Source organism: Vespa velutina, chromosome 7, assembly GCF_912470025.1.
Source record: "Vespa velutina chromosome 7, iVesVel2.1, whole genome shotgun sequence".
Taxonomy (NCBI): Eukaryota; Metazoa; Arthropoda; class Insecta; order Hymenoptera; family Vespidae; genus Vespa; species Vespa velutina.
In genome coordinates this window covers 748,494-892,672 of record NC_062194.1, presented here as the reverse complement: position 1 = coordinate 892,672, position 144,179 = coordinate 748,494, and the positions used below count along the sequence as shown (strand labels likewise).

General features: G+C 36.3%; 8 protein-coding genes and 1 pseudogene across 21 annotated transcripts; 3 read left to right on the top strand and 6 right to left on the bottom strand.

Moving 5' to 3' along the window:
* The first annotated feature begins 15,164 nt into the window (after positions 1 to 15,164).
* Positions 15,165 to 17,683, top strand: LOC124950606 (NAD kinase 2, mitochondrial-like). Its single transcript, XM_047497564.1, has 5 exons — positions 15,165 to 15,424; positions 15,528 to 15,875; positions 16,896 to 16,980; positions 17,106 to 17,364; positions 17,454 to 17,683. The coding sequence occupies exons 1-5, from the start codon at positions 15,165 to 15,167 to the stop codon at positions 17,681 to 17,683; spliced, it is 1,182 nt and encodes a 393-aa protein (XP_047353520.1).
* A 9,443-nt stretch (positions 17,684 to 27,126) lies between these two features.
* Positions 27,127 to 29,588, bottom strand: LOC124950602 (annotated as a pseudogene).
* Positions 29,589 to 35,909: 6,321 nt separating this feature from the next.
* Positions 35,910 to 38,101, bottom strand: LOC124950407. Its single transcript, XM_047497048.1, has 3 exons — positions 37,511 to 38,101; positions 37,011 to 37,284; positions 35,910 to 36,619 (listed from the first exon to the last, which is right to left on the bottom strand). The coding sequence occupies exons 1-3, from the start codon at positions 37,521 to 37,523 to the stop codon at positions 36,091 to 36,093; spliced, it is 816 nt and encodes a 271-aa protein (XP_047353004.1). The 5' UTR covers positions 37,524 to 38,101; the 3' UTR covers positions 35,910 to 36,090.
* An 889-nt stretch (positions 38,102 to 38,990) lies between these two features.
* On the bottom strand, positions 38,991 to 47,316 carry LOC124950405 (extensin-like). 9 transcript variants are annotated; one of them, XM_047497038.1, is made up of 15 exons: positions 46,513 to 47,316; positions 46,308 to 46,425; positions 46,102 to 46,215; positions 45,907 to 46,028; positions 45,593 to 45,789; positions 45,360 to 45,508; positions 45,203 to 45,268; positions 44,924 to 45,081; positions 43,660 to 44,601; positions 43,318 to 43,551; positions 43,178 to 43,230; positions 41,773 to 41,879; positions 40,247 to 40,291; positions 39,955 to 40,170; positions 38,991 to 39,893 (listed from the first exon to the last, which is right to left on the bottom strand). In XM_047497038.1, exons 1-15 carry the CDS (start codon positions 46,552 to 46,554, stop codon positions 39,622 to 39,624), a joined length of 2,835 nt encoding a protein of 944 aa, XP_047352994.1. In that variant the 5' UTR covers positions 46,555 to 47,316; the 3' UTR covers positions 38,991 to 39,621. The 9 variants fall into 9 exon arrangements, 7 of the variants coding, with proteins under 7 accessions (XP_047352994.1, XP_047352995.1, XP_047352996.1 ...); XM_047497039.1 differs by having other exon boundaries at positions 41,773 to 41,876; XR_007101358.1 differs by lacking the exon at positions 38,991 to 39,893 and adding an exon at positions 41,961 to 41,983 and having other exon boundaries at positions 40,079 to 40,170.
* Positions 47,317 to 47,933: 617 nt separating this feature from the next.
* LOC124950406 (BTB/POZ domain-containing protein 1-like) lies at positions 47,934 to 51,606 on the bottom strand. 2 transcript variants are annotated; one of them, XM_047497047.1, is made up of 6 exons: positions 50,821 to 51,606; positions 50,008 to 50,685; positions 49,768 to 49,927; positions 49,538 to 49,695; positions 49,224 to 49,458; positions 47,934 to 49,132 (listed from the first exon to the last, which is right to left on the bottom strand). In XM_047497047.1, exons 1-6 carry the CDS (start codon positions 51,081 to 51,083, stop codon positions 48,971 to 48,973), a joined length of 1,656 nt encoding a protein of 551 aa, XP_047353003.1. In that variant the 5' UTR covers positions 51,084 to 51,606; the 3' UTR covers positions 47,934 to 48,970. The 2 variants fall into 2 exon arrangements, with proteins under 2 accessions (XP_047353003.1, XP_047353002.1); XM_047497046.1 differs by having other exon boundaries at positions 50,008 to 50,688; positions 50,821 to 51,603.
* Positions 51,607 to 53,603: 1,997 nt separating this feature from the next.
* LOC124950706 lies at positions 53,604 to 117,862 on the bottom strand. Of its 2 annotated transcripts, none has more exons than XM_047497845.1 (5): positions 115,382 to 117,862; positions 64,888 to 65,145; positions 55,646 to 55,758; positions 55,227 to 55,557; positions 53,604 to 55,075 (listed from the first exon to the last, which is right to left on the bottom strand). In XM_047497845.1, exons 2-5 carry the CDS (start codon positions 64,918 to 64,920, stop codon positions 54,842 to 54,844), a joined length of 711 nt encoding a protein of 236 aa, XP_047353801.1. In that variant the 5' UTR covers positions 64,921 to 65,145; positions 115,382 to 117,862; the 3' UTR covers positions 53,604 to 54,841. The 2 variants fall into 2 exon arrangements, with proteins under 2 accessions (XP_047353801.1, XP_047353802.1); XM_047497846.1 differs by lacking the exon at positions 115,382 to 117,862 and adding an exon at positions 70,038 to 70,057.
* Positions 117,863 to 130,428: 12,566 nt separating this feature from the next.
* On the bottom strand, positions 130,429 to 133,190 carry LOC124950707 (probable ribosome biogenesis protein RLP24). 4 transcript variants are annotated; one of them, XR_007101419.1, is made up of 4 exons: positions 133,029 to 133,190; positions 132,352 to 132,871; positions 131,518 to 132,111; positions 130,429 to 131,187 (listed from the first exon to the last, which is right to left on the bottom strand). XR_007101419.1 is itself a non-coding variant. In XM_047497847.1 (2 exons), exons 1-2 carry the CDS (start codon positions 133,107 to 133,109, stop codon positions 132,434 to 132,436), a joined length of 519 nt encoding a protein of 172 aa, XP_047353803.1. In that variant the 5' UTR covers positions 133,110 to 133,190; the 3' UTR covers positions 132,297 to 132,433. The 4 variants fall into 4 exon arrangements, 1 of the variants encoding a protein (XP_047353803.1); XR_007101420.1 differs by having other exon boundaries at positions 130,429 to 131,094; XR_007101418.1 differs by having other exon boundaries at positions 130,429 to 132,111.
* A 241-nt stretch (positions 133,191 to 133,431) lies between these two features.
* Positions 133,432 to 135,450, top strand: LOC124950704 (DNA polymerase delta subunit 2-like). The gene is made up of 6 exons (XM_047497844.1): positions 133,432 to 133,777; positions 133,856 to 134,157; positions 134,238 to 134,451; positions 134,531 to 134,765; positions 134,841 to 135,133; positions 135,207 to 135,450. The coding sequence occupies exons 1-6, from the start codon at positions 133,561 to 133,563 to the stop codon at positions 135,323 to 135,325; spliced, it is 1,380 nt and encodes a 459-aa protein (XP_047353800.1). The 5' UTR covers positions 133,432 to 133,560; the 3' UTR covers positions 135,326 to 135,450.
* Positions 135,451 to 135,661: 211 nt separating this feature from the next.
* LOC124950703 (neither inactivation nor afterpotential protein G) lies at positions 135,662 to 138,746 on the top strand. The gene is made up of 8 exons (XM_047497843.1): positions 135,662 to 136,031; positions 136,370 to 136,572; positions 136,694 to 137,056; positions 137,118 to 137,288; positions 137,442 to 137,595; positions 137,716 to 138,021; positions 138,107 to 138,329; positions 138,431 to 138,746. Exons 1-8 carry the CDS (start codon positions 135,911 to 135,913, stop codon positions 138,564 to 138,566), a joined length of 1,677 nt encoding a protein of 558 aa, XP_047353799.1. The 5' UTR covers positions 135,662 to 135,910; the 3' UTR covers positions 138,567 to 138,746.
* The last annotated feature ends 5,433 nt before the right edge of the window (positions 138,747 to 144,179 follow it).

The window sequence follows — 144,179 nt, the reverse complement described above, 5'->3', positions numbered from 1 at the left end:
CCCGCTCGTATGAAGTCGTACATAGTGGTAAAGGGAAAAGAAGGAACAAAAAGAAAAAAAAAAGGTAAAAAGACAAACAAACAAAAAAGAGAAAAGGAAGAAGAAGAAAAAAATGACAGACGCAAAGGTTCATTATTTTTATAAGCGATCGTGCGTATTACCGTGGAAAAGTAAATTATTTCTGTGTCCGTGAAAAAAAAGTGAGATCTCTCGTTGGGGGGGAAAAGGAAAAAAAAAAAAAAAGAAAAAAAAAGGAAAAGAAATAAAAAAGGAAGAAACGAAAAAAAAAATGAACGAGAAAAGAAAAAACTGAGAGCTTTTCAGCCACTTCGACTTGCTTATGAATGAGTCTGGCCAACTGTAGTGAAAGCTGAAAAAGAGAGAGAGAGAGAGAACTCGTTTCATCGACTCGTCTAGCAAGTAGCACGTACCGACGAATGCGTTAATCATTCGCACCACGCTCCGACTGGTGGACAAGAACGGCTTACGGGTCACATTAAGCTCCGTAATTAAATTAAAAAATTTAAATAACACCGTCGTCGGGACGATGAGAGTCTACCTACTTGTCTGAGTCTCTCTCTCTTTCTTTCTTTTTCTCTCTCCCTCCCTCCTTCCTCTCTTGCTCACTCTCTCTCTCTCTCTCTCTCTCTTTTTATTCGTCTGTTTCGAGTCTCCCATTCTTCATCGTTTTTTTCAAAGGAAATGCAACGTTTCGTTAATAGAGAGAGCATTCGAATAGTCGACCGAGCAAAAAAAGGATGTAATCGGTAGACACGAAAAATAAAAGATAGAGAAAAAAGAAAAAGGGGAGAAGACGGGGGTAATCGAGTTTCAAAAAGCAGATACGAGATGTCTCTTCGTATTATTCGGTGTAATCAAGGATAAATGTTAAATTAGTTAAGACATTACTTTCACCGTGCATTTTTCTATTCTTTTTATTTTGCTATCCTGGTCTCTTTCTCCTTTCTATTATTCTCGTTTTACCTCTTTCTTTCGTCAAGCTTGTCTCCCTCCCTCCCTCCCTCTCTCTCTCTCTCTCTCTCTCTTTTTCTGTCTAGAGAAATGTTGATACAGTTCCTTTTAACCCCACCCAACTAACGAACGTTTTTCTCTCACCCTCGGAGTAAAATAAAAGAGGCGTAATGCCTCGCTATTTGCATATTAAATTTGCTCCTTCATCCGTACAGCTCCGTTCAAATTCTTCATCGTTCGTCTCAAGTACAAACTATGAGCGTGTCCACGGAACTCGCTACTGGCCTAGACACTCCCCGTTGGAAAAGTGAAAAGCATAAAATGAAAGAAATAGAACAGAATAAAGAGAGAGAGAGAGAGAGAGAGAGAGAGAAGCAAAAATGCTTTTCTCGACTGTTGCAGTTTCTCGGTTCGTGTGACTGGTACTGGTTTACCAGAAAGAAATGTTTTAAATAAAAGCCACGATGGTGGATTCGGGTTATGGCCAGGCATTGTTTTTCCAGCTCTTTTACCTATCGCGAGTTCGTGGAATTATTTCTTACTGGGTCCGCAAGATGAAATGGAATAAAATAGAAATAAGTATTACTGTCATTTTACGTTCTACCCTTTTATTCGACGAATAAGAATGTTCTCACGCTTGGAGAAGACATTTTTATGGTTATTCTCGATATTATTGTTATTAATATTTCAAAAGAGAAAAAAGAAGAGAGAGAGAGAGAGAAAAAAACGAAAGATCTTTCATACAGAATTATTGTGTACTTGATTCTACAGTTAAATCGTCGATTCGTTGTTGCTTTAAATACTCCCATATATATCGCGCTTTTATTATCCTTTCGTAAAACTTTTTTTTCGCGATACGAAGAATCGAATAATATATCCTCGTTTATTTGGACACAAGTGTAATGTTCCTTCCTTTTATTCGAGTATCGTTCGGTAGTAGTCGAAGCACACTTTAGTCGGACGAAGTGTGCTTCCATAAGCGCAAGTGGCCTTGAGTGGACAATCAGGCGTCATAAACAGATGACAACGGTTAAACCGTATATCGTTGAGTAGCAAATGGAAAGTTGGAAAGAGGGCAAAGAAAAGTAAAGAAAAGTAAAGAAAGAAAGAAAGAAAGAAAGCGAATGAACGAGAGAAAACTTTGCTTTCTCTTGTTGTCTAACGTCGTTGAATCGTCGAAGGCTGCGTGCCGTCGCGTTATATGAGAAGATCACGCGGTAAATTTACACTCTTTCCTTCCTTCCATCTTTCCTTCCATCCTTCCTTTCGTCCTTTCTTTCATTCTTCCGTCCTTGCTTTCTCTGCTCCTCGTCGAAAGCCTTTTACCTCCTCAATGCTAGCGAGAAAACTAAAGAAGATAGGGTGACGGCGTATTACTAGTTGAGACTTCGTCGCATAGAGAGAGTCTCCATGGTGACCCAGGGAAGAGCCATCCTTGGCGCCATAATGAAATCCTGAAAATCCCACGGACATTTCGTAAGAGAGAAGAACGATAGTAAGTATGAGGATAGCCACTATGTGCGTTCGCCCGTTTCCAGCTTGGATTTCCCAGCAGGGTAAAAGTACTTCTGAAACACGAGCGACATTGGTATTTCATTGCTTGAAATCCGAACGAAACGTTTTATCGTCTTAGAGAGTCTAGAATTATGATTGTAAAGAGAAAGAAGAGAAAAAAATAAAGACTCGCCTTTATCTCCTTTGTTCTAAGATATCTACAATAAACTTATCCTCGATTTTTGATCAAGCCAAAACTCTATTCTACCGTTAGGTTTTTACGGATTGAAATAACTAAAGCCCTCCACATCCCCATCCCCCACTCCCCAATCGTCTACATGGGTCGCAATCCAAAAACCGGTAAGAAGCAAGCATCGAACATAAATCTTCAGTCAGGCGTGTGCAACGACCGGCCCTCGTAATCCTGTCGTATGATCCTTGGCAATACCTTGTCCTTAGCAACGACAAGAAAACCTACGGATACGTATGTCTTACAATCTCCTACCGTGCTATGAAATATTATTGCGAGTATTAAATTTTCAGGGATTTTATTCGCTACGTTCATTGATACAATCAAAAACTAAATAGAATATGGTTCGTTTTTACGTGACTTCAAGATATCCTCAATATTTCCACGTTTTATTTCATTTATAATAATATTTCTCGATCGAAATTATTCAACTTTGTTTGATCGCTTACGTTTTAATGCCCATTAACGGCACATCTTTTTATAGGAAAAATGTTAAAGAGAAAATGTCATGCAAACCGAGCGTAAAGCGAACAAATGAAATAGCCTCGGGCGTGTGGTAAATTTCACTCGCGGCATAGAAGGGCAAATATATTGATGTTTGTTCGTACAATTCGAAATCAGCATAGCAAAAAGGCCCACTTCGTGTCCGATTTCGAATGACACGGAATCTCGTGGAAAATTAAATTTTATTTTACGCCAAAAAATCGAATTGAGATTGCGTGGATTTCTATTGGAAAATTGCCAGATCGTATCCAGTTGTATTTATGATAGCGTGTTAACGTTATAGTAGCCTTTTAGCTGTTGGTCGTACGCATCGATCACAAATTTGCGAAATAAACGAGCGAATATCGTTGCTTGTAAGAAAATCGAATGAAATTGGTGTGTATAATGAAATTTTTACAAATCGGACGAACCGAAGGAGGAGGAGAATAAAAATCAATATCGGAATAGAAAATAAATGTCTGTTGTATTTTGAGAATTCCTATCTGAGAGGCTTCCAGTTTTAATTTGAAACTTCTATAGAGTCCAGACGATGGATATCAGCGGATTTGTGGACTTTCCATTTTCAATTCGAATCGATAGTCTAACGAATCTCATCGGGTTCTAGCCGATAGCTGGGAAAAAAGAAAAGAAAAAAAAAAAAAAGAAAAAAAGAAGAAGAAGAAGAAGAGAGCTCGTTATCCCAACGAAAATTAATCATCTTCGTCGCTATACGTGTCCCGTTTGCAGTATCGGATCTTCGAGTAGACTGCACGGGAGAGTATATCGTTCCTGTAACACGTTCGATTTCTAGTCGGATCATTGAAATCATTAGGCCGTCAAACAACACCGACAAGGCATTTGCATTTATTCCTAGACTGCCGTCATGTTTGGGATCGCGAAATCCAATTCGAAGGTCAGAGCCAACCTAGACCTCTATACCAGTGGAAGAGAGTACACTTTCCACTTTCAATCCGTGCGTGGAGATCGATGCTCTAACAAGTCGCCAACGGCGGGTTGGAGTGGACTGTCCTCTCGATAAAATCTGACCAATCTCGACAGGATCCTCCTACCCCTTTTCTCTCTCTTACTCTCTATCTATCTATCTTCTCGATTTTCCACTGGATTCGATACATCGATCACGTGCACGCCTAATAGCAGCACGTGTTGGTGATTACGCTCGAGGGACTGTGGCTAGATCGGGTCTAGGTAATTGCCCGAACACTGCACCCCCACCAACGATGTACGAACCACCCCTTTTCCCTGAAGCTGGTCCACCGATGGCATAAACCAACCCTTCGCATATCCGAATCTCCGCGTGCTGGAGCGTCGATGTTACAGGGCCGGTACCTACACGATTGATTGGTTAACATGCCTGGTTCACCTCCAGTCTGGCCTTGATTATCTATCTCTCCACCCTGTCTGCAGCTTACCCACCTCGTCCTTCGTCTATCTCGTCCTCTTCCTCTTCCCCCTTCTTCCCTTCCCTCTCCTTCTCTACCTTTTTGTCTTTATTCTCTTCTTTTTCCTCTCGTTCGGTCCAACGTCGTATCATTCAAATTACGGGGTCAACCTCCTCTTATTCTCGTCGTTCTTCTTCTCGGAATATTCTTCCTGGCGAAGAGGAGAGGAGACCAGAGGAGAGGCGAGGAGAGGAGAGAAAAGGAAAGGAGTAGAAAAGAGTGGTGAGGAGAGGAAAGGGAGGAAGGAAAATCGCGCATTTTACGTGCAGCCACGTAATTGAGCCACCCTTTCTACTCACCCTCCTCGGCCTTGGCGCCTGGTGAGCCTCGTCGACCAGATAGATCCTCCTTTCTCTCTCTCTCTCCCTCTCGCTCTCTCTCTCTCTCTCTCTCTCTCTCTCTTTTTCTCGTAAGTCCGCTCTCCGCGTTTCAATATTAATTTACGAAATCTCTTCGCTCCCATTATGAAGACCGTCCTTTTTAATGCGGGACGCTTCGCCTCGCTCGTCCGGCGAACTTCAAAGGGAGGCGCACGTCCGAGGGGACAATGGCTGCAATTTGTTTCCGCGTCGACGGTAGCCATCCTATAACTTGTTCCTTCTATCTTCCTTTTTTCCTTCCTCTTTATCTTTCTTTCTTTCTTTCTTTCTTTCTTTCGTTCTTTCCCTTTTTTTTCTTTTTCTTTGGAACGAGTCGCTATTTAATCTTGTAGAAGACTCTCGAGCACGTGGATTTTTTTTCTTCTTTATCGGTAATCCATGATCAACGTGAAATAATCTTCAAATTATTTCCCTTTTCTTTCTCGCATGTCCGTTCCACTCATCTTTCTCTTTTCCTTTTTTCGTTTTTTCTTTCTTGTTTTTCGCAATAGTCCTATTTCCTTGTCGTAAAAAGCGGGAAATGAAAAAAATAATGCTGGATAAACGCTTCAAAAGAAATTTGACGACGAGCGTCTGTTAAATATTTCACGATATTTTCAAAGGCCCCCAGAATTTTAGAATAGCGCCAGTTTATTTCCCTCGAGATTGGCGATTTTCTCTTTCCTTCTTCTCCTCCTTCTTCTTCTTCTTCTTCTTCTTCTTTTTCTCCTCCTTCTCTTCCAACTTCCTCCTCCTCCTCCTCCTCCTACTCCATCCTCTTCTTCGTTTTCCTTCTCTTTCCCTGTCGACCAGTGGAGTTAGCCAAAGCTTATCTTGCCTTCCGCTTGGAAGCCCGGAGATCATACGCTTTGATCGTACTGTTCGATACAATTCACTTTGAAGCTATGCGATGCGTGCTTTCATCGATCACCACGTCGTACTCCCTTCTTGCGAGCGATACCTGCTAGACAAAATACGATTAACGAAGATTAATCACTTCGCGTGAACACGAAATATCAACGTGAACGTCATAAATTGTAAAATGAATCTTAGCGTGTATAATATAAAAAAAAAAAAAAAAAAAAAAAAAAAAAAAGAGAGAGAGGAAAGAATAAGAAAGAAAGAAAGAAAAAAATGTCAATTGTCGTAAATTATTTATAAAAAAGACACGATGCGTGATGATGAGAAAAAGAAAAAGAACTAGAGGGACAAGTGGTCGGAAAAGATGGTAGAAAAAAAATCGAAAGGGTGAGAAACACGAAGTGGCACATGGTACAGCATCCTCGATTCGCCGAAAGAGGTGCAACTTTTCGTCAATCTCCCTCTCTCTCTCTCTCTCTCTGTGTGTGTTTCCCTTCCTCTCCCTCGTTTGCTCTTTCTTTACGGATGCCCTCGCATGCGAGGTGACTCGTTTCTTCTTTTTTCTTCTTCTTCTTCTTTGTTTTTTTTTATGGCAAAAGGACAGAATTTTTTCAGAGAGTTGAATACGCCAGCCAGCAAACCAGCCAGCAAGCCAACGACGACGTAGTAGATGTAGGTGTCTATTAAAGCACAAGAGTGACATAATACTCGCCACTTAAAAAGGGTTGTCGTGTGACCAGACAGGCGGTGGGGTGTCTGGTGTCTCAAGAGCTCCACTCTAGGGGTGCATCATCCACATCCCTTCGAGTCTTTTTACCCTCGCATATTCTGCCAAGACAAATGCGCGAGACTAAGCGTACTTGTACGCAAGCGAAACGTTACCACTCTGTAAGAGGAAGACGAGTACGGCGACGAGCAAGGTATCGACTGGATATCACATTAAATATCGAGTTACAAAACTCCATTATCATCAAGATTAACGTCTATCGAATAATGAATTATTGTAATAACTTTATACTTTATTGTGTATGGTATTGTACGTATGAATGAAAGCATCGCTCGTTCGTTTTATCATAAATCATAACAATTCGAACGATAGAAGGTGGTTGAGAATTGCGGTAAAGGTGAACTAGCTAGTAGTAAAATTTCAAGTAGATGGGGAAATTCGTATCGGATATTCGTCACAACACGGCTAGATCCTTTTCTATACTCACCTTCCGGACGAAAAGGCACCGCTTGCAAAAAGCTATACCTTATGGGTATATATATATATATATATATATATATATATATATATATACGTGTATATTCGAGACGTTTCATTCCAAGGATGAAAAGCATCCGTAGATTACCTTCACAAAATACGTCGGGATTCTACATATTCGTTGAGGAAGCCTGATCCTCATCCAGGGACGTGGAATACAATTTTATGCTTCGTTCTTTTGAAAAAAAAAAAAAGAAAAAGAAAAAAAAAGAAGAGGGAAAAAAAAAGAAAAGGGAGGATAAAAAAGGACAGAATCTTTTTCTATACCTACGGTAGACGTGGAGAAAGAGAGAAAAAGAGATAAAGATGTATAAAGATCGTGCTCGTCCTCTTGTAACGCATGACCCTCCAACGAAGGAACCCGACCCTCCCCCTGTGTTAGGCCAAAGGGTGCGAATATACTACCCTGCTAAATTCACAAATGTATGAGTGGTAGAAAGATAGAGAGAGAGAGAGAGAGAGAGAGAGAGAGAGAAGTAAACGAAATAAAGGGATACGAGATGAACTCGATATGCCAGAGAATTTAGAAATTTATTTTCTATTTACCATACTATATACATATTTTATCGTTTTATATTATTATTATGAATTTTTATATCGTATGACTGATCAATATATCTTATCAATTATCCATTGTTTTATAAATATCAATGGAAGAAGCATGAAAAATTTTTCGGATCGTTCGACTCTTTGTCTTAACGATACAGACGACATTAATTACTGTAATGAGTCACGATGCGACATATTTTTTAAAGGTCTTTCTCTCTCTCTCTCTCTCTCTCTCTCTCTCTCTCTTCGATGGACGGTTTTTAATTAAAGAGACGAGGCGAGAGTGCCATTAGTGCATTCGACGAGAGCCACAGCGATAAACGGCTCGTCGAGAGCGTTTAAGTTCTTTTTAATGATTTATTTCCCTTTCTAATTTGCGACAACGCGCCAGGACTATGGCATTCGGGACTTGCATAGGCGAGCTTTAAATTGCTCACTAAAAAGAGAAAGAGAGAGAGAGAGAGAGAGAGAGAGGAAACTCCAAACGAGTCGATGGAAAAAAGACGGTGAAACGACGAGCGTGAGATTCTTCAATCTGCTTTTTTCCCGTCTTTTTTTATGACCCTAACCATAATTCTGGCCTAATGATTTGACAACGATGGATAACCTAAATTCTAAATCCTAAATTCCAATTCAAAAATGTCCCTTTTACGAAGCTTCGTCGAATGGCTCTTCTGAATAACTGGATCTTCGTTTAAAATGTGAGATAATTACTGCATATACATTAAGAAATTTGAGATAAAAGTATAATAATCAAAGATGTGCGACGATCGTTCGGATAACATCAATCATCTCTACAGAGTAAATCGAAACACGTGCTATCCTTCGAGCCAAGGAAATATTACGTTTTTGGAAAAATCCCAGAGCTCTCAGGGAAAAAATAAAAAACGGTTTAACGAATCGTTGACGAATTTGAATACAGATCGTAAGAATAATTTGGATAGATCATCGAATATTGGATTTAAGCTTGGTATAATATCATTAAATGATATAATATTTCGAGACGAGATCGATCGTTCAAACAGGTACAATCTTAAGAAAATAGATCAATCGGTATTAGGTGCTAACGTAGAACGACAATTGAACAGATCGTCGAAGTCGAAGAAAAATCGATCGAAACGTAAATGGAAAAGGCAATATCGAAATGAAATTCCTGGAATAATTAAAAGGGATGCGGGTAAAATGATCGAAAGGAATAACGAGAACTTCGATAATCATTATCCAATAAATCATTCGTCATTCGGCGTAAGAGGATTCAAAACTAACAGCAAAATTAAACTCTCGAAGGATTGCCCCATTTATTGTTCCTCAATTTTTCCCTCGAACATTCCCAATACTAATTCACAAGTTTATAAGAATCCCGAAGCTTATTTGAACGATCACGTGCCATCATATAAAAAGAATATGACTTCCTGCGAGAATTGCAAGAATTTTAATTATTCCTCGATTATCGAGAAATATCCCGAGACTTATGATTGTACGACTTATGATAATGCCGATCCTTCGTCGAACTTGGAAGCTTGTTGTTGTTCGAAAAAGAATCGGATCTGTTCTCGAGAGTGTACGGCATCGAATGCTAGTCTATTTGTAGAAACCGGTGAGAGCACGATCGAATTTTCTACAAGTTGGTCCTCGAACTTGAATCTACCAAATGTCTGTCCCTGTTCGAACGAATCGTCTATAATCAGAAAACATTCGTCGATGAACGAAGATGTTCAATCGAATGGTGATCCATTCGAGAAGGAGGTACACGCAATGACCGACAAGTGTGGAAGCCGTTGTAAGAGCAGAAAACTCGAGCTCGAACCTTGCTGCAGTCGTTTCACTGCAAAGGAAAAACGTTCTTCCATTGAGAAAGCGACTTGGAGTCAACTCGAAATGGTAGAATCGAAAGCACGAAGGCCGGATTACGATCGGAGAGAGAATATTCGATGGAGAGACGTCGGTACGAGTTCTAACGTTCATTCGGATACTAAGAGAGCACGGTGAGTCGTATCTATCTACTTTTTTACTTTCCTTTTGAAATGAATTATAAAGAAATCTAAAGGAAATAGCTAACGTAAAATTCTCGTAGATTTTAATCGTAAAATTTATTTCATACGTATATTATATTAATGAATAATAATTAAGCAAAAGAGATAGACATAATATCAAAGTAAATTTATATGATATTTTATCGTTTCCTCGTTTTCCTTCAAATATAATCTAATAAATTAAGCAACGAAACCAAAAGATCTATTTTCTTCGGGAAGATGGGTGAAAATGAATCTTCAATGTAATTTGATTTTATCCAAAATCACTTAATAAAATGGTTTATATATCTTTAGGCAATTAATTGGATGTTACACATTTTGATCTTTTATATAATATAATATAATCTCGATTCAAATAGAATCTTTAATATGATTAGAAAATCTTACGGATTATTAATTCGAAATATCCTGTTACATCGTTAACGCTAATTTTTCATATTGTCGTAAAGGTATTGCGAATCACAAATAAGAAATACATCGGGAAAAGACAAGAATCCAAAGAGCAGCCAACGTTCATTGTTCGGGGATTTTGACATTGGAAAAGCTTGGTCTCATATACAGGATAGTTGTAAGAATTTTGTACAATCGGCTATAACGAACATCGGCCAGACGATAAAGGATATGTCCAGAATGAAAGATACGTCTGAGGACAAGGGAAACGAAATTTCGGATTGCTTATTGAGAAACTCGAAAGTATTCTTTGATAAAGAATGTCCAGAATCGTGCGAAGAGGGTGAATAGGGAAAATATGTTAAAAATAAATAAGAAGATGGAGCTTTGATATATTGTATTTTTTCTTTCTTATTTTAAAATATTACAAGATATAAATAGAGGATGTGAGTGAGCGAAGGAAAATAAAAGAGGAAAATAGTTTCCATAACTTGACGATCCAGCTTACGTGGTTCAAAAGCAACGTTACTTCTTTGAAGCAAATGGTGCATTGCAAAGGAAAATAAAACACGGTAGAAGAAACTCTAGAAAAAGAAATCTAACATAGATATAGAGATATGTGGATATATATATATATATGTGTATATATATATATATATATATATGTATATATATATCGAAATATTGAAGGAAAATCTTATTGCATATTTTACATCCAATGTAACAATAAAGGCCACGGCGAAGATGCATCCATAAATTCTACATTTTCGAGCTGGAATAGATGTGCTCCACGAAAGAAAATTTTTGTGTCTGACATAGTCGTATAAAATCTCATTGATCTTTTCTCCGATCTTTCAAACAAAAGAGTGTATCGTGTTATTACTATCAGTCGTATTATGTATCGATAAAATTGAAAACAGCGAAGGAAGGTACATAATCAAAATATCGATTAAATCGAGATAACAATAAGAATGAAGAAACTTCATTGAAATTTTCCAAGCGTCACATTATTTTTTTTTTTTCTTCTTTTGGCCAACAAAATTAAATTTCAAACATGTAGTTCGTTTAAATTGACAATTTTTCAGGTAAACTCGAATCGAAGATCATGACAGTTCCTCCGGCAAAAGTAGAACCTCTTCGAGAGTACGTGTTCTATTACTTTTAATTTAACACGTTCAGTTGGCGTTCACGTAAGCTCACGTTTTATTTCGATTTATCTTTTTCCCCTCTGGTAGAAAGTTCAAACGAGCGAGAGAGAAAAGAATAGCAGAGATGTTGAAAAGATATCAGTAAGTCGAGCTCTTCTCGTTATTCCGTAATTATTATCTTTATGCGGCTTTATATTTCACCTGCGGTTTTTGCTCATTAACGGTTAGTGACGCGTTAAAATATTACGTGTTAAATAGTTTCCTTGGCCTTGCCATTTCGAAAAAGTGCAGGTATTTCTTATATAAAAGAAAAAAGAAAAAAAAAGGGGAAAAAAAAAAAAGAAAAAGAAACTTTATCCAATTAACTTCATTACCGTTCAAGAAGAGAGAGTATGCTAGTAAAAAAAAATCTAACGTAACAGTGCAAATGGTAGGAAAAAAAAAAAAAAAAAAAAAAAAAAAAGAAAAGAAATAAGTTAAGAAATAAAGAATTTCTTTTCTGATCTCTTTCGATAAAATATCTTTTTGCGACTTGATTTTTCGTTCTCTTATAAACTGAAAGGAGAAAAAGATGATGTCACGGGCAGGTATATACACTCTTATATAGATAGATTTTATCAACAATAAGTTATCGTTGAGAATTTCTATTCTTTTCTATCGATGTGTTCCATTGTCCGCAGGAAAATCGGACCCACCAAAGAAACGCTCGGAACGACGTCGATGCAACAAAAGTAAGGCACGTTATATAAAGCCACACTTTATAGCGATTGTTAGGTCCATCCTGATCATTATTCTAGGATTGACCCTGTTATAACAACGAGAGAAGTCGCCGTTACGACGGAACCCAAGTAGGATATAGTGATTCTTACGTTGGAATAATGTTTTCACTTTATTTTTATATGGAGTATACATTATAGTTCTTTTATTTAATCTTTCAGCGAGCTATCGCCTTCCATGATACTATTCATACATGGTAAAGTTTTTTATAGTACGATGAAGCTAAAAAAAAAAAAAAATTAATCTATATATGCATGAATTTTTCTTTGTATAGTCAAGGACGAATCTGTACAAGCATCGATACCAATTAAAAGATATCGTGGTAAGTGTACGAATTGTTGCGGAGGACTTCCAGGCTGTGGTCCAGGATTTGGACAGGGATGTAAAGGAAAATGTTCTTGTATACCGGGTAAACGAATTTTATTGAAAACATTAATCACGAGAGAAAAGTAAAATTTTTTTCTTTATCTTAACAGGAATTCAAATAAACGAGAAGAAGTATTACGACGATAAAGAATTATATTCAAGTGAGCGAAATGATTTTTCTTGAGTTTGAGATCATTCATAATAATTAAAACATTATTTGACAAAGTAATAATCACAAATTAATATCATACATAATAGGTTTCCCAGAGAAAAAATTATTTCCATGCTTTTACGTAACACGTTGCGGAAGCCGTTTACGTGGTGGTGGTTGTAGTAAAGATTCAAGGAAGACCGAAATATCAAGAATTCGTTGCCGATGGAAGAAGAACTCGATCTTCCAGGTGGAAAGTTTACTTCGAAGACCGACGGAAGATCCTCCTTGTCGTGGGTTTCATAGAAGCCTAAGTAGCCTTCGTGGTCAGCCAGCATCGCTGGAGGAAGCTCAGGAAAGTTGTTGGGAAAGCTGTCTCCGTAGCAAGAATTGCGTTGGACGCGCAAGCGTTTCTGCAGAGTGCGTTCCCTCGTCGTACAACTCTAGTAGCGTCGTTCCTGATGTCCCTGAACGTCGTTGGAACTTTCGACGTAAGCAAAACATAATGGCTGCTGGGAGTACGAGCTCCTCTAGGAAGTTTCGACGAATAACAACGGCCACTCCGTTGGTTCCATCAGCCATTTCGATGTGCGTACGAGAAAACGTCGTAGACATTGTTAAAAATAAATATCGTCGATACTATTCGATATGGGAAACGTTGGATCTTACATTCAAATCGAGCTCTCGAAGAAAAATTACGAAAAGTGATATTACAAGGAAAACGAGGTATATTTGATGATAAATTTATTATCCTGGTATGATTATTTTGATCGTAGTTATCATCTATTCGATATTCATCATTTTAATTCGTCAGATATTTTAACACGTACATACTTAAATCCGCTTTTAATCTCGCCCGAGTGATTTCGTTTCGCGACGAAGAAAAGAGAAACAAATTCGTTCTGAAATACATATTTATACATACATATACATATACATATACATATATATATATATATATATATATGTATGTATGATTTCATTTGCTCTGATTGTCTCGATTGACATGCAGAAATTAAAATACGAAAATGACGAATTCGTTTTCCTTCGATCGAGTCGATTGTTAATAGGAAATGGAAAGAAATGTCGATTTCTATGGTAAAATCATAATCAAGGAGTTACCGATTGTAATTTAAATCAACGTTATGAATATTTTGCAGAAAGAACCGTCCGAATCGACGTTCGGTAAATATTTCTGTCATTAGGAAAACTATTTTAAGGAGTTACTGCCAAACGAAAAATCGTTCTCGTCTTTTCCTGAATAATATGAAACGTGCTGGATATATTAAAAGCTACAAAGACAACAATTTTTCAAAGGAAATACTGCTACGTAAGAATTCGTCATCGTCATCGAGTCAGGCATTTAAACTCGAACGAAAAGGGGAACGTCTTAGAGGCGGTGGAAATAAATGTGATTTAGAAGACAAACATAAATTTCACCATCCAATGGAATTCACAGATCAATCCACTGTAGAGAATCTGAACGACATAGAAATGAAGCCTTTGCATAACAATAAAGAGGATAACGTTTCGAATGCAATGTTTTGGGAGAACATGGACGAAGATGAATATTCTTGGTCCCACAATCTGATCAACGAAGACGTGCTTAGATTGCAAGAAGATGAGGAATGCTGCGGTGGTCCAGAACATCGAAACGAAGATAGAAGGATCCGAGGTGGTTGCGGAAGATCGTACAAACCCATACAACATTGGACGATTTTCGGTAGACGGGAGCATCCACGTGGTCCATGTTGCTCACCAGTCCGACCACAAGTTTCCTGTCGGTCGACACCTTGTTCCCCACCACCCTGCCTAAGATCACCACATATATGTACTCCAGTGAGATTTCATAATCGTGCTTCTTGCGGAAGGGTAAATCCTTGCATCGACAGAAAGGGTTGTCCTTGCAACTCCTGCGGTGGACCAGCTTGTTCTGATGAGATTAATCGTTGTTGTAGGATACAACCAAAGGAACTTCCTTGTCAGTGAGTGATATACGTAAATGTATTCGATCGAGATTTGATATATTGTCGAATTTGACTAAGCAATTTCAGAAACAATTCAATTGACAATTAGTTTACTTTATTCTCCTGACGTAATTCGTTTTAATCGAACGTTGTCACAGTTCTCAGAACTTTATAGATCTTTGGATGGAAACGAAATATCTTGATGTTTTTCGTTTTGTTCCTTACATCAGATGCAAGTGCCAGTCTTACCATCTTAAAGGATTTCGATCTTGCGGTGGATGCGGTGGTCAATCCTGCGGAAGGATATACAGTTGCGCCGGTAGCAGTGGTGGTACCTGCTGTTTCCCAAGAAATACCAGAAGACGATTCGGCTCGGAATGCTGCGGTGGCGGGAATCCGAATTGCGGAGGATGCTGCTAAGGATCGCACGAATCCAGAATCCTGCTTCTAAATTCCATAGATTCTCTTAAAGCAAACAAGGAATAAATAATTCTCAGACGTAATCATTATTGTTTTTGATCTTTCGTATATATATTTTTATTTACATAAGATTCTGCGTCGTGAATTTAGCTACTTCTTTTTCATTCGATTAATATTCCATATTTTTTTAACCTAATTTTTAAGCACTTATTATTGAATTATGAAGTTAATGCCACGTTTGCTCTGTCAACCTTTTTGGCCACAACATGTCCTAGGAATAAAAAAGGTAACACTCTGGGATTCTATAAGATCGAAATATCCCAATATCAATGAGATAAGCTTTCGCAATAAACTTAAGACATTGCACTTGGGTACGGATTCAAACTTTTTGAAAAGGGAATATGAAATGCAAATAAATTGTGAAAATAAATTAAACGAGATAATGAAGAAAATGGGGAGTAAATTTCGTATAATAAAGAGGTAAAATTCTTACGTATATCACGATTGTTTCGTCAAAAAAAAAAAAAAAAAAAAAAAAAGAAAAAGAAAAAGAAAAAAGAGAAACAAGAAATTAATCAATTAGTACAGAAGACGGTAAAGACGACGTTGAATGGGCTGATCTAGTGATTTCGATCGGCGGAGACGAAGCTTTCCTATTAGCATCCCAAATGATAAAAAATAATAAGAAAGCCATAATAAATATAAATCCTAAATATCATGCCAATGAGCATATCTTTTCGATGGATCATTGTAACGATATAGAAAATATATTTAAAAAGTTGCAAAAAGGGAGATATAATTTGTTGATGAGAAATCGAATAAGGACCATCATGTACGGGAAGGATATTCATCGTGAACTTTATCAAGCAGACGAGAAGATTCAATCGATGAAGGACATAATGAAGGATAAAGACTGCGAGAAGGATCCCAAGTAAGTAGATTATTCAATGAGACTTTGAACAATAATTTTTTAAATACCGAATAAAAAAGGCCATTACGTTCGTAATTCTCGTTAAGAAGGGAGAAAAAAAAAAAGAAAAGAAAAGCAGAAGAAAGAAGAAAAAAGAAGAAGAAAGGAATTCTTCATAAGTTCATCGTGCAGCTTTTTCCATAGGAACTTTTCTTCGTCGTTTGCTCGTTAAGACGATCTATTTGCTTTTTTCCAAGTTTAAAATAAGCAATAGGTATTCACCGATTCCGTGTTTTCATAAAGCCACCGGTAATGCGTCTTCATTGCTTTCACTGCTCGACCACCAGGCAGTTTCAAGTTATAGTTTATACACATTATAACTTTGGCAGTTATAACTTGCAAATTACAAGGTCTATGTAGTTATGACTTTTACAAAGAGGTCATAACTTTGGAACTATGCGTCACGTAAATTTTATGGCTTGATGCAAGACAGGCAAGAGAGAGAGCGAGAGAGAGAGAGAGAGAGAGAGGAAGAAAAAGAAAGAGATAACTACTGACAATTATTTATATCGTGGGAACTTTATTAAAGTATATACAACGAAGTCCTGCATTTAACCGAGGTGCCAACGGGGAAATTGATGAATAGCTCGTCGTCGATGTAATTCTTTCTCTCTCTCTCTCTCTCTCTCTCTCTCTCTCTCTCTTTTTATTTCTTCCTCTTTTATTTTTATCGAATCGGACGAGCTATTTCAAATTGCTCATTAAATTTCAATTACATATAAGAGCGTATTTACCGAAATCAGTAATACTGATAATTAACGTGTATTGTGCAACGTAACGTTAAATGTCGACTGGCTTTTAATTCCCAATCGGACGATAGACAGAGGAGGAAAAAAACGCAAAGTAAAAACTTTGATCCAAAATAATTAATATTCATGCGCAAGGAGAAACGTATCGGCGTACCGTCGATGTTAAGCTAAAATCAATTATCATTTTATCACAGCGTCGCAATTACCATACTAATGTGTCTCGTTTTTCTAGGACCAATATGAAAAGTACCGAAAGAAAAATAATAAATGTTCAGAAACCTCGTCGAAGAGTGTTGCCGTGGCTGGCATTAAACGAGGTTGAAAAGCTTTCATCTTTTCATTTCTTATCGAGATAATAATGTATTTTCAAGGAATAATTAACGACGTTCGTTAGGTAAAAAAGGATGTCTTTGAAAATTGTCTTTTAGATTTATTTTCATAGGTATACATGGGAGAATATTTATCAACGGGCTCGATCACTTTCACCATTCAAGTCGATGATCAAGATGTCTACAAAATTCAATGTTCCGGAATCTGCGTATGCACTGGTTCAGGATCAAATAATTGGTATCGTTCGATGAATCTTCAAGTACCGGAGACTGTTAAAAGATTAACTAAAATAGCTATGGGAAAAGAGATCGATGAAAATGAGGCTTTAGAAATAATAGAATCTTATCATCGTAGTCTTTTATTTAATCCAGGTATGATTATTAATATTTATGAAGTTGATTGATATTCGAAGAAGAAATATTTTTCCTCGAATTGGCAAATAATTTTTCATTATACATAGAAGACAAAAGAATGTCTTACATGATTCGAGAATTGTATAGAGCAAAGAAATGGCCGATACCGAAATCTTCCCCCGAAAGAGGAATGTGTCGAAAAATCAAGGTCATGTCCCATGGTTTCGACGCTGGTTTAGTTATCGATAGGGGCATTACTCTACCATTCAACGACGGTACTACTGCTATATTCGAAATCCATCCTGAAGACGCTCTTAAAAATTTTGTTCTTCAATAAAGACACTATATTAATCGTTAAAATGAATACGAACTAACATAAATGCTTATTGAAATAATTCAACGATTAATATCATTAAATAATCGAGAAAATATAACGTTCGAGTATACATATATATATATATATATTGAATATATATGTAGATTGATGTTCTTACCTCGAGAGAGTTAATTTGCGAAAAAATTAAAAAGAAAAAGAGCTTTCGTTAACACGACGAACGAGACAAGACAAGGTCGGGAAATTCCTTAAAAAGAAAAGCCAAGAAAACCCGAGATAAGAGTCTTTATTCTCAGAAGAAGAAGCGGCATATAGTTCTCGAAAGTAAAGTGGGCCGAGGGTGAGATTCTCCTCGATTTCTCTTTTCTCCGTTACTGGAACAAGAGAGTATACCCACGTTCAGGCTTCCATTAACTCTGTAATTTTGGTTTCGGTCATGCCACCGACATTCTCGACCTTCGTGCTCGATTTTACACAAGAGCTATATAACATAGGTCTGATATATACATGCACATATACATTTATATATATATATATATATATAGTACGTGTCTATGCAGGGTGAACCGTTTATATAGAATCATTCGATTATCTCATGAGAAAATATTGCTAAAGTATTACGCTGAAAAAAAAAGAAGAAAAATTTAATAACTTTTGAAAATAATTAGATCGACCTATTTTTCATTTTACTTTTTTTTTTTTTTGTCGAGTTCTAATAAAATTATTGTCTTTAAACGTTTCGTCCTACTTTCATTACTTCGAAATACTCTTTCAGATTGACCGTTTTAATTCGATTGCCTCACCCTATATATATATATATATATATATATATATACATATACATATACATATACATATACGATTATAAGTAGAGGTTCTACAAACGAAAGAGAGACATGCACACCGGAAAACAGCTGCTCTCCTCAGTCATCGAGCGAGAGGCGCTAGTGGTCTGATTGCATCGTGTTCCTACTACTTGGAGGGCAAAGTTGTGGGCACTTGAGACCGAGAACGGCAGAGAAGTAAACCCTCACCAGCTAGCCGACATTTTCGGGTCGAGCGCGTAAAACAACCGCAGTAAAAGAGTTTCGCTCGGTTTAGAAACGGGCTTTTGTTGTTTGATAAGGGTGAATGGGGTAAAGAGGGGGAGAGAGAGAGAGAGAGGGAATTGAAGGTAGTTCGAACGTTTTCATATCGAAAGCGTTCAATTTTATCGAGACCGAAACGTCGGCCAATCTCTAGCCTTTCTATGTATGTGTTTGTACGTGCACATAAAGGAAACTCTTTGTCGATTAAGGCTGTTCATCAACCCTGATTTTATAATGGTTTACCCCAGCAATGAATCCAAACGTAATTCTTGACTGATTTTGATTAAAAAGATCTCGCTTTAAAGACGAAAGTTTAAACGAAAAAATGACTATTTCGAATCTTTGAGAAAGTTTTTTTTTTTTCTTTGGAAAAAAATCGTTGTCTTTCTGGGAATAATTTATGCCTAATAATTATAGTATGGAAAATCGAGAGGACAACTATATCATTAGCCTATTCAAATCTTTCGAGAATTGTTCTTGTTCATACATTTTTTACCATGTTGTCATATAAAATCCTCTTATGGTTTAAAAGTAGATTTAAGAAGCGGAAATGATGTAACATTCCATATCCGATCCCATATTGTTCCGCGTACGCGAATACGATTACTTTATATTTTTAGCATTTGAATTATTAAAGTCGAGTCTCATACATTTCTCACTTCCTTCCTTTTTTTTATGTTAAATTAAATTCATACTTTAATCTTCTCATAAGTGGTATATTTCTTATTTCTATAAAATTAATTTCTATTAATATTATAGCCACGAAATGTATAAGATATGGCACTTGTAGCGACCACTGGAGCTACGCTAAATAAAGGTCCACATGCAGCTGAAACAAGCATACTGGGACATGTGCCAAGTTCTCCCTTTGCCACGCGCTGAACGTGGAAAAAAAATATTTGGTTAAATTAGAATCAAGACTTTTTTTTATTTTCTTTTATTTTTTTAAAGTTAAGTTAAATTAAATTCGGAATTTTGTCTTCCTTATGTAATTACATATATTTCTATATAAATATATATATATATATATGTGTGTGTGTGTGTGTGTTTTTCTTTATTCTTATTTCTTTTCCCTGTTATAAAGTCAAGTTCTATCAAAGTTATTAAATTAAAGCTATTTAAAATGAAACGAATAGAAAATTATAATTCTGGGAAATAGTGAAACTTCACTATGTAAAGGTGTACATTTAAATATATTAAATATATGCCATGTTCTTCACTTGCAGCGCTTTATGGAAAATTAAAGATTAAAAACTTTTCATTTTCGATACAATTAATTCAATATAAGTTATAGAATATATTAAGTTACGAATATTTAAAAATTACATTCACAGGAACGTAGATAAATAAGGCATAAGATTTTTTCTTGCTTCTATTAGACATGTATACTTCCATTAATATTTTTAATGTATACAAAAATTTCTGTCGAACATTAATTCGATCGTTAGATTATCTGTGAGAGAATTTTAATCTACACAAGCTAATGCACTTACGCGATAAGCTCATTGTGAGAAAAGCGATGTCCCTATACTACTATAGTTACTCGACTGTTATAATATAAAGTTCCTATATCACATTATTTTAATGTTCTTAAGAAAATATAATACGATAAAGAACGTTTGTAATTTTATAGTAATAAATATTGAAAATACTAGGGGAGGAAATTTTCAACGTCTGTCATAACCAGGGTCAAGATGGGCTTTCCAATCGGATTTATGAAAGAGCTCTCATTAATCCACCCTGAAGACTCAATCTTTAAGAACAATAGCGATTCTAGCTCCTTCTATCCAGACAGCCATCGTCCAGAAGAGACAAATAAACGTACGGCCGAGGAAGAACAACGGATGACGTTGTAGCAATTCCTTTCTATCGCGTAATTGAACGCTCTTTTCGTCGTTTGAACTTTTGGTTGGTAACATTTTGAAGAGGCACTTTCAATATCATGAATTTGTCTCTAAATATATTATTCTTCTCTTCTTATTATCCTTCGACATTCTTCGAAGTAACACGAGATTATATTTCGATTATTCTTTAAATTTAACTTTGAACAAAATTTGTTATATTATTCGTTTCCCAAGGAAAGATATAAATTTGTTAAAGCCGCATTCGAGAATGGCCGCATCGTTATTCGAAGATTTAGTTTCTTGCCGCGACCACTGTAATTGCGGCTTACAAGATTTATTTGCGGATTCGTGGTGAAACGTTAATTCGCCGAGAAGAATCGAGAGATAGAGCACCGACTCTAAGGGAGAAGATCGAGAAGGAGAGACGAAGGGGAATAAGAAAAGTAAAAGGAAAGATGGAAAAGAGGAAATGGGACACCGGTTTGCTTCGTTGAAAACAAAGAAACTGGATAAATGGTGGGAAGGGGCAGGTCGGGCCGAGAGGGTAGGTGGGTGGGTGGTAAAGAAAAGAGTAAGAAAACGAACAAGAAGAAGAAGAAGAAGAATCAAAAGAAGAAAACATAGAAAGGTCGAGCAGGGCTTTCGTTAATATCATTTTTTTTCGGAAGTACAGAAATTCTTCTTCCATTTTTCTCTTTCAAAGAGCCGACAATCTTTTAATTCATCCGCTTTCCCGTGTAATTTCATTCATTCACCTTTGTAAAGGCGTACGTTCTTTGTTCGTCCTACGTTTTCGCTTGGCATTAAAATTATATACGAACTATATGTCGGTTGGTCCGCGTACCGAAAAGTGAAACGAGACGAAACGAAACGAAATACTCGTCGGTTGACGAAAGAGAAAACTGTTGCTTTCTTTCTCTTTGACAATGTACCAAGCGAGTGACACTTTTCTGTCCCACGTTAATCAACGCTCTGTTGTCTTTTTCTTTTCATTTTTCCCTTTAAATTCATTTATATTTATTTAATTTTTTTTTCTTTTTTTTTTTTTTTTTTTTTTTTTTTTTGACGCAAACACTTAAACAATAACTTTGTATCGTCTCTCTATAAACTATATCTATAGGTATATATATATATATATATATATATATATATATATACATATTATTATCGGAGTAAGAGAAAAACGAGAAAAATTTATCGTTCCTTGAGAATGGTAGCAAACGATTCGTAAAAATCGTGTATCACAATTCTTAGACACTCAAAGGATCTTCCACTTCCACCAACTTCTATCTCTCGTGTAGTCGGTGAGAAACGACTACGCTGTATTCTTTATTGCCACTAGAGAGAGAGAAACGTGCGAGCAGATAGTTCCATGGGCTTCATAATTACGCGATAACTTATCGGAATGTTCCCCGGGGTCTCGCAGGTAGGTCCTGAATGGAGACTCCAAGTAGAAGAAGACGAGAAAGAGAGAAAGAAACAGAGAGAGAGAGAGAGAGAGAGAGAATAAGTGAAATAGAAAGGGAAGGCTCGTTTTCCGTTCGCTTCGCCCAATGAATTTTGAGAGAACGAACCACGGAACTAGCAAGAGAAACTCTGCATCTCTTTCCCTCTTTCGTTCTCTTTCTTTCTTGTTATCTCGAGTATAGTCTAACGTTCGACAAATACATAGAAGATCGTAAAGAGAGAGAGAGAGAGAGAGAGAGAGAGAGAGAGAAACGAAAAGAGTGCAGACTCCTTCTTCGTCCCACTCAATCTTTCGCTTCTTCCTTTCTTTTCCAACAACCCTCGATCGTTGATCTTGACAGAGAGGAAGTTCTGATTTTATTGGAATCGAAAGAGCAAGGTCTGGGACATCGTAAGAACCGGAGATTGTCAGGCAAATGAATTTGAAGTATTGCCATTCTACATTTCCACCTGTCCTCGACCGGCGACCAACAAATTACCTGGCATTCTTTTTTGATTTTCCATTATCTTATCTTTCGTTTGCACCCACCCTTCTCGTTCCCTCGTCAAAAATCAATCCCCACGAATGGTACGGATTATCATTCCGTCCTTTCTATATCTTTTTTCCAATTTTTTCTTTTCTCTCGTTCCAAGTGAAAAACGATCGATCTTTAAATATCCCTTCATGGAAATTCATCGAACAGATATGGAATAAAAATCGAATATAAATCACTCGATGATATGGATGATCGTAATAAAAATCATTACGATAATAATGTAATAAAAATCTGAGAAGCGTGAAAAGAGCTCTTTACGCAGGATTCAATGAAATTCTCTAGATATAGTCGATACTCTTAAGAATTTAAACGATAAGATAGTTCGACGTGCTCGTTTAATCCGTAAACGAGAGAATCCTTGCCTCGGATCATCCGGCTTTTCCTACTCGAAAACAAAAGGATCATCGCGTTCGCGAGATGAATCTTTCTTTCTCACCGTCTCTCCTTATCTTTGCCGATCAAGAAAAGGAAAGAGAACTCTCGAGTTAGAAGCTCCAAGTAATTCCATAAATATTTCCAAGTAGCTCACTCGTAAGATGCACGCCACGTAAGTCACATCGATTCGAGCTTTTCTACTCTTGAAATAACTTCTCTCCTATTCTTTCTTCTTCGTTTTATTTTATTTTATTCCTTTTTCCTCTTTTTTTTCTTTTTTTTTCTGTTTTTTTTTTTTTTTTTTTTTTTTTAACCTTCTCCCTTTTGTTCCTCCTCTTTGCATCGTATCAAGAGTTCTCTCGGTTTCACGAAGTATAATAACATTATAACTCAGTTAAGTCACCTTACAGTCGTCACTGAGAATTCCCATTAAAGGATTTCACAAAGAATAAGGTCGACAGAGAAAGAGAAAGAGGAAGAGAGAGAGAGAGAGAGAGAGAGAGGAAGAGGGAGAGAGAGGGGGAGAGAGAAACTCCTTGTAAAGGTTGAGTTAAATTATCACCGAGTATATACTTGTCCCTTCTTTCGAGCATTTGCGAGTCTTTTGAGGCTTTTGACCTGGTTATTCTGTAATAGCAATTAAAGATGATAAAACGGCTTTATCTTTCTTACGATACCACTCCCGAGTATATTCGACAATACTAAAAATTCTTTTTTAGGAAAAAGCGTCGACTCTTAGCTTCGTTCTCGCAGCATTGATTTGTAATATTTATCGTTAAGACAATGGTGACACCTTTGATCGGGATAAAACTTAAAGAATAGTATCTCATCCTTAATTAGTTTACTTTGATTTCAGCTTGATATTATTCATACTTCAAAGTCACGATAAGAATAACAAAGTATCTTTTTATGAGATGGTCATCGTGTCGAGAGATAAACAAATTTGTTATTCGTTATAAAATTATTTATATATTGAGCATCATTTATGAAAATGAAATTATTTTCAAGCCCTTGTATATAAATTTACCTATATTACGCTCATTTGAGAATACGCAGTTCGCCATTTGGGACTTGACAAATTTTCTAGTTAATAAATGATCATCCGGAAGCGCAATTATCGAGAAAGTATCGGGCGTTAAGCACAATTAACTTTGAAAATACTCGAGAGTTTAATAAACTTGACGTAATCATAATTAAAAATATAATGCGACGCTTCGTTTATTTGGAAAAACTTGATTATACACACGAGTTTCATTTAAATCAACTTATTATCGAGAAACCGATAAAAGTTTGTTCATATCTCGACCTAATTTTCATATAACATCGAGGAAAGGAAAGACCGAAGAAAGAAAAATCGAGTTTATCGAGAATAAAATGGGAAAAAATAGAAGAGCAGGAGAGAAAGAGAGCGAGGGAGCGAGAAAGAGGGAGAGAGAGAGAGAGAGAGAAAGAAGGAGAGAGAGAGAGAGGGAGAGAGAGAGGAATCAAAAGATAATTCTATACATTTGGCGGGACATTAATCTTCCGTCTAACTACCGCAGATACAAAATAGCCACTTTTCCGCGGTGTTACCTTCGACTTCTTTTCACGTCTACGAAAGCTTTTCTTTCTTTTCCTTTTTTCGAAGCCCCCAGGGCTGTTCCGCATCGTCGTAAATCGCCAAGCGGAAGCTGAATGAGGGCGGTACCGTGAACGAAAGAGAGAGAGAGAGAGAGAGGGAGAGAGAGAGAGAAAGAGCAAGAGTATACGAAGGAAAGAGAGAACGAAAGAGAGTAAGAGAGAGAGAGAGAGAGAGAGAGAGAGAGAATGCACGGTGCCCTTTAAAACGCTCCCCCGGTGGTGAAATAAATTGGCGCCAGCGTGTTTACACGTTGGAGCGAAATTAAAATTCCTCAAGTGTAGCAAAGCAGCTCTCGACAACGATGCGAAGCATGTTGCACAGGTGGCGGAATAGAGGAACACGCGTGGTTGATACTGTTCTTGAGAAACGAAGAGGAAGAGGTAAAAGTAAAAGATAAAGCATCTAGAACGCATTAGAAAAGAATAGAACTCGGGAGTTCTCAAGTCGTCCATTGAAAGATCAAATTAACCAAGAAAATATATTAATTTTGAGCGCAACGACGTCAAAATCTTTTTTCAAAGACAATTACGTATTTGTTTATAGTCGTAAAATATCCCTTTATTTGTTATAAATTTATCCGCTTGATATATCCCTTTTTTATTATAATCTTCTAAAGGATCAAGTAAAAAATTAATTAACATGTGAATTACATTAGAGCTCATCGAACGAATTTATTTTCCAAGAAAGAAGGCCGATCTAGTCCATCGCGTTATTATTTAATGCGGTTAATTGAAAGATAAAATGCGTATAAATATCTATATCGAATACATCGATCTAAATGCATCAAAATTAATTATTAATTCATTATATGACACATCAGCGATATCGCAACGATCTAAGAACAACCATCGCGTTATTTTAACGTAAGATAAAAAATTTAACTAGGTGCTCGTTCTAATTAATTCATTATTAATTAATGGAAAATGAAGTAGAACATAATTTCATTTTCATCATCGAATTATCCTCAACAAAATTGAGGAACTTGTAAGGACGTAATTATTAGCTAGTGTAGTATGTAAAATACAGTGACACAGTTTGATTTCGATAGAGTTAAAAATAATATATAGAATATGATTAATAAAAATCTTTATAAATTATCTATAAATATTATCGATGAATATCTAGGACGAATAGGAACGTTTCAAACTATCCTAATTTCGTCGATCGTGTTGAGGTTTACCGACTAGTAAACCTACACATTCCCATTAACGCATGAATCATACGAAAAGCAAACGCGACTCTTCCAGAAACAAACATATGTATTAGCGAATATTGCAACTCGGATGGATGTTCACATCCTATACAATGACATAGGTTCTACCTGCAGATGTTCTAATTTAATAATCAAATGCTAATAAATTGCATACATCGTTACCGTCGTCCATCGATTAAGCTTCGTTACTAAATTATGCTTGCTTCAATTCTCAATGCACCATGAGCAGATACCCGGCTACGTTCGATTAACCGATTAATTTCCGTTCGATAATTAATATAATATTACATCCTGATAAATAATATTACATTTCGATTTTATTAATAAGATATAAAGCGATTATTTAAAGAAAAGAGAAAAAGAAATCATCGATCTGTCAATACGAAAGCCGTCCTACTCAATTTATCATATAGATAGAAAAAGAGAGGGGAAAATAAAAGAATAGAATAGTATGAGCTCATAAAACAAAATCCGATCGTGGAATATCGATAACATCGAAGATAATTCCGATACTCGTTGGAAAGTACCTATGGGAAATGAGTAATACATGCTTTTGATATTTCGATCGAGAAAAAGTTTTCGAGTGACTCTACGTTGTGCGTACCGATACAGGCGACAGTTATAAATAACGATAGGTTACTAATTTAGATTTCTGTCGGATAGTCCGAGCAAACCGATGCGGTTTATTCGCCGTCCCTTTGTTTGCGAATGCGACTTTGCAAAATCGGATAGAAACTCACGAGCGTAAAGAAAAAAAAAAAAAAAAAAAAAAAAAAAAAAAAGACAAAAAGAAAAGAAAGAAAAAAAAAAGAAAAAAGAAAGAACAAAAATCATAGGGGGGGGGGGGGGAGAAGAGAAATGGAATTACGTCGATATTTCGTTGGAAACTTTTATTTTATGCTCTCGTTTCTTCCAAACTTTTCGTTCGTTCTTTTCGGTGTAAATTATGAAAGAAAAGGAAAAAAAGAAGAAGAAGAAGAAGAAAGAAAAACTTGATGGTTAAACGTGATCCTTATTTAAACGGCTTCATTATTAATCACATATTACTTATTTACAGGATAAATCGTTTGGAGTGTAAATCTACTTTGATAAAAAAAAAATTCGTACATCGTATGAACTCGACTAGAAAATCGATCTTTTGATTATAATTGTCATATTAGGAACTTTACTAATCTATCAATCTATCAATCTTTATCTCTCTCTCTCTCTACATCTGGATATAAATATAATTGATTTAAAACTTATCAGTGCCCTGTCGAATTCTTAAGCGATTTCATTAAAATTCATATGTAGTTAGATCCATTATGTCACTAGATGGATGGATAGTATCCAATCACGAAAGTAGCTGACATAGGTGAACCCGATGTAAGAGTAATAATCACAGGTATTGTTCCTCACCGTAGTCATGCTAACGACACCATGAAGATACCAAATTCCATGCATCTCGAAACAAAGTCCTCCTATAATGTCTCCCTCGTATAAACTCGTACCTAGTAAATCGAATATCTCTTTAATTAAATCGCTCACCTGTCGTCTACCTATCCATAAAGGATGAAGTATAAAATGATGTCTATCATCAGGTACGATAATAATATTCCAATAAATAATTATAGTCGAGTATTTCCGTAGCTCTCTGAAAATAATTAACAACGAAAAATCGTCCGAAGTACCGCCCTCTAAACGAATAAATAATTAATTACTATTTACTGTTTCTTCGATCGACAAAACCATTATCTCGGCATCATTATTATCATGATTATATTATAATTGACATGGACGATTAATCATTCAACTTTTTTTTTTCCGAGATTCTCCCAAAGATATTGAAGAATATATTAATAACGTATAATGAAGCGATGCGCGTAATGAAATAGTACGATTTAGCTTTATCGAGATTATTATGTTGGATATTATCGAGATATTATGTTGGATTAACGAACGAGTTCGTTACGTTAAGATAATTAATGTACCATTTAAATATACTGCGCGAAATTTGTCGTACATAATATAATCATAAAAATCATTCGGGCACGGAATTCAAGGATTGATCGTAAGATACGAAGGGTTAAATTAATCTCTTTCGCTCTTCTACGTTCCATCCATGAGAGTTTTATCCCAACCTATGGCTTAATTTTGACAAAAAAAGAAAAAGAAAAAAGAAAAATATCTTAGGAGCCTTTAAACAGACACATAATTAATTATATAGAATATCGAACGATTAATTATCTTATCAGCTTTGCCCACTCGTAATTGTACATTCTCGTAAATGTTATCCCAATCAAGGCATATCGGTTTAATCAAGACTGTTAACTCGAAATGCTTAGCCAATTTAAGGAGAGCTATACCTTGAGCAAAATTTCCTCTCCCTTCTATGTATCTGTCAGGCAAAATGATTTTCTCAGCGGGTGCTTTCTGAACATAGTTCTCTCTAGCTTCCCAACTCCTGTAATACTTGCCGACAGCAACATAGTAGCGAGACGTGTCCTCGATTTTGGAGAATACCTCGTCATAGAAACAATGCGCGGCTGGAATGGAAAATTTATCGACGATGTTTTACAAAATTTAACTTCATCCTTTTCTCAGTTATTTCTCTCTTTCTCTCTCTCTCTCTCTCTCTCTTTCGCTTCGTTTCTTTTTTTATTATATATGACATAGTTACCGGACATTACATAAGATTATTGTTCCTGAGAGTTTCACAGTATATTTGACTGTAGCCATTGTTAGCTTTGCTCTAATATAAACCAACGTGCCACGGAAAAAGATCGAGTTTTCCATTATATCCATTGACAATAAGAATATCGCCATGAGATATGTTCGTTTCATTTTCTAAAAAGGATTCGAGAATATTAATACGGAACTATTTTCAAAAGAACTTTATTAGAATGAACATATCTTGGTTAGATAGACAGACCGATATCTATCTCAAAGGTAAATTACCTGACAAGCAGCTGAAGAGTCTACGATCCCAAAGAGCATCGTCGAAGCGGACGATCTCCCGATAGACTAGGTCGTCTGTGGGGTGGTAAATTATAAGATTGTTTACATGAGAGCTTTGCTCGTGTTCCTGGCCTTGCCCGTTCATTCCACAGTACGGTCTCTCCCTGATAAGTACACGAGATATCGATGGTGGTGCTTTCCAAAGGTGAACACGTTTCTGAACGTACGATGTCGGAAAAGATAATGTTATTTAATTTCATTAATCTAGTTTCCCATTCCCATACATTGTCACTTAGTATTTAATATTTATTATTAAAACTCTTATATCTATTATAAGATTTATTAGTTTATAGTTCATTATAAATAAAAGACATGAAAGAAATCGTTTGACAAAGCGTTGAAGCATCGTAAAGAACAATTTGATCACTTATTCTGACAAGTAGGCGGGTTCTACCATTCGTCATTTATACAAACGGTGATGGTGTTCCCACTGAGCACGTAATTACCATTACAGGAGTAAGTGAGAATACTATTCCTAGGGACTTTATCGCTTGCTTTCAGTCTACAGGGCTCACCGCATCCACCTAACACGTTACTGCCCACCGTCAGGTTGTTTAGGCAGAATACATCCATCCGTGGGACTCGGCGGTCTGCAAATTACACGTAAGCCGCACGCGCGGCTGATTAATTATTGCAAACCGCTTATTCGCGTGTTATTCGCGATGATTCTACCGCGATTCTTCGTTGGCTTGGCACGATAACCGCTCGTAGCTCGTTAAACATTTCTACGAAGAACAAGTCCAGAGGTTTGTAACTACTCTCGCCATGGTGATTGAATAATACGAAATGTTATTTTTATCTTCGTAAACATCGAAGATGGAAGAAGTTAATTCTGCTTTTTTTTTTTTTTTTTTTTAATTCCCTCGTACTAAACTGAAAAATTATATTCGTCGTTTGGCCATCATTGCAAATATATAAATATATGAAATTTTTTTCCGTCTAAAAAATTTTTTTCAATTTATTATTAAACGCTAATGTAACGTAGTTAGTTACGTCGGTATTATTACGACAATCGTATTTTAGATTATTTGATAAACATTCTCTACTTCCATATTAAAACTCGTCTGATCTATGGTTGGCGTGCAACAGAAATTAACATACACAAGCAGCAAAATGTACATTATAGGTACGATATATTTCAGAAGCAAATATCGATAAGAAATTTTGTAAGTTACCTGTATTTTTTTTACTATTTAGGAATTTGCTCGTTATCTTGCCCAAACATTTCATTAGCAATTCTGTCTGTTTCTTGTTAATTTGAAAATTTTCCTTTGTTGCAATACGAAGGATCTACCTCGTTTATAAAAGACTACCATCGTCTTGATAGACCTCTATCAGGAGGAGGTCCTCTAGGTGAACCTCGAAATTTCGGTAGCACGTTAATCCTCGTAGGATCATCCGGAGGACCAAAAGGGCCAGAAGGGCCTCTATATGGTGGAGGAACAAAACCGAAACTTGATTCTCTCAGTGATCCTCCTTGATAATTATGAAACACGAAACGAAAATTGGCATATATTTTTACTCCTTCCTTAGATTAATCCCCATATAACAAGAAGAAAAATTATTTATTATTTAAAAGTTCCACGATCATGTAAGAATTTAATTAATATATTTTTATGGACGATCCTTTCGTACGTATCTACGTATAATAATTAAATACGGATACGTTGAATCAATATAATACTCGAGGCAATATGAGAGATATCAAAATCTATACAATATTAACTAACGATTAGTGCAATTTAGTAGCAAATCGGATGATCAACAATAAATTAGACGTCGTTCTAATAGCTCGTTAGATCAGTATAATTCAAGTTTGTTACGCTAATGATTCACAAAATATAAATAAAATTTTTTAATTTATGATCGATTATAGTGACGCTTAAAAAAACTATAATTAAGAAAATCAATACTTTATAATACTTTTAGATGAACGTAACTTTTGCGAAACATATTATCGGACATAACAAATAAAGATTTCGAAGCTCGCAAAGAAAATATAACAAGATAAATATATGATTGAACGATAACAGATACGATTATGTTCGGTATGAATTATGTAAGTTACTCACGCGATGACGGTAGGATGATCAAGAACGAAAGAACTACGATAGAGAGTAGACAATGAGCGATCATGGTTCATTCGCGATCGATTTTCACGAACGTATGACCACCATAAGAATGTCCTCACAAAGCATCGATTTATTAAGCGAGATACCATTACTTAAAAATTTATTATTAAAATTTATTGAATTTAAAAATTATTGAATATCTCAGATTAACGATCGGATTTTGCCAATAGCATAAAACTTCACGATTAAAGTTATTATTTTTTGATGATTTATTCTTATATATTTCTATTCCGTTAATCAATTTGTTTTATTGTCAGCCATTATCATTATGTATTAATAATGATAAGAACAAATATGTAAATAAATAGAAACAGCAACACCTGGTCAAACATTATATTAGGACATTATATAAACGTTGTATCAAACGTATAAATTTTAATTGTAAATCTAACTGTAAATGTTAATTTATTAGCCATTATAAATTGAAAATGATAAATGTATTTTATAATACTTGATAACAAATTTTCTGCATTTATCATATTATATGTAATATCTTATTTGATAGGAGTTATACAAGTTAAGTAGAGAAATAAGGTAATTACTGATTCTATATTACTAAATGACATCCATATTACTAAATGATATATTCTATTACGTAGGTAATATAACGGCTTTTCATCTTGTTCGTCAAACCGTGAAAATCTTCGACAGTACGATTCTCTTTCTGTCTCTTTCTATTCCAACATTGCACATATAACTTTATTCCCGTCTCTAATGGAATTACACAGAAGTTACGATCGCCAGACCGTTAATAATCTCTCCTCGTGCGCGTTACAATATTCGCAGAAATGTTCATCGTGTAAATTTTAGTTGAAATTTAATAAAATTTAACGTTCGTCTCTTCTCCACGACTGTTGATTTCTCTTATGCTTTCTCTTTTACATAGATAACATCAAACGCCACGTTCTTTATAATATTTAAACAGTTGTAAAATTCGATTTAATCGAATTCATTTTTAAAACATCCTTCTACTACTGCGATAAAAATATTCATTTACAAAAATAAAGTTTCGAGATCGTACAATTTTTTTTTTTTTTTTTTTTTTTTTTTTTTTTTTATTTTCCTTTTCAATCTTTATGCACGTGCCTCGAAAAGGAAACGTCGACTTCTTTGTTTAGAAGACCTAAAAATGGATTTCTACGATATCCTAGACGCAACCCGACGAATCGACATTTCAACGAAAATCCAACTTTTTCCTTTTCTTCTCGCGAACATTTTCGTTTCAGATGCCCGGTCCTTTTTATTCCTATAAAGGCTTTACGCGTTCTATGCATACTCGAGGAAAATATAAAATCAACATATAAAGCAGCTCGTTCTTTGAAGTTACGAATCTCGTATCTTTTTCGAATATCTAAGAAGCTTTGCTTTTGACTTTACAAAAGAGGAAGAAGTATGATTGAACGATAGCTGCCGATTCTCATTCTTATTCTCTCAAAATCAAAGAAAAGAATAAAAAAAATTACCTGCACACGCTGTGTGTAAATAAAAATGAAATTAAAAATAAATGAAAAGTAAAAGAATATTTGTCGGTTAATATTATCCAAAGACAATTAATTCAGACAACAAGAATTAATAAGAACCGAAGTTAGGTTCGTTCGATCATAAAATAAATGAGGAAGGCCTAAAAATCGAGTTGCGTATTCTTCGACTTTGTGACAATTTCTTCGTCGAACGGATCCGTCGACTTGAGGCAATAAAGATCAATTCGACAAAAAAAAAGAAAAAAAAAAAAAAAAAAAAGAAAGAAAGAAAAAAGAAAGAAAACGAAAAAGAGAAAAAGGAAAAGAAGAGAAAGTGCCAAAGCAGCAACCATAAAAATGGATGTTACGCTTCAGAAACATGGCGCCAAACACATCTATAAAGTCCCCGAAGGATTACGTGAGCTTTGTACCGACATTACACGCGAGGTGTATACACCACACGATACCTTTCTTTTTTTATTTCACGATAGATTTTTATTTTAACAATATTACTTTGAAAATATCCTCAAACCTGTAATCATTCATAGGTACTGAGATCCCAACCAACAGAGATTTATTCATTTATTGCCGATTACATAGATGCTCTTCTAATTACTCGTGAAAATGCTAAAGGTTAGAAAATTTGATTTTGTTTTAATTGATTCGAATAAATTATAAATATTAAATCTTTTACGCAGTCGCGATGAAAGTCGTAAATAATATTTTAAAAGGAAGTCATACGATTATGACTATACTTTGTCAAACCGGCTTGACCATGGAACAAATTGCTGCAGCAGCACCAAGGATTCAGGCATAAATTATATTCATTTATTCGTTTATTTATAATGAAACGAATAGAATAATTCTAATTCTAATTCTTATTCTTTTTTTACTACTTAGAAAGCATTCCGTATATATTTGGATACCATCGATGGTCAGCGATTGGACGAAGGTAAATAATATAATTTAATATCAATTAATAGTTCGCATAATAATGATATCAATGAGTTCAGATGAAACATTCGACGAAACATCGAGGATTTCCATAAGAGATATATTAAAAACAACTGGATTTAATGTGGAACAAGCCGAAAAAGCAGCCACGATTATACAAGTAAAAAGTTTCTTTGTCTTTCTCTCTTTCTTTCTAAAGAAACAAGATTGAAGAAAAAAAAAAAAAAAAAAAGAAAAAAATATTCTTTAACATTAGGCAGCCTTCCGTGGTCATTATACTAGAATGTTGGTTGCTGAATCCCAAGGAAAAATTCAATGGCAAAGAGCTTTGATGAATACATTGAATATATTGAGAAAAGCTGGTGTCCCACAGGAAGAAATAATAAAATCATTACCAACGATTCAAGTAAATTTTGAAAAAACTTTTCAAAAAAGGATCTCTCTGCGTTTCTATTTTTTTTCTTTTTTTTTTTTTTCTTTTTTTTTTTTGAAATTAATTTATCAATTTTAACGCATATATAGGTGGCTTATCGTGGATACTACACTAATAGAAACATAAGAATGCAAATGAGTAAGAACTTGGAAGAAACTTTCGTGAGAAATTCAACGAGTCCTCTTGGTAAAAAAGATAAAGGAGAAAAGTTAACGTTAGTTTCGCGTAATTTTTAGCTGCGAATCAGGAGATTAGCAAGAAGGAAGAGAAGGCGCATGATCCTATCGTTGATACCGGACAAACTGTACAAGCTGTTGCATGGTTGGAAATGGTATACCAGGATTCGAGATTGAGTTTCGAAATTGTGAACAAAGCCGCCACGGTCATTCAAGTAATGTTATTAATTTTGTTATTACTTAAAAATTTTTAAATATTAAATCTCATGTTATTTGTACGTTAATTACGTTAAAACTGTCTGAATATCTTACTATACTTAATTAATGATATAATATAAAAGTAATAAGAGAAAAGTAAAATGAATGCTTTCATAAAGCTAATTCTTTCGTCTCGTCAGAGAGCTTATAAAAGGCATCGCATAAGGAGAACTTCCTTCGGTATTCAAAAGGTGATTTCTTCAAGGTCTTTCGTTGTAGAAGGCATCCTCGACGTTCTACGTCAGAATGTTTTCGACAAAGTGACATCTCGTGATGACATTCCCACGGAGTTCGGTACAAGAGAGGATATGAAGAAAGCTAGCAAATTGCTTCAACAAATTTACAAGGATCACTTAAGACATACGAAAGTTTCTACGGGAGGTAAATATCATCCATCTAACGAGACACGTAATCGTGTATTTCGATGTTAATTGATTAAAAAAAATTAGAAAAATACGAAGAAGAAATGGAGACGATGCCTATGGATGTAGAAATGAATGATATGGATGTAAAAAAGTTGGACGAGACAATTGAGGGAGAAGAAGTGACGGAGCATTTGGAAACTGAAGATGAAGAATCGAAAATCGTAGATGAGATTAAAGAAATTTCAACGAAAGGTAACGAGATGTACATATACGTTTAAATAAATAAATAAATATTTAATGCATAATATTTTATGCATTATATGAATTGCAATAATTGCATGGTTGAAAATTCTTTAAAAATTTCTTCTCGCATATATTTTGTCAAACGTACTCATTCGAAAATTTCTAAAGTAGGTACACAACAAATTTCAAATCTGCGAAACTCCAGAGGGAGTTCTTAATATTTTTCATTTCTTACAATCGGTAGAACACAATTCCAAAGTTTCACGCTTCATTTACGGGAAAACTCAAATACGTACGCATACATACATACATACATACATACATACATACACACGCACACGCACGCACGCACCGAGAATAGTATAAAAGTTGAAATAAAAGTTAACGTTAAGCGTAAAACTAAGAGTCGAACACGGCGCAGATCCGACTGGTGAGCCGATTAAGCTGGCGGAGGAAAAAGCTGAAGGAGATGAGCGAGAAGAAGAAGAGGAAGAGCGAGAGGGAGAGAAAGAGGGGGTGCACGAGGTAGAACGAGGGAAAGAGCAAGAGAAAGAACACGAAGAAGAGCAAGAGGAAGAACAAGAAAAAGAGGTAGAGCAAGAGAAAGAGTACGAAGAAGAGCAAGAGGAAGAACAAGAGAAAGAGGTAGAGCAAGAGAAAGAGGAAGAACAAGAGAAAGGGAAAGAACAAGAGGAGGAGAAAGGGGAAGAACAAGAGGTGCCCCATGAGGCCACTTCTGCGAGCGACACGGCAGGTTAATGTAAGTGGCCACGTTCGGTAATTCCACCTGAACCGGTACGCTTTCAAAGTAAGCACCAAAGTTTTCTTAACTGTGAGTTTTATTAACTGTTGCTACGATCATTAACTTTGCAGGACCACCGTTGAAGGTAGAATTTTTAAAAGCCCCGTTAGATCGTATCGAAGAGAATTTTACTAAAGACCAACAAAGTGAAAAGGAATCGGATTTTGTAGTTTGTTTTTTATTAAAATCATTTTAATAAAAAAAACAAAAAAGAACAAGAAATAATAATGATCAAAGGCAAACGATTACGAAAAATGTTTTGTAATATATTTTTTATCAATTCTATACATTCAAAGTACATAACAAAGTATTAAAATAAATTAGATACAATGTACATAATGAACAGGGTAGATAAAAATGTTAGACGTTTATAAAATTTGCGGATAAAAAAAAGGATATAAAAAGTATATGTATAGAGGGAAGTAAACTGGCAAAGGATAGGGTCGTCAAAAGGTATGTCTCCAGGGTACTCCGAATTTCGATCGGGCAGGCTTCTTCCTTCGATAGAAATCGCCTTCGCCACGAATCCGATTACGGCCATCATCGAACAGGAGCGTCTTTTCCTCTTGCTCCCTTTCCTCCTGTTCCTTCCATCTTAGACGATTTTCTTGGCATCTACAGCGATCGCAACTCTTGGAATTCTCCAAGCCCTCCGTCGAATCCTTTCTGTTTTCGCGAGCGAGAATTCTCGAAGTTTGCGACTCCTCGTAACAATTGCCGATCCTTTCATTTCCCTTCGATCGATTCTTCCTTTTCTGTCTTTCCTCCTGCGCGTCTCTCGACTTATACTTTTCCATGAGAATGGATATCGAATCTTTGTGATCGATAACTCCTACATTCTCATCCTCCTCTTCCTCTTCCTCCTTCTTCCCATAAGTTCGTATCCTCTCGTGATCCTTCGACGAACAGCCACGGCGATTACCCAGAATAGACAGGCACGTGCAACCGACCGGGAGAAAATTAGAAATCCTTTCGCTTTGAAGGGACAGAAAAAGGGAAAGAAAGAGAAAGAGACGTTCGTAGATCTTCGTAATTAGTTTTACGGGATTGTACTCGTATACGAGACTGTTTTTTAATCAATTTCAATTATTTTTCGTTATTTTTCTATTTTTTTTTTTTTTTTTTTCTAATACCATTGAACAATATATGTTCTTATTTAATTTTTCAATATCGCACTTTAAACATTTCCCTATTATAATATTAACATAAGAAAAAAGTTAAAGATTGATATATTTGAAAAATTTGAACAGATATTTTCGTAACTTAAATATCGTCAAATCTCGATGTCGTAACTTAAAATATTGTCAAATTCATTGATGTAATAGAGAAATAATGGTGAAATCCTTTAAAATATTAAGTAGGAAACCTTTTCTGCTGACAAAAGTGGCATCGTTGTCGACAGGAGTGACGAGGACAGGCAGGACAACGATGACAGAGACGAGGCCGATGGTCTTCGGGTGATCCTAAGAGATCGAGATTAATGTCTCGTGGGGAGCGAGGGTCACACGTGCGAAGCAAAGGTGAGATTTCTTCTTTCCTTGTCGTCGACTTATCTAATTTCGAGCACGATCGACGAAGCTCCTGATCGTCCCGGTTCCTTCGTGAAAAATTGTCAAGCGTTTCATCTTCAACGAGACGCTCTGAAATAGTATTGTCTCCAAAAAATTTCGAATTCAAAACAATCTCGAATTAACTTTTATAACTAAAATTTATTAAACTAATATTTTTTTAAACGTTCGATCGAGCTCAAGGCCGATCGTTTATAATATTTAAACGATAAAATATTTAAAAAAAAAAAAAAAGAAAAAAACGTATATATAATAATCCTGATTTTAAAACTACAATTTTCTAACAAGTAGAACTCACCACGATTGTCCATAGAATTAACGCAACAATGTTTCTCGTGCGATGCAACGTATAAAAGATCAACGGAATCTAACTTTGATCGATCATTTTCTATGCGTTTTTTGATAGATATCGGACAGCATGTACACTTTCTTCTCGTGAGATGTGTAAAATTATTCTTCGTATCTCTTTCTAGGTCGTGACTTTTGTAAAAAAAAAAAAAAAAAAAAAAATTCGAATGATGATAATTCACATTAAATAGATCTCAATCTTGGTGGAAATCGTAAGGCTCTCACTTGTATCGATCTACCGATTTTCTTGATTCAACATCGATAAATCGTTCGCGAGTTGATACTTTATCTAAAACATCTCCAACGGCACTTTGATCGTTCGACCATCTTCTAGATTCTTCGAAATATTCCTTGTTATGTCGGCAACATGTACATTTGCTTTGTTTAATCGATAAACTTTGTTTTGCCGACAAATAACGTGGATCATCATCGCTGTACACGGACGGCGAACAAAAACACTGTGATTTATCGTTATTACTCATACATTTCGCGGACGAAGAGCTCACAGGTTGATCGTTCTTGTTTCTCTTGATCCATTCTATTTCGGTCTACGAAAAAAAAAAAAAAAAAAAAAAAAAAAAAAAAAAAAAAAAAAGAAAAAAAGGAAAAGAAAAAGAAAGAAAAGAAAATTTCATTCAGTATATTACTTGTTACCGCTTTTAAATAAAATTTCCTCGTTACTTTTCTTCTTACTTTATTGTCTTTAGATCTAACGCCATAATCCTTTGGAAATTTTTTACGAGCACGACGAAAGGCGATCGATGCGGCGGCAAGCTGATGAGAAACCGACGGACAACCTTGTGACATCTTGAAAAAATGATCTCGATAGATTCAATCATATCTTTCAATATTTAAGATTTTCTTTGGTTATACATACTTTAATCCAATTAATTTCTTCCGTTTGCCGTCATAACGTTCTAATCGATTGTCAAAGTCGATTATACGAACTTTACGAAATTCACTTTACAAAAATAATATCATATAATTTCATCCATATATCGATGAAGCAATCAAGGAAATAGTAAATTGTATTTTCTAGTGGAAAATCAACCAAAATATATAGAACTAAAAATTCGCGTAAATCCATAGACGTAAGCCGAACAAATTTGATCGTCGTTTTCCTTTCACTGGGCATGCCAGGTCATAACACTAATCAGGGCAACGAGTAATTAGAAGCGAAAACACAGAGGCTTTAACGATGTTTGCTCGATAACAGTTTACAACGATACAGAGAACGGTTTCTGATCATTGACGGTGTTAGAACACCGTCTACGTTACAACGTATTCGTCTGTTTCACAATTTTCTTAATTTTACCTTTCGTCGAAAGCAATCTCCGTAACGTTACTGCAAACAACAAGGTAAAGAATTTCTTAACGAGATATTTAATACGATTACGCCAATTCATTTCTAACATTAATGAACGCTCAGATTCTCAATGTTAATTGTTTATTTGTGCCTTCATAAAAAATTACATACTCCGTAACGGGTGGGTTCATTCAACAAACTGATGAGAAAACGCGATTTGCGATTTTTCTCGCGCAAGAAAAAGAAAATAGATTAACTTTGAGTCCGCTGACAATACCCCGCGGGTCATCGTTAAAAAAAAAAAGATGTATAATTAAAAGTAATAATTGAATTGATTAATGTATTAATTACAAATTAAATCTTTGTAAACTAAATCTTTCTAAAGCTTTGAAACTATACGAATGAACGTTCGACATCACCATTTTCCCTATACGCTATAGTTTATAATAAATTTATCATTCGTTTCTTATAACTTACATAACTTAGATAGAAGTTCTGGAATATGTACAAATTTTTACAGAACAATATATCTTAACTGCTTTCTTTTTTTACAGTATACTTCAATAACCGTATATATATATATATGTATATATATATATATATATATATAACCTATCAAGGAACAAATCGATATCAAATTGAATTCATTCAACGATTCTCGTTAATTCGACGTTTTTAGAGATCTTCATAAAGGATCTTATATATCAACGTTATTAATACATGTGAATATAGCGCGAAAATCGTATAAAATAACTTTAGTTCATCCATGGTGGACACGGCGCCGGTGGCTGATATGCTTGAGAGATTGGCACTTGATAATGCGGCGGCATAGTTTGCGCCGGATGCTGTGGCCGCTGTTGTTGATGCGGAGGTGGTGGTGGTGGTGGGTTGCAAATAGACTGCATCAATGGATGCGAATTGTAAGGTGGTGGTTTTGCAGCGTGCGGTGGTATTTGATTGTACTCGATATTCAGCGGATGATCCATTACCGTGTTTTGAATCGGAGAACGATTACCTTCTAAAGGACCTATTTTCACAATAGCAAAATAATTAACGACAATATAAATTTATAATTAATTATGATATACCTCTTGGTCTTATTTGTGGTGGTGGCATATTCGTTGGTGGCAAATTGGGAGGACATAACGCATGATGTTCTTCTCTTGGCATTGGTGGAGGTCTACCCCAAGGAGCTCTGATATGATGAGATTGCCAAGGTGCTTGCGGAGGTGGGGGTGGTGGTAATGGTGGTCCACTCGCAGGATTCATACCCCCGGATTCAGCGAGTAATACCGGTTCGTTACCTAATCATAGAAGAGTAAATATTTCTTATCTATATCTATATAAGGATTAAATAGAATAAAAATTTCATGAACGTACCTGGATTTAGTCCCGTGTGCTTTGGATCGACGTTACGCTTTTCACCTGAATAATACAAATAATTAATATAACTATAACGATATCGATGAAACTATAAAAATTTTCTTTCGCATAAAATGCTTTTAGATTATGATATTGCGATTAGTATTACAAAGGTATGCTAAAGTAACTTTGTGTTTTGCAGATTATTTTGCAAAAACAAATATTTTTGCCGGTTAAGTCCGTTTCTATATGATGATAATGCATCCCAGCGATAAATAAAACACATGGCTTTTGTTAAAGCTAAAGATATTATAATCGTTAAATTAATTATAATTTCATTCGTCTTTCGAATTGGTTCCATCTCCTTTTTTGCATGATCGCTCGTACCAAACACGCTGCACTAATAAAATATAATTATTAATCCTGATTATAGTCTGGATCGATATTTATAGAACTAAAATGTAAATATTTTTAATAATACTTTTTCCTACGTAGTATACTATTTAATAACAAAAGTATTCATTGAAAACGTTGCTTTCTTCTTATTTCGTACTTCTCATCCGGTTTAATTTTCTTTACCAGCATTTCTTACTGTAATATAAACATGAAATAATTAGAAACGAATTATCTCTAACGTCATAATCTCGTTGATAGGATATTTCTGGAAATTTTATTTAATTCATATTATCTGTTAACGAAATGAATTATCGCTATTCCCTTTTCGGAAGAATTTCCACCGACTGTAAAAAGATACGTTATCCTAGAATTTATATTGAGAATATTACAATATTTCAATGTTTGTTATATTCGACATTCTCGGGATATATTTAATAAAAGACCAGATCCATATTTCTCTAGTGTCTTTGACATTCTGAAATAAAAACTTGGCTTATTACATAATGTTCAAATTTGCATACGAATATGAATTAGTAATTAATAAGAAAGATTACTAAAAAAAAAAAAAAAAGCAGTAAAATTAGAATGCCTGAGTCAACTACTGTAGCCATACAGTATGTGCAAAGTTTCATAAAATCCAAATAATAAGAAACAAAGTTGAAGCAGCTAAAGTAGCAGTGTCACAAATCCTTTTGTCAATCTCGTGCCCATCTGTAAAGTATTTAGGCAAATTTAAAAGAAGCGATTTACCAAAAAATAGAAATTAAAAAACACCTATAACATTTTTTATATCATTTTTATAAGAATATATTTACATTAAATAACACTACAGTCTAAGAGTATTGAGAAAAAATGCTAGATACTTTATTTTCAATAATTATAAACACGCATTAAGAATAAATGTACAAAGGAACGACTTTACACATCGATGGTCGAAAATTATTCTTGATTGAAATACTATTTGTTTGTTTGTTCGTTTGTTTGTTTGTTTGTTTTTTTCATGTTTATGGCAAATAAAAATTGTCTACCATAAACAATAATCAATTTGCGTGTGTAAAGTCTTTCCCCGTGATGAATATATTATGTTGGTATATACATTTAAAAAAATATCTAGCATTTTTTCGCATAAAATACTCTTAGTTACAGACCTGGATGTGGAGGTGGCATTAGCAGCTTGTTTCGATCTCCATGGGGTAGGCCGGCACCTGCTGGCGATGGACCATGTAAGACTTGCTGTTGACGTTCACCTTCTCTGCTTAAACAATTCAGTTGAACTCATTAATTTTTTAAGTTGTTAACAGGACGCAAGCATTTCATATATTAATGTAAAAGTCACCTGATGCACACCCATGGCTATTTCTGAAATATTAAGAACAAGCCTGAATTCACCAGATGATAATTAATAGTATCAAAATTTATTTCATTACGTATTAACGGTATGTCGATTATTTAAAGGATAATTCTACAAAATAAAACTTAATTTTATGATGCATACGTTTGGCTTGCTACTGATGATGAAGGAACTTATAATTAACAATGAAAGCAAAAATCTCTTTTTATATATAAAAACCTCCATTGTACAACAAACTGCTTAATTTAAATGACAATTAAGCTTGTTTATTAATTATTTTCCTTTTCGAATCTTATAGATAACTGAATTATCCCATGATATGAACAAATCTATGTAAATGTATTTTTCGTAACAGAATTATAATTATGTGGATTAATAAAACTCTATATATCCATACATTAATTTTGACGTATGACAATAATGTACAATCAGTCATATCAATCGGTAATTATTTTCATTTAAGTCGGAAAAATTCATTGTAAATTTCTTTCTACATATGAATATATCGAGTTTCCTTTTTCTTGAGGTAATAGAAAAATTCGTCGTAATTAAATAATGATTATATCTAAAACACAATACTTAACAAATAATCAATGTTACATGCTGAATAATTAGAAAAATAGTGAATCGACAAATGTGAAATTTCACGATCGTCAGTTCATCGACAATAAATAAAATTATTACATAGATCTGTTTAATCTCATAAGAAATCCATATAGTCGTCAAAGTTTACTCGGTCTTGGTAAAGGCAGGTTTCTGTAAAAAATTTGTTCAAACAATAATACGATTGTTTCAATTTAAATGTTACCTTTTGTTACTTTCCTGCTACATTTTGTACAATATCTCTTCGCACTGTTAACTAATTGAAACATAAATTTAAATAAGCAAACAATGCTTTACCAATGCCGATATATATTTAAATTATAAATAATATAGGAAGAAAAAGTAATGCTTTGCAAGAAAGCAAAGTATTAGATTAGATTTATTTAAGTAAAAAATTTCTAAGATAAGAACTAAACTATATATCTCTTGTTACTAATCTTCTCAAAGAACACTTTGCTTATATTAAATCAGCTTTACACAAAGATAACTTGATTTTTATACCTAAGTGATTGTCCTACTATCGGCGTACAAGTTATCGTAAATGACTGATATGAATTTGTTAAGATAAACAAACTGAAATAACGTATGCATGTGCTTACCCTGTGCCATGACGTTGAGCAGGTAAAGGGCCACATTGATATGGTGGTGGTTCCTGTTCGTAAACATTGATTTTATTTGTGCATTATATTATTTATCATGCATATAGAGACACTCGAATAATTAATAATTGTAAATATACCTGATTTCCTTCTATATCAGAAAACCTTCTCTTCACCCCATGAGGTTTCTGTTGTTCAGGCGAATCTGGCTTTTGTTCGAACGGTTGATGTTGGGGTGTTTGCACTGTATAATGTACTTGGGCCGGTATATGACCATTTTGATATTGCATATGGGGAGTATGATATTGTATTTGCGCTTGTATTTGTGGCGGAGGTGCATTATGAAGTGGCATATTTCCAGGTGGCATTTGTACCTAATAGTCGAAGGAAACGTTATGAAACATTCATTATCACGTTTATTTCTATTATCATTTGCATTCTATTATCATTTTTCTTTTCGTTATTTCTAAGAACGAAATTACCTGTAGCTGGCCCTGAGAGTGAGGTATCTGCTGTGGTTGCTGCGCTTGATAAAGCCATGGAGCATTTTGTGGAGGAGGAGGTGCCTGCGTTGGTGGAGGTACGCTAGTAAGAACGTTCATCGAATTTTGCATTTGTGCCACTGACGGAGGGGGTACTATTTGCGGGGGAGGTACCGGCTGCGGCAGTGGACCTTGCTCGTCCTGTTGATGCTGAATTTCACCTCCTTGAGGTAATGGAGGTTGCTGAGGATGTTGGGGAGATTGAGCATTAGGAACCAAAAAAGTTTGAGTAGATGGTGGTGGAACTTGTAAGTGAAATTGTGGAGGATGACCCTCAAATTGAGGTGGAATCATATGCTGTGCTACAGCTTGAGGTTGTTCATGATTCTGTTGTATTTGTGGTGGCACAATATGTTCTCCAGGCTGTAGAACGAACTGCGCTTGTGATTGTGAGACAGGTGCCTGTACCTGCTGATACTGTATTTGATAAGTTTGAGGCACAGGAGGTGGTGGTTGATTTGGAGGGAAATTAGGTGGAGGAAAATGAAGATGTAATAATGGTGGTGGCGGTTGTTGAGTTATATTTAGAGGAGTTGCTGGAGGTGGTTGTTGTAAGTTAACATTAACAGTCTCAATCATTCCTTGCGAAGGTGTTGCAGGTCTTTGTACACTGGGTTGGGTATAAACATATGACACTGCCCCACTAACTGGCACACTGGCAGTCGAAATGAAATTCTGTTGAGCTGGACTTTGTGGTGGTGGTTGACTCATAACATACATTTGAGCAACAGGCTGCGGTGATGCTTGTGACCCTGGTTGGATACCTTGAATTTGTAGCGGTTGTCCAGGATGAATCTGATATTGCACTTGACTTACGCTTGATGGAGGCCCAATTAATTGTACTTGTCCAACAGGTGGTGGTGGCATAAAAGTTTGTATTTCCTTAAAATAAAAATGACAAATGTAATCAATGCATCATCCCTATTATTGGGCAATACTTTATACTCCGTCAATAATGTTAATAACGAGCGACATCTTTCATCGAGAAACTTCTTTGAACGAGACATAACTTTTTACGCAACGCAGGTTACCTTTTGAAACGACAAAAGAGTTTCTTTCCGATAGATGGTACTTGCCATCAAAGTTATCGACAGAACATGAAGCAATCTCTCTCTCCCCTCTGCCGCTACCTCCTTCGCAGCTCTTTTTCTATAGATAAGATTTCCCGATAAAACAACTGATTTCCAACTGATTAAAATAATACCTGAGGTTGGTTAGGAGGTACTAATGGTCCTGAGTGAGGTGGTATATGTACTCCTGGGGGAGGAACTGTTACTCCAGGACCTGGTGCTCCAGCTACCGTAGCTGTTAAAATAGTCGCTGGTAGTGTTACCACGTTACTTTGAGGATGTTGTATTATATCTGTCAAAAATATAATTCCATATAGATTTTGTCGTCTTATATAGTTAGTTAGTTAATTATTTAGTTATAAGACGATATTCGTCTATATAATCGAAATAAAATGTATGATCACAAATTGTACCTTGATGTTGTATCGTAACGACATTAGGCTGCCCTAAAGTACCAATATTCATAGTTTGAAATTGTGCTGTAAAATAATAATAAATTTTTAATAATTAATTTTAATATCAATATTTCTTTTCAATGGATATAAATGCAAAAATAAAAATAGACAGTACATGGCTGTATTTGTGGTTGTTCTATGACCTGCTGAGATTGCACTGGCGGTGGCTGTTGTTGTATGTAAGTTTGCAGCTCAGATTGCATTGTTTGTATTAAATTAATCGCCAACTGTTTTGCATTTTGTAATGCTTCTGGTTTTGGATGTCTATAAAATTAAAAGTTAACAGAAATTTATTTGATGGAAACAATATTGATAATAAAATGTATAAAGCAATGACAAACATCTTACTCTATATGTAAATGAAGTGGCTCAGGAGATTCAGATCCTAAAACAGGATCTATAAATTGCGAGTTTCTTCCCCTTAAAGTTACATTTGCACCAGTCTCTCCTCTTATGTACAATAAATTTGCTCCGCCAATGCCTATAATTCTTCCTCGCAAATCAAAACCTTGTGGTGCATTTTCTATACCGATGCATATCTTTTCCTGTTAAAAAGTATATACTTCTTGTCATCAAATAGAAAATATCTTAAAAAGAATTTATAATTATCTTTTCATCTATCATTTTCTATAAGATTATAAATAACATAAATTATATCTTACTACTGATGTAATTCCAGAATGTAAACTCATAAGAGGCGGAGGCGCATTAGTAAATCGACTTGGTCTATTTAATGAATTTTTATGTTCTGCCTTAATAATTTCATTAATTTTTTGTATGGCCACTGTTAAATCAATGATCTATTTAAAAAAAACGTTTCTATATAAAATTAAATAAGAGAAAATAACATTACATACAGTCAACATATTGTTTTGATTGTCCTTGTATGTATAAGTATAAAGGCCGTTCATTGGGACAATGTAACTTTTCTTGTTCTGTCATAAAACGTCCACGAGTAGACACCGTAGCTTCTAAACAGAAGATGCAAAATATAAAATATTTCATACATTATATATATATATATATATCTTTGATATTAAAATTTAATTCTTTTCAATCTTACTAGAGAAAGAATTAATTTCATCTTGTATGAAACCTTTAGTGAGTAACGTTCTAGCACTAGGAGGTGTCTCATTGATTTCAAACTCTGAAGTATATGTCTCCCCGCTTTTGAAAGTTATCTGATTGAAAATATTGGTGTTAATGATACGAAATTAAATGGAAAGAAAAAGAAAGATACATTGTAATAAATTTATACATATAACTACCTTGTTGCCTGATTCAGAATTTCGGATCTTTTCTTTAGCCATGGAGATTAAATGTAGACTGTCATTTATATACACTATCGATATTATTTAAATATCATATAAACTTCATGTTACGTTATAAAATTACGATCTTTAATTATAACAATCAATCGAATAAATTTCTCTTCGATATCATTTGCTAATCGCATAAGGTAGAGGTTAAATTCGAAGACGTGTAATTTTTTAAACGTATCTCAATCCATGATGATTAATTTTTTTCATAAATATTTAAACGTTCTTCAATAACATATTAATCGTATATTCACCATAAGAATTTGTACAATTATTTACAATTGTAAAACGCAGTTCGTTAACATCACAAGTCCGATGCTATTTGTCGTCACTGACTGGACAAAACTTAGAGTCAGTGAAGCCACAATGGAGAAGCAGCCGACGTTATGTTATGTCGACGATTATATCACGTGGCAATATATCAATTAATCTTTGATTTATTTTTATGCGATTGAAAGTATTCGATAATAACCGTTGAACTGACCATTACGTCTATGAATTGCATCGAATGACCAGAATGACGTCTTTTCAATCGTTTTCTTTTCTTTTTTTTTTTTTTTTTTTTTTTTTTTTTTTTTTTTTTTTTTTTTTACGAATTTAGAAAAAAAGAAAAATTAACATTTAAAAAATCATTTCTCTAATCTTAAGTTTAACTTCTTTCACGATATTGCACACATTTTTACTAAAATATTAACTTCGTAATAACGAAATGAAATTGCCTCGTAAGAATAAGAACCGATCGTTCTCACTGATTTCCAATTATTACAAACAATTAGGATATTATGAATTACAATTACATAATCGTTATATTAAAGAATTTTTTTTCTTTACAATTATCTTAGAAAAATACATATTCTAAAGCATATGGCTAAGGAAAAAAATTATAATACAATGTGAGGCAGCTTGTATTCATTGAACAAATACTTTATTTCAAATACTTAACATTATATGTGCATTTTCCGTTCTATAAATACAATTTAATTTAATTACAAATTGTTATTCACACATTTGCGATACTAATAAAAATAATATTACTAGGATGATTTTAATATTTCTTGTGCAGATATATTGTTGACTTGGTTGTGTTGTCAATTGATATTTAAGCAAGGCTCAAAATCCATAATGTTGACTCATCTAATAATGGAAGAGGTTCATAAATTCTGTAATATTTCTTTCAAATCCAGTGGCAGCTAATTAATATGATTAGAAAGAGTTATATCGTTTTAACCTTGTTATTTTTTCTATAAGAATGTGTAGAGATATTTTAGAACAATTTTTTACTAAAAAATTTAATAATGTTAGTTGTAACATCATAATGACAAGACAATTGTCATAATGACTGATAAAACATTCGAAATTGATGAACATACCTTTGTATTAGATCTCAAGAAATATTCAAACATATTTGTAGTTTCTTAATGATCTAATTCTTTATTATTCTCTCTAATACCTGCTGTCTTTCTTATTATCTTTTTTGATATTAGATTGTGAAATACATCTATACAAAGAATACTGCATACTTTCCAAAATCGATATGAGGTTCTTCTTAAAACTAATTTTTACTAAAAAATATTTCAGAAGCATTAGGCTCTGTTATTCTTGCTTTGCATTGAGATACATTGCATATATGTATTGTTTTATTTATTATTTTCAATCAAGATATATATTTATTGGAAAGAATCATTTTGCATTGATATTTTGTTTAAATAACTAAACTTTTCTCTCTCTCTCTCTCTCTCTCTCTCACTCTCTTTTTGTCCGTTTTATTTTTTTTCTTTTCAACTATTTTAACTATCTTCTTTTGTCTCAAGTATACACTAATCAAAGGGATAGAAAAATAGACAGATTGTCTTCAGTTGTAAGAATTGATATTGATTGCAGAATTAATTTTGATTAATTGGATAATGAAAAGGTAAAATATTTACTTTGCATTTGAATATGTATCAGTGGCACAGATCAGTCTCTTTTTCTAATAAGGCCCTCCTAAGACTCACAAGTTCCATTCCCAGTGCTCAGTTTGATACAGAAGGATCTAAGCACCATTTGTAAACAGAATAAAGCTTAAGCAAAAGCTGCATCCCTTAATATAAATCGAAGACACCATGTTAACAACAAAATTTAAACTTGCTTAATCCTTTGGCATGCTCGTGGACTATTCATGCTGACTATATCACTCTATTTGACATCCGTAAAATATATATAATCGATCGAAAAAAAAAAAGAAATATATATATACATACATATATATACATATATATATATATATATATGTATGTATATATGTATATATATATATATATATATATATATATATATATATCTTTATACAATTCAATTTGTATATAATCGATTCAGAGCGATGAATAAGGTAAAAGGAGGAATGTTATATTTGTGTCCACGGGATTTCTTAAGTGTAAAAGATAAGCTCAGGAATTTGTCCTTCCTCGACGGAAGTTCCATTATTATCACCAGCTTCGATATTAAAATCAAATTTTACTTTTCCATTTCCAGAATCGCAATCAACCAATACTGTTTTTACACCTTTCGTTCCATAATGAGAATAGGGACCCTGCAACAAAGTTCAAAATGTAAAATACAAAAAAGAATCGTAAATATTACATTGAAATTATAGATTAATATAATCATCATAATATATCCACCTTAAATGTTGCGGATGCTGTATAAATAGTGTTTGGTAAAATTTCAGCTAAATCTTTAAACATTAGACGATAAGTATACTTTGAACCATCACAACTGAATGTCGTTGAATTCGAAGCAATTACTTTTCCTGATGCCGTATGTATTAGCTCCACTAATACCTCGTATATCGCGGGTCCGTGCATGCTGCCATAAACTCCATAACCGATAAGGAATATTCGCCGATCCACGCTAAATCTATTGTGAAGTTTTTCTTTTTATTTATGAAACGCTTAATGTTCATTCATTATGTATAAAAGTATATATATATATATACCTGATACGATCACTTGTTCCATTGTAACCCCATTTACTTTTGGTATGCTGAAATCTACAGACAGTTTGCTCTTTGCCAGTCATACAACAACGTGGCATCGTTTGAAAGCTTACCGTAGGTTTTGGGTTCAATATGAAATAACAAAACAAAGATAGAACCTAGAAGAAAAATCCATTGAATGGAATGAATTCTCAAAAAAATGTGTATTATTAAACAACGATAATACTAACCTCAGAATGATTTAATAATCCAGATTGTGCTGGGCCCGCAGTAAATTCCTCTTTAGACATAAGAGGAAAACGAACCAAAGAAAGAGCATTGCCTAAAACCAAACGTTGATTCTCTGGAACAACTGGCAACTGCTGTCTTACGCATTCTGCCTCCGACCATCTACTCGAAATATATAATAAGTGTTAAAATATTATTAAACACAGGACATTATGTGAAAATTATCGGATATTAACGTGTACCTTAACACAGCCTGAAATATTTTAGATTCCCTGACTCTAAGCGTATCTCTTTCAAGAACAACCATCAATGTATCGATATCAATATCCACAAATCCATCTGCGTTTAGGGCCTCTGTTGTAAATCTATCGATAGTATCCAAACAGACAGCTGCTAATTGAGGTTCATCGAACAAACGAGCTTGCGTTAAAAGTAAAAAAGCATTGTCACTGGTTAAATTATTCTTCAAAAAATCGACACAGTGCTTTTCTAAAGCAGAAACGGCATACTTCTTAGCAGTATACAACGTTGTCATCACAGTTTCAGGATCTATTTGTATTTCATCAGTATATAAAAAAAGAAGCACTGCCAAAAAAGCAGCAGGTTCTACATCAGGTACTTCTATTTCCGAAGAAGCTGTAGCAAGCGTTCCGTTAAACATTGCATAAAATACGGCACTTCCAGAAGACAGGACTAGTTTGTGAGCCGGAATACGCTGTTGTTGAGCCCCTCGTCCTACCAAGAAACTAACGTCGGACAGTATCTCGTTGTTAAATAGGAAAACTATCCTCTCGCGCATTGTAGCTTTCGTACCCTGCCAATTGTATGTAGCCACAGCCGAGCCATGGCTATTCTCCAATGCTACATTATTTTGAGGATGTCCATCGATGTGGATCGTATTAGCTGCATTAGTTGGAGGCCTGCTGATAAAACAAAACAAACATATTTAAACATTACATGCTAAGGCAATATTTCGATTATATCTAATCAGATCAGATATGTTTGATAATCATTGACATCTATAGAACTTTGGATAAAAATAAAAATATACTTACTTATCACCGTTCGACGATGAAATATCAATGCCTCGCGAGGTAGAAGAAGTGGTAGGCTGTTCTTCGTCCCAGACAAAGTTAAGTGCACGCCGAGCACGAGAGAGAGTCCCAATCGGTTGACCGTTTTGCGCCGAATTTGCGGATTCATCGACCGCTGCGTTATTTCCATTATGGGCTTCCTCGCCATCCTCGTGGCCCAATCGTAAATTGTGTATCCTCGAGACGACATTCGGCACGTCGCCCAATGACGTTTCCGTGGACATTTTCACGCAGGAAACGTAATATTTCTCGATATATTGCCCCGTTTCATTTATTCACCCGCGTATCGTGTATCAACAAAATATATACTAAGGCGCCGTGCCTCTCAGCAGTGTTCCATTTTTCTCGTCGCTCCCCCTCCCCCTCTCACTCTTTTGCGTTCTTTTCTCTCGCTCTCTCTCTCACACACACACGCGCGCACGGTCACTTTTTCTCTATCTCTTTCTCTTTCTTATGACTCTTCGAACGATCGTTAAACTTACGAAATTGTGTTCTCAACGATAACGATAATCGGCCGTTAAAGAAAACGAATGAGTTTCATGTATATCGTATGACATCGCGTGTATACGCCCTGCTAGAGCGTGCAGTATGCATACGTTGCGGTAAATGCATGTGCACGCGACCAATGTCACCCCAAATCTTTAATACTAGATAAAATTAAATCCACCATGGAATGCAAAGATACTTTTTGTTTTTTCACAGAGATAATCAAAAATGCATTTATTCCTAGATACGTTTTTCTAAAGTCCCCTTACAATTCTTATTCTTATTCTTACGTTGTGAACGGGCCCTTACAAAAGCGATTCTAACGACACCACGTTCCTTTCAACGAATGTTACGAGTTTCGATTGGTACACAGTTATTTCTATAAATATAATTGATGATAATAATAGATTCGATTTTATTTTTAGCAATGAGGAAGCATCGATTTAAATCAATTTAAGATTTTTCTTTTTATCGTTCATTCTGATTTATATCAACAATGAGTACAGGCGTAATTCTTGATCTATATCGATAAACAAGATTTCTTTTTAAAGACGAAGATTTAAACGAGCATATGGGTTTATCGAATTTTTCAAAAAGCTTTTATTTTTATGCACGAACTATTCTAGAAGAAATATCACTTTTCGACGCGAATTTTTTATTTTACGAGAAATCAAACTTATTCAAAAATTCGAAAAGGCAATGTCCTCGTTTAAATCGTCAATTTTTAAATAAAACTATCTACATTAAGATCCACCTAAGATTACACTTGGAGTCATTGTTGGCGTAAACATTTTTTGTGGGAAAAAAAAAGTTCTGTATAGTGGCGCCCCCCCATTGAGCTTTGCGGCAAAAAGAAGAAGCTCGTATCCCCACTACTGATTTTCAAAGAAACACTTGAATGCCGCGTATTTTGTTCCTGTGAAGTAAAACGATTCCTCGCTTGTTTCCTGCATAAGTCGATATTCAGATTTTCTGTTCCATTTTAAACTCAAGGAAACTGATTTCACAATGCTCACACGAAGAAATTACGGTAACTCATTCAAGCATTTTAATTAGCATTGAACAAATGTATCAATGGTAATCTATGGTAAAAATAAGGAAATATTTGTTCAGTTGTTCACATCAAAATGTTTAATTCATATTTATATTTCATATATTGTATTATTATAAGAAACGTTTAACGCGATGGCAAGTATTTAAATTCGTAATTCAATCGTCAATTTAGTCGGTAGTATCTCTTAAAGATCTTCGCTCTCGTTTTTGGATGCATTTCATGTGTAACGACGCGATATGATTTTCCGCGCGAATTTCAAACAAATCGTATTTTCCATATTTTCATCACTCAATCATGTCGAGGACGAAAGATCCTTGCATGAATGATTGATTGTAATTAATTAATAAAAGACCACGAGTAAATTTCTCAGAGAAATTTCCTCTTGAATGGTTTCTCATTTTTCTTTTTTTATTTATTTATTTTATATCAGTATAGGATATTCTCGTTCAAACGCGTTTATTATAATTACTTGAAATTTGGAATATTTTTATTTTATTATTAAATACTTTTCTCTCGCGAGAATAATAAAGAATTGTTATTAACGAGTTCTAATAAGGAATAATCTCTGAATTATAAGCGAAATTGTATGATTTGTTTTTTAATAGAAATTAATCAAATATTTAATCAATTTTGTTGATGAAAGAAAAGTCATTGCTTTTGAAAGAGGAAAGACAAATAGACTTGTAGAATCACAGTTTGTATGTTCTAAAATAAATAAATTAATTTTTAGCAGAAGATTTTCAAATTTAGCACAGGATTTTTAAAGTTGACTTTTTTTTAGACGAAATGAAAATTTTCAATAATTATTAAATGTGAGTTATTGATCGGAACATATTTATGCATAAAGATCCATTAGAAAAATCATGTTTTATAACAACTGTATTTAATGACGTTTATGTACAATGTTTACATGGCAATACAGAAAATATTCTGTCAGCCCTATGTTTTATGTATCATACATGAATATAATTAAGCCGAAGCCAGTTTATTAAATCTATTAATACGACAATTACGATAATGTAGAACAGTACGAATACTTAAGGATCTGCGTTAACTAAAAATACTATAGGTATAGAAATGTATCGATCGTTTATCATGTACATATGCACATATGTATATATATATATATTTATATATACGTGTATGTGTATATATATATATATATATATATATATATATACGTGTATGTGTATGTATATATATATACATACACATACACGTTCATTTTCGAATAGTAAAAACATTTTATTTAATTTTCAAATGACAATATGAACCTATTATAGACCGGATATTATAAAATATTGAGATTAGATTGATCTCAATTATTACATATACATACATTCATACATATACATTTAAACGATACGATACATTTCTTTAAAAATCGACTAATACATATACCTATGCTCAAAAAAAAAAAAAAAAAAAAAAGAAACAATACTTTAGTTCACATCTAACGAAAGTAACTTTTGATTTATGTCCTTAAAGTAATCAGATTTGTTAATAGTTGTCATGGCTATCGCAAAGTCAACACCTCGCTTTCTATACCATTTCATTTCTCTATACAGCACCTTATGAAAGAACATCTAATAATTATAATTAAATATTATAATTGTAAAGAATTAAATAAGTGCGTGTGTTCTAGAGAAACTACGTTCGGCTCTTCTTGAAAGAGAAAAAAGTCTTCTTATTGAACGAAAAAAAAAAAATAAAAAAATAAAAAAAAAATAAAAAAGAAGGATGAAATAAAACAGAAGAATTAAAACAGGAAGCGCCCCAGATCTATGAAACACAAATACCTTATAACTAATCGTATTTTTTTTCTTATAGATAGTTCCTTAATTAAAAATAGATACAATTTTATAATATGCACATAGAAAATACATAATATAAATTTGTCGAGTAAGTAAAAGAAAAAAAAAAAAAAAAAGAAAGAAAAAAAAAGAAAAAAGAAAGAAAGAGAAATAAAAAGAGAAAAATAAGAAATAGAATAATCGTTCTTACGATTAAGATATTAAATTAAGTAGACGATGTATTTCGAGTTAGGAAACGTATTTCGATTGTAACACATTCGACATTATTACGTTTAATTCATCATTCGTTTATGGTAGTACAAAGATACGAATCGACTTCCTTTTCAATATTTCAATGTAAATTACTATCAATAAATATGCAATGGTTAAGCGAATACGAAATTATTAAACGATGTACGATGTTTTATATATATATATATATATATATATGTGTGTGTGTGTATGTGTGTGTTTGTGTGTGTATGTATGTATATATATATATATACATATATATATATATATATAAACGGAATAACATCGAAAATATGGCGTTACTCGTGTTAAAACGTCTTTTTTTTTGTCTGCGATCAGCGAACCGACCACTGGTAACATTTTATCTTTCATATTGCAGTTCGACCAAACACGAGTCTCACGTCTCAAAGTCTGAGTCTTGATCTCTTTGTTGGCGCAATTTGCTCTTCGCTTTTCTCGCCTTTGTCGCCATGGGTTTCTTCTTTTTCGGCTTCGGCATGATCTCGCAGCTGCAGCCGCTTCTTACCCTGATGTAGTCCAACGTCCACGTTGACCCGCTCACTGTGTTTCCAGGAAACGTTGGAAATCTGTGTTCCCTGTGATGGTGCCTCCTATGTTCTTCGGAGCCTCCCTGAAAAAAATGAATACATGTTTTAACGTTTTAATTTACATGTGCATATAATTACATACGTATATACGTATTAGATAATTCAATGAGTATACGATTAAATAGAGATTTCTTTGTTAAGAAATGTTAATGTCGACACACATGTTTTCTGTACCTTCGTTCCAGGATTCTCGACGATAGCGTAGGTGTATGAGAATTTCTGCACGCATCTCGACTGGTTACTAAGCTTCCGGTCAACGAACCTGCAGGGCTTATCGAGGACGTCTGGCCTGCAGGAGTACTCGAAGAACCTCTGGGCATTTTCGCCGTCTCGATAGAGCTCGACGTACATATCTTGCCGATTTCGGCCGCCAACGGGCTCGACCATTTCCTCTATCGTAGGACAACAGTCGACTGCGAGGCCATCTTCGCCTCCCTCCTGGCGCAGAACCATCTGCATCTCACGGTACGTCATTCGCTTGTTCGTGTCTTCCAATGGCACCGTCCTGAAAATCATTACGTATACATAAGTCGTATATATAAATGAAGTAATTAATTATCAGAAAAATAATTTGAATCATTTTCAATACTCACCAGCGAGAGATATGTCCTCTGAAGGGATGCTCTCTGGATCTACGAGAGGAAAAGGATAAAGTGAGGTTGGCGGCAGCAAGCCGCGGGCACAGGACTGCGGTCAGCCAAACCACCTGCGAATAAAAAGATGATATAATGTGAGCATTGTCATCGTCAAATGTCTTTCGTTTTCTAGCTTATTATTTTTGAAAGCATTCTCGAAAGGAATTGAAATTTTATAGGAGTTCGCCACAATGGTAATCGAATGCATATGTATATATACATATATACATATATATATATATATATATATATATATATATATATGTATATCGATTTATGTTTTTAACATGTCAGGAGAAGAATAAGCGTGAGAAAGTACAAGAGATAGGAGATTAAAGGCGAACCTGTGTAATAAAGCATGACGTTAGTCACGCATCGGCCGTACGGTACGCGTATGAGCTTACGGAGGTGAAAACATTAATTCGGCTTATAATTTTTATGCAAAACAGGCCTCACGGCAAAGCCTCGGCGTTCTTCATTCACGAAGGTCTGTCCCTTTCTACTCGGCTCTCTTCACCTTTTTCCCCTTTCTCTTGTATACTTTCGATTTAATTGCGCTACGTAACTCTGCAACCAGAAACTGGTGTTTCGTTTTTCTGCAGCATCACGGTAGGATTCCCTTTTTCATCATTGTGAAGGTTAAACGGATATAAAGTAAAATGAATAACGCCTTGAGCGATAATTACTATATAATAGGTCGGACGATATTTTGTGCACGTGCAACACCCTTGTTCTTTTTTACGTAGTTGAAGCATAGCGAAATATTACGAGAAACGTATACGTTCCGAAGGTAATATTAATGCTATCACTTTCTTGGTAATAAATTGAAAACGTTATCGTCTCGACTAACCGATAAAAATGAAATATATACTTATAAATTAATATAGTAATATAACACGAATTAATATTAATTATTCAATTACGTGAGGAATCAAATGTCTCTATATCTGTCGATTAAAAAACTATATATATATATATAGTTGTATATATATATATCCGTAAATCTATAGTTATTAACTACATAAATGTAGATGGTATAAATAACATTATGACGGACGAAGGATCGACTAAGCCAACAACCTTTCGTCGTAAGAAAGCGTAATATCTGTCTATCGAGTTACAGGAAGGCAAGTTAGAGCCGTCATTGGTGTAATTAAAAGAGAGAGAGAGAGAGAGAGAGAGAGAGAGAGAGAGAGAGAGAGAGAGAGAGAGAGAGAGAGAGTACACGCTTTGAAACTCGAGCCGCCGGTTGAAAGAGAGAAGAGACGTAGAGACTAAGATCGTGTCGCATCCTTCCAAGATTTATAGAAATGGTACAACAAGAGATAGTAGTCGTTCCTGTAAGAGCTTAATTGAGCCATCGTTCTTTGGGGGTGAACGGTTAACTAACTGGCGCCTCCCGTACGAGGAACTCATCGAGAAGGCAAGAGAGTCGCGTTCAGATTAAACGGATATTCACGCACGCGGCAACGGCCACACATCGAGTTCTCGGATCCTTATCGGATTCTTGCATCATTCGAACGAGCGAAAGAGTTCTCCGTTCGACTGGCATTGCTGCGATTTTAATCGATACTTATATGAACGTATCGCGAGCCATGCCCCATGCCAAATGATTCCCAACGATGTTTATCCTTAATTACTACTTCAGAATGAGAAAGAAAAAGAGATAAGGGGGAATATATTTCAGTATTTATTCGACGTCGAAAGGAAATGTCCCGATCTTTATGCCATTTTCTTAACGCCCAATCTCCTTCGATTCAAATCATTATATCGTCCGGTCAATATCTCTGGCAAAGTTAAACGTGCTTTAAACGTTGTCCCTCCCAAGACTCTTTAACGTTGACTCGAGATTATGCTAATTAAGCTATCAACGACGTTTCGTTCCAGTTCGATCTCGGTAACGCGTCTGTCGGACGTTCGTCGAAAAACGGGATTGATCTGTCTCTTCGTCTTTCTTTTCTCTTTCTTTTTTCTTTCTTTCTTTCTTTCTTTCTTTCTTTCTTTCTTCTTCTTTTTCTTCTTCTTTTTTTTTTTTCTCTTGCGATACATCATCGCAAGATGCGAGCTTTGGCAACACGAGCGAGCATTCATTTCATCGTTCGTGATACACGCACCAACTGGCCGATCGTCTGGCAATTTTAACTAATGACGGTCCAACAATTCTCTACTACCTTCTCCCCGATTATTATCAATTCTGTGGATAAAGATTTACAGTCGCGATGTGTCGAGTGTACGAAGGTAAACGTAACGTACGGCATCTGGATTGCAAACTCGTTTTGGCTTTTAAGAGTAGAATTCTACGGCCAGAATTCACGCACTGATTGTGAAAGAAAAATATTATCGATTACGTAGCTCGTAAATTCCCGATCGACGACGATCAAGTTTAGAGAATTCCAAACTTTGATTTTCTATGGTAAATATATTTCGACGAGATTCGACGAAATTTTTCGAAAAACTTTGAACTTTTTTATATTAAAATCAATTACGTCACTTATATTGATTATTTTTCGTTCCATTTTTCGTCTTTCTAAATCGATAGAATCTTCAAATTTTTAAACGTCGTCTACCGCTTGAGATCATTTCCATGAGACGAAAAGAATGTTTTACGACGTGCTCGTTGTAAAAGTAATTTGTAGCGTAATTAGGGGATCATAATGTTACCGAGGGCAGTACGGTGGTCTCTGGTTCTGGCTTCTAGGACCAGTCCCAAGCTCGTATCTCACGAGTCCTGGAATGTGCTCGGCCTCATTGCGTTTCAGATACATACCTACATATAGGGTGAACCGATAACATTCAAAGAACCGGGACTTGTATTGAAAAGGCCGCTGCTTATCGCCGGACGTATTTATGTTTCTCCATGCCATCCGATCTCTTACGTGCAAGGCGTGTGGGATCCATCCGAACCGTGTATTTCGGTGCATTGATCTCGATCTCGATTTATCCGATCGACGCATTGCACGTCATTGGATTTTATTCATGTACGAATACATTGAAATTTTTGGAATTTTTGCGTTTAACCGATGACGCGATAAAGTTTCTTTATTTTTATTTATTTTTTTTTTTTTTATAAATGTTACGAATAGAAAGTACTAAATTAAAACTGTCCAATTAACGGGAACATTGATAACCAAAGTAAATTGTCATTTGATTTATTTGGAATGTTACATCGAGATTGAATTTAACGCTTTAAAGAGAAATGTAATTTAAGAAAAAAAAAAAAAAGAAAAAGGGTCGTTGACCTTTTACTGATAGAACAAACACATTCGATATATAAAGACTAATGGGAATTCAATCGAGACGCCATGACAACATTAGCAGCGATAAACTCACAATTCTACAACGCCATCGGAACGGAGATTGTTAGGTGAACAACAAATGCCTGAAAAGCATTCTCTCCTTTCTATTGGCCGCAAATTTTTCACACGTTCGTCGGCACGATAGTGCGATTGGACAAGCACGAAGTAATAATTTATTAGTCTCCACGAGTTACCGTTTTTGTGTTAGGAAACTATGCCGTCGTGTATTAGCAGCAGGTAGACTAGGTTGGCAGGGTATATATATACATATATATATATATATATATATGTATATATACATACATACATATGTACATACGTATCTCTTTGTATCGGACGTCGTAATAATGCAATCTCTAGCATAGCATAACTTGGAGCGACATTCCTCCAACGAATTTCGGTGTAATTATTATTAACAAGCAAGAGCTTGTGGGTCCGTTGTAAATCAAACTTAACGACGTACTTAACGACGTAAGAATCTAACGGAACATTAGTGGAGATTCACCAATTCTAGTCATCTTCGAAGCTCTCTCTCTCTCTCTCTCTCTCTCTTTCTCTTTTAAGAATTATCATTTCGTTCGTATGAGAAAGTTTTATTCATCGCACGATATTTAATAATCAATAATTGTAATCGCCCATGCGCTTGAATGGCGATTCATGCCGAATTAAAGTCCAAGAAAAATGTCGAAAGACGGATATGCATTATTAACCTTTGCCTTGGCAATAATTAACAATAGTTTACAAGATAAACCGAGGGAGGATGAGCAGCTCGTGTATTTACTCAGCCGTTGCCAATGCAACATCTCCGATGTATCATTAGCATAGTCATTGTACGCGTTATGGGAAGGACCCAGTGCTCTCGACTTATTGCAAAGTGCCAAAGGTGATTTCAACACCGTTCTTCCGTCATTGTGGCACATTTTGCGAAATGGAGAAAGAGACACTCTTGAGTTCTTCATCATTTTTGATATTATATTTAACCATTTCACTTTGAAATATTTGTCAGGGATTTCTTTTTTTTTTTTTCTTTCCTTTCCCTCCCCCCCACCCCAAAAGTAAAGAATGTCTCGCAGAATCGTTTACATAGTTAATATTATAATATTGATAAATCTATTTGAAGATTATATAATGCTCGTTAGAACGAATATATAATACTAAATTGTATCGCGTGTCTTTCGGATTGGCACGCGTCGCACGCGTCGGAAGGGAAGGTCCTGTCGCTGGAATGAGAAACGTTGGAACCTGTTGTAAGGATATTACTCCGTTCCTCTCGAATGGTAGCGTAGCTATTCGAAGCACGAGAGCCTTCGACAAGGAGGATTTTTCCTCGTGGAAAAGCAAACAGTGTAGAGCCCATGACAAACGGCTACTATCGAGTGCCTGTTAGAGATAGTAAGAAGAAATGAAAGGTCCTCGAATGTTGTGCTCCAGCACAATGAACGCTACCGAGTGGCTCGTACGACGATGACCGGTCTACCACTGTATTCTTTTCTTTCTCTATCTCTTTCTCTTTCTCACCCCACCATCCCTTGAGAAAGCCCGCGGGCTGTTTAGACAGCGAACGCTTCGCCGTGTGTTATGATTGACGTGTATAAATATTTGGTTAGTCGCCTTGCCGTTTCATGCGTAAATCGTACGCACGCGGCTTCTAGAAGCGAGCAGCGTGTCTGTGCGTGCGCGCGCGTGTATGTGTGTGTGTGTGTATATATATATATATATATATATATATATATATATCTCTATCTCTCTCTTTTACTATCTTTATCTAGGCATTTGATTTCTTCTCTCTTTCTTTACTCTTATGATGTACACACGCGTGACCACCACGAACAGGACCTTCTTTTTTCTATTCCTCCAGGCGAGAAATTAATGACGTCCCGTGGACAGACTCGTTACGCTCCGCGTGAGACTCTACGGACGACCGAATGTCGTTACGTAGAGTGTGGAACGACAACGAGAAGGAGGAGAGATCAGACCGAAATCGGTCGAGGATATGCCGGGAACGAGTTGTCGACCATAAATTCTTCGCCGTCTACTCGACTCCGTTGCACTTGCTGGATATTCTTGTCCAGCGAGAGATTTTAATGAGAGAAGCTTGATTGAAATTAACATCGTGTGGGAATATTTTTATCAGATTTTTTCTTCTTTTCTTCTTTTTCCGACAACACATGTTCTAACCTATTTACGAGATTCATACGGTATCATCCCATTAAAAATTATTTTTTCCTAATTTAATATTGTCTTAAATATATATTTTGATTTTTCATCTATGAAAACATACAAACGTACATCTACAGTTTGTAACACGTGCGCATTTGGATTGGAAATAAACGATCGTACATGGTAATTATTTCCTATCAACGGCTAGTATTACGATTGGCCTGTAAAAGTGAACAAAAGTTCATTCCAATTGGTCAATAATTTGTCGTCCGTAAAGCTTACAGAATCTTTCCTCTCGACGTTTAACATAGCTTCACTGACCCCTTAAGTAGCGTTGCATGTTATTTCACGTGGCTAATATGAGTCACCCTCAGGTAGGAAAGGAGTTTTATTTCGCAGGGCATTCCAAAGATATCGGATAGTATCGCATAAAGGAAAATACAAAGAGTAAAAAGCACATAGGAAAAAAGCGTTTCGAATGATCTACGAGCTCGTATTTCGTGGTACGTTTCATGGATCCTTTTCTATCGCGAATCTCACTGCGAAAATCCCTTCGTAAGGATCAAAGCCCAAAGGCAATATCCACCCACGATATAGTAAATCATTCGAACGTTAGGAAGGGTTCAATCCGTGTGCGAACAACATGGATCCACCTCCTTTTGTATAGCCAACTATGATTTGTAATATATTATTTTTGAATTGTTTTAAATTACAGGCTCCATGACTACGATGAGCAACCGTGATAATAGGAGAAGGGCGTCCATTCGGCAATATCTCCTTTCGAGGCTAAAAACCTCGTTGGATTCTCTAGAAGCATATAAGAAGAAGAAGAAGAAGAAGAAGAAGAAGAAGAAGAGGAGGAGGAGGAGGAGGAGGAAGTAGGAGGAGGGATCGAACCTTATGCAAATGCAACAACGTTGCAAACGACCCTGTGAAATCTTTGCGAGTATGGCTTAACTTAACTTACCGTAAGATAATCGAACGACTACCGATGATAATGCAAAGACAACGGCGAACTTAAAGGTAAATCGCAATGGAAATTACTGGTAAGCTTGTCATTATCTGTCAATACATTTTACGCCTATCGAAGATAACACGTACCAACGAATTATTTCAACTTTCTTGATATTTGGACGTTCGAACTTTGTCGAATCAATTTCGAATATGTTATTGATCCAATAGATCCAATTTCTCGAAGCTATGAATAATATATTAGAAATTTAATCGAATATTCGCAATATATTTTCTCTATTGAGGAGAGAGGTTAAGATCGAAATGTCAAACACGACAGAACGATTCGAGATTCGTTCATACAGCTATCATCAACGATCGCGAAGTGTTTGCGTGGGTAGACGATTGATGAGTCTGGGAGACGCTCTCGTGCACGGTGCCTTTGAAATCGATAAAGCGGTAAAGAGTCGCTCGAAAATATGAAATAAATCAAGAAACGAAATACGTCAAACAACTAAATACTAATTTACGATCGTTATCGTAGTACCGTATATCTTGGAACTCGTCGTTCATGGAGAATTTTCGTCTGTTATTGGAATAATCGTAGCAGATCCGCAGGTATCATATCGCGACTCGTTCGATATCGGAATGCAATATCTCTCCTACGATCTCTCATCTCGAAAAACGGGATCACATTTTACAGCTGCTACATCCTGTTGCTTGTTGGCACTCGAAGCGATGCAGAAGAGGAATTTTCTAGGAAACACGTGTGTGATTTAAAGAGCAATTGTCGATCGGCGATGGGACAATTTCTCGAGAATTATCGTCTCGTCGTTTCTATCAGAAGGATGCGGAAAAACAGGTCGGCGTCGATCGTTCGAAATCGCGTTAAGGAGATTATTTATTGGAAATATTGGTGCCGAGAGAACGATTAGCATGCTAATGCCATTCGCCCATTCGCTCGTTCATAGGTGCAACTTGGTAGATACATTGCCGGTGTCGGTTAATCTGCCATTATTAAATTATCCGTGTGCACGTTCGGGACGACGATGTGAACGCCGTTTATCAATATCGTTTGCTACGCAAACGCTTCGAAGCTACCGATCGTTCCCATCCTTACGTTAGCGTTTAATATTATGTAGATAGCAGCAAGTACGCGAGTGACGATAAGGATACCTGTTCATTTCTTACCGAGGATCGTCAGGAGTGTGAATCACGCGTGTGTTTCTCAACAGTTCCCTTCTGTTAGCTTTCGTACCACGCAACTGAGAATTAATTATTTTCACGATGATAAATTGGAAAAATTCACGGATTCGTTTTTATCGACAAATTTTTCTAATCCACAAAGCTAAAGCTTTAGATCAATATCGAGATATTGTTTCTATACGGTTCATTAGAATAAGCTACTTTCTTTTCTGATTTGTAAGACGTCCACTTTGCAAATTATAAGCCGTACTTTTTCCCGATCAGTCGGGGACCTCTTTCTCGATTACCATAAACGTCGATCGATTGATCGTCCTATCGAGATACCAAGATCAAGGTATAGTGAATTGTTCCACATTGGAGCTTATTTGAAAGACTTCAAGTTCAAAAAATCCAAGTCAAAGATTCAATCGAATAAACTTTCTTCTACTTCGTGTGTCTCGTGCGATTATTGAATCTCCGTCATCAAAAGTTCCAAATTTACCTGCGAATACGTCCTTGAACGACCTGCGCACATGAGAAAGATCAAAGCTTTTATCTTGAGACGTCTCATGAGGAAATATTTTGAGACGGAGAGAAACTCGTGGGCAGGTGCCAAGAGGCCTACGAGGTGCTTGAGAGTCAAGCTAACTAATTCAAAAGTCGGCTTTGAGAAAATGTGAGGAGGACACCCAACTGCGTGGAAAGATATAAAGAAAGAAAGTCGTGCGAGCGAGTGAAAGAGAAGAGAAGAGAAAGAAAAAGAAGAGAGGGAGAGAGAAAGAGAAAGAGAGGACCAAGGACGAAAGATAGTCGTATCGAAACCATAATTTCGAAAGTTTATCGATGCGTTCCGTGACAGAAATCTGTCTGTCTGTCTGTCTGTCTGTGTTTGTGTGTGTGTGTGCGTGTGCGTGTGTGTGCGTGCACGCGCGCGTATATATTCGAAAGAGACGAAGCTCTTGAAAAGTACTTACAGCTCTATCCGTGAATGTTCGTTCGAGCGTTTGCAACGCAACGCCGGCGAGCCGTATAAGACAGCTCGATAATATGCTAATAATACTCTCAACGGGCGGTAATTTATGCTCATTATATCCGGCCTGGATATTGTAATTATTGTTTCGTTCAATGTACTTACCTTCGAGGTGTGTGCTATACAATGGCCACGTTAAGGGGCGTGCACGAGGCGTTTATTGTTGCATTAAACACCACCGATCGTACTCGATTTACAAAACTGATAGGGATAAGCACGCGCTGCTGATTCGTTTGAATAATTAATTTATATTGTATATCGGTGGATACAGAATATAAGTTTTTTCCTTTTCTTTAGTTTTTTTTTTTTTTTTTTTTTTTTTTTTCTTTTTTTTTTTTTAAATATAACAGAGCAATTAGATTTTCGTATTACGAAATGAAATTTATTTGAAAGTGTAGGTAATTGAAATTTTTGTTGGAATTCGTTACGTTCTATATTTAACCGGATAACTTGAGAAATATTTTATCTTCGATGAGATCGGTAAAGATAAAGAGATAATAAAAAAAAAAAAAAAAGAAAAAAAAACAAAGAAAAGAAAGAAAAGAAAGAAAAAGAAAGAAAGAAAAAAGTAAACTCACCGCGACGAGGGCGCTGAGAGCTTCAATTCGCATAGTAGCTGGCCAGGCCAGCGGGGAGGCCGTAGGTTCCAAGCTTGTGGATCGAATTCACGTATCGATCCTCGATTGTTATTATCGAACGGCGATCTCTCGCGTGCGATTTCACTCGGTTCGAAATCCAAGGATGGCCGGCCGATAATCCGTTTCTCCGGGCTCCTCCACGTCGATTTCTCGTGATCCGCCGGGTCGATTCGGCCGTGACATGACTACCGCACCGATCTAAAAAGAAAATTTAAACATTATCTGCAAAGGAAATCAAAGATATAAAGATCATGCGATACTTTGACATATTTCAAATGGAGTTTTTCGCAACAATCTGATTTTTCAGATTGTTCAAAAAGAATCACGAATGATGATCGACGCGATTCATTCATTGGCTTTTTCAATCGCAAATTCAATAAGAAATAACGATTGCCTAGTTAAACAATAATCATTATGAACATTGGACGTCAAAGGGAAAGATGTTGTACGCGAGGGAACGATTTGCGTTGGTTGCTCGGATCGCAAAGAAAATGAATATGTAAATGTTGAACTCACGCGACAATCTTCGATATCATGACAACGTACATAAATCGGACTTTACATCGGTTATATCGATAGCAATCTAAATACTTGCACGCGCGGTACAATGAAAACGATGCCGGCGAATAAAAGTCAAACGTACACGACTGTAAATTATCGTCTTACTATAGAATATCTGTCGTCGAGGAGACGACGATGTCTCTGAAAAGGATTGGCAAAGGTATGGAAAGATTTTCTGAATTTCTACACGGAATAAGAGAGAGAGAGAGAGAGAGAGAGGGAGAGGGAGAGGGAGAATGAGGGAAAACTAGCGGCGCTTTATTGACAATAAATAAGACCCGCTCTAATCTCTAAACGCTCTATTCTGCCACCCGCGCAAAGTGCATGCCGTTCACATGCACCCACGAAGACGTGATTTCACCTTTTACACGAGGATGAAAGAAAAGACAGAGAGAGAGAGAGAGAGAGAGGGAGAGAGAGAGAGAGAGAGAGAGAGAGTTTCTTTCTCTTCTTCTTTTTTTATTTTCAAAGTTTAACGAACGGATCAGCGTGCGTGCAAAACATTAAAATACCTCGTCATTCTTCGGGCTCCACCACACTCGTTAGCATAAATTCGTTTCGCGAGAAAAGAAGAGCTTTAATAGCAACACTGAAACGTACTTTTCACAGTAGGAAGAGGTGTATCTGCTTGTTACGATGCTCCGAAACGATTTTTATATATCCCACATGGTACGATTATTCTTTTCCCTCTATTTGACAAAGTGCAGATAATTTAAGAGAAACGAAAATTATTCACGCACGAGATTTATTAGACACGAGTGATAAATATAAGAGATACGACACGAGTACCTCGACGAATCGCGTTCGACTGGATTGGCATTTAAGTTTTGCCGATAAAAGTGCGATCGATGGCCGAGGAAGCGCCGGCTATTCGTATAAAAAAAAAAAAAAGAAAAAAAAAAAAAAGAAAAAAAAAGAGAGAGAAAAAAAAAAACGAAGAAAAAAAAAAGTAGAAGCAAAAGGGAAGAGGCGCGTCGTATTTCGTCATCGAACTCTTCACGATGACGATCGGTTCTTGCTATCTTATCGGGAAGGTGTCAAACATCTTCTCCTTTTTCCCCCTCGCTACGTTTGCTTTCGATGGTTAACAATTACGTCTCGTCATTGGTCATCGGAAAGAATCCTGTTACTGACCTACCGAAGCGAGATTTCCTATTAGCAAACCTCTCATTCAAATTTTTTCGTGTCATTTATATCGTATCATTCGTTTATGATCGTTATTCATTATTACATTGTTATCATCAATTGATAGAAAATAATCGAACGATTATATAATCTTTATAAGAATTAACTTCATTTCTCTTCGTTTCTTTTCTTTTTGTTCGTTTGTTTTTCTTTTTCCCCCTCTTTTTTAATTTTTTTTTCTTTTTTCTTTCTTTGGAAACGTTATTATCAGAAAAATAACATAAGAGCTATAGTTACGAAGTGGTACACTTTCACCGAACGTATCACATTAGCTTTTCCAGAGTAAAGTGGTCGAGACAAGTATTCGAACCGTTTCTTCTACGGATTCTATTTACTTAATGCAAGTAGATAGACATCGGTAGCTTCCAGCATGGCGGGTATCGAACGAGCACGCTGGGGGATCCAGTATCATTCGTTATATGAGTTAATGACTCTCGAGAAATCATCGATTGGTCCGTCCCGAAGTCGAGACGCCTCTCACGCGCCGTGAAAACACGCCTTCTCACGTACCGTAATGGACGAGATGTTAAGTACGTTTTCTCTTACGGTGAATTGCGCGAATGTCCTCGTACCCGAACACGTGCGAAAGAAACAAGATTGGCTTCATTGAAATTATTTTTTCAAGAAACATACATATTGATATTACGAACGAGAACAACGAAATATGAATCCTTTCTTCGAAATTAAATCGAAATATTTCTTGCATATCATTTAGAATTATTCTAAAAGGACAATAATCTACGTGTACATACGTCCGTCACAAATTGATCTAATCCAGAGACTAAACTTGATGACATGGAAAATTCGTTTAACCCGAGACGAAAGATACTGTCTGTGATTTTTAACCCTCTTACTCTTATTCCTACGAGTCCATCTTGTCATGGCCTTCCATTAATAATTGATTCTATTCACGCAATATCGTTTAAGTAAGAGCTATGAAATGGAAAAGATCGGTGTCATTCTACGATGAAAAAAAAAAAAAAAAAAAAAAAAAAGAAAAGAAGGAAAAAAAGAAGAAGAAGAAGAAGAAGAAGAAGAAGAAGAATGCAAGGCTAGGAGAGATTTTTTTCCAAAAAAATAAAACCATCGATTAAGTTTGTAAGAGAAGGCGAATAGGCACGTTCAATTAATATAATGTAATTGTTAATCCGATTAGGGAGAGATCTTATTCTATGATAAAATATCGAATTCATTTATTCACGTCACATTACCAAACATAAATATCTTATAAAATAAAAATATTAGAGAAAATAAAACGAGAGGAAGAGAGAGGAGCTTTCTCTATTCGAACGAACATAGCGTAACTATCGAAGAATCGATGACGAATGTTTTCTTAGACGGATCGGAGTCGTTCGTTTCTACGATCGAGATCATCGTCGTGAATCATTCGTGATCCTTTTCCGTGGGTGTTCGAACACGGATAGGCCACCGAACAGGCTCTATATGATTCGATCGTACCAGGTAGGCGGTAAAGAATATCGATAAAAGCAGCTCCCGCGTAATCGTAAGCGGATTAGGGATATAATTTTGGATTATCTCACGCAACGAAGGAAAGTATCTATCGGTGGCATTGAATCATCGGCCAATGAATCATCGTTCTGTCAAGGAATTCGATGATAACGTTTGAGGAATTAGAAAGAGAGAGAGGGAGAAGAATCAAGCTACGGTAGACAAACGTGCTTGTGAATCTCTTATCGTGATTTTCTTTTTAGTCGATAGTTACATGTTTTTACGAAAAAAAAGCAGACGGAAATCTTCTTTCATCCGTAGAACGTATTATCGCGTTGTTATCTTTAATACATATTATGTATCCTAGAATAGTAGTAGACGTATCAGAGGATAGGAATTTACTTGGGGAAATCTATCGAATTTTAGATAAAACATTGATTATATGTAAAATTAATAAGATAACGTTCGATCTCATTTCGATACTTTAATAATTCTCATTTGATCATTAAGAATCAATAGAAAGTCGTTAAGAAATTTTTCTTATTTTATTTAATTCACGGTAGGCGAATTAAATAATCGTAATAATACTTTAGAAGCAGGTAATAAATATCTCCGATGAAATTAGCGAGACGTATTAATCTTCTTAAACTATTAAAAGACAGATTTCATTTTCTGCGAGTAATACTTATGACACTATAAAGTAGTTGAACGTATTCTTAATGAAGGAATAAATTCACCTTTATTCTTCCTTTTTGTGTTTTCCATTTTTTTTTCTTTCTTTTATTTTTTTCTGTTTTCCTTTTTTTTTTCTTTCTTTCTTTTTTAATCTCTTTGGCGGCACGTCTATAGAAAAGAGTAACGATCATACGTTTACGACTTAGTTGCGATACATACGAGTTACAGTAATTGCCTTGTTACTGTGACTCGATCAACCGTAGATCTTGCGTTAATAGATATCGATATTGGATGAAAAAAAAAAAAAAAAAGAAAAAAAATTGATTCTATAATTGCGATTAATTAACGGTACGATTAAAAGAAACAAAACGATCGAAAAATATGATCGAACGAATGAAATTAAATTTAAAAACAATTAAATCTAACATTTAATTATAATTCTATTGAAAGGTAAAAATCGTCTTGATCGATTATATCGAAAGATGATTCCTGTGAATCTCGATTATGAAGAAATTCCAAACGATTCACTTTGGGAAAATACTTGGGATGTAGATATCGACGAATCGCAAATAATTCTCACGGTAGCCCGTTTGACATGAGTCGGACTTTGCTCGACGTGAGTCACTAATCACGGGCATACATATATATATATATACTCATCAGTGGCGCCTGTAACATCTTGATAAAATTGTGCAGCGACATTGCGTGAGTTATTTCAGATATCTCGGCGCCTTTTTAGCGTATATACCGTCATTATTTTATTATCGTTCATTATTCGAGGATAATGCGTACGAGGATTTAAACAAATTGTTACATATTTTTATTCTAGTTTTCTTGTACGTATCTTAAAAATATAATACGTACCAATTCACCAACACATTAACGTTATCCAATCTCGCGAAATAAATCTGACATCTTGCGGGTATGCTCTGAGAAATAAGAATCGTTCTTTTGATTTACCGGATAACGCTCCCTTTGCTCTTTGACTTAATTCGACTCGACTCTTGGAATTTGCATGAAATGGTGATAAATGCGCGAGCTCGAGTTCGGCGTAAATGACGAGGCTGAACCTGAATCGCGGCAAACATAAAGCTTTCTCTCTCTCTCTCTTTCTCTCTCTCTCTCTCTCTCTCTCTCTCTCTCTTTTTCTGTCTTTCGAGTTACACTGGCCCTCCGGGCTGGTGGATAAGTGTCGGAGAAAATATGAAGGAAAGGCTTACCGTATAGAGAGTAACATTACTCTCCCTCTTGTAAATTATATCGTAACACCTGGATATATCTACTCCTCGGGGACGAGTACGAAAGAAGTTGTCCCATTATCAACGGAACATCTTTTTCTTTTTCTTCTTCTTTTTCCTCATCTTCGACTGTTCTTTTCTCTTTTATTATTAGACGAGATCCATATGAGAACACTTTACGAGGAGTCCCTTCTTCGCGCGTGCAAACCACGCCACCCTGCTTTTTACTCCTTCTCTTTTATCTCTATTCCAGAGAATTAACCTTTATAAATTACTGTTATTACGTGTACGCCTAGTGTATGTATATTAAAGGGATTGGTCTGACTACATCGACTAAGTCGAATAACGAGAGAGAGAGAGAGAGAAAGTAAAAGCTTGACTTCTTCTTAATGAACCACGATGATAAAGAAAAATATTCCTCTATATGTTAATATTTTCTAACTTTACAAGATAAGTGGTTCTTTTATTTCTGTTCTGCTATCTATATTTTTTTCTTTTTTCTGTCTGATACTACGAATACCAAGCATTCTCCGTTGTTGAACTTTTTTATTTCGATATTTAAGAGAAGATAAGACAGCTCGTACTACGTCGAGCCGTTTTCGTTCGATTAGAAAATCGTGTATTATCGGCAAATAATCATTTTTGAAAATAAATCTAGAAGATGATCTTTTAAAAATCGAAGTTCGATCGAACGTCTTGACCTTGAGAGAACCGGATTTGCGAAAGCATTTAAAGAACGGATATTTTTCGACGGTAACGTTTTTAATCGTATATAGTTGGAAAAAAAGAGGAGGAGGAAGAGGAGCAGGAGGTGAGACGCAGATTGGTAGCAAAACTCATTCATGGCGTCGTTTGTGAATGGTCCTCTTCGTCGAAGTCATCGAGCCGAGGTTGGTATATATCGGTAAGGTAAGGACTGGTTCCAAAACCAGACACCAATTAAAGCGGCACCGACAAAGATGATGCTCCATATTTATTACGTATTAAGCAATTCTGAACATTTTTCTTTTCCTTTTCTTATTTTCTTCCTTTCTATCTTTCTTCCTTTTTCTTTCCTCCCTTTCTGTCTTTTCTTCCTTTCGTATTTTTTATCCGTCAACGAAAAACCTGAAATTCTTGTTTCTTTAAAGATACTGTTTTTAGTTTGCCACGGTGACATCCGAGGATCCTTTCATTATGAATGCGTTCAATTGCTTTCGATTAAATCGCTTTTCATCCGATAAATCCATTCGAATTTAAATTTCTGATATTTTTTTTATTATTTCATTTTACCTTTTCTTTTTTTACGAATGCGACAGATTTATTATAATATTACACACACACACACACATATATATATATATATATATATGTATATATATGACATTTTCTAGAGAGAAAAGAAGATACGGTATCGGAAAGATCGTTCTCATTTCAGTCGAGTGAAACATTGTCGGGAATATTTATCTTAAGCATAAATTTATTCGAAAAGTACAGGCGAACATGTTAAAAGCATTTATGGCGTTTATGTAGATGCGATAGGTAGAAACGACTCGCGGATATCTGACATGGCACGCCACCATGGAGTTAATTGAATGAAACCGATTACAACGAGGAGGACGTAATTGCGGACAATTAGGAAACATTACGGAGGATTTAGAATTATCTATGGTCGCTACCGCGATTACGCGTGTCTTCGTTTATGTCTTCTTATATTCTTAATATCGATAGAAGAAAATCAATTTGGAAAATACGAAGGGTTAGAAACGAGGCGAGTTGAAATAAAAGTTAGGTGACATCGATGATTAGAAAAAGAAGAAGAAAGAAGAAACAAAAAAAAAAAAAAAGAAGAAAAATGAGAAAAAAAGGGAAAGAAAGAGGAAGACGTCGGGAAAGGATGACGTGCAAGATCCGCCCACGTTCGCGTTGTTCGTGCTTCTTTGGAAGGTACCCAACAAGAACGTTAATGTCTTACTCCTACGAAAATGACACGGTGAATAAAAGCGAATGAATTACCTTCATTATCGCGATATATGCGGCGCCAGGAGGCGCGAGAAATCTAGGTAGCGATGCCTACATACTGACGTGCCAAATGATAATGAGTACAACGAGACAATGGCTCGTATAATGCTCGTACATTAATTGTTAGAGAAATCAGGTCGAGTTATAGTTCTATGATTATTTTCTATCCGCTTCATCGAAACTCGATTGATCTTTCATTTGGTATTTCGAAAAATATCTCTCTATCTTATTCAATACTTCGATAATATTCGAACCTTTTCTTACGTTCTCCATGATATAAAGTCTGGTTGATTTGAAAAATCAAATGGGATGGCCTTACATTTACCTATTCGCTAGCAAAAGTCATCGTTACGGCCTACTCGCGGAGATAACTCCGTATTCGTAATCGTAAACTGATCTTTGGATCAATCCCACGATGAAAAAAAGATTTAAGCGGATTGAGTTATTCAGTCAAAGACATTTAAATCGCACAGATTTATTATAATTTTATTAGCTTTACATTCGCTCGTTCTATGTCTTTCTTTCCTTTCTAGAATCTAGGCTCTCTTGTTGCATATGTTTTTTATTACCACGATCGATATCGAAACGCAATAACGTAACGATCGATTATCGAGAATTATTTATTAGTTTCGTTCGCTAAACCCGATACTTCACGAAGCAATTGGAGGTTTATTATCGATAAGAATTTGAACTGAGAAGAGATCATAAAATCGTAATTTTCAAGTTATGACGTTTAACAACCCTTTCATCCTAAAGATAATAACGCATTATTTATGATCTTCTTAAACGTGTACTCACGTTAGGCGGACTTATCTTTGCGTGTCCAAAACGTTAGTAATTTCATCGCTGGCATCGTTTATTCTTCGTTTTTTTAATCAAGGTAAATGGACGCATTAAATTCTTTCACGGTCACCGTGCAGTTCTCTGCACCGTCGGAGAGAATCCGTGATTTAACATGAAGTACATAAATCATGAAACCGCGAAACGAAGTAAAAACAACGCGCAACACCCGCGCTTAAATCCAAACCGTCGACCAAAATGGTCATGCAGGAAACCGCACTCGGACATATTTACTGTCGTGTAAATGTTTTTTCGGCACTTTGCATTGCCCCTTGCATACGTACATAATACGACCTACGTGGATTTAATAACGCGTGACGAACGAACAAAAAAAAAAAAAAAAAAGGCGAAAGAAGAAAATAGTGGGGAAAAAAAGTAACTGGAAAAACTAGCAAAAAATCATTCCGAATCTATACTCGTATGGAAAGTCAATCACTACAACCGTGCCGATATTATTTTCACGGTTTATTAATTCGACATAGATAAGAGCATTCACAAGCTAAGTAAATTCGTAAAATGATATTCGTGCCATTTGTCGACACGATTTTAAAAGCTCGCTCGAGCACGACAAAAAGAAAGCTGAGGTGGAGGGAAAAAGATAGTCAACGACAGGAATGAAAACGTGGGAGACATAATGATATCCACGATTTAAGCAGATAATTATACGTGTACCTTATCGGAAAATTAGTTGTACGGATCGAATTTAATTTAGAAAGGGAAGGATTAGCGGAGTGACCGTAAAATTTCATCCAAACGGACCAAAATTAGCCGCCAGGCTTGCCTTATTACTAATTAACTGATTACGAGGAATTTCTTAGATGGAGATAACGAAGCTCGATACATTATATAATTTTACGAGAGAGAGAGAGAGAGAGAGAGAGAGGAGGGAGGGGGAAGATTATTTCTACATTTTTAGAACCGCTTATTACCGATAATTTGTTTTCATTATTTCAACAAACTCACGCAGTGTAAACAACTGAAGAATTTACGTAACGAATTATGGAACGTAATGAATTTTCTTTTTTCTTTTTCTTTTTCTTTTTTTTTTTTTTTTTCTTTTTTCTTCTTCGTTGTCACGACGCACGGACTTGCAAGTGAATTGCGTCAACGAACGTCTGCCGTAATGTCAACGACTCATTAATTAATCCTTTGGTAATGACGTTAAAAATTCCATTTACTACGAGTAAACCTTTAAATTAAAGATACGTGGGAACAAGTCGGTATGTTTCTTCGATCTTATGCAGGATTGTGAATAAAACAGAAGGAAAGAAAAGATAAAAAGGAAGTGGAGAAACTATAAAATAAAGGGAAGATAATTTTTCGTAAAAGATGCCTCGAGGTTTATCACGTCGGTCATTAGTTCACGGTGGTCCAACGAAATAAAAGTCAACGGGGAACATGCACAGACACAAGAACAAGAACACGAGCCTGCCTGCTCTTGGTTCGCGTGTGCACACCTTGGCGACGCCGGTATATTAGCATAAATGCAGCCGTTAAATCCGGATTCAAGGGTAACGACACGCGAAACTCGGCCACCAGCAATGCTCTGCTTTTCTAAACAGATAGTACGAAGTAGGAAGAGACAGAAAAACAAAATAGAAGAATCTAATATGTAAAGCATCTTGATGAAACGTCACAGTAGGAATCTACTTTATCAACTCGCAGACTTGAAGAACATAAGAAATCGAGAGAACACGTGTTCGTGAATTAATTATTTTATTGTAAAGCACTTAACGAGCCATTGATCAAAAGAAAGATAGTAAAAAATGCTCTCTCTCTCTCTCTCTCTCTCTCTCTCTCTCTCTATCTCAATAAAAGTAGAGAATTCGTGCAATTTATTTTCCGCGTATCCGGCATTGGACTCTGCGCGTTAGTTAATCGCATAAATTTTCCGTCGATATAATAGTACGAACGGCGACACGTTCTCCACGTCGTTTATTCGCATTTACCTATTTTACATGGGTGTTGCCACACACCACTAGCGTTGATGTTACAACGTCGGAGAAGGCGAAACTGTCAACGCACCTTATTTACGATTTATATTCTCTAATAACGACATCGCCATCGACACCAGCGTCTTTCCTACGGGCAATTCGACGAGCCTTTTGCATGAAAATCACGCAGGCAGGCAGGCACGCACGCACGCACGCACGCACGCACGCAGCCACGCATGCACTTACGCATGTACCAGGATCTAAATGCGCTTTCGGAATATTATCGATGATATACTACACGTAGCACTCGATCACAAGGAAATTATATTTTGCCGTAAGATAAAAAGAAAAAGGTAAGATAAAAAGAAGATAAAGAAAAGGAAATGAAACGAAATGAAATGAAAGAGATCTGCCCGCTGAAATTCCGCGGAAGTCGTAAGCCCTTTTTAAGATCGAGTTCGTGCCGACGTACGTATTTATCGCCGTTCGAACGTTCATGCATTCCTGCCACGAAGGAAACTTTATTGTTCGATGTACGAGACAAATCGGCGTTTGAGTGCGAGCATTTCGCGATAAACTTTCCTTACAATATTCCTACGCTCTTTACTGTCGAGCCAGTAGTAACGATAACTGCCATCAAATTGAACTATCTTTTATTTTTCCTACAAAATTTAACGACGAGCAAAGGAGAACAATTGTTAGAACGGTAAGCTATTACGTTTGTTGTTACGACTCTTACAAGAGCCACTCGTAAATTATTATCTATATGTTTTCGTTAGAATGAAACGTAACGATGTACTTTCGAATTCTCAAACTCTCTTGAAAATGGATACCTCCACGCGTTCACGGGCAAAGGTTTATCGAGTTGCAACACATCGGTGTCACCGAACAAACAGTTCCAACACAATGCTTTCTACAAATTTCTCACGGAACGGGATGGTTTTCCTGTCGACGGAGAACGTTTCATTTGCATCACTATGAAACTCATTGACTTTGTCAACTCGATATATTCGGAGACCGGAGCTTTCAAATTTCTCATGTTATCTCTTAGTTTTCTTATTATCGCTATCTATTTTTACGTTTCTATCAACGCTGACATTATCGATTAGCTTATACGATTTATGATTTATCGAAAACGTGACTCGTAACAGTTATATTTATAATTTCTCTGAGAGGTATTCGTATAATAGCAACAATGGGTTATCTTTGATTCGACATACCTTACCAGTGAAAGCTCACTCGATTCGATATTTATGTAAATTAAGAATATCGAATAAATATTGAATTTAAAGAGCACAGTATATTTATCAATCGTAGAATGTAATATTATACGCGATTTAAATCCCCATCAAGTAAAGTTACTAATATTAACATAAATTGAACGGTAATGGAAAGTATCGCCTTTTCGATAGAATTAATGCGACATTAAAAGCAAACGAATATTATCCTCTCCTTAAGCTTCTCAAAGGTCTATCTTGCATAAGGTATTCCGCAATCTCGTCGTCTTTTCAACGAGAGCGATCGCTTTCAACGAGGTAAAATAAAATTGCAGTAAAGCAGCCGTGTGGCCTACGTTTCTATGAATCATCGTTGGTCCAGGTCTCCGATCTCTCTCGGGAACAAGAACTCTGAATCGTAAGTCAGAGTAACGCGTGAAAGAGAGAGAGAGAGAGAGGGAGAGAGAGAGAGAGAGAGAGAGTACGGTGGCAGAAGTAGGATTCTTGAATAGTTCGGAGGCGTGAGATATTGTTGGCAAGAGTAATCGTGCTGGCGATCTACCGACGTCCCCAAGATAAATCGATCTCGATGCGATCTCGTCTCGGAAAGAAGAAAAGAGAGGGAAAATAGAGATGCATGGTTATACCGCGGCGGTTCTCCGTGGCATACGACAACAACGATAATAATGGCCACAGTCTATTTGTGGTCGTCTCGTATGTACACGAGCCGCCCTTGTTGTCGGTAATAGTTATAGGTACGTGGGGTACGTTAGTCATGCCGATAGAGTCACAATGGTCGATAGCCCGTTGGGATGCAGAGGCCGTTCATTCAATGACTTTTCCTTCGAATATAAACTCGATTCGAAGAATTGAATGAATTTTCCCTTTCTTAAATCGAAGAGAGATAAATTCATTCAGGACAAATTTCATTTCATGAGATCGCTCGAATCGTGACGTGGACTTTCAGAAAAAGAGAGAGAGAGAGAGAGAGAGAGAGAGAGAGGCCAAATGTGTTACAGGTGTTCTGCTTAATTTTAAACGCGAAATCGCTGTCAAGTTAACTCATACTGTCTTCGAGAAAGATGGAGAAGCAATTAAAATTACAATTTCATGGCTTAATGCCCCGTAAAAACTCTCGTCGAGCGACTTTGATTTTGTGAAGGAGGGCACTGTTTTATCATTCGATGATGCCGAAAGCGAGAGAAACGTTCTCTCTCTCTCTCTCTCTCTCTCTCTCCCCCCTTCTTTCTTTCTTTCTTTCTCTCTTCTCGTTTGTCCCTCTGTGAGCAACCCACGGATTATTGCACCACCTTGCCCTTAATCCCATTATGAATAAGTAATGGTCCTCGTATGGTGTTCAAAAAGCATAAAAATATTGTGTCAGATGGTAATCTTTATCTCTTTTCCTTGCTTGTATTTTTCAAGTAATTTACTACAACTTAGCTTGTAAAATGATCTTGCACGTTTAACGCCTGATTATGGATAGCTAATTAAATATATCACGGCTGACATGTATTCTATATTTGAAACGACTGAAGTCAACGTATCACAAAATATTTCTATGATGTAACACCTCGACCGAGAGAAGAACTGTTAACTTTCCGACGATTGCATCAAGAATGTTAGCCGCAATCTTGTCGCATATTAAAAATAATTTATAGAACGATGCAAGAGCCGCGCGCGAGTATGGCGCCTGGCGCCTCTCTGGTCGCAATTTATAAATGCAAATTACGAAGCTTAGAAAATGTTAGACTAATGTTCCTCCTTTCCACATAGGTCGTACTTGAAAGATTTCCAAGAATTTTCTTTAGAAGAATGTACTTTCCCTTAGACTCTATCATAACTTCATCTTTCACTCTCAACATATCCTTTTATTATTTCGTTTTACGTTGAGGAATCACGTAGGAGGCTCGTTAGAGAAAGAAGGAGTAAGACACCGATCTCGACGAGTTCTCTCTCTCTCTCTCTCTCTCTCTCTCTCTACAGGAAATAAAGACGAAAGAAAAGAAGAAGAAGAAGAAGAAGAAAAAGAAAAGAAGAAAAAAAAAAGAGAGTAAATCCGTTCCGTGGCAACAAATTAGCGTATAATCGAGGCTCGCGTAATGCACTCTTTCGACGATTACATCGATATAATCGCATTTAGCAGTACACGGAGCGACTCAAATCTTATCGAGCGCGAGAACCGCGCCATTACGCGCGACGCTTATATAAAGCAAGCAAACCAGCCAGCAGCGCAGGAGCTACGGCAACCGACGAATCAGGCAACGGAAAGCTGCTGGTCCGCAAGGAATCGCGCAGCCTCCGATTCCTCTCTCTCTCTCTCTCTCTCTTTCTCTCTCTCTCTTTCGGTTTCTCTCTTGCTCTCGCTCTCTCTCTCTCTCTCTCTCTCTTTCTCGTTTGCTCGTGACGTGCAGACACACGGTCACAGCTGCGAAAGCTCGCTACTCTAATCTCCCGTTCCGATAATTTTCACTTTGGGACGTTGTGTCCATGATTTATTGCACCTCCTTCCGGCACACGGTCAGCGATAACGTCGATGAAGTTCTTTCTGGAAACACCGGCGGCCCTCTCTTTCTTTCGTCTTGCCATTTTCGACTTCGTATCTTACTTTCTTGAAATAAAAAGGGATTTAAAATGTAAGAGTGTAACGAATCGCGATAATGAACGAACGGTGAAGAAGACGTGAACGAGAGATAAATCATTTCAAGGACAATTTCCACGAAATTTTCGATATTTATCGTTATTTTACTGAGAAACAATTATTAGGATACTCTGAATTTCGTTCGTTACTCAATGACGTTTAATAAGTCGAATACGTCAGGCTTAAGAAATGAAAGTAAATCGGTCGATGAGATTATTAAAAAATAAATTCAACATATGAGAAGTCGTTTTTGTTTCTTTAGAGAGAACATACGTAAGTAGATAGGTATTATCGAGGTTCTTCACTTGTAATGATACTTTCAATCCAGCGATCTAATTACAGATTTCATTCCACGATAGATCCAGGGCCTTTATCGAACCGACGATATCCATTAATCAAAATACCAAGGGAGAAGTATTAGAGTAAGGCTTGGACGTAACGAAGAAAAAAATTCTTCTTGATCCTTTTATTAATCCTTTCGTCATGACGTCAGTACATTTTTGCACGACTCCTCGAGTAGAGCTACGAGTGTGGTAAGAAGAAGAAAAAGCGATGTGCCCTGGGTGACTATGGTCAACGAAGCGAGCCGTGAGTAACAGCCGTTAGGTGTTTCGCGAGATGATTAAACCGGCATCGTCGACCGCCCTCTCATTATCCCTACTACTCCTCTCTGTCTCTCTTTCACTTGCACGCACACACGCGCGTACACACGCACGTTCGAGATCTTTATGCTTCTTTTTTATATACCTTCTTCTGCCCCCTTGCATAATGCATAAACAGGGTGAAAACACAAGGAAGCTGTAACCGCGTAACGTCATTACGGAGTAAAGTGACTGCAAATTTACCAGAAGCCCCGGCGTTCGCATACCAACTAGTAGGCGCGAACACCATACTTTTTATTATTCTCAAAAGCATCCTTTATTTCTCTTTTCTTTTTAACTTCACTTTTTCTTTTCATTTTCTTGCCACTCCTCTCTTCCGACCAAAACTCCTACTTTCGGTTTCAAAAGAGGGACCTAAAGTGTCGATGGATAATCGCCAGTTAGTACTCTGTGATTTCGTTAGGAACGATAAAGATGGAAATATAATCGGACGATCGATTTGTTCGATTTATTCTTTATTCTATGACGATCGACCATCCAGCCGTAAAATGGCCTTTGATGATCCCTTCTTTCGCACCTTTATAATTTCCCCGTAACACAATGATACCAAATTGTATACTGATTTTTCTTAATATCCAATTTATTCATCGATTTAATTAATAATTGTTACGCCATAGGAATATTCTAATTATGTCGGAGGTAGGAATATGTTCCTCTTTGAAGGTAAATCATAATTTCGTAATGGTACCCATAAAAGTCATAAACGCCAAATATATTCCTCTTCGAAAGCAAAATAATATTTATGCGAATGAATACACAGGATATTCTCGTCGGACTCACTATCTCATCCCCGAGACGTATTCTACGAGCCCTCTGGGTATTACTTAACATGCATGAAAACGTGCTGATACATAAGCGCATGTGCTGTCTGCTTCTAACGTCTCACTGTTAAATGATAACGCGGTTACGCGCGCGTGCAATCTATCGCACCGATGGTGTCTATGTTCCTACAATTGCACTCCCCGGGCAGATAACACGAACGGATCTCAATCTTCGAAACAAATTGGACGACGAGATTATCTCTTAATTATTGCGTTTATACACTTGGGATTATACAAACAATACGATAATAACAATCTTTCTTCATATTTTAAATTTACACTTTCCTTCGCATTAAAATAATCTGAAACAAACATGAAATAGAATTTCGATCGATACTCAATGACTTACCAAACGTTTTTCTCTCATTTCATTCTCCAACGTCATAAATAAACACTTTTAAAGGCCATTTCCTACCCTTCCCGTTTTTAACGACACCTTTTACAAAAGTGTCATCGAAGAAAAGTGACAAATCGGTTTCTCGTGCGTAAACTTCGAACAGCGACGCATTTTATTCCTCGCACGTGTCATTTTGACACTCGCATTAGCGTAAAAGAAGGCGAGATGAAATCGCTCTACCGAGCTGCGACCAATCGGAACGCAGTTGGGTGGAAGTTGAAGGCCCGTAGATATGTGCACATATATATATATATATATATATATATGTATATGTATATAATATACATATATATATGTATATATGTATACATATATATATGTATATATATATGTATATATATATATGTATATATATATATATATATGAGACGGGAGCGAGAGCTGCCAGATGACAAATCGTTGCCAGGCCAACCTGACAGGTTACACTCATTGGCCGTTATAACGGTGATAAATCGCTTCGGTACATCGGTACCTTTATGTCCGCGAACAAGATGTGTGTGCATTAGCGAGCCTTTTGACATTATTCTTACTTTATGCGCCTTTGTCTTTTCACCGAGGCAATTTAACTCCCGGCATAATTGCAATTAATTATCTCTCTGAGTATAACTACTACCGCTGCATATCTTTCTTTCTCTATTTCTCTCGTCTAGCGTTCGATGCAAAGCATTCGTGGCTGGAAAGCATTTGTAGCCTGCTGTGTAAACAACCATTGATGAATCGTATCGGCTTGTAAGAGCAACTGGCAAAAGTTATTTAGAGTACGTAAATACGTGTATCTCGAGGAATTTAAGAAATATTTAAACCGTAGATGTTAAACAAACGAAAACACGAATGTATTTGCTCTTATCCGATAGAAAATATTATTATTAAACGTTTTTAGAATTTTCTTTTTAAAACTTTACATAATTGAATTCAAGTTACAAGGATTAAGTAGATTTAATAGCTGGGATCAAAAGAGGGATGCACCGTAAGTTCAAGACTTTAATCTTCGATTATGAGATAACCAAAGGAATAGGATAGAAAATATTTCTTTGCTCGTACCCGTAGCGCGATTTTATCGCAAAAAGCCCTCTGAACTTTTTCATCCTACACCTTGTCATTACGTACTTATTTATTATTACTCCCAATTACTGTAAGTGATACCACCGTCGAGTATGGAACTTGTTTCGTAAATGAAAAACAAAAGAAAAAGAGGATTGTTAAAACGAATCTAACTCGCTTCTTGAGAGAACCCGAGAGATATAAAGAGAAAGGAAAAGGCTTTAATTAAAATGAATATTAATTATCCTCGCTATCGTATAATCCGCGTGGGTAATTCGATAACAATCTAGACAGAAAATAAATGCGATCATTATGTATTCGTCGGACGTTTAGATCGGCATTGTACGTATCAACTTTGACTTTTGTGCGGTGAAATAAAAAATTTTTTAATTAATCGAAAAATTCTTCATAAAGACTTTCAACAAATCTTTCGTGATTTTTCATTTTATCCGAAGATAACGAAAAACAAAAGAAAAATGATTTTCTTTAAACAACGCGATATCTTTTCTTTCTCATAATTCAATTCGTTATTTCTCAAGATCGAGTGAACATCGATAAGACACTTATGGAGATTATACTTTCAAGGAATTTTGCGTTTACAAAGACGACACCATAGAAGCTTCCGCGAGCGTGGACCTCCTGATAACGAATCGACTCTTATCGGTTCATCATGCAACGAACGTGTGAATAACCGATAGGCGAGTTTTCGCAGTGAGTTATCGAGATTTTCCACGATCAGCGATAAAACTGATCTCTCGATCTTTCGGCATATATATATATATATATATATATATATATATATATATATATGTATATGTATATGTATATACATGTATACGTATATGTATATACAGTACGTACATACATGTACGTACGCATGCATGCACTTACTAGCACAAGATCATGTTCTCCGAAATACCTCTCGAGAGATGCAATCTCCATTGAAAAGTTCCAGGAAGAGAACGAGTGGATAAAAAAAATATTGTCGAAGAAGGAACAGAGGCAAGTTCGTAAAAGCTAAGAATTCGTGGGCGTGGGCGATCCATCGACGGTAAGAGAACGAGACTCGAGAACGACATGAGAGATTTGATACCTCTGCGATGCATTTAACGATTCTAGAAGTGTCGCGAGAAGTGTATCCCTTTCTCTCTCGAATGTATATTAATACGGTTCGTGAGACGTTGGAAGGAGGTTGATTGAATATGTCACATGTCGAGCTCATAGATCTCTACGACGCCACGCAATGCACCGGCTCACAACACACATTTATATATACTTACACGTCTGACTGGCGCTTAGACTTGGCAATGCATTACCAGCAGCTTATCGAGGAACGACAGTCCGAGTAAATCAATGAACGGGACACGCGGCATGGCTAATAATAATCGCGAGGGCTCGTTATTATTGTCGGTATGTCTTTTAAATATTAGAAGAGAGCATTGCCACGAGATCGATCGTTTGCTAGGCTGGCGCCAATGATTATCTCGATCGATCACTTTTCAGATCAGCATAGCCTGTTGCTCTTTTATTCGTTTACACGTTGACCGTGTCTAATTTCATCTGAAAGCAATTAAATAACGAGCTATATACTTAAGCGATATATATCGCACGTATAAATATATCTATGTTTATATAGACGCATTAGAAAAGTATTATCAACGCGTAGAAATGTTTAGAAATGTTCTTCCCGTATAAACGATATAATATATGTTCGGGTTATTTCGATAGTATGAGTTGCAAGGAGAAAGCGTTTCTCTATTATTTTTCTTTTCTCTTTCGTTTGTTTTTACTTTTTCTTCTCTTACTTTCTTTCCTTTTGTAGGAACATTTGACGTTTATTATTTTCTCGTCGATACATAGGCAACTTGGATAACGAGAGTAGAAAGATAGGACCATGGCTGAGAGCTTACGATCGGCGTAATCTTGTTTTCCGTCCGCTCGTATATAAACTTTGTATAATATCGTAGTGCCCACATACTGTTACGGCGATTTCAAATATGCGTGGAGAGTCGTAGCGGTGTATGTATCTATTTTGTAGAAAAGCGATCGTGGGACGCCTTTATGCGTAAGATTCGATAATTTCAAAGACTGCGAAACATTACGAGTTACTTTAGAAACGTTATCGTACAATTTTTCGTTAGAGACGAAACGAAACGTAGAAATCTAGTCTCACGTTTGAATCCTCTTTTTTTGTTTCTTTTTCAAATTTCTTTTATCTCCATAATGAGGTATTGAACTCGTTTTTTCTTTTTTCTTCTCACGAATAATTCTGTCATTATACGCCGTTACTTCGATGATATTACCTTTTCAATTTCGTTCATCGACTTATTTCATCGATATCTCATCAGCAAGTGGATATAATCTTTTATCAACATTCCTTTTCGTAATAATCCTTATAGACGTCATCTTAATGAAATAAACCATTGTACGATATTTCAAGTAACATATTTGGACTTTCCTATTTTTTTTTTTTTCTTTTTTCTTTTTTTTTAGGCCGAAGGGACGATACATCGAAAATTATTTTGATGATAGCTTAACGAGACAAACGGGTCCAACTTTTTCTTTCGAGCTTTAAACGCTTTATCTTACGCCTTTCAACGTGGGACCTCTTAAATCGAGCTTACGTGATCTTCACCCTCGTAGATCACGATTTCTTTTTGAATTTCATTTTGAACAACAGCGATCTGACGACTCTTTTATCTTTTTCCGACAGCATTAGAGCCAGCATCTCGTTGTAAACGAACCATAGTTTGAGAAACTTATTAGCATTCTTCTTAATGAGACACGTAAGAAAATATAACTCGTTCGTATTAATCGTACATTTAGAAAAGTCGGAAGTGAAAGTTGCAAATTATGAGTCCTCGTGGACAATGAATTATTTCTCAAACTTGTGTCGATCGGGAATGATATTAAAAAAATATTTTCTTTTCTTTTTTTCATTTTCTTTCTTTTCTATCTTTTCGATTACTTCAACCGCAAAGATTATATTTAGTTTAGTAAAGTGACGTCGCTCGTGTTCGAGAAGTGGTTAAAAATTCGACCAAGAAGAAAAAGAGAAAAAATAAAAGGAAATAAAAAGAGAAAAGACAAACAAACAAAAGACAAAGAAAAAAGAAGAAGGTATCCAATACTCGAGTCGACATTCCTATTCACGGAACATGATTCAGAAACAAAAGATCTCACCCTTTACCTAAACAAACGTATCCCTTAAGGGACAGGATCGAGGCGCGAGAAGTATCTCGTTCCGTTTACACTCGAGTGGCGCTACGTGCTTCTTGAAAAACGATTCTCACAGTAATTATATGGATCTTCGAGATCTCGAAACGTAAACGGGACGGACGCGAGCAAACGTTCTTCTCGAGATTGGAAGAAAGGCCGCACCGACACGACGACGTGTTTGCGTTCTCTGGCCCACGCATATTGTCTCGACGTGCTACGTGAAGAATCTTCGACCCTTTTTTGCTTTTTCTTTTTTCTGTTTTTTTTCTTCCTCGTTCATTTCTCTGCCCCTCGTTCTCTCCCTTTTCTTTCCTCTTTCCTCCTCCTCCTCCTCCTCCTCCTCCTCCTCCGTCTCCTCATCCTTAGTCTTCATCCTCGTCTCCTTCTTCTAAGATCTTTCGTATTTTCGATTGGCACGAGCTCTCGAGAACAGAACGTGCCGAAATTTTGTAAGGGTGCTCGAAACCCACCTACTTTTCGACGACTTTCGAAGGTGATCACCTTTCGAAGAATTGAAAATGCACATACTCGAGGAAACCTTTATGAAAAAAAAAGAAAGAAAGAAAGAAAGAAAGAAAGAAAGAAAAAAAAAGAAACGATCGTATTTCGACAAACAGACTTTTCCTTTTTTCCACGATAGAAAACATCCTAGAATGTTTTCTATATTAGTTTATTCGAAGTATCCACTCGAGTGAATGCCCTTTCTTTTCTTTGTCGAAAAAAAAAAAAAAAAAGAATCGATGTGTGTTCGTGCGCGTGTGTCATTGTAAATATTCCTACAAGTTTACTCTGCCGTCGACGTGTTCATAATCGAATCGTTTTATTTCTTTGAAATATCCTATACGAACGAAATATATCGCTGAGGAAAATAATTTGTTTATTCTTTTTTGTTTGTTCGTTTAGATAAATATTGTGGACGATTAAAAAAAAAAGAAAAAAAAAATTGGTCTATTAAAGACGAGAAAGAAGCAATGGTAAATCTTTGGTGACATCGAACCGGTCAGAATCCGATGCATGAGTATGCTTTAAGTATCCTAATGAAACGAGCGACATGAAAAGTGACATTAAGGGAGCCGTTTCGCGATAGGAACGGCAATTTCATGGACGCATCGCTACGATCGAAACTAGGCTCGCTCGTTCGACGACTTTACGCGTTTCTCTCCTGAATGAAGAAGTCGTTCGATAAAGCTCCAAGATATGCCGTTCGATGAAACTTTCAAGGATATCGTAAAGCTAAGAAGAGTGTAATTAAAACTTGGTTTATGTGCGATAAAAACGTAATAAGCTTCACGCATGCAATCCTTAAGACCCAAGCTAACATTTAATATCATCGACCGAACGCATGGAAACGTGAAATGATATTGAGAAGTCAAAATCAGGTTGCAAATTTTGCGGTTCCTTTGAAGGATTTTTTCTTTTCTTTCTTTCTTTCTTTTTTTTCTTTTTTTTTTTTTTGTTTTTTTTTTTTATAAGAAAAAAAAATCTTTTAATATTTCACAGAAATGCATATGTGTACATGCATATACAGATTTAAAGAATATTTCGGAATATCATTTAATCGAATGACCATTGATTCAAAATTTTTCTAACGATCGTACAGCATCGTACAACGATTTGTACGATGATTCAACAATGATTCTTGTTCGCAGAGAGAAAAAAAGAAAAAGAAAAGAAAAGGAAAAAAAAAAGAAATTACGGAGCAAGATATCTCAAATATTTCTTTGACTGTTAAAATAGATAGAGGAAAAGGAGTATTTGAAGAACGAGAAGAAGAATGTGTTATCTCGTTAACGAAATACCAGATCTCAAGCTTTGTAATTCGTTTAACATGGGCCATAGTAAAAGGCACATAGTCCAGTTTGAATGCACGTTAAACGAACGCATTCCTAACATTGTCACACGGCACATTAAGCTTCGTTGTTGTCAACATGCGACCCATTTCAATTCGTCTCGGCTTCGAAAAAAAAGAAGAATTAAATGTATAAGGTAAGATCGTTCAATTACAATATCTTGCGAAAGAGGCAAGTATGAATCGATATTTTTAACCGATATCCATTCGATTACAATAAAAAAAAAATATATATAAACGTGACGTATTAACGCCAATCAAAAATTATTAAAGAGCTTAAAGGTTTAAGAATGAAATTGACTGATCGCGTTTTAAATTAATTATACAAAAAAATAATTATATAAGTCTTGACATTGGTATCGATCATGTCGATTTCTAAGAAGAAAATAAAAGTTCGAAAACACCGAGAGACAAAGCAAAAAGAAAGCAAGGAGATGGAAATGGAAGTAGAAGGTGATCCATAAGGGCACGACTATCGCGAAAGGCGCGGAACGACTTTACGTGGCTCGTTTCTTGACAGGCTCTCTCTCTCTCTCTCTCTCTCTCTCTCTCTCTCTCTCTCTCTCTCTTTGGAGAGCAGCCGTAAGATCGTGGGCAGCGGTAGAGACTGCGCCCGCCCGGAGTCGGATTACTCTGTCGCAAGGAGCGAAGAACGACGGGGCCACCCCTTTTAACGGTGGGTGCCTTTTTTCGCTGGCCGATGGAGAAGCGTCTCTAATCGATCTCGAGTCTCGAGCGGCGACCCATAAATTTGCTCGACACCGAGGAGAAATGCTTTATTGTGACGTTTTATTTTCGGCCTTTCCAACTCGCCGCTATTTTACATGCAAGTATCGATGGACCGAGAAGGAAGAAAAGAGAACGAGAAAATAGTTGACCTTTTCGACGTCTAGCCAATTTTTATTTCTTTTCTCTTTTCTTTTCTTTTTTTTTTTCTTTCTTTCTTTCTTTTACAGATATGTACCTATAGGATATTTTATTTATTTATTTATTTATTTATTTATTTATTTATATTTTTTTTCTTTTTTTTTTTTTTTTTTTTTTTTTTTTTTTTTTCGTTAGAAGAGAGAACTTTGCGAAAAAAATTCTAAACGTCAGATTGGATCGATCGAGAATCAACGAATCGAGATGATTACGTGTATCGATTGCGTGCTTGAAATATTACTCGATTATATACGGTCGAGATGTGCTCGAAATAATGGAAATAGAGCGAGACCGGATCGAGGCGTAATTTCTCGAACCGTTGGCTCGCCTAATTGTATCATTTGCATAGAATAAAGTGATCCATCAAGATCGATCGCGTATCTTTGATCCCATAATAACAGTTTATATCGTCACTGATATAATTTGTCTTCAAACTAAACTCCTAATTAATAGCTTATTCCTTTTCTTTTTTTCTTTCTTCTCCTTCCATTTATTTATTTATTTTTTTTTTTAAACAAATAATTTTATTTTCAGAAAACTAACAAAGAAGAGACCGAAGACATCTTTAAACGATCCCAGTTTGATGACTCTCATTTAATAGTATTTATAAATCCTTGAAAAAAGGAACTCGCGCGTTAATTTATGAAAATGTATGTTAAGCATTAAGACGAGACACCATTGCGAGATTGCATCGAGTTGTGGGTCCATGTGGGATACTCAACGTTAAAAATATTCCAATGATTCACAAACAACCATTTCAAAGTTCATCGATTAATTAAAGAGTCGCTTTCGAAGGGCGACACCTCGTCGTGATAACTTTCGGTGCCACTTTCACAGTGATTTTTTTTTTTACACGTTCGCATTATAAGCATTTAGATTCGAATTAAATTTCGAGAGAAGAAATTCTTTTTCTCTCTCTCTCTCTCTCTTTCTCGCTCTATGATAGGTCAAAATTATTACATCTGTCGATCGAAAACTAGCGTTCCATGTAAATAACTTTTATTTTATTCTTTTATTTTTTTTTTTGAATAGTCCTACAAGGAAAAATTTGAGATAAATATCTGTACAATAATATAACGAGCTATCGATCAATCGATCTATCGTAAAGATTAAGAATTGTGTATACGATCTAATTAGCAATAGATGTTTATACTTAATGAATATTTAAAGATCCTTTCAACGGGTTTCATTAACGATTTTGCCGTCACACTTGGCTAAGATCACTCGTAGCTCGGTTATTCAACATGGTTTAAATCTTGGATTAGAACGTGAATTACAAACGAAGGAGGATGTAAATGACGATGCTTAAGCCTTTTAAGGTCGTAATTTTGAAACGTTTGAGAAGATGTATACGAGCACAGAAGCCATATGCGTCCTCGAAATGGCAGTGAAAGCGAAAGAAATGTGATACTCACGGGGATTAGAAGAGGAGAGTTGAGTTGTAGTAAGGGATGTCCTCGCGTGTAAATCAGTCGACAAGGTCGAGAAAAACTCGCTCGAATTCGAAACACGTAGCTTGTTTTACGAGCCGAGGTACGAGAGAACCGTACTTGTAAGCTCTCGAGTTCGCTTCCCTAAACAGAATAACACGTGGTCGAGGAAAAGTTTTGTGAGAAAGAAAGGAAGAAACTAGAGATTCGTACAGAGCCATACTATTCATCTTTTCTCTCTCTCTCTCTCTCTCCTTTCACTTTTTTCCTTTCTTTTTTCTATTTCTTGTTTTTATTTTTAACGTAATACGAGCGTGTTCCCGTTCCTTGTTTTCCATTGAAAAAAACATAAACAAAAAATAATCGTTTGAAAGGTGAGCCTCGTTACACGCACGTAAACGAGATTTGATTTACGAGCTTACGAATTCTCTTCTTTTATTCACCGTGCTCCTCCTCTCTGTGATTTCTAAAACAGTCACGACGCTTGATACTCCATACTCAGAATCAGTCAGATCGATTGTTCTTTTCTTTTGGGACGAGAATTACGGCGTACGGTTGTTTCTATTACGTTCGATCGACGATCAAAATTCAATCGAGCGATAATAATAATAAAATGTTCCTTTGATCATTTTCGTTGAAATAAAAAGAAATAAAAAAACGTCTATCACGATGGCCATGAATTCGAAGATAAATTCGTAGCTGACAGACATGGCGAATAAAGTCTTTCGAACAGAAAGAAAAATATATACATCGTCGTTCTTTTGTGCTAGTCCAGAGTCGTGTCAACATGATTCGGTTATCTACATCTAGAGAAAAAGAAAGAAGAAAAAACGAGGCGGGGGAAAAAGACGAAATAAAAAAAAAAAGGAAAGAAAAAAGAAAAACATCATGCGAAAGTCCATCGTAGTACACCTCGAGCTTTGACGAAAAAAAAATTCGACATGTGTACGGACGGTGGTCGGTCAAAAAGAGAAAAAGGGTGCTGACCCCTCGCTACGGGGTGCACAGCAGGGTGCCGTTAGCTCGCGTCTTTAAACTCTGTTTTAAGCCTATCTCTGAACGAGGTCCCGTTGCTCTCTCTCTCTCTCTCTCTCTCTCTCTCTCTCTCTCTCTCTCTCTCTCTCTCTCTCTCTTTTCCACTCTTTCATACACTCTCTCATGTTAGTTCGTGTTTTCTAGGTGGCTTGCCTTGTACGAGATTATATGTCCTAAGGGACGAGGATCTCTTTGAGAAATCCCGCAGGCATATAAATTTCTTCTCTTTCTCTCTCCCTCTCTCCCTCTCTCTCTCTCTCTCTCTCTCTCTATGCATTTCTATATTCCTAAGTCGCGTGCTTACTTCAATTTTATCGAATATATAATAGAAAAAAAAAGGAGAGAGAGAGAGAGAAAGAGAGTACGTATTTCTCATATAAAACGTGCAAATTTCACAAAAGAAATTATTGTGATAAAAGTAAAAATAAAGTGTGAAGGGAAATAATTAAGAAGGGGGATAATTAAAACACCTTTACTTTTTACGATTATATGTTTATCTTACTGATGCAAATACAAAATATGTAATTATGTAAAACGCGACAAGCGATATATAATTAACTACTCGTTCGTGTCCTAATTAATTACCATAAATCTGTACTGTAAGGTATGAACAATCTTCGAACGTTTAATGTACGCAGAAACGTTATCCGTTTTCTGCCTCGACGAGGTAGAAAATTGTATGCGAAAGTAAAATGGCGTATATAGAAACGGTGGTAGGCCAAGCATGTATATATATATATATATATATCCATACTTGTCGCAAAACTATCAGGAGCTTGCGATTATCGATTATTCGTAAGATCCTGCCGAGAGAAGAGGCTATAAATCACGTCGTTGGTGATCGTTGCAACGGCAACGATCGTTCGCAGTCGTGTATGAAGCAACAAAATTCGACGAAGGACTTTACGTGCGACCGCGTTCTTGCGTTTCTGGCGCCATTAAATGGCAGGTCTGGCCAATAGCGGCGCATAAGTGCCGGCAGTCGTATTTGCATACTCAGTTAGCGGCATTCCAGACGCTGAGGTATAAGAGTTAGGCGTGTAACCGCGGAAGAACGCCAAAGATATCGATGGAAATCCGTTCCGTTCGGGGAAAATCATCGTGTTACCTGCGAAACGTTCTTTTCGATCTCCTTTTAGCTTCTTTCTTTCTTATTTTTTTTTTTTACTTTTTTTTTTTTTTTTTTTTATTCTCAATAGCACATTTCAACATGTATCGTAGCAACAAAACGGTCTGCGCATCGTTCTATCTATCTTCGTTTCTTCCTATATTTTTTACCTACATACGGTTTCTTCTTTCTTTCTTCTTTTTTTTTTTTTTTTCTTTTTTTTTTCCTTTTTTTTCATACGACAGATAATTACGCTACTACTACCTGTTCGCGTAGTTGTTGAAGTGTGACCGTTTCATGTGATATTTTTAACGCCATTAAATGCTTAATTCAGTCAATAACTATTTGCTGTTTGTGCATTTGCTTGAATAGCAAATGCATAGCAACGGTCAACCATGAGCGACCCTAACTTCCGTCATTCTTTGTCAATAATTTTTCCAAATGCCAAAAGATCATAGTTTTTGTTTTTTTCCGATGATTCCTATAACGTTTAATATTCATTCCGTCCGGTGAACTCTCGCTTTATATAGAAATATATATTCTATTGTGGAGGAGACTGGGAAGGGAGTTGTAACATAATCGTTACTCATTAGGGAAAATGCAAATTCGAGAGAACGTACGTAATTCTTTAAATATATATACGTGCGAAAAAAATCGCGTGCTCTCTTTTTTTTTGCTGTCACATTAGGGAAGGTCGAACATTCGTCATCCGGATAAATTATTAGGCATATCTGTCGGTATCAAAACGTAAATTATTTTCTTCGTTCTCGTCGAGTGAGAAACGCGGGTTACATTTCGTATTAAACGAAGGAAATGAGTTATCGTGTCCGTTGAATTATTTATAAAGGCTATTGAATTAAAATGCTCGATATTCAAGGCATTCGTCATATTACGTCAGGGGGTATAGTGCGATAAAATTTAGACGCTAATTCATTAGTATCTTCTCTTATAATCGCAATGTAATTACTGTAATTTAAGACTATGAGCTTTATCGCATAGTACGATAGGGTACAAAGCTCTCTCATGTTTGTTCGTTGCTACGAATAAAATTTTACGAGGTATAAAATGATTTAGGATCAGTCATATCGACGGTTAATACAAATATTATCTTACTCTTATCAAATGGAAAAATGTTTATCCAACCGTTCATTATCAGCCGATTATCGTTTTAAGGAATTCGATAATTCGTATATCGGACGATGTAAGTACTTAATTAATTTACAAACACTTCCCTTTCTTCGCCGAGACGACGAGATAACGATTAATTTCGTACGACGAAGTAACATCGAATGACTCGGGATTGGTACTTTCTCAGAAAATGACATCATTAACTTTGCTCGTGAACGATGTGACGTTTTATCATCCTATCCTTCTTCCGTATCTTCTAACGTATTCACGAGCATGTCGCAAATCTCTAAGCCTCTTAACTGAATAAAATTTAGACTCTTTAAGCGGGCTAGCTAGCTAGCACGCGCGCGCCCCGCAACGTCTCTGTAATCCGTATTTACTCGTCATAAGTTTTCGGAGAATTTAGAGACGAACGATAAAAGCCAACAGGACAGTCGTTTAACGCGAAAGAGCTCGCGAGAGAACAACGGGAATAATTCCAACGAGGATGTGTTAATTTATGCTCCTAACATTTTTTTCTATTTATTTATGTATGCATAATGTATGTATAAAATGACTTTTAATGTCGAATCCAATGACAATCGATCGATCGTAATACCAAATGTAAATTATTACCGTTTACGTATGTTTGAGAAAAAAAAATATCGCTGAATATGTACGAACGGTCGATCGGTATTAACTAATAATTCATGAAAGCGTACGTACAATTAACAAAATGTTTGAATTTTCGAGCAAAATAAAGGTCGATTTCGACTACCTCGGTAGAGTCGCTCTTTTTCGAACGTAATGGCGAGCCGAGACCGTCATCATCGTGGGACGATTTCTTGCTCGGATTAAGCAGCGTGACCAGGCGGATTTTCCCTCGTGGAATTCGAGCAACAAGCTCGATGAGACTCGACGAGAAATATATTAGAGGATAAAACCAAGGACAAAGAGAGAATTATCTCTCAAAAAAGATCTTTACAAGTTCATTCGAGAGGATTATCGACGATCGTTTTAGTATTTGATCCTTAATGACCGAAGAATTTCTTATTTCTTTCTCGTTCCTTGGTATTAGCTCGACTGACAAAGGATCTTTCGAATTTCACGAATCGCAAATACATCCTTTAAGTGGGTCCTTTAGGATATAACCAAAGAAAGAAAAAAGAAAAATGATTCGAAGAATTTTAAAGAAAGCTGAAAAGATTTTCAGAACCTTTTGTAAAACAATTGTAGTAGGATCGAAGAGAACCGTCATGTGTCGAACATATGACGCTCCTTCCCTTCGAAGAAATTACCGAGTAAATTTATGTTAGTTTCCAATTAGGGATTAACATAAATCGCGTGAATTCGATCATTTCTAAATAAAAAAAAAAAAAAAAAAAAAAAAAAAAAAAAAAAAAAAAACTATGAATATACGTAAAAGATTAGAAATATTATATGCACGTTTGTAATATAGTAGATAAATAATTATGCCCGTGTATACGTCTACAAACATTTTTCATTCGCTTCCATTACGTATTAGAATCGGATCGATGAATAATGCATCGAATTCTATGGGTCTATAATATAGAATAATATAGTCGATTCCTCGAATCCATGCCTCATATTCAAAGCAATTTACCTCCTACCTAACATCCCCTAATTCCATGCATTTCGATGCAAACTATCTCGTAGGGGTTGCCCACAACGACTTTTTGTCTTTATATGCTTCTTACCTTGGAATAAAAATGAATATTCGAAATTGTTTGAAAAGATTGTCGACGAACTCATAATTCTTGTATCAATAAACGACGTTTCATTTCATTGGATCACTAGTACCGCTAATTGCTTTTTTAATTTATTACCGAGATAATAGATGCGAAAAGATATGAATCATTGTTTACGAAAAATATCATTGTTTCCACACGACCTGGATTTCGAGTGATCTTTTTCCTTGAAAAATTGTGAATCGAATGTGCAAATCGAGAAAGAGCCAAGAGGAGATATATTAAATAATATTCTTATACGTAGAACTCGCGACAGAGATAATTCCAAAAATGGCTTAGAAAATAACATTTAATCGGAAACGGACCGAGTACACTTGTAAGAAACATAATCTCGTTGTAATCTGTACTCTCGTCGATCGGTTATATCTCTTCGTATTAGAATCATCGAGGTCGTTTGAAATGCAGCTGGCGATCGATCGATCGATAGAAATATTTCCACACGTTTTATAGGATCGTTGGGGGAAGTAGAAGAGATGTCTTGCGGCTTACTCGTTTCTCAAAGAACACGATTTCTCTCTCTCTCTCTCTCTCTCTCCCTCTCTCTCTGTCTCCCCCTTTTCCTCTCTCTTTCTTTTTCTTGCGAGCAGTTGGATGTGTCTACTTTACATCGTATTTGATCGTAACGAGTGACAGTCTCGGTAACGAGATACGATGTTCCACCTTACGAAAAGCGTAATCTCGAGATCGGTTGCCTTCGCGTATTACTTGGCATCGAGTCGCGTTATCAAAACGACAGCGAGACCAAATGTGGCATCGTAAGAGAGTACGCGGAGTAAGAGAGAAAGAGAAAATGAGAGAATCTACAAGCCGGAACTCTTTCTTCGTCTTCCTCTTCGTCTCCATGAGCGAGACGATGTGAGACAAGAGGGCTTACGTATCTAGAGTAATTTACCTGTCGGATTATCACCACGGAATCGCGTCTCAATTACTGCACTGTCACGACGTCTGACAGTTCTACACAACTCCGACGTTTTTTGCTTTTTCTCTCTCTCTCTCTCTCTCTCTCTCCGTCTCTCTTCTCCAACTATGTTATTCTCTGACTCTCATCGAGCAAAGGAAATCGATGTCACTCCGATAATATCGGACGAGTTTCGTAATTCAATTACTTTCTGATTGTCCAGTTATTTTGCTTCGAAATTTCACCGAATAGCCTGACACGAAATAAGATAAGAAGAATGTAACGGAATCAAACGCGTTGAGAGATTTTTAATAATTTTAATAAGAGAAAATTATACACAGACCGTCCGTTCAAGATGATAAATCGTTAAGGTAACGTTCTACTTCTTGAGCTCGTTAATTGATTCCTCTCGTTATGATTACACCTCACAAATTAACTTCAATATAATTAATAAGAAAATGAACGAACAGAAGAATATATCATAAGTCGACGAGCTTAAACTTTCTTAGACGTTCGAACGATTGATTTACACTCCATGCGGCACGATCCGTCTCGGTTTATACTTACACTTGCCATCGTAGACAAAATATTAGCAATAAATGATGATACTTGGAACCCATTGTTCCTGTCGGAGAAAATCGGAACCGATAACACGGGGTTTGAGAAGGAACGAAGAGAGAAGGGGGACCGTGCTAAAGCTAAAGTATCGAACGGGGCGATAAGGAAAACGATCTATCGGATATATGAGCCGTTGATTTCGAAAGTGGGGCAAGTCCATTTTATGTTATTGCTTAGATATTTAATGGTTTATATTTGAATGGATTTAAAAATATTAAGTAAGCAGTAATAGACTTATTTTATATTTTTTCTGGACTTATTTCATGTAAATTTAATATGCAATAATGGTTATTCGTGTTGGGTCAAAAAAAATCATGCTTTTGGTATGCGCCAATGGGCTTGCCTCACTCTCATAATCAATTCACAATAAATATCGTTCTCGAAATAAATTGCTGGTAACAAATTTATAATGATATTAAAAGATATTTATCGTGATTAAAAATATACATTTTATGTTAATTTGTAACAAGAATTAGCTTTAACTATACTTTTCAGAAAATGGATTTGCCCCACTTACAATATCAACGGCACATATGTTGCCTTTCTTTTTATTCTTAAAATCGAACGTTGAACTTCGTTGGACTTGATGAAAGAATAAAAGAGAAAAGAAACAAATAAATAAATGAAATTGACAGATAATACAATTAAGATTATTTTAATTTACGATAAATAAGAAAAGTCCAATTTTTTCGTCGAAAGATTTCGATTAGGTGAAATATTAACAGAATGTTTGAATGGCGTAAGCTTTGAAAGCTTACGACAGTTTGACAAGTGAGTCTAAGAGTTTCCTTAAATAAAACCCACTCGTTTTTCTTATCGCTTGTCCTTATCGATTTAACTTACAAAGGTACAAACAAATCGTTCTCTAAACGACAAGTCCGTACACTAATTCATTCGAGAATGGTCGCGCCGATAAAACATTGCCTGACGCGAAGCCACGTGGATATGATAAATAGATCCGGCAGTTTTACGTTGAAATTTAAATGCTCGAACGATGAGCCACGCGACGAGTCGATCGTAAAGTGTCGTGAATATCCATTTATAGAGAATGTTAAAACGGAATTTCTCCGTATGCCTGTTTACTTTTCTTCTTTTCTCCTTTCTGTATTTTTTTCTTCTTCTTCTTCCTCTTCTTCTTCTTCTTCTTCTTCTTCTTCTTCTTCTTCTTCTTCTTCTTTTCATACAACGCGCCTCGTGTGTATTTATTTTCCATTTCAAGAATCAACGAATACGGAACGATCGACTAATTAATTTTAATTACTCGTCGAATATAGCGGTAATAGTTGAAAATATTTGAAAAATTTACCACCTAGAATATCGTATAAACTTTGTCATTCATCGTTCATTCATTATGGTCGAGCGTATTTAATGGGAATTCTTTCCCTTTCATTTATCAGGAATGTGTCCTTAGGTCGGACCGACCGTCGTCGTCGTCCCTTCTGTTAGAGAAAAAAAAAAAAAAAAAAAAAAAAAAAAAGAAAACAAAAAAAAACAAAGAAAAAGAAAGAAAGAAGGAGAAAAAAAATGCTCTTTTCGTTCGTAGCGAGAGAAAATAGCCGAAGGTGCATCTGCGGTTCGGATGCAGAGAGAAAAGAGTAAGAGAGATAGTCTATCTAACAAGCCGCTCTGAAATTATGCAAGGTGCAAGGAACGCGTTGTTTGTCTAACGATCGAAAGGATAAATACGAGGTTCCGTAGGAAGTACCAATTATGAGGAGGCCTGTCTTTTTGTGAAATTACGTATGGCTGCCGAGGGCAGACTGCCGTTTATTGGTTCGATCTATGGTTAATGATAGACAGACGCATGTCGATTGGCACTGTCTATCGAAAAAATGTAATAGCTCTTACTTACGGTTTATAAATGTGCGTATATGTGCGTGTACGAGTTGCCTAGATTCCTCGGTCAGCTACGAAGTCATGCAAGAACATGTCGTTTGAAAGATAGTAAACAAACTATTGAGAGTAAAGGACGTCCCTGAAAGTAGGCAAACTACGAGTTTTATTCAACAACGGGTCTTAACAATGTGTCCTTGGCAAGGACCAACGACGTTTAGATCAGAATGAGATTCACACGCGAGATCACGCAGCGGGAACAATGGACCCCGTTGTTCACGATCCGTAGCCACTAATCGCGTCAAAACACGCGTTAAGGATCATCCTGGCCGACAGCCGACAAACAGAGACGGCAGACCGGACGGACGGACGGACGGACGGACGGACGGACGGACGAACGGATGGACGGACGAACGGACGAAGGAACGAAGGCGGACAGACACGAGCGGTGAAGAGAAACCATGTTGATGCCTGCCGGCTTTAGATCAGGTTGAGTGAGTTGTTTCTCTCGAATCCATTCTCCCTTCTGTACTCGGACCACCTCCTTCGTTTTCTCTCCTATCTTCTTCTTCTTCTCCTCCTCATCTCTATATACTCGTCTTTTTCTTCGAGATAATGCTTGGCTACTCCTCGACTACTTTTCTTATTCGAGCTATTCTACTCGTCTCAAAATTCAAATTTTATGATAAAGTTGATCGTTTTATACCAGATACAAAAATATCATAAAACGACGATGGAAAACGACTATTTAACGATTAATGTTAATATTATAACTTTCATTTGGTACTTTTATCCAATTAGAATAACAAGTAAATTCATAGTATATTCCCTGACCAGGTGTATCGTCGTTAAATACGTTCTATTCGAGCATAAACAATCGATGGCTAGACAGGAGTAAGTCATCCACGGTAGTGAAGGAGGGGCGTTTGGTAGGAGGACGGTAAATTCTCATATGGATAAATTACGAGGTGAAGATAAATCGTTAAGGTGGAGTCTGAAAATCGGTAGGCGGTGTTAGAATTCTAGCTGCAACTTAGCTGCCCACGCAGCTTCACCTTCTTATATAATATGTACATCTATATACATATATATATATATATATATATATATATATATATATATATATATTTATGTATGTACGCATGTACTACTCATACTTATAGATATTCTCGGAACGATAATTGTTAGCGACTTTAAAAGCGCTAAGAAAAGTGACGGGACCGTTGTATTGTCTCTTGTAAGAGTGTACGCTTCTTAACGAGCAACCGTGGAACGATGAAATTCAATTCTAAATGACTTGAATCTCATCCGAGATTAGGTACGTGACGTGAAATAAACTCAGGAGTAATGCGTTTTACGGTCTTTTCTCGTTTTCTCTCTTACGGTTCTTGCTAGAATACGATTTTGATTGCGCTATTAAACGATCGAAGAAAGAAAAAGGAAAAAGAAAAAAAAAAAAAAAAAAGAAAGAATAGAAAGAAAGTAAGACAACCTCATTGCACTGTTATTTCCTCGAGATACGTTTAACCGATGTCAAGAAGGTGGAAAAAATCATTTGAAAATATCTAAAGAAAATTCAATCGACAAGATTGATAATCATCGAATAAATAATATTCAGAATCCGTTTAATAATAAGCTCAGTGACGATTTACTCGGCGTTTTAACGAACGTTCGATAAAACTCACCCTCTTGAAGGGAGCAAGCACGTCGTCCTTTGGTCTCGTTGACCGAAAGATTTATGAGCAACGGGGAGACTCCGAAGGAGGAACTGCCACCGTGCGTTTGTGATACGCCTCGTGGATCGCCAACCGAGCGGAAATAAACGTCTCGTAAACCTGCTCGGCGCTTAAGAACCGACGCGAGGCCTTTTCATATTTTTTTCTTTTCTTCTCTCTGTCTCTCTCTCTCTCTCTCTTTCTATCTCTCTAGTAGTCCTGAACGTGGGCCTCATGCAAACGACGATGCTGCGGATCGTTGGGAGAGCGTGATAGAAAAAGAGAAAAAGAGAGAACCAGCTTTCCGCGAGTTTCTTCCTCTCCGATTCGCAACGAATCGTATCTCGATAAAAGTAGTTCGAACGACCGACTCGATCAACGACCCTTCTGTTTTTCATATTTCACCCAGATAATTGGATCACACGATTCTTCTTTTCATCTTTTCTTCTTTTTTTTTTTTTTTCTTTTTTTACCGATTTTAAAATATTCCATTAATTCATTTAATTAATCTTCAAAACTTTAAAGAGGTGGGAAGGATTACTTTGCACTTTTCATGTTCGTCGACTCCTTTCTCTTTCTCTCTCTCTCTCTCTCTCTTATCTTTTATACGATAATATATAAAAGGGACTTTACTTCTACAGTAGAAACTCTAAATGGATTCGCAAATTTGAAATTATTCTCTTCGTTTCGGTAGGACGATCGAAGCTCGTTAGTAAGATTATATGTAATTGAGAAAAAAGGATTTTTGTACTCCCTCTCTCTCTCCCAGACACACACACACACACACACACACGTACACATATACACACCCTCTCTCCCTTTTCCTCTATCTTCATTATATACTCTCGTAATTCGCACGAAATCGAAAGATTCGCGAGTTATACTAATGGTGCGAGAGAAGCAACTGGGATGACCAGTCGGGGCTCACATAACGACCGTACCGATATTATCTCGCTCATGTAAACGCGTATTGAAAAGCGGTTTAAGCGTTCGATATAACCGAAAAAAAGAATCGAAGCCGTCATGCGATATATATACATACCCCGAACCACTCGGCAAAGAGGATTCTAACGAGTCATCGGTATATCCGTGCCGAAGGGCTTGTGGATCGATCGAGAAGGACCCTCGTCGATATAAGGTCCGACCAGATGGTTATCTGAGTTATAGCACGAGGCATGACTTCTTCGTCGCGTTATCGTCCTTTCTATGCTTTGCCAAGTAATTTGCTACACTGTCCAGTCTAAACATTGAACCATCTCTCTGGCAATACAGGTAATACGTCTTTGACGATATACCAACAGATAGATGGTATCGACATTTGAAATCTATATATTTGAACTTGTTATCTTTTAATCAATATATTTGTGAGATTTTTCAGATTATTCTTCTTTTTGCGATAATGATCGTGTAATCGTATTCATCGTATAAATATTTTTTGAACGCAATTGTACGGCTTAGGGTAGGACGAGGGAGAGAGAAGGGGAAAGAGGGATGGTTCGAATTTTGATAAGCAATTAATAGACCTGATAAAACATTCCCAAATGTTCTGATGTTCGACACCTACCTACGAAGGCTATCGAATTATTATCAGAATACTGCGCAATGAAATATCTATATAAGGTATGATCACTGAAGCATGTAACGTTGCAGGGCGTCCTTAATTAATGACACGCCTTTTCATGCATGGTATTCGTGCCAATAATAATCACCCGACGAGAAACACGTTTTCTAAACGGGAGGCATCGTTGCGACGAGACAATACGAATCTATAAATCATATCTTTACTCGTGAACACTCGTAATGAATGGGATTTTATGTCGAGTGAAAAAGCGAAGGAGTATTGAGAGAGAGAGAGAGAGAGAGGGAGAGAGAGAAAGAGAAAAAGAAATATATGTGTACCTAAGTGTAATCGATAAGGATTGGTTAAAGTCTCATTAAAATTTGCTTCGTGCTTTTCGTTGTATTAGTATCGCAACATAACTGTCAGTTTGATTGATTTACAAGCGGTGATCAAAGAAAATCACAAACGTAGTATATATATTTATAACGTTATCTATTTTTTCAGATCGACAATCTCGTTTGATCTTTGCCTTTCGTCACACTGGATGCATCCGTTTTGTCATCGTCCTTCGATTGTTCTCTTTTCGATCGATCAAGATCTTAACACATCGATAAATACGAGATGATGTTTATAATAATCGATAAAATTGTACTTTATTATATATTTAGAAAAAAATAAAAATTCGAGTTTCGAAACTGAAATCTCACGGGATTCGAAACTTGATTTTTTTGCTGTTCTCTCTCTCTCTCTTTCTGATTAGAATCAATTTCAAATTTTACGAACGTAATAAAATTTGATTACGTTAACAATTCCCATGGTGGAAGGCAAGTTCGAGAAAACCAAGAACAACCATGTGAACGACGATTGCAAGCAAGAATCTCATTATCGGTCAATATAAGTGCCGCAGCGATTAGAAAGCGTAGTAAAAGTTACATTAAGATCATAATTGATTGAACCAACTTGGGATATATCGATAACACGACCTATCGTTCTCGTGGTCGACGTTTCGGCATCGATGGAACGATTTTCCCACGAGTTTCATGTATTTGCCGGGACGATCCATTCGATAATTGTACTAATTCCGGTTGTTTGTTTAGTTCCTTCTTCAAAAGAATTTTAGGCTGTCGGCTTCGTGGAATAGTTTCGGAAAAGGGAGAAATCTTTTTTTCTCGGGTGTAGACCGGTCGATATGTTCGGGCCGTAAAGAGATAAGGGTTAAGCGTCAAGACGGTCTCTTAATTAATTTCTTTAGATTAGACGGTGAGAAAGATCGAAGGCAAGCGAAGAAAATGAAAATGGAAATTTTACGTTCGTGAATGTTTTTGTCGAATAAAAAACGTTTTGTCGAATCTTCTTTTTCTTTTCCGTTTCTCTTTTTGTTTGTTTGTTTTTTTTTCTTTCTTTCTTTCTTTCTTTCTTTCTTTCTTTTTACCCCTCCTTCAAAAACAAAAGCAACGACATTTTCGTTCGTAGGAACGATTGGTCTGGGACGAAGAGAAGTGGCTCGTGGTAGTCTGTTAAGTCTCTCGTTAAATTTATTCAGAGCTCCGAGACGTCGATGTGAATCACGCGTCGCTAATAAATCGGCACCGATCTACGAGAGTTTCCATTGTATGAGAAAGATCGGCCCGGTTGCATCTATATTTACGATTTATGTATACTATTATGTACCTGCTCCTATAAGCTCGCCTCGTAGATTTTACTACAGAGTATATAACGGCTGATAGAAGAAGGGCAAGAGATAAATTTGTAATAAACCGTGCGTCGTGTTATGATATCTTGGTAATAATTAAAACGCTCTTGGTAATAATTAAAATTCGTTAATGTCGTAAGCTCATTTAAATCATTCGTAATCCTCAATAGTACTATTAATATGAATTTATCATTTCGACATATCTTTCTACAACATAAATTTCGCTTTTCTATTTTGTACAATGGACAATATCATAATTTTCTTTCGTAGGTTGTAACATATAATATTTTTTTAGAAAATCTAGCATTAGATTCCCCGATGTATCACACATCCCAAACATTTTCTTCGGTCTTGTCGGTAATTTATGGATGACGATTCTATACGCCTACCATCTCCTTAAGATGATTCGCGATCGAAAAAGAGAAATAAACTTGACTATTCGCGGACGTTAGACGGAAGGATGATAAAAGTAAATTAACTTCGACCCGGCCGGTCGTTTGGATATCGCATGCCAAGAGAAACCTGCTTGGTGAATAAATGACGATTATTCTGTCGGTATATAACCTGAAATCCTGAATCAATATTAAAACGCGACGTAAAACAAGCTGCCTTTGCCCGATGATACGTCTTCGATATATTGCTCGACGTTAATATCGTATTTCTCAACTATGTTATTATTTGTATATCTTTCCTTTTTTTTCTTTTTTTTTTTTTTTTTACAGTCACACAAATTCATCGAACGAACCAATGGTCAATAGAATAATTTCATATTTCGTTCGTTGTTGCGTAAGTACTTATTAAGATTTCCTTGAAAAATGCCGACGGGCAATTAATAATCTTATAGTTTCAATGTTAACAAATATAAACATGAGAATTTGACGTAGGCGTGAAAATCTATTCGAAAGCCTTGCGGAACTCTAATCGTAATCCATGTGAGCATACATTATCGAAACAGAGATACGCATTATCGTACGAAGAATTGAAAAGAATCGTACAAATTGACAGTTAGAAATGTCCCTTACGGTTTTATCTAATGATAGTTCGTAAATCAAGGTGTTACATCGTTAAAACAGGTCCGAAATTTTTCGACTTCGAACGATCAATTACTCGATACCAATGGAAACAATTGATTCGTTTGATTAATAATCTGTCGACAGTAATTAATGAAAATTTTATTTAATATTTCGAAGGAAAAAAAAAAAAAAAAAAAAAAAAAAAAAAAAAGGGAAGGAAAGAAAAGAAAAAAGATATAATTACTAGATCACGTTTAAAATTTTCTTCAAGAGATAAACGATAGTTTATAATTAATTATGAATGAATAAGTTATGAATGACTTGCGCGAATCATGGTTAGATAAATTACATAAATAATTAGTTCACACATTCTAAAGTAAGAGAAAAGTGACAAAAAGAGTCGTGACTATTTCGTCGTACGGTGAAAAACGTAGTCGAACGAAAGGACAGAGTTCTCACGTACTCTGTAACTCGATAAACGTACAAAGGTATAAATATTGATGTGTGTTCATTTGGGGCCGCACTTGAAAGCGAACTCAATGAGAGAGTAGAAGTCGTACTCTTATATACTCGTGTATATAAAACGTATTGGTAGCCGTATATCGGCGAATTCGATACTCGAACAAACAGGCTACGTACGTTCACGTAGGCATGCGGCTTCGGAGAAGAAAATCATTTTGAAAACGAATGCCACCCCTATTCGATAACGTCATCGAATGTTGTTTCAGGTGTTGGCCTTTTGTATCACGCTGGATAATTTAAATTCAAGAATAGAGAATACCTATATAGATATTGGAAAATAGTGTAAAGGAATTCGACGATTCATTGATATTAAAAGTATCGGAGGAGAAGAAGAAGATGGGCTACGTCACAAGTTGAGTCACAAGTATAACGTCACACATCGCCGTTGTACTACGTGTTTATTATATACTTTAGTATATTTTCGTACGTGTATACCTACCATGAGCTAGATTTTATTCTAGTCGCGATAGACTTACGAAAAAGACGTAGATATATATATATATATATATATATATATATATATATAATATATATGTGTGTCTGTGTGTGCGTGTATCGTGTATTTTCCTCGAATAGTCTAGGAATTTCCAAGAAGAAGAGTCGGAGGCTGGGAAGGCTAATTTCGTGCCGGCAGCACGTGTGAAAGTAATTTTATGAGGGTCTGCCTTTCAAAAGGAGCCACCAACGTAGACTCCAACATCTAAAAGGTTCGCGAAATACCTGGAAGGGTCAAACTCTCTCTCGTCCCGCCATTCGAGTAATTTGAAATAGTGTGAAGAAAAGAGAAGGGTCTTGTAATTCTAAGCCTTGACAACGTTCGTTCAAGTACTTACGCATGTATATATGTATGTTTCATTTTCGTTGAAAATGTTTTTCCTGAATTCGGTTTTATTTATTAAAGATCATTCATCATAATATTTAAATATATTACGATCTATAAATTAATTTGATCTTGAATATCTTTTTATAATACTTTTACTTAATACGCATTTCTCTTTCTCTCTCTCTCTCAGCCTATCCTAATATTTTTCTCCCGAAAAATACAAAAAACCGGAAAACGATCGTCAATGAACAATCAAAGGGTATCCCATAGAGTATGTTCCCCTCTTTGATCAATTTAAAGCGGGTTTAGGGCAAGGACTGTCATGTAAATTGAGCAGGTGCTTCGTTCCATGAAATCGAAAAACGATCGATGCGATGTTGTGCGATGCTTCGGTGTGGTTTAGATCCTCCTGCCTCGGGTGAAAGTCTGCGGATTCTGCCATTATTCTTTCGCGAGAACCAAAATTACCGGGACAGTGTGAATCAAACGAGCCGATAATACGAGAACGTACATAGCTTCGAGCTACGGCAGCATCAACTTGACTTATTGCCCCGTGTTAATCGTTGCTTTCCTGTGTAGGTGGTCTTCCGTTCTTTTGCTTGAAAACAACATCAGAATTCCTTTATGTATTTCTCATTTCATGTATATCACAAAAACACCAGCAGCTTTTATCTACTAATAACGTAACTTTGATATCATAATAGGATCAAGTTTATATATATATATATATATATAAATTGAATTATTCGGATACATTTGTTAATCTATCCATCTCACGAAATTCAGTAGGTATATAAATCATGAATCAAGGTAGCTCACGATATTCTTCGTGTAATGCAAATATCTCGAATCGATTAAAGTGCATTTCAATTTATCATTGCGCGATGCACTCATCCGATTGTAACCAAATGAATCGTTTTGGCAGGCCATCTGACAACGACTTGATTGTATATAAATTGAATAGTCCGTGTTCATTTGTTCGCAAAGACGTTCAAACTTATTCCAGATGATGTGTGAATATATAAACGGTTTCGTCCATTACTTTCGTTTTATTTTCAAGGCGTTCGTTTCTCTACCATCGGTTAGGTAATCCATTGAAACATCCCACAGGTGAAGTTTATTAAACGTTTTATCTCAAGACGAGGTACTAATTATTATAATGGTCGTATAGTAATTTAGACATAATTAGATATAATAATAATAATAATAAAATTCAAACCTTTAAATGATTTATTTAAGAAACTAATATTTTTATCAATTTTCAACAATTATTATGATCTTAAATGATGATCTAAATCGGATGATTCATTCTAGGGGAAAGATCGACAGTAGAGAAAAAACTTGTAATTACTAGGAAGTAAATCTAAGAGAGCTCGTGCTTGTCCTATCTTTGTTAATCGTTCCTTCGAAGTACCGTTCTTAGAGAAGACCACTAAAGAGAATATTAGAATCGCGATTATCCTTGCTACGGAATCGCACGATAAGGTTTTGAACGGTCACGCGAACATTTTCTCTCTCTCTCTCTCTCTCTCTCTCTCTCTCTCCAAAGAGATCGAGATCTCATGGAGTGACTGAGAGTTCATTAGCTGAGAAGAGAGCTTATGACTGATTTTTTTCATCGATGGAATTCTTTATTTCCGTGTCCGCTTCTTCAGCGTGAGAGAGCTACATCAATTAAATGTACGGAGAGGCTGCTTGATAGACGCGCAATTAGCAGTGATCGTCTCGACTCTTAACTAATCTCCATTTCGTTGAGTTTAACGTTAAATTATATGAGTTTATGAGGAGTTTAAATGAGTAACAGAGAGAGAGAGAGAGAGAGAGAGAATAAGTTTGCGAAGGGAAGATCGTGCATTGAACTCTCTAACATCCACCAAAGCAAAACTTCTTAGGTTTAATCGAAATATAGCTGATAGATATTCTTGACAAGTTACAAGGAGTATGATAAATAACATCTAAATAGGATATCGTTTGCTTACGCATCTTATTCCTCTTTTACATCTTATTCATCTTCGTCTGTAGCCACAACAAATGGCTATCGTGTCTGATGATGGTTGTACGATCTTCCTTCCATATAAGATGAAAGAAAAAGATAACTACGAGTAAGATCTTCGTAATATGTCCGTGTATCTATGTATATACATAAATATACGGACACATATCTACGGTTTCATTTCTCGCGCGTCTCTTTTGTAAAGGCTTGGCATTACGTTCGCGAATATACAAAGTATCCCTTCGTCGTTAACTCGCTACAACCAGGACGATGTTCAGCGAACGTAACAAGTATATACTATGTAAGTATATATATACATATATATATATTCCTCTTGCTACGAGGTAATAGTCAGGCTCCTTCTAAGGAGTCGAAACTCGTAAACTTACCGCGAACGTCTTTATAATAATCACTTTAGCAGTTTTACAAGAGCGAGAAAAAGAGAAAATATTGGTACGAAACGAATCGCGGTTTTCTCCCTTCTAAACGCCATTTAATTTACACCTTTTACCGTCCCTAATAATACGGAATTCTCTTTCAACCACCGAAAGATCCAACCACCGCAGATATTTTGTCGAGTTTAAGAAAGACGATCGTAAAGAGGAGAAGCTTTTCTACTTTTCCTCTAGAGATCTACGTTTTCAAGATACGAGCTCTTAAAGTGACTCCACATTTACTGATGGTTTTTGCGGTTTTTGCTCCTAGTGAACTTTCCTAATCTCTTCGTCCCCGACGTTGGATAATGGAAATTCAAATTTGTCTTATTTTTTACGACTTTTTTAATAGGAAATAAAATTTTCAAAAAATTACGAACTCGTGTATATACATATGTAATCGTGAATGATAATAAATCACCGATCAGATTTTTTCTTTTTTCTTTTTTCTTTTCGTTAAAAGACGATGCCTATGGTTTTCGATTCGATTAGATACGCTTATTATGTCGTTATGATAACAGATGTATCTTAAAAGGCCCGTGAAATTTCTTTCCAAAGTCGTAATGCCCACGCGTTGCCATCGAAATCTTCGAAAATTTATTGGCCCTTTTCTTTCCTATCCTACCACCTCACTCGAACTTGGTGAATAAACTATAGTATGGATGCTAATGACGATATAAGAAACGTTCGAAAGTTACTCGCTTGCCATCGAAATATTGTATTTCACAAGTACAAGAGCGTAATGAATAATTATAAATTTATTTATCGGAGTATTAAAATCGTGACATCAACAAGGCTAAACTTCCTTGCAATCTCTAAAGAGACATTACTCCCTTTGAATTCCCGAGTGACATTCGTAAAGAACGAAGAACGTGCGGTATGTATCCTGAAGAGAAAGTGTCTACAAACGAAATTATAATATCTACAACTGTGCGTGTCACTCGTGCCTTCGCATCAAGTACTCGGATACTTAAATTTGAATATTGTGGCATGTCATCGAGTGCTTCAGAGCGCGTCGTTGCTTCTCAACGTGAGTTTCTTTTTATTTCTTTTACTTCTTTTCTCTCTCTCTCTCTCTCTCTCTCTCTCTCTCTTCATCGTTTTATCCCGTGTTTACCTCATATTTCGTTCATCTTTCTCATTTTGGCCATATCAAGCAAGTTTCGTAAAAAAGGAAAGGAAAACTACACGTGTCTCATCTCTTTTTTTTTTTTTTTTTTTTTTTTTTTTTATTAATATTGAGGCCAATGAACGAAGAATTGCTCATCGTCAGGTTTCATCCATCGAATGGAATATTTATAAGTGTATAGTGGAGGAAGACTCAAGAAAAGAAAAAATATCAACTCGATTTTAAAGAAATATTCATCGAATAAGTTCTTGGCATTCGTTTTAATCTCGTTTTGCTCGAGTGAATTCAAATCGTAAAGATCAAATCGGATTACATCAGATACGATGTTGATACGTATCATATTATGTATTATTATCGATATCAAAGCATTCCTTTCGAAAGGAGCACCTATATACAAACCATCGTGACTTTCCTTTTCTTCTGTGAACAGAAATGGGAGAGTGTTTTATATCTTCGAGCTCCCAAAGGAGAACTATAACGACAACGACGACGACGGCGACGACGACGACATTCTACTTCGAGAAAAAGAGAAAGAGGGGAGCGACACTCGCCAGACCATTTCCAATTAACTCACCCGAAATCTGTCTCCTGCCTAATTGCCATCTCAAATTGATCGTCCTCCGAGCGCAAAAATATCGCTAAACAAATATTTATTCTCGAGAACGAGACGTACGTATTAAGCTCGTTGATTTCTCTCTCTCTCTCTCTCTCTCTCTCCCTCTCACGATGATGCACGATTTTCAGTTGAATATTTTATACCGTGTCTACCACGCAAATAAATTTTCTACCGAAGAAACTAACCTTGGAGATTTTACGAAAAGAAAATGAACATTTGACTCTATTGAAACTCATGTTATGAAGCATCGTTAATCTTTATTGACTTTATCGTTTTTCTTTTTTTTCCCCGTTGAAGGACAAGGTAGAAGGAAATAAGCAAAGGACAGGGAGAATGATAAAATGAGCAAAAAGAAGAAGAGGAGAAAAAAATTTTTGCCTTAAATCAAATCCATGACTAATTCTTCGATGGCAGATGCGAAGCCGTTTCGTTCCGATTACTGGACTCTTCGGATCGACTTATCGAAGTTTGCAATTATCGTTCTCGTCCTCGTTGTCGTCGTAGTAAGGCGATTATCGTGGCTCGAATCGACTCGGAAAAGCTCGTAGAACGATCTCTCCTTGAAAGAAGAAGAGAGAAAGAGAGAGCCGGTCGATCCAGCTCGCGGGCAAATTTATCTCGTTAACCGCTTCGATAGCAACCAATCATGGGATAGTTCGAGTAAGAACGTTCATCGTGATTGGTCCATCTTCTTACGCTTAACGGTAGACCTATTGGTACCGTAATACCGATATCACTGATCTTTGAAAAACTTTCCTTCCAATGGTGGACATCGACCATCGCTTTTCCTTCTTCTATCTTCTCCTTCGATTCATTCGTTAAAACTTGGATAATGAAAAATGGAAAAACGAATTTGCGAGATCTCATTAGCTTTATCTCCATCTCGAATGTTCTCTAATCTCTCTTTCAAGATAGATAAGTCAGTATTTATTGTTACAAACGAAGAATTCCATTAACAATAAAACTACTGTTTCAGATATCGAACGAGCCGATAATGATAGACTTTTCTAATCGCAATGTAAGTGTATGCGATTTTACGTGAGATTTCTTCTTTTTTTTTTTTTTTTTTTTTTTTTTTTTTTTTTTTTTATTTTTACCATTTTTATCGTTCGTCCTCTCCTTTTGATCGCATCGATGTTTGTATTATTTTGTCGAAATATACATAAAGCTTCAATAGATTTTGAATGATAAACGACAACGACGCATAAAAATTCAATTTCAATTTTTTTTTTTTTATTTTATCGCTGTCTTATATCGACTCGCAGAAGATAAAACAAAAAAAGGAAAAAGAAATAAAAAACAAATGCGAATAGTTGGCGTATCTCGTCACGATCAATAGGGCTAGGTCTCGTGCTTTCTTCGATAAGCTCTCGAGTAGTCTCGTAAGCATTCTCACGCACTTTACGTCACGTAACTTAGAGGCCAATTTCCCTCGAAGACGTTCTCTCTCCCTCTCTCTTTTTTTGTTTTATTTTTTCTTTTCTTTTTTTTCTTTTTTTTTTTTTTTTTTCTTTTTTTACCGAAGGCGAAACAGAAAAATACCAGAAAACATTTATCGGCCAGAAAATTCTTTATCGAACGTTCCTTAAGATAAGGATAATAACATTTCTTCTTCTTCTTCGTCTTCTTTCTAGTTACTGTCGCCTTGGCATCTAGGAACTTTTTAACTAAAATAATGACATCTGCTTTTCTTCGAGATATCGAACGGAGAAAAAAAGGTAGGTATATGCATTAGCATCGACTATCTTTGAAATGTTCCGAAGACAAATTGCAGTTGAGATATATATATATATATATATATATATATATATATTTCTTTTTTTCTTTTTTCATTTTATCCACTTTGTTTTTTTTTAATCGAACTTTTTTTTTCACTATCGATCGTCTTCTTTTTATCGTTCGACCTACGTCGTCTTGTTTGCTGCTTAGAAGCTTTGAAGTGCCGAGATAATTCTCGAGAAAATAAACGTTCGCGAAGGGGTGAAGGGGGGAGGGTAAGGAGGCGCTTAGTCGATGCACTTTGAAGACGCCTTTCTCTATACTTGGTTATCTCACGGAGTGTCACGAGAAGCTCGAGAGGAAGAACGTTGAAAGGGGATTTACGTAAACACAGCACTAAATTAAAGTACACCTTCGCGAAAGACACAAGAAGTACGCTTCTCTCTCTCTCTCTCTCTCTCTCTCTCTCCCCGTCTTTCACTTTTCCTCTTTAGTCTGCTCTTGTAAGAAAGAGGGAATGCTTGAAATTTAAGCGTCAAGAAAGAGCCTCTGAACTCGATGGAACAAACGTTTACATATCATTTATAAAAAATTTTTCTAACGGATGGTACGAGTATTAACTTTTATTACGCCAAAGATTAAGATAAAAATTAAAAGAACTTTTTCTCATTTACGTGCGTGTTCAATTATATATTCGAAAATCATAGTCGAAGTATAGCTTTTTTTTTTCCACGTATAAAGTCATTAGAACGCTATAAAATGGCAAGGAGAATCTCAAGTGTCTGGAAATAGTTGTTACCGCCTATCTGGCGACGACAGCCAGTGGGCAGGCAGAGGGCAAGCTTTTCGTTGTTAGTCTTTTTCGTTTTCCTCGACTCGACTTCCTTCCTCCTCTTCTTTCCGGCTTCCGGTCTGAGATCGGAGGAGAGATATTAACTTAGCGTAGATCTGCTACGTTTCAAATGCCGCGGGATCTTCAAGCGCATTCGCGTATAAACACGGAACGGAAATATACTCGAAGCGTGGCTTCTTCGGGAACGAGGAGAAGGGGACACCTCCATTGAGAGGAGAGAGAGTGCGTGGTTAGCTTCATTCACAGCTACCCCCACCCCTTCGTCTCGTCTCTCTCTCTCTCTCTCTCTCTCTCTTACTCACTCACGCCCCCGTTCAGACACGCTCGCTCGATCGCGAACTCGAATACAAGTCCGATATATCTTTTCAGCCACGCAAACGTGACTAAACAAGCTCCCCGCCACGCTTTTCAGACCGTAGTCGAAATTAGATGGACAGCTTTTACGAGATCTTTTCGTTGTGTCCTATACACCCTCGCGAGAATCTTCGAAGCTTAAAGTTTCCATACGAGCGTACTTCCATAGGAATGATTTTCATAATCAAAGACACGATATCGAAATGGTTTGACAAATAATTTCGACGTCCGTCAGTTTCTTTTGCAAATAAAGAGCGTCGTGCGTCTTGCATAATGAATTTCTTTTCATTTCGTTTCTTTTCTTTTCTTTTTCTTTTTCTTTTTCTTTTTCTTTCATCTTATTTTTTTATATTCTACATATAACTAGTACGCGTCTATACGTGAAGAAACAATGATACGAGCCAATATAATCTCTATTTGCAAAAGAAGAATATTTAATGCAATGTAAACGAGTAAATTCGACGATAAACGTTTCATTGATTGAGAATATGAATTATGTATAATAATTCTATTCTATGGTTCGTTTGTTATGCGTTTTTTTTCTTTTTTGTATCTGAGGGTATCTAAAGTCGTTTTACGTAAGAAGTTAAAATAAATTTAAGTTAAGAGAGAGAGAGAGAGAGAGAGAGAGAGAGAGAGAGGAAATCCTCTCTCAAATATACTTCCGCTCGAAACTTATCAAAGTTTAATGATCTAATCATACACAGAGAGAAAGAAAGAAAGAAAGAAAGAGAGAGAGAGAGAGAGAGAGAGAGAGAGAGAAAGGAAAAAACGGTGAGTTCGTGGGAAGAACGACGTATTTCTGGTAAAAAACATTTCAAGTTCCGGAACGAAAAGAAGACTGGTTTCTTTTGGAGTTCGTCGATAAGGATCTACTGTTTATTTAACAGTTATTTCATGTTTCTCAAAGAACATCAAAGAGAGACAAACCGATTCGAAACATAGTTACGTAATATACCAGATAATATTATGTATACCTAATAGTTTACGTTGATGTGCACCGGAAATCTCTGAGATGTATCTATATACGTATAATTAATTGCAATAATCGGATCGCTCTTATAGACGAGTACGATAAAAGGATAAGAAAATTTTTGCCAGTCGGTTAATGGATATACACCGCAAATGAAGCGTGGTACATGGAGGCACGTTCGCGAGCGAAGAAACAAATCCGTCATCACGATTCTACGCTTCGGCACTACCCGAGATGCGGAGCTCGAGAAACGTCCGGATACGTGCATGTCGGATGTGCACTTCAATAAACCGCAATACATATTCGTTTGTCTAGCTGAAAGATCAGCGATCTTCTTTTCGTTTCTCCCTCCCTCTCTCTCTCTCTCTCTCTCTCTCTTTCTCTCTCTTTTTCTCTCACTCTCACTCATTCACTGTTTCACTACGAACAGGATGAAATAATGAAAGAACGAGTAAAATCATTGATACAAATACATAAGTAAAATCAGCAATTAGAAATTAATTGGTATAATAAACTTGCCGTTGAAATTATCTTGTCTTTACGATCTCCCCAACATGCCCAAAGTCTATCCACTTATTTAAAGAGATCAAACACGGTGTTGATGGAGTACAAGCAGAGTGTAGAAAGATAGAAAGAGAGAAAAAGAGATACCACATCCTAATAAATCCAACGTAAAGATTGCCACCTAAAGGATTACCACTCCAAACATACTCTCAAGTATCACAACAAGCTAACCGATCGTTTTGGACGATGAAAAATAAAAAGTGGACCGTTTAAAGATGCAGTTCATTATCCCTTCGACTCGTTCTATCGAACATCGTTGATCAAGAAAGTCGAGAGAGGGTTGCCCCTCGCCTATTTAAGGTTGTGGATGCTGTGAAGCTAAAGAGGAGGAGGAGATGGAGGAAGAAGAAGGAGAAGTAGGGGTGCCAGGTTTCTCTCTTTGTCTTTCTCTCTCTCTCTCTCTCTCTCTCTCTCTCTCTCTCTCTCTCTCTCTCTCTCTCTCTATCTCTATCTCTCTTCGTTCGTAATAAATCGTAGTCGCGCGAGAGGACCACGCCATGCAATCAGGATGCGACGCCTCTGCAATCTGGACCTCGGCACGTACTCGCTTGGTTTCGCGCGCGCGTCAGCGCATAACGCTCACACGCTTACAACCCTCGGTCTTTCGTTTAAGATCCTTGGCTCCTGAGACCTACCAAAATTACAGCCATTATCGCGATAAAGGTGAGAACCAGTCGCTGTTTGTTTAACCTCGATCGAAATCAAGTAGAGAGGTCGAGCACGATCTGCTCGTAGGGTGAATCCAAAGGGAGAAAAAAGAGAATGGCTGATCTTCCCTTTCGAAGTACGCCCGTTTAATTCGTCTTTCTTTTTTTCTTTATACTATATATGTATGTGTATATATATATATATATATATATATATATATATATATATATATCATATGTTTTTATACACATTGTTAGAATTTTGTCAAGTATCGAGTATAAAAATAAGTAGTCTTGCGGCAACTATATTCGATTTCGTAAGAAATACGATCAGCTTTCGAACATACTCACCTATAATGTTATACATATATATATGTATGTATGTATGTATGTATGTATATGTAACATTAAATAGCGAACGTTCGATTTGTCTCGATGAAAAATTCCCTTCGTAGTTCGGCTATATCACACTACGTACAGAGTAAAGACCGAGGAGAGCAGGAATGACGAAAATGAAAAAAGCCGATCTTATCTTACGGAATGATCAACGATCGATTTTAAACGGTGGCATGATTTCACAAGAGACTTACGCTTAATGTTCCGACGCACTTTTGCCAATGGTATAAAATAAATAATATAATGCCTACTCTTAATCAAGCTGAGTCGGATACTTGATCGGAACGTGCTACTATTCCGTGCATTTAACCGGAAACTGGAATGGTGGTTACAATTCTGAGCCACGAATAGAGCCATTAGTGGTAATGTATTCTAACGTATTCCAAGTAATTGCGAGAAAACAAAAAGTAAAAAAAAAAAAAAGAACAAAAAAAAAATAAAAAGGAGAAAGAAAAAAGGAGGTAAAAAAAAGAGAGAGAAAAAGATAGGTTAGATTATCGCGACTAATTGGTACTCGCTTTTGCCAATGAAGTAATCAATTATCCTTAATGAAGTCAAGAATGAAAAGATCTCTAACCGCGTTACGGCTTTTTATGATTTTATCTATCACTCATTTCGACGTATCGCATAAGTTATTGATTTATTTTCAATATTCTATAATCTTTCGATCGCAAAGTCAATAACTTCGAATCCGTCAATCCTTTTGATACGTCGAAAAAAAAAAAAAATAAAACAACGTGAATTTCAAAAGACTCGTGGTTATTTTTTTTTTTCTTTTTTTTTTTTTTAAAGATCGATTCAAGAATCTCATTCTCAAGTCAAGAGACAGGCGCGCCGTTCTCATCTCTTTTTCTTTCTCTTTATCTTTTTGGGCAAAACGATGATACGCAATTAGCCGCGAGAAGAGCCGGGCTTCGAGTCGACTGCGACGAGGTAAATTCTGCAAATTAAACGCGGAACCGCGTAAGAGGACTTACCACGGTGGACGAAAGAGGAAATTCCGTGACGTGAGTCGCAGGTGCACTTCAGCCCTCCGTGAATATATTCCGAAAGGATTCTTCCTCTTCTCGTCCTCCTCTCGTCCAATTTTCTTTTTCTTTTCTTTGACGTTTCTCGCGAGATATTAATATTGAACACTTTTGCGAAAATTCAACCTTCGTATATAGTTCACACTAACGATTTGCTTGATTTGACTTTGGAAGAAGGCACCATAATCACAATTAAATTTATTCGACTCAATTGTTTCGTAACGAACTATATTCTTCATCGAAGAGCATAGACGAAGTGACCAAGAAGTATCCGTGGCCGTCGATGGTATATCTTCGCGGAGGAACTTGAATGCGTCATAGGAACTCGGCGCGGAGGCGTCTTGGGGTTGAAGGTGGAATTTCGCGAATAAACGGCGCTCGAAGCGACGTCTTGCTCGATTGGACGGACGGCCGAGGGAAAGAAGAAAGGAAGGAGAAGAAGAGAAAGAAACGAAGAGAAGAGAAGAGAAGAGAAGAGAAGAAAAGAGAAGAGAAGAGAAGAAAAGAGAAGAGAAGAGGTTCTTGGATCGAGCGAAAGTCTGCTGGTGCAACCAAAAAGATGGAGGATAAAGCTAAAGGACGAAGAATAATAAGAAGATCTTGAAAAGCAGCGTGAGGAGGATAAAAAGAGAAAGGAAAATAAGAGGGAGAGGAAAAGGAAGAGGGAGAGGAAAAGAGAGAGAGAGAGAGAGAGAGAGAGAGAGAGAGAGAGAGAGAGAGAGAAAGAAAGAACCAATGGATTATCCGTAAGTGTAAACGCGTAACTCCGTGCTTCTTCTCAGTGGCCGTCGCTCGACGGAGCCGCAAGACGCATAATTTGTGCGCATTACTGCCAAGATATACGACGTTTCCTTCCGATCAATAGCTTCCAGACTTCCCTTCGAAACTCTTTCTCTTCAAGATTCTCTCTTAGCCTCGGTCAATTTTCTTTGATATTACTTCTCGCCTAAAGAGAATAGATCTTTACTCGACATTGAGGAAGAATCGAGCCAATCGATAGATCGATCGATCGATAAATCGATCGCAATCTCGATCTCTCCTATGTTTACTTCGATTCGCCAACACTCACGAGGTTATCGCTCTTGACTCTGAGCCGAGACTGAAACACCTGATAATAGCGATTGTCTCGTATACGTATCTACTGACGACGTTGACGAGCAACGAACGACGACGATTTACCGCCTCGCGTTCGATCGTACTCGTTTGCCGATTTCTCGTCTTCTCATCGCTAACTAGAATTTTATACCGTGTTCCCTTTAATCCTATGAGACTCGTTTTTTTTCCTTTTCTTTTCTTTTCCTTTCTTTTCTTTTTTTTCTCTCTTTTTTTTTTTTTTTTTTTTTTTAATTCCTTCTCAATGAACGTCAAACACTTTCGTAAATCTCTTACGAAAGTATTTTTGACGCGCTCCCACGAGAGTGGAATTTTTTTTCTTTTTTGGCCAATTCGCTTTTCGGTAATCTTCTTTCTCCTCTTTCACGAGAAATCACCTTTCGGCTTGGCGCCCATTTACGTAACCATCCCAAAGACAGTCCTTAAGTCGTCTCAAAACGACGAGGAGACCGCGCAAGGCGTTAACTCGTAATGTACACAATTCGACGGAGTCCCGTCAAGGATCGAGGCATTTTTTATCTTTATTTTTTTTTCTTTTTTTCTTTTTTTTTTATTTTAATTCTCTTGTCTCAATCTACTTGTCTACCTTTCCTTAACCTCACTCGCAAATGAGCTAACGAAAGTCTTTTCGTTTTTATTAATAATAGACGATGAAAGTTAACATCGCGATCACTGGCCCCTTTGTGATCACTAACAATTAACACGATGATCCTACCACCCACGCGTCTCTTCGTCGAGAATCGATCGAGAGGAGCTTCCAGCATCCACCCACGATCTTTCTATAGATCTAAATTCTCTGAAAGCACAGACGCTTCTCTCTCTCTCTCTCTCTCTCTCTCTCTCTCTCTCTCTCTTCCTTTGCGTGAAAAGGATCACTGAACCGTTTTCTTTAGCTTTATCGATTTAGAGCTAGCTATCCTTTGTAATCTTATCAAGATCAATAGATTTTCCCTAGAACCTGAATCACCTGATCCTCTTTAGGTCCATTCATCTCACGATACGACGTACGAAAAAAATTGCTGTTCTCGATAATTGCTTTTCCTTTTCTTTCTTTCTTTTTTCCTTTATGTATATATATATATATATTTTTTTTGTTCGTTCGTTTATTTGTTTTGATTTTCTTTCCTATTTATTTATTTTTTTTTTTTTTACGAATATTTGGATAGAAATTTTCTTTCTTCCTTTTGATCGCGTGTCTCTCGTTAAAGGAAGAGACCGGCCGAGAAGACACGGCACCGTCTCGACGTACGCGAGGCCGGCGCTCGCACGGAAATCACGAGTCGCACTGACTCGACGACGCTCGTCGGCCAAAGCCTGGCATAGACAGCAGCAGCGGTAGTAGTGGTGGTGGTGGTGGTGGTGGTGGTGGCGGTGGCGGTGGCGGTGGCGACGACGACGACGACGACGACGACGACGACGACGACAACAACGACGACGACGACGACGACGACGGCGATGATGACGCCAACAATGACGACGACAACGATACTGTTGGTGATGATGTTGGCTCATTACCAACCAATCGTGTCTTTCATTGGGGGTGCAAAAAAGTTACGTTTTAAAAGCCATATCGATACGAAGAAAAAGTTTCTCAAAGAAAAAAAAAAGAAAACCCAAAGAAGAAAAAAAAAAGAAAAGAAGAAAAAAAATTGCAATCGAAATATCTCTTCTTAGTCGTCAGGTTCTTGAAGGATAAAGTCCCACACGATGAAATTCCAAGCTCGACGTGATCACGATACGATACCTACCATGTAAAGGGAAATAAATTGTAGGAAGAAAAATATGAAATCAAAATTTATAGCCTAGCAGATCGGACGATACACCTTCGCGACGTTGAACATATCCAAGACACTTGGAGTTGAACGTGTCACGGTTGCCTCCTGTCGCAACATCGGAGATCGCCTTCCTCTAATCCACGTGTTTCCTATCTAATCTCAATCCAATCGGAATATTTCTTAGCTTTATCGCGTTCGTGTCGCCGCTATCCTTCGTATTCGCAGCGTGTTCCCTTGTAGAAAGATGGGAGAACGAAGGTGGAAGAACGTAGGAGAGTTATAAAAGAGGGTGAGCTTTCCCGGTCTGTCTTATACTTGGTACTTATCCATCCGCCGTAAATAAGTATCAACGAGATCTCAGTATAACATGCTCCTTATTTAAAACGTTCGGTTCTAATCTCCAAAGGAAGGACCCGTTCCATTTCACTCGCCGAGATTTCAGAGGATTTGACGGTAACATTCGCCTTTCTAACGTTCCTAGCAACACCGTTTTATCACGTTTCCTCTTTGAGCCATTTCGTGCTCCCGTAAACTCTACCAGCAGACTCTCTCTCTCTCTCTCTCTCTCTCTCTCTCTCTCTTCTCGCGCGGAAGCTAATATCGAGGAGAAAGAGGAACAAAGATTGAGGAAGGGAGAAAGAGAGAGAGAGAGAGAGAGAGAGAGAGAGAGAGAACAGACCACAGAAGTAGTTCACGATGCACCTGGCACAACGCATAATACATTGGTCCACGCATAAAATATCCTCACGATCGCAGCATCTTCCTTGGCGAAGAGACGACGTCTCTTTCTCTCTTTTTCTTTTTTTATTCTTTCTCTCTCTCTCTCTCTCTCTCCGCAGCGTTCATGCGAACCGTCTTAAACTACTTATTTCTTCTTCGGCGCAAGCCGCTTATCTCAATCTTGGAACAACCGATCGTTCGAGTTCGATGCACCGCCGTTCCAAAGACACGCGCCCTGCTCTCTTTCTCGTTTTCTAAAAATAACTAAAAGCAAAAAAATGTCTACGCGAGCCTTTCAGGACAAATTATGTTTCGATCTTGTGCCTTAATTACGAGCGCTCGTCGAATTTCGAATGTTAGTTCGTGACCAAATTTTTTTTCCCCGCTACCATCGCTTATGGGTATTTTCGTTCGGACGTTTTTCTCTTTCTTTTCTTTTTTCGTATCTTCATTTTCGTATCTCATTCGTTTCTTTGAAATAGTTCTTCTTTTCCGTGAACGCAACGTGGCACATCAATTAGAAAAGCATAGAAATTATTTCGATGAAAAGTTAACAGATATCTATAGTATTTGAAGAAAATTTGTTAATGAATCGAGTTAAATGTCCACCGTGAAAGAATGGAGAGAGAAGATAAAGAGGGATAACAAAATGAGCCTTAAAATATGAGGATGCTGGAAGGAGTCGCTCTATATGCACAGCGCAATCGATCTCGACGAGTATTATGGCCCTCTTATCTCATCTTTGGAACCCGTTTAAGACTCGTTTCGGCACCTCAACTCTCGCAATTGCGTCGGCTTCAATTATCCATGCTCTCCTTCCGAGAATGGACACATCTACCCTCAAATTTACGGCTCCTTAGGATTTCTTGCCATTTCGTGTCCATTCTCCAAAAGTATTCTACGTGGTCGTTGAAAAAGGAAAAAGGAAAAGAAAAAAGAAAAGAAAAAGGAAAAAAAAAATAAAAACGAAAAAACAACCAGATGCTTCGACTAATCTCTGTAAGGTTTCGTTCGAATCGAAGAAAATGAAAGTTAAATCTTTTCATGGAACAAATTATTCTTTCTCGTTCCAGATGTTTAATCGTTTGATCAATCTCAATCCGATCATCAATTAGTCGATCAAATTTTCGATAAATAATTTTAAAATCAATTATTTTTAATGCGAACGAACGAGTCGATGATTACGAACGATGATGCTTACTTCCAAAGTTACCAATTTCAAGATCGTGAGTGATTCAAGAAAAGATTCGTGTTTTTAGCGCATTCATTTGGAACGAATTGCATGTCTAACTCGTACCTAGGCGAGTAGATAAGCCGTGTACTTAGCACCTGCCGAGTTCACCGAGGTTTTCGATATAAGTATACGCTTATATCCCGTATGGAATTTATGTTGAGCTACCGGCTAAGATGTCGACGAGAGAGAGAGAGAGAGAGAGAGAGAGAGAGAGAGAGAGAGAGAGAGAGAGAGAGAGAGAGAGAGAGACAGAGAGAGAGATATATGAATAACGTATTTTCAAAGAGGGATGCTTTAAGTTCACGAGGCACGTTAAACCACCGGATGTATTCCGAAGCATCGATACTCGTAGCTAACTCGATACGTCGAAGCTTACTCGACTACTCGCGTTCAGACATTAACGCGTACGTGTCCGCCATTAAAGGTTACGCGAGTCGAATAACATTCTTCGACTTTTGTCCCGACAGGTTGTCTCCTCTTTTCAACTTTTCAACACTTTTCTCCTTTTCTTTTCCACCTGTACCGTACATAAATCGATGATTTTTATCGACTTAAACGCACGCTCGTTGCATCGACGTAACTAAGCTCGTGAAACTGTCATTGTGTATACCATTTCTCCTCTTGCTATTGTTCCCTTCTTCGTATCCTTTTTCCATTTTTCTTTCTCTCTTTCTCTTTTCTCATAATATTTTTTTTTTCTCTTCTTTATTTCGTTTTTCATTTTTCCTTCTCATGTATATAATAAATTTTCTCTTCTCCCTCCGTTTATCCCTTCTCACTCTCTTTGGCGGAGCCATTAAAATGCAGGATACATTTCTACCGATCTTCCCGACCGCGCGGTCAGCACGAAAATATTTGGACACGCGTTGAAATTTTAATTCTCCCTAGGAGCCGACCGTTACGTACTGTACAAAGTGTCACGTTATGAATATTCACTAAGTAAGTATTACTGCTGTTTTAGATGGTGGTGGTGATGGTGGTGGTGGTGGTGGTGATGGCGGTAAGCTGGGAACAACATGGACGCGTGTTTACATTGTTCTACTCGTTCGTTTCTTTACGATAATTACGGACAATGTCCCCGAGTTAGCTCTCGAGACGATGAGAATGCAAAATGATTCGAGTAACGTCGAACGAACGTTTTGTATCTCCTATCGTATCATCCTATTATGAAAGACCACCTCGTATATGTACGTATGTATATGCACGAGAATAAATCGATATATCGATAACCGATATCTCTTAGCGATATCGAACATCGTGCTCACCGCGTGGATAAGTTTCTACGCAAACAAATCTAACGAGTACGTGTGCGCGTGCATCAGGGTCGTGATATAATCAGAAAAGGGCAAACGCATAAATGAACGTCGTCGTTCTTATTATTTACTGGTCATCGTTGAATCGATTTTGTATTCTTTCATGACTGCTTTCCCATCGATTTCTAATTATAATCATGGTCTATAGTGACCATGAAGATTTTTTTTCCTTCTCTCTCTCTCTCTCTCTCTCTCTCCCTCTTTTCTTCAATAAAATATATAGAAAAACGTAATTGAAATTAAAATTTAATCGAGGCATATGTAAGATCAATTAAATGCGACAACACTTTCGATACTTGGAAATACATGTACAGCTCACTTTATGCATTCCACATGTTAAACCATAAACACTATAGACAACTTGCATGGTAGACGATGATAATGATCGATCGATTCGGCACGCGAACTCTGTTCTCTCGAAGCAGTTGGGTAGGTAACTCGTACGTGAGGTAGACGCTTAATACCTACGAAATCGTGTAACATACATCGAAGAAATCGATCGTATCGAGTACAAAGGCATACCTTCGATGTTTCCGATGGTTTATCATATCTTTATCGTGAGAATTAGACCACGTTTCCTCTTCAAGCATATTGATCATACCTTCGAACGTATGATTAAGTGACTGAGAATATGTCAGGATTTATTTATTTTCTTTTCTTGTTCTTTTTTTTTTGTTTTTTTTTTTTTTTTTTTTTTTTTTTTTTTTTTTTTTTTTTTTTTTTCTATATATTTATTTATTCCAATTTCTACGAAATATAAATATGAGATTACGTTCTTCTTTTTTATTTCGAAGAAATAATAAAAAAGGAGAAAGATATGATATTTGTGTCGGATTATTCGCAGCAAACGCACGCGCGACTTGCTCGTAAAAAGCAAGTAATTTCCGCGCTCGTGGTCGCTCGAAGGTGCACCTACGGATATACGTACTTATGTACATACATATGTACATGCACGCGCGTGTACGATCAAGTCTCGTCCGTATAACATGCATAAGCCTATTCATATATATATATATATATGTGTGTGTGTGTGTGTGTGTGTGTGTGTATAGTATATACACTGTAGTATATTACTGTATGTAAGACACAGTGGAACGACCGAGCGAGCGACTTTATTAATTATCATTCCCGATCGAAGTATGAAACGAAGAAAGAAAAAAAAGAAAAATAAAAAAAAGAAAAGAGAAGAAAAAAGAGAAGAGAAAAAATAAAACGAACGAAGCATCGTGCCGCTTCGATTCGCGTCGCGTAAATTAATGTGTCAGGGACGCGTCGTACCTCCTCCCTTTTGCGAACCCGCAGATTAAAATCAAAGTTGATCATATCGATGTATTCACGAATGGTAAGATACATTTAGATAGCGAAATTTCGTTCGATCTTGCACGAGTGAGAAAGTGTAAAAGGCATCATTAATATATGATATACCAGAAGTACATATTTTATTTTACAAGAAAGAAAAAAAGTACTGATATATTTTATCTGTAAAAGGAAAGCCTTCTCCTTCTTCCCCCTCGATTATTTGTCAATTTTTATATTGGCCAATCATGGTTCCCTGTAAAAAAAAAAAAGAAAAAAAAAGATCCACTAGGATATCGCGAAAAAAAAATTGTATTGATTCGATTCTATGTAGGTTCTTCTTTGTTATATGTTTTACAGAGGCCATTGACTTTCAGATTCAATAATGAATATACATGCATACATATGTACCATGTAAAATACACATGTAAAAGCCAAGAGTGAAATTTCGCATTATTCCATCGAGAAATTTCGTTGGCACAGGTTCGTTACTCATCGTCAACGAAGAACTCACATTGTCACCTAAGTTTCATTGTTCACTTTACTCTCGTCCTCGTCGTCCTCGTCGTCCTCGTTGCAATGCGAAGAAAGACATACGTACTCACAATGCCGACCGGTTTCACGTGGTTTCCCAGTTTCTCGATAAATTTGAATTTCTAAGTGCGACCTAAGAGTGGCAAATTTCACGCTGAAAAAAAAGGACAAATAGAAAATTTTTCACGGACGAATTAAAGTGGACAATCGGTTTGTCTACGTTTTTCTTTCGTACGTTCGTCTTACAATAACTAGATTGCAAGACTCTCTGGATTCTCGTTTTCCCTTTCGTTGAGAGAAAAAAAATTTGTGAGAGAGAGAGAGAAAGAGAGGAGAAGAAAAAAAAGGAAAAAAAAGGAAAAAAAAGGAAAAAAAAGAAGAAAAAACAAGTGAAAGAAAGACAGGCTAATTCGTGAAACGGTGTCGGAGGCATCATAGAAAGAGGCTCGAAGGAGAGTCACGCCCTCCTCGTTACCCGTCTACCTCTCTCCACCACCCCGCTTTTTCCTTTTGGCGATAATATCTCGGCAAATACCGAGCCATGGAACCCTTTAGTCGCGGTCCAAGCTGCCGCCTGTGCGCGTAATGCCCTAAAATTAAACAAGCCACGGCGCCGAGGGCGACGACGGCCATCCAAGTACTCTCTCTCTCTCTCTCTCTCTCTCTCTCTCTCTCTCTCTCTCTTTTCTCTCTTTTCCACTCTTTCCTTTACCTCCACCAAAGAAGGAGAGTCCAGCTCTCGTCTTTACCTCGTCGTACCATCCTTCCTTCTTCTCTCTTATCATTACGTCAAATTTGTTAATCTTTTCAACATTCAGTATTAGCCACATTTAAAATCTATTCTAAGAATTTCGATTCAATCGGGATTTCTATTCGAGAGAATAAAGAAAAGCATCGTTCTAGTTTGCACACCTGGCAGGTCATACGACTCATTATCTCACATATTCAACGAAGAACAATGATCAACCGTTACGTTGTAACAAAAGAAAATGCAAGGAATTTCAAAGAAATCCTATCGTCAAAAGCTTTACGAGATTGGCATTCTTTTCTTTGACTATTTGAAGCATCACTTTTGAGTATCTCACTATGTGTTTACTTAAACGCGTAGGACGAATTATCTATTTCAATAAATATCTGTTATGCGTGGAGAATGAAATCTAAGGAAAGTGATAAAATAAATAGCAAACATTGAATTACATTTTACATGGATTAGAAATATTATTGAGATGTCGATAAATTTACAACTCGTTTCAACGTTGAAAAGATTTAATATTTTCATTAAACGACGATTTAGACGAGATCATATTAAAGGATCAAACATATCACGAGGACTATCGTTTTCACGACTAAAAGATTCACACCCTAACCTTTGAGATAAAATCTCCGACGTATTGTCACTCTTGTCCTGATACCTGATACGAATAGGGTTCTTCTTCGTGAAGATCCCGTGGGATCCGTACACTCGAAATTCGTTCCTCGATTTTACCTTGCCAACTCATTCTTCTTAAGGGACACTTAAGAAGACCAGGTTAAATTATTCTAATTTCGTAATTTTTATATTTTCTAGGTATCAACCATAAAACTGGAGTCTAACTCGAAAAATCTACCAATTAAATGATATAAAGATGTCAAGTCTTTACCTCGAAAGATTCCAATTTTCTTGATGATTTTGTCGAACGATCGTACGTCATACCTTTTACTTTATCTCGGTACGTTAATAGTCACTGCTTAACTGCCCATTAACTTTATTTCGCGTAACTCCAACCAAATGAGTAGGCCGACGTAAGAAACCAAAGGATTTTATGTCCGCGGAACAGATCCTATACACGTTTATAATATACCTGTGTTCGTGTGTCGTGTATATAAAGCCTTCGGGACACCAGGTACGCGTCATGGAGTTAACGGCTTACCGGAACAAACCAGAAGCGATAAATCAGAATCATTAGGGAATTGGCCGCGCCTTTCACGATTCCTAGTCGCTTCTTGCATCCGTCGCGAGATTTACGTCTACCATAAAAATCTATATCGCATCTTGTAACCCTCTCTCTCTCTCTCTCACACATATGTTGCTACTACACCTTCTTTCTTCATCTTCGTTCACTCGTCTACTCTAACTCTGTCATTTTCTATCTGTTTTTTCGGTTAGCGGTCACCCTTTTTTTATGCCCTATCAAATGTGAAATTACAAACTGGTAATCGAAAAGGAACGTCTTCTTCTATTTCTTTCGGCAAGTTCTTACCTTTAATGTCGTCCCTACTTTCTTTTCTGCGATTTGACAAAAGAACAGGAAAAGAATGACGAACGTTAAATTATTCTCCATTGTAATTAGATATAAAAGGATTTATTTATTAAATGACAATTATTTTCTTTGATAAAGGACTTGTCCTCGATCAAATTATTAAAAATCGTCTCAAGAAATAGACGGAAGAACGTGCTTATCGAAATAAATTTGAAAAATCCTTCAACGAGATATCGTTCAAAGCATTAGACATCGAAACGCGACGCGAGAAGATTTCGCTCGGTGGACGTCTCGACGAAGCTCCATAAAAGTTGTGAAACAAGAAGGAGTAGTAATTTCCATACAACGCGTCTGGCATATAACGTTTCACCTTGTAAGAAGGCGAAGCGTACTCTGCGATGAATTGAAATCGAGAGAACCGAGAAAGAAAGAGAAAACCACCCTTTATCGTATATAATGTAAACGCATATACACAATAACACAATAGTATAAGTAAAATATACGTATATTTAATTTTATATCTATTCGCAGAAAGAATATGAACGTATCGATCGACACTTCTGAAGTTCGTATAAAATCCAATGACTTCGTAACAATGAAGGATTTTTAAAGATAAAAGAAACGAGAAAGTGTTGAAAGAAATTCAATTTTATTCCCACGTAGTACGTTTATCGACGTCGATCATGAGAATTCTCATCGGTTACTACTACGTATCGAGAATTCTCCCTCACGATTTTCCTTATTTCTTCTTTTTTTTCTTTTTCTTTTTTTTTTTTGGGTTCTCTTTTTTTTTTCTTTGTCTTTCCTCATTTCTTTTTTTCTTTCTTTTTTTTTTTTTTTCGATGACCGCTACCGTGACGCCACCTTTTCGTAAGGTCCACCGTTCTCACGAAGAAAGTAACCACGCGATGCTCGAAGAAGAAAGTACTATGGTATGGTTCCGTTCGATTCCATTCCCACTTCGTATTTACTTTCTAGGCACGAACATAAATTAGTAGTACGTGCCACGCGTGTAACGAATACTCGGATACCGATTGAAAAGATTAGAAAGACAGACAGACAGACGAAGGGAGAAAAGAGATGATGAAAAAAAAGAGAGGAGAAAGAGAGAGAGGGAGAAAGATTATGACGATAGGATGAAACGTAGTCTACGATTTTCTTCGCTCCTTCTCGATATACATACTTTAATACAGGCCGGAATATTTGTTTTATTTAAAATAAATTCTAAATTAGATTAAAGGACAAGTAAGTATAACTTTTGATACTTATGTATTATTTCTGTGTCAAAATATTATAGTATTCGTTATAATAAAATATTACATATTGTTCTCGCGTTGTATATTGAAGAAAAAAAATTGAATGAATCCATTGTACTCGTCTTTTATATATATATATATATATACATATATATATAAAATTCATGGATTTCCATTAAAATGCATCACCCTGTATATCGTTTGTAGCCCGATCGAAGAGGGTGCGCCATCGAAAACATCCAAGGAGGGAAAATCTTTTCCGTCCCTTTTCTAAGGCACCATAGCCACGTCGGGAATGCTTGACATTTGACGCGCTACCGTGCGCGGATGTAATAGTGATCGTTCTCCTGTTTCTTTCGTTGATAAATAAGTTTCCTTTCGATACGTTATTCGTCGCGCACAAACGCGCGTCCTCGCCAGTTCTCCTGATTTACGATCCAAGAGATCGAGCAAACTCACCCGTCTTGTTTCTTTTCAAACTGTCGGTCTCTCGATCGTTGCCACGATCGTTTTTCAATCTTCTTAGCGTGACTGGCAAACTTACCTCCTCTATGAATTTAACTATTTGATTTATATACATTTTCGAGAATACAAACAAATAAAATTATTGAAGAAAAGTTTATTTGAAACTTTTAATTGTTCTATAGTATTGAAAACTCGATCGATCTCGAAAAAGCAAAGAAAAAAAAAGAAGAAAAAAAGAAAAAGAAAAAAAGAAAAAAAAACAAGAAAAGGAAAAGTAAAAGAAAGAAAAAAGAAAAGTCAAATCGAGAAATCTTGTTAACCGTTAGCAAGCAGAGTACTTTAGTCGTAGAAACCGTACTTGTAGTTTGAGAATCCTCTAACGATGTCAGTATGAGAGGCCACTCAATCACGTTAAAATCAAAATGAACCAACGTGGTAAACATTATTTAATACGAAGAATTTATTTAAATAAGATGAATACTGGCTGGATTGTTATTAGAAAGAAATATTTTTATTATCGAATCGTTTGTGGTATATAAAAAAAATTGCATTTGCCTGATCATACCTTGTAACATCGATATCTTTCGATTGCGCATGTACTCTATTAAATTGATGGAAAAAAATTTTTTCGAGCAGAAAGTGAAAGAAGACAAATGGATTTTGGTGCGCAAACAAGCGAATCAGTCTGATCGATACGATCTTTGTGATCGGACACCGCAAACGATCAGCATAATCCTGTAACATGTAGCTACTTCGTAGAAATTCGATCGGTCGATCTTCGAAGATTCTATCTAATCCGTTTAAACGGTCTCGCTTAGCTTTCAAACGATGCATTAAGCCGATGCATCGGAGCGTTTCAATGTCGTGAGATGTATACGTGTGTGTTTATATATATATACATATATGTATATACACATAATATACAATGGTTGATAAACGATTATAGATATAGGCTAGATAGAATTTTCTTAAAGTAAAAACGATATTAAGAGAGTACGTGTATCTCTGAAGCGTGAAAGAATTCGGAATCGATTGTTCACGCTTCTTTCCAATGCGAATGTTATAGAAACCTTATATTTTATTATGTTTAAAATCAATTAATAAAGTATTTTATTCGAGAAGCAACCAAAATTTTAAATGATGAAAACAATTAGAAAAAGTACAGATTTGAAGCGAACGATTGGAATGATATTTTTTAAAAAGAACTTCCATTGATCTCCCGGGGAAGAAAATAAAATTAAATATATTATAAAAGGTTAGGAAAAATGATAGACGATTTTAAAATGATATCTAAACGAACGGAACGTGCGGCCGAGTATATTCTGATTTATATATTTCTAGACTAGAAGGTATAAAAGCAGAAGCGTCATGTTATCGATGGCTCGAGTCGATTCATTTATTTTGTTTAATTTGAGATCTCGACGACGGGACGTCATCGTAGATCGGAGATCACTCGGACCGATCATTGTCGGGGATCACGGCGCCTCGATCGGTAGGCGTTCACCGATAACGAGAGACCTACGCTACGCGAGAAAGAAAGAAAGGGAGGAAGATTTCAAAACGCAGCCGCATACGTAATGGTCCCCGGTAGAAAAAAAGATTTCCGGAGATGGAGTCTCTCAGCCGGAGACAGGTGAATGTTTGACATTCCTCTCGTGGCCTCCGCTTTCGACGCCCTAGCCGCACCCGATCATCGCCTTCTGTTTTCTCGATACCCCTCCTCGATCCCTTCTCGATCCCTCCTTCGATCGACGCGCGACAACGTTTCCTTCGTCCGAGAGAACGCAAAACTCGTTTCAACTTTTTCCCTCGTAGAATGTTTATCTTCGGTTTCGTCGCACTTGAAATTTCGATCACTTTCCAATTTTCTACTCATAGAAATTTCGGAATATATTTTAATCTTATTTTAACCACGCTTCAAAAGAATTTTTCGTTATATCGTTCATAATTAACAGATATTGTGATTATGTCAAAAAGCACATGATTATTGTATATCGCCGCGTAAAGAATCTATATCTTTAAAACGTCAAGAGCTAGTTCAAAACATAATTAGTAAATGGGGATCCTATCGGTAACTGTCCGTCTATTCCTCGTGATAAAAATTTGGACATCGAAATTTAATTAAACGTCCTTTTAACGATAGATATTCTTCAATTCTTCTCACTAGAATAAATCTACATATAGAGCTCGTATAGAAAGTTGAAGCGTGATTATGTCGAGTAAAGCTCTACGTTACCTTGGACAAATAAATTCAAGAAGATTAATGATTTCGAATGACTTTGAACATTTTTTTTTTTTTGATGGTTAAAGAAGTGCCGAGCGATTAAAAAAGAAATTATTTTAATTCCAACGGATTAAGATATGTCTGAGGGACAAAAAAAAAATAATAAAAGAAAAATATTGTTAGGAATAAGACGATGACTCTTAATCGTTTTTGTTGGTATATAAACGGAAGCCACCAACATCATCATCATTGCCGCCGCCGCCGCCGCCGCCGCCGCCGCCGCCACCACCTATGAGAGAGGGTATTCGAGACGAAGACAATTTATTCTGAATTTGCCGGGTAAGATCCGAGGACCCTTTTTGAAGCACGTGCATTCTCGGTCGAATACTGCCTGGACCATTGCTCGTTCGCGGTAAAATAATATTGTCCGACTAAATTCTTCTTCCACCTCCGCTTCGCCTTCCATCGTGGTACGCAACGTGAAACAAGACAAACTATTTCGAGATCTTTGCTTTTAAGTTTCTTTTATTTATTTATGCGAGCAGCACGATCGAATGACGTTAACTGTTATTATAGCGACATTTTCCTCCTGTCTATTCTCCCTTTGTCACCTTTCGAAGAATTACAAACGAGAAAACTACCCATTCTATTATTGACATCTTCAAATCGTAAAACTCCATTTACTTGGCATGATTTTTCTTCAAATTCAATTATCGAAACGTTAGATAAATCATTGTCGATCCTCCATGATAAAATGAAAGACGTTCCACCCTGGATTAGAAGAATTTTAGCTAATTCCACGTTTTACGATTTCAATCTGAAGCCATTCGGTGCTGTGAAAAATAAAAAGTAAGGTTAAATCCAGGACGTGTGGGTGCTGTTAAAGGGATTCACGTAAGGCCAGGAACACGAATGCGTGTCTTGCATGAATCAAAAGTGTCTCGATTCATTGTATCGCGGCTTCAGGATGATCAGTTGCAGTAGGAAGCCATTGTGTTGAGAAGGAAGCCTTTACAAAAACGTTCCATCGACCTTCTTCCGTAGCATCGCAAAGGGACTTAACGCCATTGTAAGACCACCCCGAAAATAAGAAAGAAAGAAAGAAAGAAAGAAAGAAAAAAAAAAAAAAAGTAGAAGAAAAAAGAAAAAGAAGATTCGTACGTGTCCGTCGCTACTTCAGCGTAAGAACAGCAACTAGCTCGCTTTTGTCGTAAAACGCAACTCTCGCAATTACGATTCGTAACACGTCTGCGTCTCCCTCGTGTTGCCTCAGCAAACATCGCTAAAACTTTGCGTGTGGTCGAAAACACGAATCCTCTCGTGCAAGCGCACCAGACTGAAGGATCCTCGAAATGAGTAACGGGGATTCCTCGAGACTTCCCCTCTTTAATTACGTTGCGAATCTCTCTTAGAGGCCATCTTCTCGAGTATCTTAATTTAAAATACTTTCACGAATCCGACGCTTTGCTCCTATTTTCATACTTGGCATTCTCTGTTGAAAAGACCAAGAACTCCGGATGACTCGTCAATAGCAATTTATTTAGAATATCTTATAAGTGAAGCGAGGCGATCTAAAACGATGTATCTAAAATATATGTAATTATTTCTTTTTTTTCTTTTCTTTTCGAAAAAAATTTATTTTACGGATAACAGCTCGAGAGAAACGCAATTCGAAAGCATTTTCAAGTCCATTAGCGGGAAAATTTGGACATGTGAGACAAGCCGAAGTACCGAGCAAACAAGGACGTCGGCAAAAATCAAAGGCTGATTCTTCGTCCCGATATTGGCCCATCGTTTCGTTCGACGGACTAGATGAGATCTGCAAGCTCACGCCCTTGAAAATCCTTTCGAATGGTGGCCCGGCGATCCTTCTTTCCTCTTTTTCTGCTATTGGTCTCTTTCAGCTTTGCCGTACCGTGTTGTTGTTGTAACACATTTCGTACCGCAAGCAAACAGAGTTCCTCGTTTTGTCTGATAATTGCTGGAAACACCAGACGAGTGTTTGCAGTGTCATCGAGGTTCGGTCACACCTCGTAGTGCGACCACCACTTCTTCCCAAAGCTTCTCTTCTTCACCTTACCGCTGCTAATGTGTATCTTACGTTCTTATAAAAGTGACTTTGTTCAAAAGCTCTCTTCGACTTTGTCTTCAAAGCTCGCTTCGATTACGTTTTTAAATGCTTTACAAGTCGTTCTACAACTGGTTCTCTCGGTAAGATTACATTTTAAAGAAGAAATATTCGCACTTTAAATCGTTTCATAACTTAATTCCAAGGCTGATAATTATACTAAGATTCCATTTGATAAGATTATATGTGCGGAATGCATTCTCTGTATCTCTAATGTTCCAAGATCGTCTGAACCACCAGAGAATCATGTAGATTATAATGGAAGATATTATTGAAAATAGTTTCAAGCATAATAATTACAAGATTAAGTGTACTGCTTCTATAATCCAGTTTTGTTCGTTTAATTAAATTGCGTTGCATGTATCGCATTAGTGCTTCCATCTGTGTGTGAATGTAGATGTATAAATATCTAGCAAAGCCGCCGAGTGGTATAAAGAAGTAATAAAATATGAATTCACGATTACTTAAATAAGTATGATTACGAATAAAGAGAATTCTTGCTTAACAAAAAAAAAAAAAAGAAAAAAGAAAAACAAACAAAAAAAAAAATAATGTATCAATAGATATATCGTTAAAAACACTTAATTCTAATTTATCCTTCAGTTTATGTACAAGTCTTACAGTTAAGTCACCAATTAAATATTAATTGTTGCAGTCCAATACAAAGTTCCTTGAATAGGATATTTCATGAATTCAAAATTAATCAATTTTCTTCCAATTGTTCAGGCTCCATTTCGTCGTTAGACTCATGCATTTCTTCGTCCTCTTCCGCCGTCTCTTCCAATTTCTTTCTTTCCTTAAGTCCAGCGGCTGGTGATCTTATCAAAGACAGATCACGCTGTACTTCCTTAATATCCCTTTCTTGTTCCAGCGTACGACCCTTACGCAAACGCTGCAAAATATGTAGATTCTGTCTCCTCTGTCTAATGTTTTCAACTTTCTTGATAGCTTCCACAGTCTTCGTCCATAATTCTCTGTTGTATTTCACTGGGACATTTCTCCTCTTCTCAAATTCGAATGATGGATCTATTGCCAATTCTTTGCCGACAGTCTTTCTATACGCTTTGGTCCATTTAACCTTTCTCGGATTCTTTTTCTTTTTGAATGCCGCGTGACATTTCGATCGACAAAATCTAAAAATCTATTGATTATAATAATTATAAAATTGTTAAAAAATCATTCAGAACGGTATCGAAATAGAAACACGTGACATAACCTTTAAAAGTTTATCAAAGCACATCAGTTCGATCGCTATTCATTACAAAGAAATAAAATGACAATTTTCTAATGTTACTTACTTTACAATCGTTTCTAACAAATTGAATTCCATGTCCCGGATAAATTCGAGACGAGCAAAAATAACACGTTTCAATACGCATTTTGCGCGATGACGATAACCAAAGGCTTACACATGGACGCGTAATTTATTTCGTCGCATAGCCACCTAGTGTTACATCGACGAACTAACTCTACACTTTTTCGGAAGATAAATTTGATGTAGTTTAACACGAGAGATAAGAATTTTCTTCTCTAAGAAAGGCATTTATATAGGAAAGGAAGACTTTGATTAGACTATCTATATTAGATATATGCAAGTATATATTTAAATATAATAGTATTTAATATTATATAGTATTTAATATTTTAAATTAAATTATATTTGTATCACTACGAATTTCAACTTACAGTTTCTTCCGGTTTACCTTTAAATATAATTATGGCCGATACAAAAATGGCGGGTAAGAAGAAAAGTCACATAGGAAAAGGGTGAGCGCTAGTTGACAACGAATTATTCGAAAAACCTATATCTTATTACGATTTTTACTGAAAATGGTTCATAAAACTTCGAACGATGATAAAAATGTAATTAAAAATGTGGAAAAGGAAAGTGTACATGTTATTGAAAGGAAATCTGCCATATACAAAGATTTATCTTCTACCTTGGTACAAGAGATAAGTGATTACTCGAAACAATTTGCACATATTTATGCCGCTAGACTAGCAGAACTTGGAGAAGTTTTGACATCAAAAGTACATGCAAAGTGGAGTAAGATAATGATATTTTAATTGATTTTAATGCTCGTCTATCTGACAATTATAATGTGTATTTTATTTTGTCCATTAGAAAATGTTCAAATCTTAAAATTAGCAGATTTAGAGGATTTCGAGGGAGAAACTTGTATTATTATTGGAACATTATACAAACATCAGCAATGGAAGCCATCAATTTTACAAGAACTTAGCGAAGAACACCAATTGTCATTACCACCTACAAGATCTGATTATTGTTCTGAAAAGGATCAAGTATTCTTAGAAGATGAAATGTTACGCATTAAATTAGTTGGTGAATTAGTTGACCTTAAGGATATTATCACTGGTATAGTTTGTGCTGTATTAGGAAGCGAAGAGGAGGATGGTACATTTCATGTAAGTTTAAACACATATAAAAGTAATATTATGTCATGTTATTACAAAAGTAAGTTTCTCTCATATATTACATTATTTAGGTGAAAGATTGGTGTTTCCCAGGTTGCGTACCTAAAACTTTACCAACTTCAGATTCAAATTCAAATGGAAAGATCGTTTTAATATCTGGATTAAATTTTATTCAAAATTCGGATGACATGGCGATAGAATTATTACGTGAATGGATCTGTGGAATGGCTGGCGATGTAAAAGCTCAGAAGGAGGAAGCTTCTGTCGTACGACTTATCATAGCAGGTAATCCAAACGATACGTAATACTTTTTCTATTACATTTTGTAATGAAAAATTACATTATTAAGGTGCCATTGTTACAGGCAATGCTATTAGCAATAACGATAAGAAACACACTCATAAACATATATTAGAGTTAAAAGTAGAAGAGAGTATGCATGCAAAAGAAACTATCAGTGCAACGCAAAAATTAGATGATTTTCTTTCTGATATTGCAAAATGTTGCTGCGTAACGTTAATACCAGGCCAATACGATCCTACTAATATGATGTTGCCACAAAGACCGCTTCATCCTTGTTTGTTACCTAAATCATCCAGGTATCATTTAAAGAGCATGAAAAGTTATAAATGAAAATTATGTGAAAAACTTTCGATCAAATCTGTCCTCTTTAGACTTGGAAGTTTTCAAGGTGGTTCTAATCCTTGGATCAGTCAAATTGATGAACGTATGATAATGGGATCAAGTGGTCAGCCTTTTGAAGATTTTATGAAAGCTACTGGTTCTAAAGATATTTCTCCAATGGAATGGTTAGAAAAATCTATTATCTGGAGACATATGTGCCCAACTGCACCGGATACATTACCAGCCTATCCATTTTATAAGAAAGATTTATTTATAATGAAGCATCGTCCTGACATATATTTCACAGGGAATGCCAATAAATACGAAACAAAACTGTGGAAAGGTATTTATTATTTTTGCAATAAAATTTTTATTAAAAATTAAATGCTAAGACTAATTTATACTTTCGTTTACAGATGAAGAAAATCAAGCGATCAGGCTAGTCTCTATACCACAATTCTCGACGTCTCATGCTGCTGTTTTAATAGATCTGAAAAGTCTTGATACAGAACTGATTCATTTCGGAATAGAATGAATAAGATTTTTTTATACATTTCCCTTTTTGTTTAACACATATTATTTACAATTTGTGACAAAAATTATATGTACAATTATTCATAAATTTATATATTTTTAAAGGATTTTAAGAGTAAAAAGCATTGAAAAAAAATTTCTCCGAGGTGATTGAAAGTCCATCCGTAGATAAAGTCGGTAAATCGTTGACCATCCGACCACTCCGTAGAGATATAGTCGATAATTGATTGACGTAATTGTTTCGTAGACACGTCGGTAATTCGCAATTGGATTTGGAGATGTATGCATAAAATTTTAACACGTGCATAAATTTTGTTCTCCTTATTATCTTACATTATAAACAAATGTTATCGTTATTCTTAATTCGATACATGAAATGTAACAAATGTATCGTATGCTATACGATACGATAAATCAACAATCACGTATATCGATTACAAGACGCTAATTAAATATGTCAATTATAGCTCGCTTCTCTTCTACATAAACTCCACTCTGTTTGTAAGGTCTTACAGTCCGATAATATCGGTCGTTCGTTTCTAACGTGATATACGCGTTTAGCTTATATTTCTTTAACGTTAAAAATATGTGGAATTATATTTTGCTATCTTCCGTGGTACTGATGTCATCGTTATTTTATCATTATCAATTTAATAAACCAATCGGTATCATCGAAAATCCAAATAGCTATTATGATTATATAGTCGGTGAGTACGTGCAATTTTATTAATATATCTCGCTAATACGAATATGCTTTTCGACTACACTCGATTTAATAGAAGTAAAAAAAAAAAAAAAAAATCTTCTCACGAATTGACAATTCGTTCTGTCGAATAAACGAGTTCACATCGAAACTCATATCAGATGGTAGAATGAGACGCATTTTGCCATACCGATTGTTGACAATGCTACGTAGAAATGATGTCGTAAAAAAAAAAAAAAAAAAAAAAAAAGAAAAGAAATGAATCTCACCGTGGCCCAATATCGTTGATCAAACTTCTATCGTCCTCGTTTATTATCAGTTAAATTTTTTGCTTTTGCAAAGTTGGCGCTGGTACGACTGGTTGCGTGATAGCATCGCGTCTATCGGATTTATCAAATACCACGGTGTTGCTCGTGGAAGCGGGTGGTTATTTCAATTGGATGTCGGCGATGCCGTTGATGGCCCCGTTGATGCAAGGGACCAGTTTAGATTGGGCTTATAAAACGGAGACACAGAAGTTCTCATCGCTTGGACTTTGGAGCCACGTAACGAGTCTCTAATGAAATTCATATAAATTTTATAGAAAAGGATTCGTTCTGATTGATTTGATATTAAATTTAGATATATCGAACTCGTATATATTTTTATGATATAATTAATATTTAGCAACAATCGTGGCCAAGAGGTAAAGGATTAGGTGGCAGTGGTCAAATTAATTATCTCGTTCACTCTTTCGGGAGGTCCGAGGATTATGAAACGTGGCCTAAGGGATGGTCCTACGGTGATTTGATACCGTATTTTAAAAAGGTCACGGAAACCATGAGCGTAACTACCTTTTCATCGAATGATCCATTAATTGCGGCCTTTATGGAGGCCGAACTTTCAATCGGATCTAACGACGCTACCTTTCAAAAGGGCAGTTATACCGTCAAACGTGGAAATCGATGGAGTACCTATCACGCGTATTTACAGAATTCTATAAAAAATCGCAACAATCTTCACGTTCTGATGAACACTCTGGTTACAAAGGTAAATCCAATGGAATAATTCGCAAAAATATTTCGTTGTAAATCCTTTTCTTCTTTTTCAGATATTATTCAATGAAACGAAAACGATCGGTGTAGACGTTCTTTATAAGAATGCTTCGCGTGGAAAAATAAATGCGAGAAGAGAAGTTATTCTTTGTGCCGGTACCGTCAATACCGTCCAATTACTTTTGCTTTCTGGTATAGGACCGAGAAAAGATCTCAACGAGTATCAGGTATTATTTCAATCGTTAATATGTATGAAATTTCTAACGCGAATAAATCATGAGATCGAATCGCGCGTTATTTTCTTTATATAATATATATATATATATATAGCCAATAAAAGAGATCGACGTAGCTTCCATATAAATGATTAATTTTTATAGATACGAACGGTGAGCGATCTCCCAGAAGTTGGAAAGAATCTTTTCGATCATATGAATGTTCCACTATATGTAAATCTCAAAGCATCGGTTAGTCTGACTTTAAGAAAGATGCAATCGATTCAAGAAGTAGCCAAATACCTTCTCTTCGGGACCGGTAATTAAAATATACTTTTAATCCAGATCTTTTTTTTTTTTTTTTTTTTTTTTTTCTTTTTTCTTCGACTCGCTAACGGAATAATCCTTTTGTATTTTGTTTTATTTTTTACAAAATAAGGATCTCTCTCGTCGAATCGTGTTTTGGCTACCGCACGCGTAAACAATAGCGGTATTATACTCTTCGGCGTGGCTTCCACCGATGAGAAATTGTTGAAGGACATTGCTAATTATCAAACCGAGACTTTCAGATCGCTCTTTCCTGCTTACAACGACACTGGCCACGAAGGCTTCCTCTATCTCGCTACTTGCCTTCAACCGAAAAGTCGTGGAAACGTCACCTTAAAATCACGAAGTATTTTCGATCAACCAAAAATCGATCCGGCTTATCTACAAAACGACGACGACGTTCATTGCACTCACAAGGGTACGCAATGAATCAACTCAAGGAAAAAGATAAACGAATTTTACGTTATAACGATGTATTATAAAATACGAGACGATGTTCGCAGCGATAAATTTGGCATTGGAGACTTTAAATTCGCGAAAATTTCGTGGGTACGGTGCTCACGTTCATTTACCCGATTTCGAGGAATGCCGACACTTCAGACAAGATTATAGAGATCGGGATTATTCCGAATGCGTTATGAGAATCGGTGGAGTTACCAGTCATCATCCATGTGGTAGTTGTAGAATGGGCACCGACGATAACGCGGTGATCGACGATAAATTAAGGTGAAGCGAAAAACATGTTCATGCCTGAAAAGAATAATGCAAAAAGAAAAAGACATTGCTACAAAGGATATTTTTTCATTTCTTTTTTTTTTTCTGTTCAGAGTAAGAGGAGTAATCGGTTTGCGAATAATGGACGCCAGTATATTGCCTTCGCCAATTTCCGGTACACCGAATTCCGTCTTGATAGCGATGGCGGAACGTGCCTTTGACGTAATCACTGAAAGAGCAAGTAATTAAAAAATTGTTTCGATCGTTCATCGAAAATCTTCAAAGGTGCTCTCTGTTTAAAAAGGATCTTCTCGAGGGGCTAGAAAACAAGGAATAACATGGGATCAATCGAAAATAGGCTCACTCTCTTGACTTTCATGTTTTTTGTAATTTATAATTAATGGTAAAGTTTTTTTTTCTTGTTTTACAGTAATCGAACAGTTATTAATAGTCTAATTAAATTTCGATTAATTTTATACAAACAAAAAGGATTGATGAGTTACACTCAACGACGAAACACGAACCTCTGCCACCTTTCTGCTCTCTCTCTCTCTCTCTCTCTCTCTCTCTCTCTCACACTCTTTCTTTCGGGGATGCGGGTGGGGTGGCTCGGGGGTAAAAGAAGGAAAAGAAAACGATCGTGATTACTGAACGTTTCTTCGTGTTTGAAGGAAGAAAGCTTCCTTTTATCTTTCACCCTAGTATTCTCTTTCGCAAGGTATTTGACAATGGCAGAGCTTCGACGTACATTTTTTTACCTTTGTTTCTCTCTCTCTCTCTCCCTCTCTCTCTATCTATCTATTTATCTATCTTTCTCTCGCTCATTCATACTAATTCTTTCTGAAACGCTCGAACTTTACCACGTCAACTCAAATTTCACCTTATTTCTTTCTCTACGTAATAAAACGCAATTCCATTCTGTTAAATTAACTCCCTTTCACTTTGTTTCACTTTCTCTTTTTTACACTTACATACAACATTATAACAAATCCAGAAATTACACCCACTCTGTCTCTCGTATAAATAAAATATCTGTAATAATATAACGCGAAGCTCGTTGCTCTGACATTTTCATAGAACTCAATCGAGACTTTCGTACGATTCTTTGTCTCCGAGCCCCCCTTTTTCTCAACCCCTATACGAAGATGTTCGCGTGTACGGAAATCCTTTGAAAGAATTATCAGGCGGTCACGATCGTAGCTTTTTCGCCAATGAAAACGTGACGTCGATATATCCCTTTTATCCTTCCCTTTTCGAAGTACCCCGATCCACCCCACAACCCAAATCCCACGTGATCTCTCATTTTTAATAATCGTAACGTAAACTTAATCTTTCAACTTAAAAACAAAATTGGTAACCACGTATCCCCGGACAAAACACACCCGACGCTTCTCCTTCGGCTCTCTTTCGAAGAAAAAGAAAAGAGAAAGAGAGAGAAAGAGACTATCATATCGTTTTATCGATCTATGAGTACACATATGTCTCTCTTTGTCTCTTTCTCTCTCTTCCTTTCTCTCTCTCTCTCTCTCTCTCTCTCTCTCTCTTTTTCTCCTACTCTTTTTCTTTCTCCCTCACTTTTTCTCTTTCGCGTTCTATACACGCGAAGTAGGAAGGAAATCAAAAACGGAAGAAGAAAGATAAAAGAAGAAGAAGAAGAAGAAGAAGAAGAAGAAGAGAAAAAATTAGAAATAATAACGCACCGAGATATTCCGGTCATTTTACGTCCGGAAGAAAATTACATTGAAATCGAAATAATCGACATATAATTCTCCTCGATATTGATTATTCGAAGAACATCGATTTGATTAAAGCGGTATCCTATGCGGAATAGACTCGCCTTTTTTTTCTATATCTTCTCCCATTTTAACTTTTATTCTTATCGTCGTCTCGAAACGATCTTTTCGAACGTTTCATGAAAATCGACTATACATAGTTATCTATTTCTTTCCATTTAAAATTTCATAAGAACGAAAAGTCGCTTCGAAACGACCAAGTATGTTTGACGTATGTGTGTCTCTTTGTATCGTGTGTGCCTGCATATATGTGAGTGCGAACGTGGAAAGAAAACTCTCTCAATCTCTCTCTTTCTCTCTCTCTCTCTCTTTCTCTCTCTCTCTCTCTCGCTCTCGCTCTCTCTCTCTCTCTCTCTCTCCCTCTCCCCGTTGTCGGCGGGAAATTTGAAATTCGCGCTCATTTCTTTAAATCGTAGATTTATTTCCTCGTCGATCGGCTTCTTTTCGTTTATTTTTTTCTTGTCTTTTCTTTTTTTTCTTTTTTCATTTTTATTATTTTTTATTCTTTTTGTATCTTCTTTGATTCTTTGTTTCTGCTTATCTCATAATATATTAATCGAGGGGAGAGAATAATAATGTTATTATTATTATTATTATTATTATTATTATTATTATTATTATTATTATTATTTATTATTATTATTATCAATAAATGGTTCTAACGCTCGGTCGCAATTTGCGGGGCCGCGTTGCGCTTCACGATATCGGGGGCAATTTTTTTCCCATTTTCTTTTTTTTTTTTTTTTTTCCTTTTTTTTTCATACGTTCGTTCATTCACTCTCGCTATCACGCACACCCACACGCGCACACACTCTCTCCCACTTTCATTCTATTTTTGTATGTTCTTACATTCTAACAAGTACGTCCTTATCGTTAGATATATATATTCTATATATCTATATATCTATATATATATATATATATATATATAATATATTTATATTGAAAAAATGAGTGTATTCTTCTTTTGTCCTTTCTTCATTTATATCAATAGGAAATAGTTAATCGATTAATTTGTAATTGCGTGTAACATAGACGCGTCCAGCGCATAGAAACATAAATAAATAAATATAAACGGATGTATTTACATATACTCGGGGAATTGCTGGTTGGGAAGGAAAGTGAAGGATGGAATTCAATGATAGAGGTGAAGAGGAGAAAGAAGAGGAGGAGGAGTAAGGGTGACGGAGGGACAAAGTGAGATTTTGCGTGTGTATCGTGTGTGGGAGGATCCTGATAGTATAATTCTTTCCTATACATTTATTATGTATATATTCGCTATATACTACATTTACGTATATATTATATTTATGTTGTCCATATGTGTGTGTGTGTGTGTGTGTGTGCGTGTGTGCGTGCGTGCGTGCGTGTTCGTTTGTCAGATTACATGTCATGTGTGTTCTTACAATTAGAGACTCTATAGAATTAGTGTCTCCATGAGAAAAATGACAATAATACTCCTCTTTTATTTGCTCTTTTCCTATGATTATCGAAGAAAGAAAAGTTGTTCGAAAATTATGAATGGTTTATGAGTTTCGTTTCTTTTCATGTGTATGTAAGGTAAGTGTGTTTTCTTGTGTATTGCGATACATCCGCTTAACGCGGTAAGATTGAGGTAGAAGCGGTTTCGTATACTTATTTTATATGTCATTATTTAAATGCAGGTTTTATGTATATATGTACTATTTATATACCGATGGTCGCCACGTGGTTCTCTTTGCAGGTACGAACGATGAATTGGCGTATAATCGCGCTTGTGCGTGTGTAAGTGTCTGTGTTTTGAGATGAGGGACAAATGGGAGAAAAAAAAATAAAGCACGCTCTCCACGATCTTTTGATTAAAAAAAAAGATAAAAAGAAAAGAAAATTAAAGTCAAAAAAGAAAAAAGAAGGAATCGAACAAAAAACACGCTTTCTTGATAAACTCAAAAATCGATAACATCTCGAAATCAAAAGAGCATTGTAAAATTTGGATAAAATGAAAATAAATGTGGTTCGTGCTAAAAAAGAAAACAAAAAAAAAAAAAATAAAAAAAAAAGTAAAGAAAAGGAAACGTTTCGTTTTTTAAGGGAAAATTTTAAAGAAAATAGAGATGCGCATAGAACAAGCTTTTGTGTAAATTTGAAGCAATTAAATCTAAAAGCGAGGATAAGGAGATTTTCGACGCGTCTAAAAGGAATTGGTGATTCTTAATTTTTTTTTTTTTTTTTTTTTCTTTTTTTTCTTTTTTTTCTTTTGGAAAATCGTGCAAAGCGTCTCGGTTCGGCAGTGTAAAGAATGCCAGGATGAAAAAAGATTGTCATGAATTTTGAAAAGAGTCGAACGTACAACACACACGTTCGGATCGAGATCGAGAGGGAATCGATCATCGAAAAATGAAATCGAGACGAAAAAAAAAACGATTCGAAGATCATTCCTCGCGTGCGTCGTTTGTTTCTTTTATCATTCGATCGATACTAATTTTACGATCTTTTTCATCGTCATAAACTCTCTGGTGATAGTAAACGACGAAAAAAAAAAAGAGACAAAGTTTCAAAGTTTATTCGGGCGACGACGTTTTTGTTTTTTATTTTTTTTGTTTCTTACGAATAAGACGAACAAGTAAGTAATTTAATGTGAATGAACGAACACCGACAGCATCCTCCTTTTTCTCTTTCTCTCTCTCTCTCTTTCTCTCTCTCTCTCTTTCTCTCTCTTTTTTTCCTTTTTTTTTTTTTTTTGTTTTTAAGCCTACTATACGCTCGAACTATTGCATCGCTTGATTATTGATTTATGTTATTAAAACCTTATCGACTATTATACTTTGTAGTTTGTACTTGGTTTTCATATTCCTGAGTGAGGGACTCGTGATCGCGAAAAGAATCTATCTCGTCGTTCTACTTCTCGACGAAAGATATCGTCAAACAACGATCGTTTTTCCCTTTCGCGAATTGTCTGATTATTTATTGAAAAGCTTTCTTCTCTTTATCTTTTATTTATTTTTTCTTTTTTTTTCTTTTTTTTTTTTTCACTTTGCACTCTATCTCTTTTTTTTCTTTCTTTGTTATTTCATTATTCCTTATTCTCTTCGACTCTATTAATTCTGATACTTCAGACGATGGCGCCAATTTTAAAAGCTTCCTTTTTTTTTTTTTTTCTTTTCTCTTTTTCCTTTTCTTCAGCCGATAGTGAAAAAAGAAGAGAATACCAGCGCGTTTCGATATCTCGGAAATATTTGTTCTATCGTAAAATACCGCGTAGGTTTTATTTTTTTCTCTTCTTCTTTCTTTCTATTCTCTCTTATGTATAGAGATTTATAAGCTTTATATTCCGTGCACCCTGTATGTCGTGTGTGAGGTAGCATTTGTACTAGTGTGCGATGAAGTATTGTGATCCATTATCATATTTTTGTCGTCGGGGATGAACAGTAGGGATAGAAAAAAAAATGCGATGATCGACAAGACGAAAGATATACGATGATCTCTGGCAGTGGTACTCCCCTTTCTGACAAACTTTTCCTATGAAATTGTATATGCGTTTTCAAGTTGCATTTCCGTCTTTCTTTTTCTCTTTATCTTTTTTCTTTTTCATTTTCACTTTCATTTCTATTTTCCTTGTACATGTGTACGTGGAGATCATCGGAATTCTTCTTGAAGAGCAATCATCGCAATATCCAGCCCTCCTTCCAACCTTCGAACAATTACACTATAAAATTGATCGTCGTCGTGTTCCATTAAATTTACAGCGTGTACAGTTAAATCCTAGAAGAATTTCACAATCTGCGTGTCTATCGATTAATATGTTCGTTTGTTATGGTTTTTTTTTTCTTTTTTTTTTTTTCATTATTATGTTTTTTTTCTCTTCTTTTTTTTACCTTTGTCAATTGTCAATTGTATCCCTTAAACGTTATTTCTCTCTTTTTTCTTTTTTTTTCCTTTTTTTTTTTTTTGTTTACTTTGTACTATAAGTCACGGCCGAGAATCGACCGCTCGCCCCCGAAATCGGAAAAGAAGCCCCACCTTGCGACCGCACGTTCTTTTTTTTTTATTTTTTATTCCTTTCTCTTTCTCTTTCCTTTCTCCTCCTTCC

What these genes read in the sequence shown, in the direction of transcription:
- LOC124950606 (XM_047497564.1), top strand. Translation starts at nt 15,165, where the DNA reads ATGAAGTTAATGCCACGTTTGCTCTGTCAACCTTTTTGGCCACAACAT. An exon ending in GACTGCGAGAAGGATCCCAA is followed by an intron (nt 15,876 to 16,895) that starts GTAAGTAGATTA and finishes TCGTTTTTCTAG; the next exon opens with GACCAATATGAAAAGTACCG. An exon ending in CGTGGCTGGCATTAAACGAG is followed by an intron (nt 16,981 to 17,105) that starts GTTGAAAAGCTT and finishes TTATTTTCATAG; the next exon opens with GTATACATGGGAGAATATTT.
- LOC124950407 (XM_047497048.1), bottom strand. An exon ending in CACTTTTGTCAGCAGAAAAG is followed by an intron (nt 36,620 to 37,010) that starts GTTTCCTACTTA and finishes GTCCCTTCAAAG; the next exon opens with CGAAAGGATTTCTAATTTTC.
- LOC124950405 (XM_047497038.1), bottom strand. Translation starts at nt 46,554, where the DNA reads ATGGCTAAAGAAAAGATCCGAAATTCTGAATCAGGCAACAAG. An exon ending in ATCAAAACAATATGTTGACT is followed by an intron (nt 46,029 to 46,101) that starts GTATGTAATGTT and finishes TTGATTTAACAG; the next exon opens with TGGCCATACAAAAAATTAAT. An exon ending in AATGCCACCTCCACATCCAG is followed by an intron (nt 40,292 to 41,772) that starts GTCTGTAACTAA and finishes TGTATTATTCAG; the next exon opens with GTGAAAAGCGTAACGTCGAT.
- LOC124950406 (XM_047497046.1), bottom strand. Translation starts at nt 51,083, where the DNA reads ATGTCCACGGAAACGTCATTGGGCGACGTGCCGAATGTCGTCTCGAGG. An exon ending in TCATCGTCGAACGGTGATAA is followed by an intron (nt 50,689 to 50,820) that starts GTAAGTATATTT and finishes TTGTTTTATCAG; the next exon opens with CAGGCCTCCAACTAATGCAG. An exon ending in GATTATTAAATCATTCTGAG is followed by an intron (nt 49,696 to 49,767) that starts GTTAGTATTATC and finishes TTTTTCTTCTAG; the next exon opens with GTTCTATCTTTGTTTTGTTA.
- LOC124950706 (XM_047497845.1), bottom strand. Translation starts at nt 64,920, where the DNA reads ATGCGAATTGAAGCTCTCAGCGCCCTCGTCGCG. An exon ending in AGAGGACATATCTCTCGCTG is followed by an intron (nt 55,558 to 55,645) that starts GTGAGTATTGAA and finishes AATGATTTTCAG; the next exon opens with GACGGTGCCATTGGAAGACA. An exon ending in TCGAGAATCCTGGAACGAAG is followed by an intron (nt 55,076 to 55,226) that starts GTACAGAAAACA and finishes CATTTTTTTCAG; the next exon opens with GGAGGCTCCGAAGAACATAG.
- LOC124950707 (XM_047497847.1), bottom strand. Translation starts at nt 133,109, where the DNA reads ATGCGTATTGAAACGTGTTATTTTTGCTCGTCTCGAATTTATCCGGGA. An exon ending in TTGTTAGAAACGATTGTAAA is followed by an intron (nt 132,872 to 133,028) that starts GTAAGTAACATT and finishes TATAATCAATAG; the next exon opens with ATTTTTAGATTTTGTCGATC.
- LOC124950704 (XM_047497844.1), top strand. Translation starts at nt 133,561, where the DNA reads ATGGTTCATAAAACTTCGAACGATGATAAAAATGTAATTAAAAATGTG. An exon ending in TTGTTACCTAAATCATCCAG is followed by an intron (nt 134,766 to 134,840) that starts GTATCATTTAAA and finishes TGTCCTCTTTAG; the next exon opens with ACTTGGAAGTTTTCAAGGTG. An exon ending in CGAAACAAAACTGTGGAAAG is followed by an intron (nt 135,134 to 135,206) that starts GTATTTATTATT and finishes TTTCGTTTACAG; the next exon opens with ATGAAGAAAATCAAGCGATC.
- LOC124950703 (XM_047497843.1), top strand. Translation starts at nt 135,911, where the DNA reads ATGTGGAATTATATTTTGCTATCTTCCGTGGTACTGATGTCATCGTTA. An exon ending in CGCTTGGACTTTGGAGCCAC is followed by an intron (nt 136,573 to 136,693) that starts GTAACGAGTCTC and finishes ATTAATATTTAG; the next exon opens with CAACAATCGTGGCCAAGAGG. An exon ending in AAGATCTCAACGAGTATCAG is followed by an intron (nt 137,289 to 137,441) that starts GTATTATTTCAA and finishes TAATTTTTATAG; the next exon opens with ATACGAACGGTGAGCGATCT.